At 36.1% G+C, this 144,179-nt stretch overlaps 1 protein-coding gene and 1 long non-coding RNA gene across 4 annotated transcripts; both read left to right on the top strand.

The window, feature by feature from the left end:
* The first annotated feature begins 7,839 nt into the window (after nucleotides 1–7,839).
* Nucleotides 7,840–81,714, top strand: SOCS5 (suppressor of cytokine signaling 5). Of its 3 annotated transcripts, none has more exons than XM_051975216.1 (5): nucleotides 7,840–8,032; nucleotides 37,569–37,709; nucleotides 68,689–68,778; nucleotides 70,026–70,085; nucleotides 77,488–81,714. In XM_051975216.1, exon 5 carries the CDS (start codon nucleotides 77,500–77,502, stop codon nucleotides 79,117–79,119), a length of 1,620 nt encoding a protein of 539 aa, XP_051831176.1. In that variant the 5' UTR covers nucleotides 7,840–8,032; nucleotides 37,569–37,709; nucleotides 68,689–68,778; nucleotides 70,026–70,085; nucleotides 77,488–77,499; the 3' UTR covers nucleotides 79,120–81,714. The 3 variants fall into 3 exon arrangements, with proteins under 3 accessions (XP_051831176.1, XP_051831177.1, XP_051831175.1); XM_051975215.1 differs by lacking the exon at nucleotides 7,840–8,032 and adding an exon at nucleotides 8,233–8,328; XM_051975217.1 differs by lacking the exon at nucleotides 37,569–37,709.
* An 8,919-nt stretch (nucleotides 81,715–90,633) lies between these two features.
* On the top strand, nucleotides 90,634–103,068 carry LOC127548053 (uncharacterized). Its single transcript, XR_007950312.1, has 2 exons — nucleotides 90,634–91,012; nucleotides 102,604–103,068. It is a non-coding gene; the product is annotated as an uncharacterized LOC127548053 (long non-coding RNA).
* The last annotated feature ends 41,111 nt before the right edge of the window (nucleotides 103,069–144,179 follow it).

The raw sequence follows: 144,179 nt of genomic DNA on the forward strand, positions 1-144,179 counted from the left end.
GTCATCCATCTCACCCTCTCTTCCAGAATCATCAAAGGCCAGTGGAAAGATAAAAGGTCAGAACATCTTTGCTGTCTGATTGGTGTTAGGGGAAAACTGGCATCTCTGGGTAAGAGCTCAGAGCCATGCCCTTTTCAGGGCTCCTCATCCACCTCTAGTGTCCACCTTTACCCAAGTTTCATCTGTAACTCCAAGATGCTATAGTATGAACAGCAATAAACTATCTAGGCACACAGTCTAAACCAGGCTGAGTGTAACTGATAGGCCTCAAACTGATCAGTTAGTTAGGGGGATGTCTATCTCAAGCATCTGAAAGTGCCTTTCAACTCTTACATTCATAAGCATTACCTTTCATCAGTGATGTTAATCCTAACTAGTATCCTTTTTTCTTCCTCCCTTTTATAGTCAAACTCTTAAAAAAAAAAGTATAAAGTTGTTTACACTCACTGCTTTATATTTATTTTCTTTTCCCCTTATTTCCTATTTCTAGCCAGTTACCAAATCCTGCTGAGACTTCATGTTCCTCAAATCTATCCATTCCTCTCTGCTGATATCATTATATTTCTTTATCCCCAATTTGGTCCTGGCCATTCATCTCTGGAAATCTGCAGCTTCTTGCTACTCTTCTGGCTTGATTTTTATCCCAAACCACTCTGCATTGAACTACTTGTATAATCTTCCTTAAAAATATTTCTTCTCTCCCTACATTTGATGTGGTTAATGGCAATGAAGAGAGTCGTGAGAATTCCCTCTGGTAGACACAGGTCCAACGTGAAAGAATTCATGAACTCCAAAAGTCTGAATGGCAAAAGGGAAGTTTATTGTTGGCACTGAAAAACCAGCTTTGCTAGGAAAACAGACTTTTTAGTGGCAAGGTCCTGTCAGAAAAATAGAGATTATCACTGAACGAGATGAGGTGAGATCTTTCAAGACAGTTGTGAAAATCGAGTAAGGCTTCATCTAATTCAGAGTTTGAGTAGGCCTGAAGGACTTTAAGCGTTGAGTCAAGGGCATACCTAAGTCCCCTTCCTGTTATCCTCCCATGACATCAGAGTCTCCCTATTTCAGTCAAATATGGGCAACTATGTACTTATTGGTCAAGTTCAATTTCTGGGGTAGTTCCTGCATTTAGAATGTAAGATCCTCAGCCAATAAGGATGAGGGTCAGTGGTGGGAGGGGATATTTGCATTAGGGATTAAAAGTGTTGACCCTGCCCCCTACGTGCTTCTCCCCTTTCATTGTCTGCTGATGCCCTTCTCGGGAGAATGTATAATAAATTTTGCTTTGCTTCTAGAGATCTCTCCAGCTTTTTTTTTTTTTATTAAAATGGTGATCCCTCACCATTTCTGAACCACACATCACTGAGAAGAGGCTCTCTCCACAGCGGGCAAGAGTTCTGGTAGGCAGCTGTGTAAAGAAGAGAGGTACCTTGACAAAGCATAATTCCTACTTTAGACTTCTGCAAAGATTTGGAGTTCAAAATGGCCATTTTATAAGAAGTCTGGGGGTAGGGCTTCCACTGAGTAAGATTCCTTCAATGTTGTCACTGTCCTCAAGCCTAGATTTCCAGTTGAATGAGATCACTTAAGTTCAAGCTACTAGGGGTGGTCCTGGACTAATTTTCAACTCAATAGAGGGTACAGCTACTCAGGAGAGGGTGCAGCTAGTCCCCACCAAGCTAACGAATGAAACCACTTATCTTGATTCCCTGTGACAGGCCTCTCCCAGAGGAGAGTCTTTTTTCCCATTGCTCCCCAAAAGTCAAGGGTGGGAAACAATTTACATCACATTCATCTGTTAAATTCTTTATCTGTCCTTCAAAATCCAATTCTAGTGTCTTTGCTCTAGAAGGCTTTTTTTGACATCTCATATTAGAGGCAAGATGCTTCAAAATCCACAAAGCACTTTGTTTTACACCTCTCTAGTGTATTAAAGTAATATTGCTTATTATAGTGATTTGTGTTAGCATCATCTAACTCTTATAATGTCAGCTCCATGAGGGGTGTATGGGCTGTTCCAAGGAAGATTAGCATCGTGATGTGAGGGCCTACTGAGCCTTTTTCAGGGCTTTTCCATTCACCTTTGGTGTTCATCTTGTAACCAGAGATTGTGCCAGAGAAACTGAGACAGAGAGAGATTAGAGAGTTTTAATATTTTATTAATGGGAGAGTAAGATTGACTGGACAAGACTCTCATCTGGAATTATCCAGTGCTGAATGGGAGAATCTCAAACCTTTAAGTACCTGTTGGAAACAGAGGAAAAGGAGGGAAAGTTTCTATCAAGATGGGGAGGCCATAAATCCTAAAAAAATCCAGAGATGGGATGTCTGAATCCAAAGAAGTAAAGATATCAATGGGGTATCTTGGAATATTTTAGAGGGATATTGTAAATTCTTGAGGACACAAAAGGAGGTCTACTCTCTTGTTTATTTATAACCTTAGAGCAAATAATCCTCAGTTTTACTGGGTCAAAGGGGGATTTACAACTAAAGAGAAGGAAACAGAGACAAGGGAAACTCGTACAGGGAAACAGAGTCAGGACAGTTAAAGAGAACTGTGGCATAACAATCTAACTCCCAACACTTACCAATGGTTCCAAGAAGCTGTAGCATGCACAGTGGCCACACTCCTGTAAAACTTTCTGCACACACAGCCTAAACCAGGTTACAGTTGACCAACTTAACTCTTCAGTAAGTTAGTGAGGTATATAACCCAAGCATGTGAAGACTTCTCCTGATGGGCAAGAGATAAATGATGAACCAATTTTTTTTTTTTTAATCTAAAACCTTCAGGACGGAAGAACTTGTGACTTCCTGAGACAGTCCATCCTATTTCTGGATAGTTCTAGATGTTAGAAAATTTTTCTTTATATCAAGTCTAAAGTCACTACTTGATAGTTTCTACTGACCAGTGAGGCATAGAATAAGCTTAATCCCTTTTCAACTTTAAAACCCTTTAAATACTTGTAGATAGTCATGTCTTCCTAAGATTTCTCCAAGAGTGGAGAAACAATCTTTTTCTTTAACTGTGATAGTTTAGGACAATTCATCCTACTTAGAGCTAGAGGATGAAGTGAAGCTAGACCTTTAGAATTCCCTTTCAGTCTTATGCTTTGATTTTATGATCATTGGCAAAGAAGTTAGTACTAATAAAAGATTTCTGGTTGTTGCATGTTACTCTTTTACTAACCTTGAATGTTTCTCCCCTTCCCCCCCCCAATCCTATAATTAAATACTCTGGAGTAAAGATAGACTATTCTATTATATATGGCCAATAAGACTAAAAAAAATCTTCCAATTTTAGTTCACTGACACTATCTAATTTTAAATGATGCTCCTGATCTACTGCTCTCCATAGAATTCCATGTTCTCACTGTGAAGGTTCAGATGGAAAATCAGCTGATAAAAAAAATTCTTAGGCTCAGTGAAATATATGTATATGAAGAAGAGCTAGAGGCCACAGTCATAAATGCCTGTTCACCCCACTCAAAAAGCCTTTTCCATAGATAAACATGTTAGTAGGATATATTTAGAGATTCTCATCACATTAAGATTATATTGTTGATAGAGATGTGAATACTAAGACTGTATGATGGACTACAACTTGGAATTTACAACTTCCAATTGGTGTTTTGAAACTCTTCTACTCTGAATTACAAAAACTAAATTACTCTTTGACAGCCACTTATCTAAGCAGTGAATATCACATGCTGGATTTGTCTTTGTTTTTAATGTTGTTTTTCTTTTTTAAAGATTAAAGAGACTATTGTTAAGGGAAGTAGAGAGGAACTTATGGAAAATTCAAAGCCTGTGCATAGCCTAAAGGTAAAATTTATGGGACATAATGAACAGCTGCTCTCATTGGAAAGGGTTCACTAACTCTACAAAGGCAACATTTTTACTTACCATGATAGAAAATGCCTTTAGATTTTTCTATCAAAAAACTTTGGCAGTAGAGAGATTTATGGGATTCAACTATCATATAACAATTGGGTAAAAGTAATAGATCTAGTCATAAAAAGAATACTGGATCTCTCCCCCTTGCTGCCTCCTGATATCAGCTGAAGGCATATGTCTGTAGGATGTGTGTGGGGGGAAGGATAAGTAGAAGCACAGACATTCCCCTTCCAATTTGCTTGGCCACCTTCTTTTCTCTCAACCTGATTCTGTGATCCCTACTGCTGCTTCTTATATTTTCCTTTCACCTAAAAATAGCAATAGTACATCTGAGATAATGGAAGGGATAGGGGTTTTAAGCAATGGAAGTAGCTATTTTTATTAATAGAAAAATTAAAACTACATATAAGAACTAGATGACTCTATATTAGTGAAAACTAGCCTGAGACATCAAACACTGATCAGGCATATACTGTGTTCTAGGCATTGTGCTAATCCTTGCCTTCAAGAAGTTTACATTCTAAGAAGATGGCAACATACACATATAGTTATATACAAGCCACACACAAAGCATTTATGCGGTTATTTTAGGTGAGAAGGCACTAGCTATTGAGGGAACCAGGATAAGTTTCTCACAGAGAAGAGTGGTTGAGCTGATTCTTGAAGAAACTAGGTATTCCAAGAGAGAAAGCATTCCAATCATAGGAGACAGGCAGTTCAAAGATATAGACCAGAATGGGAGAGGTGTGTGTGTGGAACAAATAAACTAAGATTGTTGATCTGTGTAAAATGAAGGAAGGGAAGTAATGTGTGACACTGGACAGGTTCTGAAGAGCTGTATATGCGAAAGAGGGATTTGACTTTGATTCTAGAAAACTGAATGACTGGAGTTAATTGAGTAGGAGAGGGGGTAAACACAGAAAGATCTGGGTTGGGCTGCTGGACATGGAACCTTCTCAGCTTGGTCCTTTCATACCTCTCCAGTCTTTCCACCTATTCTCTTCACATATTCCTAGCAAGTCATTTAATCTCTTGGTGCTCAGGTAACTCTGTTAAGACTAAAAGTTGCAGAACTGTTGTACATTGGTAAAATGTGTTTTCTCTTTGGACACTCCCTACACTAGTGAAATCATTGATCAGAATTGGAAAAATACTACCTGTCCCCATATGTGATCAAAGGTAGGAAAGATTATATTTCTTTCTTTTTTTCTTTGCTGAGGTAATTGGGGTTAAGTGGCTTGCCCATGGCCACATAGCTAGGAAGTATTAAGTGTTAAGTGTCTGAGTTCAAATTTGAACTCAGATCCTTCTGACTTCAGAGCTGGTGCTCTATCCACTGCACCATCTAGCTGCCTTGGTTATATTTCTTAAAAAGGCATGAAAAAGAATGCAGCTTTTGGATTTCAGTCCTAAATTCTGTCAGCTAACTAGTTGAATGAAGTCACAATCTCTTGGTTCCAATTTTCTTCTCTCTCAAATGATAGAATTCCTTTCTAGCTCTAAAATTCAGCAAAGAATTATGTGCAGTTTTCCATCTATTAAATCCTAGTGGCTTTCTGTTACTTCTAGGATCAAATGAAAACTCCTATTTGATATTTAAAGTTCTTAATCTGGTTCATTCCTACTTTTTAAGTCTTCTTATACACTACTTCCTTCCAACTATTCTTGATTCAGTCATACTAAATTCCCTCAAAATTCCTGGATTTTCTCAACTCATCTCAAGTGCCATATGAAAGACTCGACTGGATTCTCCTAGCTGCCTCGGTCTGACTTCCCAATCCTATACTATTTTGAATATTCCTATTTAAATACAAGATTTCTCCCCGGCTAGAAGGGAATTTCCTTGAGACAAGAGACAATTTCACTTTTGTCTCTGAACCACCAAGTGCCTCACATGTCCCTTACAAATGCTGATTGACCACTTGCTGAAATTCTTCCCTTTAATGAGTAGCTCAGGCAAAAGCTACCTTACTTCAATCATTCATCTTTCTGTTTGATATCTCTTATGTTCTTTTCTCGTTTTAATTTATGTTTATTTGTACATTGTATTTGGAATGGGAGGGAAGGGAAATGTTTCAGGGCTATTAAAACGTCCTTTCACATATTTTTTTCATTAATTTGAAAATGTGTCTTGCCAAAAGAGAGGACTCTAGGTTTCATCTGATCAATGGTTCCACTTTAGGATGACATGCCAATACACCTGGTATCAATTCATGCCACCTGGGAAGAGGAGCTTGGCTTCTCACTGTTTTACTATTGTGGTTTCCTGGGTTGGGTAGCTGGGTGCCTAATAGTAATAAAAACCATAATAATGCTTCGTAATTATGTGCTACTTTTTACCAGAACTTGGACTTAATTCCGATGAATATGAAAGGAACTGGCGCCAGCCTTTAGTCAGTTGGGCTGCAACACCCAGAGGCGTGGAAACATCAATGAGACTGGGACTGCAACCCTCGCCTGCAGAGCCCTTGCAGGAGTCCTGTCAGTTTTCTACACCGGGGGCCCCCGCGGGAGGGTAGTAGCGCATCGAGGGATCCCTGGCCAGGAGGGAACTAGTCGTGGTCATCTTAGTTATTGGCCCTGCCTTCAGGCATCTTGTCACCGGACCCACCCGGCAGAGGAGCCATTCAAAGACTATTCGGAAGGGAGCGGGGTTGCCGGGTTGGCGCAGTCGGGATGATGTGGGGCTCCCAAGGCGTTGCATCCTTCCTTCCAGCCCGGCCCATTAGGCATGCTAATTACGCCGGTAGCGGACAAGGGGAGGACCACAAAGCTCCAGAAGGAGTGACCGCGGGGGTGGGAGCGGCCAGGGAGGAGGCGGCCCTCCGCTCTCTTCGGGTTATTTCTCTCGGGCCGGAGGAGGGAGATGGCTGTCTGAAAGGCGGACCCTGACCTTTGGGGCAGCCAGGTTGGTCGGACGCCCGAGGGCACTGATCCCGAGGTATTCGCCGCCAGTGGGCTGGGGGACTTGGGACATCGTTGCTGCTGCTGCTCCAAGTTAACACTGATATATAGGAGAAATGCACTAAAACACTTTTCAGTGACCTCTTTTGATCCACACAACCACCTTGGTGCCATCCTGTTATCCCCAGTTCTAGACGGATTATGTGATCTGCCTGCCCACGGTCACACAGCCAATACGGGTTTAGTTTAAATCCACTGGCTGCATGATCCTAGAAAGGTCACGTCACCTCTGTCTGCCTCAGTTTCCTTGACTGTGAAAGGGGCTTCCCCCGGGGCTGTTGTGAGGCTTAAATGATATAACTACAAAATGCTCAGAATAGTGCATGGCATATAGACGCTGTATACATGCTTATTCCCTTGCTGCTTCCTTTCCACGTTACAGTCAAGGTGGGGACTGACATTTCACCCTTCCCCCATCCCTAACCTCTGCTTGACCTCCCACCTCTTCGCCAGCTGATAGACTCCGCCCTCCCACGTGACAATTATCTCAGGCCACGTGATTCACGATCCTTTTTCTTTTCCCATTTCCACTTTGCCAAAATACGCCTCCCAGCCTCACGTGATTCCGCCTATCAACGTGATTGGCTCCTCCCTTTCCTCGTTGATCGAACCAGGCTGCATCTGCCCCTTGCCCGACTCCAAAATGGCAGCCTCTCACTGCGCGCGCCCGATCTGCCGGACCTCCTCATTTCCCTTGCCTGCCCAGCCCCTCCCTCCCTCCGTTTCTTCTCCGGCCCTCACCTTTGCGCCTTTCTATTGGTTGGAAATAGTCCCGCCCTTCAAAAGAGGTCCCTGCCATTGGCCGAGGCGCGCTGCTCCTCACAGCAATCCTCCCCCCATTCCCATCTTCGCCCCCCGCCCCTCCCCCCCGCCCTCAACCCCGGGAGGTATTTTCCATTCCGGTGGGGGTTGGGGGGGAGGGGAAAAGGCTGAGGAGGAGTGGGGGGCCTTAGGAGAAGGGGAGGTGACCAGGGAAGAGGGGGGCATCCGGTGGAGCCGGGGCCCCCAGGCTCCGTCAGGAGGAAGCGGGAAGGCGCCCTGGCGGTCACTGAAGTCGGGACGGGGCCGGCAGCCGGACAAGCCCGCAGCCTGGCCGCGCCACCCGGACCCGTCCTGCTGCGGCGCAGGTGCCCCTAGAGGAGGCCGTCCCGCGCCCCCGGGGCCCCCGCCGGTGAGTCTCGCGCTTGCTCGCCGCGCGCCACCCGTTGGCCCCGGCCCCGTTGCCTCTCTTCTTTAGCACTGCTGCTGTCGCTAACGGCCGCCGGCCTCGTCCCTCAGGGGCTGCTGCCGCTGATTGCGTTCTCTTCTCCCCCGCGCGCCGGCGTGTGCCGCCCGCGCTCCTCGCGCGGCCCCAGGGGGCCGGGATGGGCGGCTCCGGGAGCCGAGCACTGGTTTGGGGCTGGCGCGGCGTCCTCACGGGCCGGCTTCTGGATGAGATTACCGAAGGAGCCCGGGCACTGGTAGGAGGTGAGAACGAGGCCGGCCGGGCGCAGCGGGGGAGGGGGTGGACTCGCCTGACCCAGAACTGGGGACCCGGACTATGGGAAGGGCCACGTTGGCGGGGACTCCGGGCAGGCAGCACCCGAGGTCTGAGTCCAGGTCCGGATTTGGACCGGGCCGGCGGTGGTGATAGAGGTGGAAAAGGGGGTGGGGAGAGAGGCTGACTGCTGGGCCGAGGGCGGGGGTCCAGAGCCGGGCCTTCCCGGTTGCGGGACCTAGACTAAGAAAAAGAGATGTTTGACCTGGGTGGCGAAGGATGCGGTAATGGGGACTCAGTGCTCCCAGTCTGAAGGGTCACTTTGGGGGAGGGAGCGGCTGAATCCCTAGTGTGCCCGGGAAGGGGCTGATTTTAAGAGAGTGCATCTTAGAGATAGTCAAACCAAAAACCTGAGTTAATGCCCCAAACTTTTAAGAGGCGAGTTTGGTGCCGGGAGGAGGATTTGACATTTGGACACGCTCTCTCTCTCACTTGGACACTTCTCTCAAACAGAGAAGCTCCTCAGAGAAGCGCTAGACCAGCACTCGTTATTCTTAAATTGTATATTTTGCATTTTGCCCTTATACAAACACCACAGTTACAAATAGGAACTAATTTCTAATAACTTAGTCCACGGGTTTAGTTAAGTTGCTTAGCAAATTTAACATTTGCATTGTATTAGTTTGTCTCTACATTTAACTAATCATAATCAGTTTAAATATGCTTGGAATGATAATCATATTTTACCACTTTAAAGCTATAAGTTTAAACATTATTTTCTAGTTGGTTGATTGTAATATTATTAACAACTGAGAGGGAAATGTTAGCCGAGGCCCAGAAAGCATTTTTTAAATCAAGTTGAATATCTTCTAAAAGTAGGGTATCCTAAAGTCAGAATCTAATCTCATTGTTAATAACCTTGCTTTTACATAACATTCATTTAAAAATTTGGCTAGCAACAGAAAATGCACACAATGGCCTGCCGTTAATTTCGGAAATTTCACTAAGATTAAAGCAAGCAGGAAAAATAATGAATTATGCCTTCTTGAACATATATTCATATAAGAAATAGCATACAAAAAGTTAGTGGAATATTGTGAAACTTTTTCGAGGAAAAAGTTAGTTTACAATTTTTTTTCTCTATCTGAAAAAAATACCTATAAAGGTTTTGGCAGTTGCTTTTTAATGGACATTTATTGTATCTAAAATTTAACAGATTTCTTATGTTTTGATGCATAGAACAGTGGCCTAAAATGACTTGAAAAATAATACATTCATATTTATGTGTTCTACTTTGAAGTTTATTTGAAGCGAAAGTGTATTTCTGTATTTTCTCTCATCTGAGCTTAGCCAGTTGCCAGGGAAGTTCCTGCTTATGGCGTGCAAACAACTTATTCAAAACATGACAAATCTGCCAGCATTTATAAGAATACATACATTTTGTTTTATATATAAATGTATGCATACCACAAAGTTTTTAAATGTGCAAATACATATATACACACATATATGTCTTGTGTGAATAATTTATATTTTGCATTGTGGTTTTTATTGCTACTAAGTCCTTTATATTATCTAATTTATTTTCATAGCATTTTAAAAATAGAATCCTGAATTTCAGAGATAATCAGTTTTGCAGGTGAAGAAATTACAGCTCACAATCTAGTGACTTATCCAAGGTCATAGAGTGACAAAGCTTGTATTCTGATGCTAGGCCTGCTTTTCCTCTGTGTACATGTGTGCATTCATGTATAAAATGTATTCCAAAATCAACTATAAAATATTTTTGGATTATTTCATGTTTTGAATTGTCACTGACATTTCATCTGTATTAAAAGGATTATATAGTTGATTTATAATATCTTTCAAATGAGAATGAACTTGACTACCCTTAAATTGGACAACTTGAAGAATACTTTTCCTAAGTGCTTCCTCTTTTTGAAGAAAGGAAATCATTTAAGTATCATCTATATCTGTCATTTAAAATTATAATTTTTTAAATTGGAAGGACTCTTTAGCTACAAGAAGTGATTTCTTTTATTCTTATTTTAAAATTTCATTCTAAACAAGATTCTTTGACATTCGTTTATGTCTTTAAAGCTCATATGGATTGTTTATGTCATTAAAGTAGATTTTTATCCCATTTGTCAATGCAATTTAAAGTTCCAAAAAGTCGCCTAGAGCAGAGAACTTAAGTGGCCATGTCCAAAGTCACACAGTCCATGTGTGTTAGAAGTGGGACTTAAACAAAACATTTAGGTCTTCCTGAGAAGGCTAGCTTTTTTTCCTTATGATATGCTGACCCTCAAAATAAAAAAAGAAAATCTAGCAATTAAAAAAATGGATTTTTAGTCATCCTTTAAGAATTGCGATTGATGCAATTCCATGATCAGTTCAGATGAATTAATTCTCATTTCCTTCGCTTGACTTAGACATATGTATAAATCATCTATTCAACAAACATTCAGCTTATGTCATATTTGGGGGTATTCAATGCATGCACTTTTAATTACAACATCCTAGATTGGTTTCTTTTTACTTTATTTAATAGAATATAATATGCTTGTTATACATAGTAAATGAAAGTATACATGCACATTAAAATTTAGTGGTTTTCTTTCTATGTGCTTTTAGAATTGCTTATTGAGCCAGTTTTCCTTCTTGTCACCTGTCTTCATGGAAGATCTTTTTGTAGCAGTTTTGTTATAGAATCACACACTAATTTTATGGCTCACAATTAAGTCACTTCTCCATGCCATGGCTTACTTACATATGAAATGGGAACAATATTTGTACTTATTGTTGAGATTATTGAGAAGAAAGTACTTGTAAAACCTTTTTTTTTTAATTATAATTTTTTATTGACAGAACCCATGCCAGAGTAATTTTTTACAACTTTATCCCTTGCACTCACTTCTGTTCCGATTTTTCCCTTCCCTCCCTCCACCCCCTCCCCGAGATGGCAAGCCAGTCCTATACATGTTAAATATGCCACAGTATATCCTAATACAATATATGTGTGCAGAATCGAACATTCTCTTGTTGTACAGGAAGAATTGTATTCAGAGGTACTTGTAAAACCTTAAAGCACTATATAAATTCATTGTTTTGATTAAGACCTAGTGTATGCTAGGCCCTGTGCTTAATGCTGGAGATAAAAAGACATCATTTTGTTGAAGCTCCTGCTCTTAGGAAGTTTACATTCTTTTGAGGAAGAGAGAAAAAAGGAGAGGAGAAAATCAGGTATATATTCAAAATAATCACAAAGTTATTAGTTTGGATGATTGGGGGTTGAGGTTAGGGTGAGGCTCACTAACAGTATGGGACTGGGACCTGGAGTAGGTGAGGCTTAAGCTAACCCTTAAAGGAAATGAGGGATTTTAAGTGGCTGGGGTGCCCAAGGATACATACCAAGCTAGGGTCAGATCATTTGCAAAGGCAGAGGTGGGAGATGGAATGTCCTATACAGGGAACACGTTTGGAATGTAGAGTTCCTAAAAGGAATTAATGTGCAGTAAGCCTAGGAAGGTAAGCTAAAGCTAGATTGTGAAGGGCTTAAGTGCCAAATGAGGAATTTGTATTTGATCCTATAGCAGTAGAGCCACTTGAGCTCTTTGAGTAGAGAGGACTGATGTGGTCAGACTCCAGGAATATCATTTTTGGCTGCTATGAGTAAAGTAGCGGACCGGAGGTAGGGGGAACCAATTAAGAGACATATAGTAGTCCAGTCAAGACCCTGGAATAATTAGCATTGTGAATAAACATGAAGCATGAGAGGCTGCTAAACTGACTAGGCTTAGCAACTAGGGGGATGAGAGAGACTAAATACTTAATGGAACCTCCATGGTTGTGGACCTGGGTGACCAAAGGATATGTAACAGTTAAAATAGGAAAACATTCTAATAAAAAAGAAAAGTTGTAAGATCAGGAGGTCTTTTTAATTAAACTCAGTTGCAGAAATTAGGAATATCCAAATTTTAATGCTGGCTGCATTATTTTTTTTTTGATGTTGACCACTTGAAAATCACTAAACTTTGTCTCCTGTTGAGTTGAAATTATTCTGATTTTATAGGTAAAATACTAGGTTTTAGTTAGGCTATATGAAATGTTATTCCAGTTTTTACAAATGTAATTCTTATATTCATTTGTACCAAAGTTATATTACAATGTCATGGCCATAAGCCATCGGTGGCTTATGATGATGGTGACAGTTTGAGTTTGCCTCTTTGATTAATGACATCTTTCTTAAAGAAGCTTTGATTTCTTTTTTCTCCTGTAAGTCTGACTCTTTAAGGTTTTTACTATTGCCATTCCTTAGTTCATTGCACTCTTAGCCCTTCCACTCATATTGCATTTTTTAATTCTTACCTTCACATAGAACTTATCATCTTGTTTCTCTTATACCTGAAACCTTAATATGTATGCTTAATGTGATGAAATGAGATGAAGAATGCACAATGCTGTGTGAATCTTAAAGTACCACATGAATGTGAACTATTATAATGATGGAATTTCCTGTTCCTCGTTTTAACTAGTTCTTTGTGACATACATGGCAGCAACTTCATTGGGTTCATTTGATGTGTGCTATGTCCTTGAATGCACTTTTTGTATTTTCCAATTTTAATACTTCTGTTATGCCTATTTTATGGGTGAGACACTTAGAAAGGGATGAAAAAAATCAATAATACAGTTTTATATCTGTTTCTGGGCTCAGGAAACCATTATGTTTATAAGGTTGATGAACTAGCAAGGGAATAGCTGTTAGATCTTGAGTGACACCAGAAAAACTAAGCATTACTCATGGATTCCTTTCTTGGGCATAAGCAGGAGAATAAGACAAAGAGACAGAAAAAGAATGGGGAAAGGGGAAGACAGGAAGGGGAGAAATAGACAAAAAGATTAGGTACACAGGATGCAGAATTGTTCCATCTGCAATGACAATAGTATAGATTGGCCACCCCAATGAAAAATAAACCATTCTTCCAACTTTCTAGATTATCTAGAGCCATGCTAGATTCTATCATGCTAAAACAGAACCAAAACAGTCCATTTCTTCCAAGAATTTACATTCAGTGTCACTTAAATACAGATATACCATATCTAATTAGTTGCCTAGTCTTATTGATTCTTTCACAACTTTAGCCTTAGTCTTCAGTTTCTTTCATCTCCATCTGCCCTGTGTAGTTTGTCAAAATAATTTTCCAGAAACATCTGTTTGAACATGTTACTTCCCTGTTTAGGGATCTGCCATGACTTCCTGGGACCTCTAAGATAAAAATATCTTTTAGAATTCTGATTTCAAGAAAATTAGTCTTATGTCATGAGGAAATTGTTCTTAATCACCCTTGTTGTTAGTGGATCTCTCCTTCAGAATATCTTTCATTTATCAGTTGATAATGTATTCCTCAGTATAAAGCAAGCTTCTTGAAATTAGGAAATTTTAACAATTTGTGCTCACAATCCAGCTTTAGATATATAAAGTATTTAAATAAGTTCTTTAAACTGAAAAGTAATGAACTCATCCTACAATTCAGATGTTAAGTTACAATTTTATCATGGTTACATGGTTTCAGGACATTAGCCCAAGGCATTTTGCTGAGGAAAGGGGAGATTGAAGCTCTTTCTTTGAGGAGCCCTAGCATATTAAGTGTATGACATTAAAGTTGGAGATTTTAGAAGCTTGTTAAATGTGGATTTCAAAAGTCATCAGTAATGCCACATTACATTGAATTATATACATAGTTCATTTTCCCACTCAATTGGCTCATTCTTCCCTTAGGTGTATATCCAATTCCATAGTATAATGAATTGTTTTACAACCAGCTTGTATTGTGTGGTTTATCATAAAAATAAACAGAAGAATAACTTATCTTTTAGATAGTTTGTCAACCATGCATTAGATCATAGATCCATGGATCCATGGATGGAATGGAAATTTAAAAATATATATATGAGAATTTCATAGTATTTAATAGAACAATGTATATCATTGTCCTACATATCTTTATCTTTTTCTTTGTTAAATAAACTGCCAGTTAAATAAGTTATAAGAAAAAAAAAAAAAACATCCAAGAGTGAATCTAACTCTTTCCAAAATTTAGAGGGGACAAATATGCATATGGAAGTTAGGAATAAAAATTGTGAAAGTGTCTTAAAGTATTTGATAATTCAGCATATGATATAACTAAACTTAATCAAACAAAATTAAAAAAAATTTACTTTCATATGGGATAATGTGATGAAATTTGGATTTTTAAACTTTACATTTTCTTTAAAAATAAGGATATTTTTTGAGTTTGCTTAGAAGGAATATTCTTGAAGGATAATTATTCTGAATTGCTCATTCATATTAGCCTTAGTGAAAGGTGCTTTTTAATTCTAATTACTGAAAAATTAGTCAACATCTTTGAATATTCCGGGTGAAAGAAAACCTGTTCAAAAGAAATAAAGGCTCACTTAGCCTCATGGTTGGCAAGAGTTCCCAGTTTACTTCTCAAACTCCTGCTCTACTGTTTCTTATCCAGAATCATTCTCTGGATAAATGACGACCTCTTGCTAATTCTTTTTGTATTTTAATCAGATGAATTTTAATAAATATTTATTAAAATAAGTACTTTAGCGAATCTGAGATGTTAGCATTGTTGTGGGCCCTTCCTCTAAAAGTGCTTAGTAAGGGCTTTATTATAGTTGGTGACATGAATTTTTTAATATTCCAGAATATTAAACTCCAATTGCCTCAGCAAAAAAAAAAAAAAAAAAAAAAAACAACAACAACAACAACACATACACATAAAATAAAAGCTAACTTGTAGCTTTACTATGTTCTGGAATAGCCTGAATATTAAAAATTCTGGAACAGCCTATAGGGGCTTATCTAACATTAGATACTCTCTTAGGCCTATGGAATGCTCACAATAATTATTGGTAGTTCAGTGTATATAGTTTCTGTGTACTCTGTGGGGCATTTTCTAGAAATCTTTCTACTGTCAAAAAACTACCTTTAAACTTCCCATTTCTTCAGTTCTTCCATACGTCCCTTTTACCGTCTATTAGTGATTGAAACCTGTCTTTTCCCCAAAGATACTCTCACTTAATATCTTCTCTTGCATATGCTTCATGCTAATGCAAAGATTCTTACTCCTTTGCCTATTTGTTAGAGCTCATGGACATTCAGTTTTAAAATGCATAAAATAGGGGCAACTAGATGGTACAGTGTCTAGAGCACCAGCCCTGAAGTCAGGAGGACCTAAGTTCAAATCTGGCCTCAGACATTTAATACTTCCTAGCTGTGTGACTCTGGACAAGTCATGTAACTCCAATTGCCTCAGCAAAAAAAAAAAAAAAACAACAACACATACACATAAAATAAAAGCTAACTTGTAGCTCTACTATGTTCTGGGCACTGTGCTAAGTTTTTTATAATTATTAACTTACTTGATCCTCACGAAGACCATGGAAGGTAAATGCTATTATAATCTCCACTTTACAGAATAGGAAATTGAGGCAAATAGCGTCGCAGGCAGTGTTCGAGACTGGATTTGAATTTAGGTCTTCTTAACTCTATCCAATATTCTACCCGTTTGACTTTACAAAGAATTACAAAGTAAACCAATTAGATTGAAATGTAAGTATCAAAATATATTCTAAAAAAAAATTCATTGGCCTTTGATTAGGAATGCTTCCACTTTATTAATAGAGTCACAGATCTTATTCTTCCTACTAGGCTGTAAACTCATTGGGAGCAGGGGCTTATTTTTTCCCCCACCTTTGTCCAGTGCCTCCCTAGCAAAGTGCCTTATTCTTCCTAAGAGCTTGGAAACTTTGTTGGAATTAAATTAAGATAATGCATGAAACTTTTGCCTAGCAAACTCCCATTGCCTAGAATGTTTATATAATAACTTGTGACTGTAGACATTGTAATGAGTCTTTTAAGCATCTAGTTTATAGACTATTAAAAGTCAAAAATAAATTGATTCTTGTATTTGATGAATCATAGTAAAGCCCACTTCTTACCTAACTCAAGAGGGGAAGTAGTGATGAGGATAATTCCAGAACTATTTATAAATGAATTTTATATGTATTTTTTGAACATAGATATACCTGTTCTTGAAATTATAAATAATACTTCATATAGTACTTTACAATTGTATGTTCACATTAATCTTATTTGAATAAAACCATGTTATAAAGACAAAAGATGGGGGGGTGGCTAAAAATATTGTCAGTTTTCCCATTCTGCTCATCCAAGGGATTCATTCAATAAATGTGTATTTAGTTCCTCTCTGCCAGGCAGATTTGAAACAACCTAGTGGAGTGACTAGATAGCTGGTTCCTATGTCAAGAATACACGTTAAAATTCTACTTGTGCTTAAGACCCTGAGCAGGTCAACTAACTTTGTATTTCTTCCTTCTGTCTCTCTATTCACCTGAAAAAAATTTTAAGTTGAGAACAGTTACCATTCCATATTGATAGAAAAAGGTTCCTCATTATTGATCTGGCTTTTCCTTTGTCAGGTAAGTGAGGAAGATAAAAAAATTATTAGAAAGGATATCTCCTTGCAAAGTTTATAGTTCTAATAAGGAATCTATTTTCCTTTTCATAACCAAATTCCTATACTCGTCTACTTTCTTGTTTCATTTTATAATCTCTTGCAGTCTGACTTATGTTCTTATTATTTGCTTTCTCCATATTTACCAATGATTTAAATATTTTTAAAAATTCTTCTCATTTATTATTGCTCTTAACCACTCTAGCCTTTGACACGCTTTGCTTCACATCTTTTCCTCCATTTACTGCTTCTTTAATTTTTGTGTTTTTCTCTCTGTTGTGTTTTTCCTACCTGTAAGACTGGTCCATTTGGGTCTCCACTGTAAGTTCATAACGCAGGTCCCCAAATCCTCAAGGATTTGATCTTTCCCATTTCTCTACTTCTACTCTCAGTGATCTCATCTGTTTTTATAGATTCTGCTATCAATTTTATGCAGAGGATTCCCACCTAATAGCTTTTATATCTCATACAGTTGTAACTAGCTACCTTTTAGATATTTACCCTTTCAATTTATAAGAATCCCAAACCAATATTCTCCCCCAAAAAACCTATCCTATCATATAATCTGACATTCCTGTTTATCTTGAGGGTACCACCATTCTTCCTTCTCTAGTTGAACCCTAAGACTCATCCTGCCTCTCTCCTCTCTTTCATACTTTACTAATCACTTGTCAAGTCTTGTTGACTTTACCTTATTCTAACATCCATCCCCTTTTCTCTTGTACCAAATCACTTTAGATCCTCATCACTTTTTGCCTAGATTATTGCATTAGCTTCCTAATTGATTGCCTTATCACAACTTTTCCACTTTATCTTTCATATACCTGCTAAATTGATACTCTTAAATTGAAGGGAATGATGACATTCCTTTGCTTGACAAATGTGAGTGGCTCCCCACTGCCTTTATTATTATTAATTTTTTTAAGAGAAGAAGCTGGTTAAGTTATTATTGTTGTTATTATGGAAAAATAATCTTTATCTTTTTTATTTCAATAGTATTTTTTTAAGTTACATGTAATGATAGTTTTCAACATTCATTTTTATAAGATTTTGAATCTACTCCTTTACTCTCTCTCTCCCCAAGACAGCATGCAATCTGATAAAAGTTATACTACACACACACACACACACACACACACACACACACACACACACACATATATACACATACATATATATATATAATCATTTAAAACATATTTTCACTTTAGTCATATTGTGGAAGAAAAATCAGAACAAAAGGAGAAAACCACACACACAAAAAAGCAAACAACAAAAATAAAGTGAAAATAGTATGCTTTAGTCTTTATTCAAAATCCATAGTTTTTTCTTTGGCTGAGAATGACATTTTCTATCCCAAGTCTATTGGGATTGTCTTGGATCACTATATTGCTAAGAAAAGCTAGGTCTATCATAATTGATCATCAGATAATTTTGCTGTTACTCCCATTTCCTTTAAGTTAAAATACAAACTCTTCTTTTTGGTGTTAAAGTCTTTTTCAGTATGGTTCTAGTCTGTCTTTCTTGATTGATTGTACATTCTCCCTCAGATACTCTCAGATACTCAGATTACTTTGGACAGAATGGATTACTTGCTGCTTCCCACTTATAACATTTCAACTCTTACAGTGTGCCCTTGTTCCTGCCGTGCCCTGTGCCTACAGTGTTCTTTCTCAATTTTGCATTTTAGAATTCCTATTTAAATGAATGAATGGGAAGGCATTTATTAACTGCACATAATATACTATGTTACAAAACATTGGGGGTACAGAGAAAAGAGTGAAATCACTGCCCTCGAGGAGCTCACATTCTAATAGTAGAGCTTTCAGCAGCATGGCAGATGAAAAGGCCCTATGATTCTTCAGGTATATGCAGATGCTAATGCATTTTCTTTGTTATTTTCACTGACAAAATCATTATTCGTCATTTCAAACCATTTGACAGTATGAAGGACCTTCATATCCAGAACCTGATTTTTCTGGGTTGTAACTAGCTGTGATTACTGAGGAAGTGGAGAAGCAGTTGCTATGTTGCTTCCAAAGATGATAAGGTTAGAAGCAGTCCCACTAGGGGGAACTGATATTCCCAAGATTCTTGCCTGATTTTACCTGGCTGTTAATGGCAGTTAATCAGAGATTGGTGTTTTTAGTAATGAGGAATATTCACCCTTTTTCCACAAGTTGGTCCCTTCAGTGATGGCTGTAGGGCCCTGGCTGGAAGCAGAGGTGATGATCTGGGGAGGGAGGGAGAAAGAGATGAAGAAAAGAGGATGTAAATAAACACTGAAGATTTTTTTGGATTGGAGAAAGGAAGACTCTTTTAGTGGTAATGTGAAAGATGAGGGAGATAGTGAAAGTTATGGAGCCCAGTTGGGCAATTAGTACAGTATTTTAGGCAGAACTGCTTAGAACCTGAACTATAGTGATGGCCTTGTGATCATACATTGGACTTTGGAGGTCATTGAGTCTGGTCCTCTTTGTTCCCCCCCTACCCCCCAGGTAATTTATTTTCCACAAGAGACTCATAAGTACTCATTGATTAAAAAATATAATGGAGTAGCTTAAAATTCTATTTCAGGAGGTTGATACTGAAAACATGAAACATTCCTCCCGCCTCAGAACAGATGAGTAGGCATTTTTCCTTCATCTGGCTCTACTGTTTGAACTTCTTCAAAGTTCAGAAGTGAAGCCAGACTATGGGTTGTGCTCATTCTTTTGTCAGTTGTAATCTTTTCGAAGAAATACTATAGTAATTGTTGGGGGCATCTCCTCTGGTGCATCTAATGTTAGAAAGGCCTAAATTCCCAAGGTAACTACTCACTCCTAAAAGGTCCCTCTCTTATGATCACTGTTTGGTTTCTATTCTCAGGGAAAGAAATAGAATAAAAAAGGAAGATCCTGACTCAGGCTCTTGGGGAGGAACCTCTGCTCTTGACAACCATATGCAAGCAGTTCTAAGCTATACCATATTCAGGAAAGTGACAAAAGATGTTAGGTCAAAGCTGTCCCTGCTTGTAAATTGACACAACAATCCTCCCATGGAAGAGACTGGAGAGTGGGGAGTGCTACCCCTAGGTTTGCTATATTGGTTCTAAATTTTCCTTCAGTATGAACCAGAACATATGTGGGGTCACATAGAAAGGATGGGAATGAGAAGAAGGGCTCATTGTTTTACCTCCATTACAAAAAAAATACTTTTTTCTCCCTGATAACTTAGAAAGTAGAGAAGTGGTTTTTGAACTTTTTCTATGACAAAAAATAATTCTGTACTTTTGAGCAAAAGTTGATCAAATATAATGCTCTTAAAAAAACAAACAAACAAACAAAAAAACAAATATAATGCTCTTTACTTAGTTCATTGCATTACTCAGAAACTAGGTGATACAGTCCATAGAGTGCTGGGCTTGCAATAATGAAGGCTCATTTTCCTGAATTCAGATCTATCCTCAGACTATATCTGTATGACTCTGGGCAAATCACTTCATTCTGTTGGCCTCAGTTTCCTCATTTATAAAATGAATTGGAGAAGAAAATGGCCAACTACTCCAGAATCTCTGCCAACTCCTGAAGAATGAGACACAATTGAAAAAAACCTGAAAAATAAAGCTATATCTATTCTTTTTACATCCTAGAAGGAAAATTTTTGCTCCATTAACTCTGGAACCTTCATTTAAGGATTTTGTTCAGAGTGTTTCTTTTGGACTTCTCCAATTTGCTCTCTGAAACCTCATCATTGAGAAACCTCTTTATCCTGTAAGATATGATTAGTCTTAGTATTTTAAATTTTTTCAGTTCTCTCTGATTCAAGGGTGAAATGATGAATTACAAAATCTTTTTTTAAGTAGGTGGCCAGCCCAGATTACTCATCTCTTTATTTTCTACCTGCCTACACGCTTTTGAACTTCTTTGACTGTCCAGGTATCCTTTCCCTACTTTCTTTTCAGCTTTTTATATTTATACTATTCCCTCATTAGATTGTAAGTCCTTAACAACTGGGACTATCTTTTTTTCTTTTTGTATCCCCAGAACTTTGGATAATTACTTACTCTTAATAAATGTGTATTGATTGACAGACTTTGTTCTTTTCTGATAGCTTTTGTGGCCAACACCCTTGGAGATTTCTTCTTCCCTTATCAATAGCCTTTCCCAACTATTTGGTTGTTGTTGTTGTTGTTTTGAAAAAGCATTTATTTTTATTTTGAATTTAAATTCAAAATAAAAATGAGATTTCCATAATTACACTTAAGATAGGGAGGATTTTATATGCAGCTTGCTTTTTTTTTAAATTTTGGATACATTTAGCATGTAATTTTCAGAGCCGCTCTGATTATAATTCTGGTTTTCCCTCTGTTCTGTTGTTCTGTTCTTTGCAGGGAGATCCCTTATCCATTTCTGTTCCTATTTAAAAAAAAAAAAAAAAAAGAATTGTTCTCTTGATTCTACTCACTTGACTCTGCATCAGCTCATAAAACCTTAATTTCACCCACAACTTCCCCTCCTCACCCCTAGGTCTGCATGTAGATGAGATATTTGTCCTTCAGTCGGCTTCTGTTCTCCATACCTTTCAGATGTCATTGACAGTATCTTACTTGAGGATATAATTCATCTGGACCAAGTTACTTGAATTCATTCAGGACAGTTAGGTGTTCTTTTTGTTCCTTACTTTGACTATTGATTTCTTCTTAGCCATTTTTATCTTGTCTATAATTTTCCTTGGAAGAGATAATAAGCAAAATATGTAGCAAATCATTGACCTTTCTCTTTGTCTTCTGTTGATCATGGTACTGCTTAACCATGAACAAGATCCTCCTTATCTTTTCTTCATCTTCTTTCCTCAGTATATTTAAAATGACAACAAAAAATATTTTGTTTAACTTTCCTTACCGCCTTAGCTTATTCTGATTTTAGCAACCCTGCCATTTTTCTTACAAGTACTGTGTCATACCTTTGTGTTCATCATTTATCTGCTCTTATTTTCATCTTCTATACATGACTTAACCTAATTTGGTTATGGAGTTAACTGTCCATTCATATTAGGGACTTTTCAGACACTTTTGTTTTCTTTATCAAAATTTTTTTTCTCTTTGTGTTTTCAGGCTTTTATTCTTGCGTTTCCCTTCTAAAATTTTGGCCAATGGGAATCTTTTATTTTTTCTCAACCCTTTGAAATGTGCTCTACAAAAATCTAGGGTGTATGCCATAATATGCCTGACTTTCTTCTCTGCCAAATATTCTAAGACGGTTACTCACTTCCTCCCCCAGATTCCCATTATTTCCATGAAAGCAACTAGTCCTTCCCCGTCATTTATAATTAAATATAGAATTTCTCTTTTATTGGTTCCTCTGTATTTTGAAGGTTGAAATTGTGACAAAAGGAAACTCCTAAGACATAGAATTTCTGTATAATTAGTGATCAGTTTATTTAAGCTAGCCAGCAGTTGATGATCAGTGGTATCTCTTGGTAATCATTGAAGGCTAAGGAGACCCTAAAATGCCTTGAATCCTTTCTGAAAGGGAACTTGACTGACAATTGAAAATCAACCTTGACTGGTGGATATTTAATGAGGAGGTACACTAAAAATCTTCAGCTCTTCCTGCTGACTGTATGGCCTGATCATGAAACTCAGAAGCCTCAAGTCTTCTGAGCAGAAGAATCCACCTTCAAACAGACCCCTCTGACTAATTTTCTTCTTAGTGAGTTGAGTTGCCCTAAACTGGAGGGGATCAAAGACAGGGGATTCTTTCTCTAAGCAAAGGCTTGCAGAGACTAGATTTTGTTGATACTCTATAAACAGAAATTGGGTCTCCCAATTGGGTGGAGTACTTTCCAAAATTAACTAGCATGTGCCTAGGGGCTAGAAACAAATCTCACCATTCAACCATATTCTTCAGAGATTGACCTTTTCAAGAATTGGGTTTTAACAGAAGGAAAAGGATGAATCAAAAATTAATAACTAGTCATATAATAGTAATTTCTCTCAAAATGATCATTAAGGCAAATTACCTGATAACAACAGAACCAGAATTCTAGCTGTAGTTGCATTTCTGCTGAACTCTCCCAGCATTCTTTAACAAACAATTTTAAAGTAACACTTCAAATCAAGTTCTGGAGTGACAGAGTCAACAAAGGGTGGGATGAGACATTTTTTCCAGACATTTTAGGAGGTGAGCAGGTAAGTCTTGTTATACAAGGTGGGAGCTGGTATGCAGTTCAGTACATGAGGCACACCACCAGCAGTGAAACTGAGACAGAAATAACAGGGAGCTCTCTGCCCAAAGATGGTAAGGGAATCCTAGAACTGGTCTAAAAGAGATTACAGGGGGATCCTTTGCTGAGACTGGGTGCAAGACCTTACTGCATTGGCTATAGGAAATTCAAGTTGTGGTTTAAGGGTAAAAGAGAAGCACTAGCACTTGTGGCCCCTGGGGAACTCAGGGCACGATTCCAGGGTGAATCCTTTTCACTTCAGATTTCTTCACAATGAATTACCTTCTCAGTTTATAGTATTTTAGTGTGTGTGTTTTTTTTTTTTTTTTACTCTTTTTTTTCCCCCTAAACTTTGTAGTCTTGTGAATTTTTGGTTCCTACATTGTAGCAGTTCTCCTTAGTTTTGTTTTGTTTTGTTTTTGCTGAAGCACAACTGGGGTTAAGTGACTTGCCTAGTGTCACACAGCTAGGAAGTGTTAAGTGTCTGAGTTCACATTTGAACTCAGGTCCTCCTGAATTCAGGGCTGGTGCTCTATCCATTGCGCTACCTAGCTGCCCTTTCTCTTTAGTTTTTAATTTGATAGGTAAGTTTTTTCCCCTCCCTACTCCTCTTTCAGTTTAAAGTCCATTTGATTTGATTTTTTAAAGACATTAGCTAAATAGATTCTTACCAGCTCTTGTTTGTTATACTCCATCCCTGTATTTCAAACTGTAGAAATTTAAATTCCTTTTCTTACCATCTTTTTAAAATCTCTAATTTTTTTTTTGCCTAAGACTTAAGTAAGCTCTCTAGGTGCCTTCTGTCAGTATCATTTGTGTTCTTTTACATTGGTGTGCCTGAGGTAGGCAGCTGATCTGTCATTTCTATGAGGTAGACAAAGAGCTACCTCAGGACTTCTTAGCAGATAATCTTTTATGCCTCTGACTCTCACCAGTTGATCTTTCACCTAAGAGCATGTGCAAATCTATTTATTTCTTGAAGATATTACACATGTTATATTTTACAGATTAGGAATCTGCGAATGTCAAGGGATTATAACTTGTTTGGGCTCATGTTATTGTTGAGTTGTTTCAATTGTGTCCCACTCTTCATGACCCCTTTTGGGGTTTTCTTGACAGACACTGGAGTGGTTTGCCATTTTCTTCAGCTCATTTTACAGATGAGGAACTGAAGCAAACAGATGTAGTGACTTGCTCAGGGTCAGACAGCTAGGAAGTGTCTGAGATCAGATTTGAATTCATGAAGAAGAGTCTTCCCTGATATCAAGCACAATGTTCTCTCCGTTTAATTGCTGCTCATGGTCATATATTTAGTAATTGTCTGAACTGCATCTCATCACAGGTTCCTCAGATTTTGTCTACTGCTTCTTGTGTTATACCCCTTTGTCTAGATTAAGAAAACAAACTCTGAAAGAGAAATTGTGCTAAAAGTTCTTTTGAGGCGCAAATATGTATTAAAATTTGGCCAAGCCTAGTATGATTCATATAGACTTTCATAAAATATTTTAAGACAAGTTATTTAATTTAAAAAAATCCAAAGATAGTAGAATTAGCAGAAAAACAGGATAAAAGTTAGAAATGGCTAATGAATTATTGATGGAGTTGTGAACTGTCCTGGAGAGCAATTTGAACTCTGTTGTATACCCCTTGATCCAGTTACTTCTAGATCTGTATCCCAGAGACATCTAAAAAAAAAGAGAAAAGGATATAGTTGTACAAAAATATTTCTAGAAGCTTTTTGTGGTGACTACTAATTGGAAATCAAAGAGATCTCCATCACTTGAGGAATGTGGTTTCAGATAAACCTGGAAAGATTTACTACATAAACTGATTCATTGTGCAGTGAACAGAACTAGGAGAATATTATGTATAGTAACAGCAATTCTATTTGATGAACAATTGTGAATGACTTAGCTATAATCAGCAATATCCAATACAATCTCAAAAGACTGATGATATGAAGCATATTCTTTGCTTCCAGAGAAGACTGGTTTGAATACAAACTGCATATAGCATGAGGCATGCTATTTCTTATTTTCTTTCATTTTTTTTTCCTTTTATTGCCAGGTCTTATACAAAATGATTAATATAGAAATGTTTTACATAATTGCATATGTATAACATGTCTGTTTATTTCATGGAGGGGAGGAGAGAGGAGAGGGGAGAAAAGGATAGAATTTGGAACTCAAAACTTTAAATAAAAATGTTTAAAAATTAAAAAAAATGTTTTAAAGCTGACATTCCTCTGATTGGGGTAATATGTATATTGTGGGTCAAAGGCGAATATCCTTTGACTTTTTTTTTTTTCATAAGCCACTTGGAAGACATTAAGTTTACAAGGAACTGTACTTTTCTGATACCTTTAAGTGTGTGTGTGTGTGTGTGTGTGTGTAAAATGAGGGTAAACTATGAACAATAGTCTTTTTATATGTTTCATTATTGGCAAGCCTAAAATAACACATTTAGGGAAAAATAAGTAAAACTACCAAGAGATTATTTATTATGACCTCGGGAAGGGATTTGAAAGTCATGAATCTGTTTTTCTAGTTTTCTGCCAAGTCTAAAAAAAGTTAGGAAAATGCTTGCTATGGTCAGGAACAGTATTGGAGATGAAATAGAAAATATTATCCTCCCTTGGTCATGATGAGTAATAGATGACTATTGGATAGTCTGTGTATTCCATTAGTACCAGATTTGGAATCAGACGAGTTGGGTTGTCCTTGACTATACTACTTAAAACCTGTATGACCTTTTTTGCATCAAAGCTTTGATAAAAGTCCTAGATATTCTAGATTATATCTGACTCAATCTCTGGTAATTTAGATTCAATATTGAAACAAAATGATGCCTGCAGACCATTTATCAGGTTAACAAAAAACATATGCTTAGTTATAGCAAGAGAAGGATATATACTGAGGGAAATCTTGTGTTTCTTCATAGATGGAAGTTTCCTTGCTTGAGTTACCCATTATGGTCTGACAGACATCAGGAAAAGAGCCTCATGCACATTTTAGGTGTTATAGTTTCCTTGGGCAACCAGGAAATTATGTCAAGATTTTAAGCCTTTAGTTTCTTGAGCCAATTACATTTTTAGAGATGGTTTAAATACCCTGCATTGGGGAAAAATATGAGATGGAGAATTATTCCCCTGTGATTTATGAAGTGTTTTCATAAGAAATGCAAATTTTTTTCATAGCTATATAAAAAGATGTTACAAATCATTAATAATTAAGAGAAATGTATATCAAAATTCAGCAAATTGACAAATGATTATAGATAGAAAGTTGATGTTTGGAAGGGTTGTTAGTTCACCTCTAGAAACCTTTCACAATTTTGGTGCCATTCCTCAGAGTTTCCCCATATATGGTAATGCTTGTTTATATTATTTAGTAATAAATAAACCAGCCTTCACAGAATGAAAAAGTGGAATGAAAAGGTTGTTGCAACATAATCATGGATTGAAAATAATAATTCGCAAGCCCAAGTCAGCATCAGAAAAATGCTAACAATTCTTTTATTAGTCGCTCATTAGTCATGTTACAAAGTAGCAGTGATGAGCTCATGAGATCTTAACAGGTTTTTGATAAAATTTATTTTGAACCAATTTTGTTTCAAAAGTTATTTGAAATGTGGATTTAAATCCACTATTGTTAGTGATAATTTTACGCCTTGAAGTTTTAGCTAATGACAATTTCCATCAACAAATTAGCATGATGTAGTAAAACTAAGCTTTTATTGCCAAAAATTGTTTTACCTGCAAAATTTTTAAATGTGCATTTTTAAGGTATGGAAACAATCTTTTTAAGCTACTTAAAAATCGTGTATACAGAATATGCAAGGGAGTGTGCAAAAACAAATGATTAATATTAATGAAGATGGGAATTTCTTAGAGGTGTGTGGTGGTATCTCAGTGTTGTCTTAATTTTCATTTCTCTGATCAATAGTGATTTTAGAGCACCTATTCATATGACTAGAAATGGTTTTCATTTCTTAATCTGAAAATCGTTTGTTCATATTCTTTGACCACTTATCAGTTGAAGAATGGCCTGGATTCTTATAAATTTGAGTCAATTTTCTATATATTTTAGAAATGAGGCCTTTGATAGTAAAAATAATAATTTTAAAATAAGGTTTTGGTATTATTAATAAATGATTTATAAAATGGTTTATTGTGTGTGGGGGTGTGTGTTTAAAAGTAAATGTAATGTATTAATAGAACAGTAGATTTATGTATGCACAAAATTTTACAGGGACACTTTAATGCAATATTGATGAAACTGTGAATTGATCTAATTAACCATTGTGGAAAACAGTTCAAAATTATGAGACAAAAGTAATTTTTTTTTTTTTATCTAAGGTTTCGTTACTAGTCACATACTTCAAGAAGTTAATAAAAGAAAGGGCCCAGGTACACCAGAATTATAGTGGCATTTGTTAGGATAACAAAAAATGGGAGTGGGGTGGGGGTGGGGAAGGAGTGCCTATGAAACAAAAAAAAGTCAGACAAATTGTATAGTGTGTGATTGACAGGGAATATTTATTATACAGTAAGAAATGATCATTAGAGAGAATACAAATAAACATGAGAAGATTTCTGTGAAGTGTGATAGTGATTTAAACTTTTAAAGTTTTTTTTAAAAAAAGTATAAACAAGATTTTTCATGTCAATGAAAACATTTTAAAAGTCATCTAAACTTCAATTTTCAGGTAGGGAAGTGATGAATTGTGGATGTGCAGTGTTGCATAAATTATAAGTTTTGTCAGTTTGATTTAACTGTTAAATTTGATTTTGAGTGACTTATTGGAAAGTGAATGCAGCTTTAAAAAATACAGACAACTATATTTTTTTTCCTTTTTTTTAAGGTGGAAAAGTTAGCTAATCACTCCCAATACTTCTAACATTATACCTTAAGAGTTAGATTGAGAGATTATGTTGAGAGACAATTGTCTCTTGTTTGAATAGGTGCTTTTCTTGACCCCACTAACTTTTATTATAATCACAGTCTAATATGAAGTACATATTTTTATGGCAGGAATTCAAGCAAAATTTTAGATAATGTTTATAAATTAAATGGCAGGACAAAAGATTGTCATTCTAGTCCTTCATTCCTCTTGTGGCAGAAAGTATTTTTATATATTTTTATTTATATCTCAGATTTGATTTTTGTATGAGCCAATAGATTTATTTCATGGCTATATGTAAAACTCAGCATGGTTAGCATTTTTTGAAAATAATTTTTTTTTAAAAGGTGATAGGACATTCAAACTAGCTTTATGGTTTACTCTAAGAAGTCTGCCAATATACTAATTATGAAATTGGTGGCTCTGTGGACAGAGTGCTAGACCTGAAGTCAAGAAGACCTGAGATCACAATTGTGTGATCGTTGGCAAATCATTTAATGTATTTGTCTTAGTTTCTTGGATTGTAGAACAAGAACAATAATAGCACCTGCCTCATAAGAATTAAATATTTATAAAAATGCTTAGCATGGTGCCTTATCTGTAGTAGACATTATATAAATGCTTGTTTCCTCCTTGTCATTTGGGCCAAGTTTCCCAACTTATATCATAGAAGTTCAAGGAGTATTAGAGATCCTTGAGTCCCAGTGTATATAAATTCTGTCCACAGCATTCGTGATAAATGATTCTTTTCCTCTGAATACTTAGAGTGATGGGACCCTCACTAACTGAAGCTGTTCTTTTAGTTGTTGAATACGCTTCAAATTTCCTTTTTAAAAGTCATTTTAAAACCTCACTAGTTCAAATGTGCATTTAATCTTAAAAATACAGTTCTTTTTGAACTGTTTTGAAATCATTTTCAAATTGTATTTGATTTCCAATTTTATTTTGAATTTGTTCCTTTAAAAGGTGGAGACAGTATTTACTGATATTTTTGGAACCCACTTCTCACTAACAAGCTGAAATCAGTCTAGTAGAAATGACAAACCTTTGAGAATAAAAATCTCAGACACCACAGGACAATTCCAGTGTAGAGGAATAAAAGGTATTGTCTAAAGAAAATGATGTGAAAACAGCAGGAACTCTTAGACCTACTTAAATTAAAAAAAAAAAAAATTAGCAAATGTAAGCAAGAACAAGTAATGAAGGTTAAATGCAAAAAAAAAAAAAGTGTGGCATGGTTCTTTTAGGTATTTTTGGAGCTTAGAATAATAGTAGTTGATCTAGAGTAATGGTAATTGACCTAGATTTATACACTTAAATCTGGAAGGGATCTTAGAAGCCATCTATTTAGTCCTCTAGCTCTCTTTGTAAAAATGAAGCTCAGAGAAATGAAATGCCTTGCACTGTGAACTCAGGTTCTTTGACTGCAAATCTACTCTTTCTACTTACTGTACAGTTTTGGAGAACTGAGAGGCTTTTGAGAAATACTAATGACAGTAAAAAAAAGATTTTATTTTCTTTTTGTGCTGAATTGGGCTAAAGAGAGCATAAAATTTGTGCAAGCCCCTGTAGCAGGTGCTTGAGATACAAAGATTGAAAACAAAACATTTCCTTACCCTTCCATTTAAGGGAAATAAAATATATACAATAATTAGATACAAAGTAATTTGGGGGAGAGAGAAGAATATCTGAGCTGTGCTTTGAAGGCACCTTGAAAATTCTTGGAAAGTTGAAGTGGAAATTGGGAAGAGGTGGAAATTCTATACTTGGAGCCACTTGAGCAGACGCACAGAAGCAGGAGATAATGTTGTGTGTGAAATGCTCTTGTGATAATTCTTTTGGACAATTGGAGGGTACATGTTACATAGATTCAGAATTCATTGAGTAGTTTGGCCCAAAGAATAGTCACTAATGTTGTCTGGAAGAAAGCCTTCAATGGACCTAGGGATTTATGTTTGGCCTTGGAAATGTAACTCTAAATTGTAGATAAAGACAGGTGCCTTTATCCTTCATACATCACATATTGTTACATACAGCTCAAATGTTGAATGATATAGCTAGGATCCAAAAATGTCAATAGACTAGAATATTTGACCAAATCTAGAAAGAAATAATTTATGAAAAGATTTACCTTTACAAGTACAGAATAAAACATGACTATCTCATATTGTTGAATAAAGATCAGTATTATTTATTAGTGTGATATGGCAGCCAAAAAAGCTTAAGTGATCTTGGGTGTCAGAGAAGTCCAGTATTTTTAGATTTATAGTTCCATTTTATTTTTTCAATTACATGCACATTTACTTACACAATTTCAGCATTTTTGTAAGATTTTGAGTTCCAAATTTTCCTTTCGCCCCAAGATAGAAGGCAATCTGATGATTATATATGTATAATCATTTTAAGCATTTCCATATTAGTCATGTTGTGGGGGGGAGGGGGGGGAAACAGAACAAAAGGGAAAAGCCATGAGAAAGAAAAAGCAAACAAACAAACAAAAAAAAAAAAAAACCAGTGAAAATAGTATGCTTCAATCCATATTCAGTCTCCATAATTTTGTCTCTGGATGGAGAATGACATGACCATCCCAAGTCTTTTGGAATTATCTTCAATCACTTATTGTTGAGAAGAGCTTAGTCTATCACAGTTGATCATCCTATAATCTTATTACTATGTACTATGTTGTCCTGGTTCTACCCATTTCAACTCCGCATCGTTCATATAAGTTTTTCCAGATTTTTTTGAAATCAGCCTGTTATCATTTCTTATAGAACAATAATATCCCATTACATTAATATGGTGTAATTCAGCCATTCCCTACTCCACTCATTTTCCAATTCCTTCTTAACACAAAAAGGATAGTTAATATTTTAAGGCAAACAAAAAGTAAACCAAAAAATAACAGGTTTAGTGATTTTTTCCCCCCTTCTAAGTCTTTTCATAGAGTACAGTAGAACCACTGCCAAATACCTCACTTCTCTGATGCAAATTGAGGGGGTTGGATTAGATGGCCTCTGAAGTAGGTCCCTTTTTTACATTAGAATTATATTCTTTATATGTTCCTTGGGTTTTAAGAAGTCAAAACAGCACTAAAGGAGATAAAGATGTAAAAAACAGCTTGATCCAAAAGGTGTAACTTTGTTTTTAAAACATCAAGGATCCAAAATTGAGGACATTCCAAATAATTGAAAAATATTATAGTTGTATTATAACTAAAGAAGGAAAAAAATAAATGATCGCCAGTAATGTCTGTATGCTTACTTTTTATTGCCAAAAATCCTTGAGAGTAATCTACAAATACATTAAGAATATCATCTATAAAAATAAGAGGGAGCTTCCTAAGACATTTCTGTAGCAGACTAATTAAATGCAAGGTGTTAGGAAATACAAGATCCCACTAAATTAAAAAAATATATCATTGTGTTGGAATAGCCACCTGGCTGTGGCTGCTGGATATCCAGTCCAGACCTACAGAATGGATCTCCTCTTGCGAGAGGTTGATACAAGGAGACTGAGAGGCAATTGCTGTTCTCTGACCGAAAGATAATTGTGTTGTCTGACCTCTCTCCTCTCCCCTCTGCCTCCAATTTATCTCATTCCCAGTCTGCAATCACTGTGTCAGCAAAGGCTGCCCTGTAACTCCTTCAGATGTTATGATTCACAGTTGTGAGGCTCTTGGAGAACTGACCTGTCCCTTAACAGTATTAAAAGTACATTCTGACTTTGAAGGCTCTACTTCAACAGTAAATGTTTTAAGATCATATAAAGATTCTTTGCTATACACATCTACAAAGGGAACTTTTTCCCTCAGCATTATATTATAGACATCAAGGCATAAGGAGGCAGTCCTATGTCATGGAAGATCTCCAGATAGAGAATGAAGTCTTTCTGGTGTTCCTCTTTGCGGATGACATCTTGCTGTTTCCATCAAGCCCCAGAATACAAGAACTCATTAATGAATTCTGTAACTTCTCAAGTTCATTTGAGATAATACTAGAAGTCTTCACAGAAAAAAAAAAGCATATAGATGAAAAATGCCTCTAATTCAGACTATGACATGCATTTGAATAGATGGGTTATTAAATTAATCCATTAACTCCACAGGCCCTATGTGTATGTATTGTATTTGCATGCCAGATCTTACATTAAATTGTCTGGATTCCGAATGAAAAGAAATTTGGGAAATTAAAGTGATTTCAGCTGTCTCAACCTGTTTCTAGATACATAAATTCATCTTTTTTTAATTCCAGTGCTCTTTCTGTTTTTATTCCATAATATTTTCTAATATCTCTCTCTTCATTGAACTCTTGTAATAAAATAACTAACATTATATGCAATATTTTATATGTGTGATTCCTTTTACTGAGAGGTCATGTTACTTTTAGTAATGCTAGATGAATCATAAAAAAAAAAACAGTTCAGAAAGTCAAGATTGTATATGACAAGAAAGGAAATGGAGAAGCTACATGGTGGTTGTAAGTAAACTGCCACACATATTGTCAAAGAGGATGTTTGTGCAAAGTAACATAAAGGATTTCACTCAGGAAAATCTAGTATTGAAAAAGGAGATGGGCTAGATGGTTTGAGTGCTACATTGATACTCAAATGACCTTAAGGAGGACATTGATACATTGTGATAAAGTCATCTTTAGGTAAATAACTCTTGTATAGTGTGATTAGAATACAGAGGGGATGAAACAATCATAGAAATGGTACAATTAAAAGTCACATCTCTTTGCAGGCACTATCCAGTCAATACTCTTTCTAATCCTTATAGTCTTGTAGTATAAACTCATATTCCAAGTTAATTTCTGGGCCTGTACCAAGACCTAGGCAGACTCTAGAGGCCTTTTTTGGTGCACAGTTCCCCAAGGGGAACCTTCCAGAGGTCTGAAAAAAGCTATGGAACTGTCCTTTGGGTTTTTATAAGCATTTTAAGAAAATGAGTATGGACAAGTGAGAGAAATATTTTATCAGCTTTAATACTAGTAAATTCAGTTCCTGCAGACACTAATTGTATGAATTGCTGATTGATAAACATACCATACAAATTGATGTATCCATAAAATTTTTTTTAATTCTGTTGCCATAATTTTAGAGTTATATTCAAAAGTTTAAAAAAATTAGTTTTGGGAAGCTAGCTTATCAGCATGTATATGATTTTTTTTTGTTGTTGTTCCCTACTACTCTTTTTAATTGATTGGTTTGTTTGTAAGAATTATCCAATATTAGCAGTTTTAACAAGAAGCTGCTTTATTCTTTTAAGTAACAATGCCCTTGATATTGTTAATGATTCTTTTGGTATTGCTTATCTGCTGCTTAATCATCTTTCTTGCCTTTATATGGTAAAGAATGGTAGAGTTTTTAGGTTTTTAAGTTTAAAATAAGAAAATTTTAAGTTATAACATCAACATAATTTCAAGTATTCTGAAGCCATCTGCAGAATTTCTTTCATAACTAGCTTTGTTCTTAGAATATTTTAAATTTATTTGATGACATTAGTAAAGAAGTTTTACGGGTAGTCTTCATTCATTGGGGAATAATTCCATGGGTCAAAGGCCTTTTTTTGCCCTAATTCGATTCGAGATTTTATCCATATTTGGTTGAGAGAAGGGGGAAGGAGGAAGGGAAACCACTGTAGAAGAGGAGTAAATGTCAATCAGGTGAATTTTAGAGATAAAAGATACTATTATATTCTAGAAAAAGCTCTAATTGATTACAGATAGTTTAAATAACAAAGTTAAATTTAACATTAGAACTTTTCTTACTTAGAATAAGACTTTTTCCTAATATCATTTTACAAGTATTGAATACCTGCCAACAGCATTCATTAGCAATTTAAGGTGGTTCAATCCAGTTGGGGAAACAAGACAGACACACTAAGATAACTTGGAAAGATAAGAAAAAATTAGAGAGTATAGCCAAATTTATTTCAAAGTATTAGATTATGAATTTGGGAATCTGGAGTTCATTTATACCACCTATAATGCCTTATGCATAGTAGATTCTCACTTGCAGAAAGCATTTATTAATGTCTATTGCATACAAGGAACTTTGTTAGATTCTGGATATACAAAAGTTTAAAAACAGCCCCTTCCCTCAAGTTGCTTACATTGTATTGGGTTAGGGAGTAGTATGTAAAATATGTACTGACACATCAATACAAAGTAATTTGGGAGAGAAGACTCACAACTGGGTCTTCATTTCAAGAAGATGAAATGCCTTGTATAAGGAGTAGCAAACAACTAGACCAGTTGGACTGGAACATAGTGTTCAGGAAGGGAAGTAATGTGAAATATTTGAGAAGCAGGCTGGAGTTGGATTATGAACATTTTAAATATAGGAGGGTTTTTTGGTTTGTTTCCAGAAGCTTCTTGAGCAGAAGAGTGTAAGACTTTTAGGAAGATTATTTTGGCTTCTGTGCGGATATTCATTTGGAAAGAAGAGAGATTGGAAGCAGAAAGACCAATAATAAGTCATAGACTTAGGGTTAAAAGAAACCTTAGAATCCAATCCATTCATTTTGCAGATGAGGAAACTAAGGCCCAGAAGGTTCAATGAAGTGACTTCCCCAGGATTATATTGGTAAAATGTTAAATAGTGGAATTTAAATAAAGGTCCTTTGATTCAAGATCCAATATATTGGATAATAATACCATTCTTTCTTTTTTTTCCCAATCTCTGAAGAGATGGTTCTTCTTGCTAACTTTAATACTTGTGGCCCTATATCCCCATCTCCTTCTATCCTATCCTCTATAAGAGTCTCTGATCCTCATCTCCAATGTCTTCTTAATAACTACTTTTCCCCTTTGGTCTACCCTATCCTCAAAAAGCTTTCACTGAATCCTAATTCCTCAAGTATTCATCTGTTACATCTCAAATATTTCAAAGAAAAATTCCTAGAAAAAGTCGAGGCCTCTCCCATGACTCCCTTATCAATCCCTTGAAATCTTAACTTCTGTTCCTACCCGTGGTTTTAAATTGCTCTCTCAAAGACTACTAAAGGTTTTTTGATTGTTAAATATTATGGTCTTTTTTTTTCAACTGATGGCTTGGCAGTTTTTGATACTCAAAAGAGCTAGGTAACACAGTAGACAGTATTAGGCCTGGAGTCAGGAAAATCTAAGTTCAAATCTGATCTCAGACACTTAGTAATTATGTGACCCTGGGCATTCATTGTTTCCAATTCCTTGCCATCACAAAAAGAGCTGCTAACAGGCATTGTGAGTTATTTCAGTTATTTCACATTTATGCATATGTGAGTCCCTTTCCCTCCCTTTATGATCTCTTTGGGATGCAGATCCAGTAGAGACACTGCTGGATTAAAGAATATGCACTGTTTTATTGCCTTTTGGGCATAGTTTCATATTGTTCTACAGAATATTTGGATCATCTCACAACTCTATAATGTATTATTGTTGTGGTTTTCCCATATCCTTTCTAATGCTTACTATTTTTTCATGTCATCTTAGCCAGTGTCAGAGTTGTGAGGTGTGTGTCTTAATCTGCATTTCTTTAGTCAATTTTTTCATGTGACTAGAAATGACTTTAATTTCTTTATCTGAAAATTGTTCATATCCTTTGAGCATATATCAATTGAGGAATGACATATTCATATAAATTTGAGATGATTATGTATATTTTAGAAATGAAATCTCTTAACTGTTTGGTTCTACATACATATATTGTATCTAGGATATACTTCGACATATTTAACATATATAGGACTGCTTGCCAGAGGGGGTGGAGGGAGGGAGGGGAAAAATAGGAACAGAAGTGAATGCAAGGGATAATGCTGTTAAAAAAAAAAAAATTACCCTGGCAGGGATTCTGTCAATAAAGTTATTACAAAATAAATAAACAAATAAATAAAGAAATGAAATCTCTATCAAAAACACTGACTAAACATTTTTCCCCAGCTTTCTCCTTCCTTTCTAATCTTTCATTGGCGTTGTGCAGAAACTAAAAACTTAGATCTTCTTAAGGCATGATAGTATTGACAAGAAAGGCAAATTCAAACTGTCATCATCATCTTAAGCCATCATGGTTGGTCCTGTGATACACCAGATTACAATGGATCCAAGAACCACAGTTTTAAAAATTGAAAGTGTTTCCCATCACTTATTCTAATTAGAAAAAAATCAAAATAATTTTAGCTTGACCAAAGGGGAAACAAAGCCAATGATTTTCTAATGGTCACATTAGAGAAGTACTGCAACCAGCATAAGAATTTATATATTCATAACTTTTTCACTTAATGTTAATTAACTAGGCCTTTTAAATTATACTATTTGCATATTTAACTCTTAAAATCCTTCTTACTTAGTCTCACAGCCTTTGAGGGATTGAAGTGGACAGAGTTCTGGGCTTGTAGTGAGGACAAGTTCAAATGTGACCTCTGGCACTTTCTAGCTATATGTTTCTGGGCAAGTCATTTGACCTGTCTGCCTCAATTTTCTCAACTGTAAAATGAGGATAATAAGTACCTCTTTCCAGAATTGTTAGGATCTAGTGAATGATATCTGTAAAGCATTTAGCACATAATAAATGTTGTTTCCTTTCCTTTTTTTCCTGTTTAACTATTCATTGTCTTCTCATGCTCCATATGCAGTTAATTCCCAAGTTTTGTCAATTCCATGGTTTCTCTTAGAATCTGTCCTCCTCTTTATTTACCACAGGGCTGCTTCTCTTGTCCAGGCCCTCATTACCTCTTGCCTACAGTACTGAAATAGTGTCCTGCTTCCCTTTTCCCAGTCTCTTCTTTCTAATCCATTTTCCACACAGTTTTGACATCACACATTCCTGCTTAGGTAGCTCCATTGACTCTTTGTTGCCTTAGGATAAAGTACAAACCCCCCCTCTATTGGGCATTTAAAGCTCTGCAGGTTCTGGCTCCAGGTTTAGTGAACATAGTTCACCTTCAGGAGCTCTACATCGCAGCAGCTGACCAATCTATTTACTATTCCCTGGACAGCACTTTGTAATCTTGTATTTTTGAGCTTTTATAGTTTGTACTCACACTTAGATTGTATTCCTTTCTCTCAGTCTTTCAAATCTTTAATTTTCTTCAAGACCCAAGCCTGGCCTTGTGCCTTCCCTTAATTCGAAAAATTATTTTCTGTGTATGTATATAAATGTTGTATCCTTAAAGCAGATAAACAAAGTGAAGAAAATAAATTATTAATGTATAAAGCTTAGCAACTACAACATGATTCTTGACATCTTGGTTTTTGTAGAGGTATAAGAATTTAGTGATGGTTTTGGTTTTGCCTCATTTTTCTACTAAGAGCCAGATAGAACTTACAAATTGAGTTTGTAGTTTGAAGTTAGTTTGCTGAAGAATCTAGAAGATAAGAACGAGATAGAGTTGAGAATTCAGAATAAATTATTAAGTATTTGTATGCTTAACACACAATAGTCTCAATTTGGGGGGGGGAGTATTGGTAAATACAAATCTACATGTTTTATGTATTTAAAAATGGGCTTTATAATGAGAAGAGTGTTAAAAAAAAAGTTTATTGATTTTAAAAATTTTAGATGATCAAAGCTTCCCATCTCTACTCTTTTCCAGAGAACCATATAAAAGAGGAAGAAACAAAATTCAGCTAAACAACCCATCAAAAAATGTGATGACAAATGAAATATTCTGCACCTATGGTTGTTCTTTCACTTTTACAAAAGAATTGGGAGAGGAGCTTCTCATATTTTTTCTGTGAGTCCAAGTTAGATCATAATTTCAAAGCGTTCAATTTCATTTATTTCATTGTTGTCATTCTTTCCTTTTACATTCTTGTACTAGTTTTATATATTGTTTGCCTAGTTCTGCTTACTCTACTTTGTATCAGTTCATATAAGTCATTCTCTGCTTCTCTGTATTTATCATATTTATAATTTCTGACAGCACATGAATATTCCATTATGTTCATCTAACAAAGTTTATTCACTGACTTCTGTGAATTTATTACTTAAGTATTTGGATTATTGATTTCTTTTGCAATCCTGTATATTTTGTGGATTTAAAAACACTATCCTGAGAAGGGATCTTTAGATTGATTCTACCAGGCTGCTAAAAGTGGTCCAGGACAAAAATGGGTTAGGAACTTACTTAACCATTCTCCAAGCATTGAGCTTCTACTTTGTTTCTAATTGTGCTAGCACAATTGCTACTATAAATATTTGGTATAGAAAGAAGGAATACTTTTCTTTTTGTCATTGATTTGTCTAAGGTCTTTGCCTATCATTGTAGTCTCAGGTTAGAAGATATAGATATTTCAATTGCTTTCTGACCATAATTCAAAATCATTTTCCAGAATGGTTGGACTAGTTCAGAACTCTACCAATAGTGCACTACTATGACCATTTCCCCATAGTCCCTCAACATTATTTGTTAATTTCTTTTGAAGTCTTTGCCAATTTCCTAGGTATGAAATAAAACCTCAGATTTAGTTTAATTTGCATTTCTCATATTAATGGTTTGGATATTCCAAATGGTTTTATATGGTTGTTAATAGTTCTTTTTTTTGAAATTTTTTTCATATTGTATTGGATAAATATTTTTGTTCTCTATATATTTGATATCAGACCATTATAGAGATATTTGACACTTTTACCCATTTAACTGCTTTTTATCTAATTGTGTTAATTTTATTTATGCAAGAGCTCTTCAATTTTATGTCATTGATATAATCAATTTTTTCTTTATTTTTGTGCCTTTCTTTTATTAAAAATTCGCTCCCTAATCCAGCTGTGTCTCTTTACTGGCTCTATATCCCAAAGAGATCATTAAAAAAGGGGAAAGGACCCATATGTGTAAAAAATGCTTGTAGCAGCCCCTTTTTTTGTAGGGGTAAGGAACTGAATGGTATGGAATATTGTTCTATAAGAAACGATCAGCAGCATGATTTTAGAGAGGCCAGGAGAGACTTAGATGAACTGATGCTAAGTGAAATAAGTAGACCCAAGAGAACATTGTACACAGTGTTGTTTATGTGATATTTATATGATTATGTGATGATCAACTGTGATAGACATGGCTCTTTTCAATAATGAGCTGATTCAGGCCAATTCTAATAGGCCCATTATGGCCAGAGTTATCTGTATCCAGAAAGAGGACTGTGGGGATTGATTGTAGATCACAACATAGTATTTTCATCTTTTTTGTAATTGTTTGCTTGCTTTTTTCTTCCTATCTCATGTTTTTTTTCCCTTTTTGTTCTGATTTTCATGTGTAGCATGATAAATGTAGAAATGTGTATAGAAGAATTGTACATGTTTAACTTAAATTGAATTGCTTGCTGTCAAGGGAAGGGAGGGAGAAAAATTTTCCAAGGATGAATGTTGAAAACTATCTTTGCGTGTATTTTGAAAATAAAAAGATATTATTAAAAAAAAAATTACCTCCTAAACATTGCTGAAGAAGGTACCTGATCTGGTTCTCTTTAGTTTTAGTTTTTTTTTTTTTAATAATAGGAGTGTTTTAATATCCAGATCATATAACTTTTGAAATTCTTGTGGCATATATTGTAAGGTATCAGTCTAAACGAAATTTTTACCACATTGCTTTTTATTTTTCCTAACATATACTGTCAAATATGGAGTTTTTTCCTGGATAATTTGTGTTGAAGTTTCTCTAACTGATTTATTGAGTTAATTATTTCTGATTCTTCCTTGTCTGCTTGTTCCATTAGTATATTTGAAAAAAGAAAAGAAAACAAAACTATTGACCCTATTGTTGTTACTTAATCCTTCTTGCTTTCAAATGTAGCTTAGGAAGCATTATTAAACATTTGATTTCCATTAATTTGTTAGATACCTTGAGAGTGCTGGCTATAGTCTTGGGTCAGTAGGTGCACATAGTCCAAATTAACAGTAAATATTTTTACAAAAGTTTTTTGGAGTAGTTTTAAAGCATCATATTTGTGAATGAAATCACTTATTTCAGTACGCTAAATAGAATCTTGGAGAGCTTTGCTGCTAAATCTGATTTGTTGGTCTATTGTTTAGGGTGGTAATTCAATTACATGAGCCAACTAGTAGAATAGCTCTTTTTATTCAGTGTCCTCAAGAAAATCAATAACTAAGCACTTTTGTAGAAAGATTTTGTCTTCAATAGTTTCTATCCCCCAATCCTATCTAAATGGCAAGTTTTTAATTAAGTTTTTTGATATGCCTGGGTCTAGAGAATACAAAAAGAATAATATAGGGTTTCTTCACTTAAGGATCTTATAGTCCAGAAGACCAAATATACCTAAAACAATAAAATATTCAACAGGTATTAAGAACCCCTTTTCTGAAAGGTATTATGCTATGACACATTCATTGATAGATATGCAATAAGTCCTTAAAGAGTTTATTATTATCTGATAAGGTTAGGTTTGAGGAACTGGGTAAAATAACTGATATAAGGGAGAATATTCAAAAAGGAATATGACTTGAAGTATTTTAAGAAATAGTGCTAAAGAAAGTGGTCAGGGAAGACTTCAAGAGTTCATGGAAGAAGGAACATATAAGTTGGATTTGAAAGAAGAAAAGGAATTGGGCAAAACTAAATAATAGACCAAAGCATTACAAGTTTGAGAGACAGTGATCAAAGACAGAGTAACAGGAGAGGGCAAGATTAGAACAAGATCAAGGTCGGCTTTCAAGGGAGGATGAGTAAAATAGAAATGATACAATCAACATAGATCATCTGGAGGGTTACCCAGGCAGAAGCATAAAGAGTGTTTTGGAGAAGCATAGATAGGATTAGAGTGTTAGAGGTCATCTTGTCCAATTTTCTGATTTTATAAATAATGTAACTTAAGTACCAAAAAGGTATCTGCCATGGTTACATAGTGGCAGAAGTTGGATTTGAACCCAGGTCCCCTGATTCTACTTTTAGTGCTCTTTCTATTGTATTATACATTAAAGCAGGAAGACCATGAGGTCCTAAAGCATGGTTGTGATAGTAGTAGAAAGACAGACATATGCATAAATGATAGCTAACAACTGATCGACTCTTTCCTTTCTGTCACTGAGTAATTTTTTCTTTTTTAAAAAAATGGTTAATAGTGTATTTCTTTCTTTTTTAAAAAAAAGTTATTTATTTATTTTTTATTTTAGCTTTTTATTTATAAGACATATTTCAGCATTAAGCCTTGCAAAACCTTCTGTTCCAACTATTCCCTTTTTCCCCCACCCCCTCCTCTAGATGGCAGGTAGACCAATACAGGTTAAATGTGTTAAAGTATATGTGTATATATATTTATAGTTATCTTGCTGCACAAGAAAAATCAGATTTAGAAATAAGGTAAAAATAACCTGAGAAGAAAAACAAAAATGCAAGAGGACAGTAACTGAAGGAGTGGAAATGCTATGTTGTGGTCCACACTCATTTCCCATAGTTCTTTCGCTGGGTGTAGCGAATTACTGAACAGTTGGAACTGATTTGGTGCATCTCATTGTTGAAGAGAGCCACGTTCATCAGAATTGATTCTCATATAGTATTGTTGCTGTGTACAATGATCTCCTGGTTCTGCTCATTTCACTCAGCATCAGTTCAAGTAAGTCTTTCCAAGCCTCTCTGTATTCATCCTGCTGGCCATTTCTTACAGAACAATAATATTCCACAACAATCATATACCACAGTTTATTCAGCCATTCTCCAATTGATGGGCATCCATTCAATTTTCAGTTTCTAGCCACTACAAAAAGAGCTGCAAAAAACATTTTTGCACATAGGAGTCCCTTTCCCTTCTTTAAGATCTCTTTGGGATATAAGCCTGGTAAAATTCTTGATTTCACTCATAAATTTATCTCTTTGCATGTTCTATCTTTTGTTTCTAGTTTTGTTTTTTGGGGACCAGCAAAACAAGTCTCCTTTATGACAATACTTGAAGACAATTATCCATGTCTCTCAGATTCTTTTCCATAGTCAACATCCCTTCTTTCTTTAACTGATGATAAATTCAGTGCCTTTCACCATCCTTTGCCTTTCTCTGGATGTTTTTCAGTTTATCATTGAATATAATAGTCTACATGTAGTCTAATCAAGGACAGTACAATAGAACTTTCAAAATCTTATTTAGATAGGTAGTATTGTCATTGTTTTTACATTGATACAACCTAACTATGAGCAGTTAGTATTTCGCCAGTTACTTAAATATGTCTTTATTTCTTTCACATTCTTATTCCTGAAAATTATATAAGATCACATTAGCTTTTTTTCATGCCATATCATATTATTGAGCTTTCAGTCCACAAAAATTCCCCTCCTTAAGAACTTGTATTGAGGCAGCTAAATGGCATAGTGGATAGAGCACCAGCCCTGAAGTCAGGAGGACTTGAGTTCAAATCCAGCTTCAGATATTTAACACTTCTAAATGTATGACCCTGGGCAAGTCACTTAATCCCAATTGTCTTGCAGGGAAAAAAAAAAAAACCCTTGGTCTAGCCTTGTTCCCTTATCTTGTACATGCAAGTTGGTATTTTGAACCCATGCGCATGATTTTATATTTTCCCTATTAAATTTCAATTCAAATCTAGAAATCTTAACTTGTAGACTTCACAAAGAAGCCTCATATTTTTCTATCATGAATACTCCCATAAGATTTAAGAGGCACTGAAAATCATTGGCAGCAAAAATCATCAAAAGTGTAATGGATTATATTTTAATATATAGGAAATGACATGTTTACTGATAGGAGAAACATTTGTGAAACAGCTTTCTATAATCAGATAACAAACTTGTCAGAGCAAATATCAAAATTAATACAAAGCTATAATTGAGAATATATGGTAGGCATTAAAACAACTCCAATATGATTAATTTAAACAAGTTATTCATGCTGTAATATGATACAGATGACTAAAGAACACTAATACCAATTATGAATTAACATAGAAATTTCACTGATATAATTTGCTATTATAAGGAGGAAAGGAGCCCAAAAAAGTACCTTCATCAGAAAACACTTGATTGATTTGCCAGCTACAGATTATAACCAAAAACAATATCATTTGGAGTATGAACTAATTTATAAAGTTTTATAGAGAAAGTAGTAGAAGGTCACGAGCAAAAAAAATCATGTCATAAAAGCAAGAAGATAGAAGGAAAAATTAATTTTAAAAAAGCTTGTGGAAATCACTCCCAGGGCATGTAAGCATACATTTGGAAAGAAGTCAGCAAATGGACAAAAGATAGAAAAGATCTGTACAGATTTTTTTTTTCTTTTTTTAAACAAAATTTTTTTCACCATCAAGGGCAATGGAGCTTCCTAATCCAGATAAACTGTGTGAGAAAATAGAAATGATACAATCAACATAGATCATCTGGAGGGTTACCCAGGCAGAAGCATAAAGAGTGTTTTGGAGAAGCATAGATAGGATTAGAGTGTTAGAGGTCATCTTGTCCAATTTTCTGATTTTATAAATAATGTAACTAAGTACCAAAAAGGTATCTGCCATGGTTACATAGTGGCAGAAGTTGGATTTGAACCCAGGTCCCCTGATTCTACTTTTAGTGCTCTTTCTATTGTATTATACATTAAAGCAGGAAGACCATGAGGTCCTAAAGCATGGTTGTGATAGTAGTAGAAAGACAGACATATGCATAAATGATAGCTAACAACTGATCGACTCTTTCCTTTCTGTCACTGAGTAATTTTTTCTTTTTTTAAAAAAATGGTTAATAGTGTATTTCTTTCTTTTTTAAAAAAAAGTTATTTATTTATTTTTTATTTTAGCTTTTTATTTATAAGACATATTTCAGCATTAAGCCTTGCAAAACCTTCTGTTCCAACTATTCCCTTTTTCCCCCACCCCCTCCTCTAGATGGCAGGTAGACCAATACAGGTTAAATGTGTTAAAGTATATGTGTATATATATTTATAGTTATCTTGCTGCACAAGAAAAATCAGATTTAGAAATAAGGTAAAAATAACCTGAGAAGAAAAACAAAAATGCAAGAGGACAGTAACTGAAGGAGTGGAAATGCTATGTTGTGGTCCACACTCATTTCCCATAGTTCTTTCGCTGGGTGTAGCGAATTACTGAACAGTTGGAACTGATTTGGTGCATCTCATTGTTGAAGAGAGCCACGTTCATCAGAATTGATTCTCATATAGTATTGTTGCTGTGTACAATGATCTCCTGGTTCTGCTCATTTCACTCAGCATCAGTTCAAGTAAGTCTTTCCAAGCCTCTCTGTATTCATCCTGCTGGCCATTTCTTACAGAACAATAATATTCCACAACAATCATATACCACAGTTTATTCAGCCATTCTCCAATTGATGGGCATCCATTCAATTTTCAGTTTCTAGCCACTACAAAAAGAGCTGCAAAAAACATTTTTGCACATAGGAGTCCCTTTCCCTTCTTTAAGATCTCTTTGGGATATAAGCCTGGTAAAATTCTTGATTTCACTCATAAATTTATCTCTTTGCATGTTCTATCTTTTGTTTCTAGTTTTGTTTTTTGGGGACCAGCAAAACAAGTCTCCTTTATGACAATACTTGAAGACAATTATCCATGTCTCTCAGATTCTTTTCCATAGTCAACATCCCTTCTTTCTTTAACTGATGATAAATTCAGTGCCTTTCACCATCCTTTGCCTTTCTCTGGATGTTTTTCAGTTTATCATTGAATATAATAGTCTACATGTAGTCTAATCAAGGACAGTACAATAGAACTTTCAAAATCTTATTTAGATAGGTAGTATTGTCATTGTTTTTACATTGATACAACCTAACTATGAGCAGTTAGTATTTCGCCAGTTACTTAAATATGTCTTTATTTCTTTCACATTCTTATTCCTGAAAATTATATAAGATCACATTAGCTTTTTTTCATGCCATATCATATTATTGAGCTTTCAGTCCACAAAAATTCCCCTCCTTAAGAACTTGTATTGAGGCAGCTAAATGGCATAGTGGATAGAGCACCAGCCCTGAAGTCAGGAGGACTTGAGTTCAAATCCAGCTTCAGATATTTAACACTTCTAAATGTATGACCCTGGGCAAGTCACTTAATCCCAATTGTCTTGCAGGAAAAAAAAAAAAAAACCCTTGGTCTAGCCTTGTTCCCTTATCTTGTACATGCAAGTTGGTATTTTGAACCCATGCGCATGATTTTATATTTTCCCTATTAAATTTCAATTCAAATCTAGAAATCTTAACTTGTAGACTTCACAAAGAAGCCTCATATTTTTCTATCATGAATACTCCCATAAGATTTAAGAGGCACTGAAAATCATTGGCAGCAAAAATCATCAAAAGTGTAATGGATTATATTTTAATATATAGGAAATGACATGTTTACTGATAGGAGAAACATTTGTGAAACAGCTTTCTATAATCAGATAACAAACTTGTCAGAGCAAATATCAAAATTAATACAAAGCTATAATTGAGAATATATGGTAGGCATTAAAACAACTCCAATATGATTAATTTAAACAAGTTATTCATGCTGTAATATGATACAGATGACTAAAGAACACTAATACCAATTATGAATTAACATAGAAATTTCACTGATATAATTTGCTATTATAAGGAGGAAAGGAGCCCAAAAAAGTACCTTCATCAGAAAACACTTGATTGATTTGCCAGCTACAGATTATAACCAAAAACAATATCATTTGGAGTATGAACTAATTTATAAAGTTTTATAGAGAAAGTAGTAGAAGGTCACGAGCAAAAAAAATCATGTCATAAAAGCAAGAAGATAGAAGGAAAAATTAATTTTAAAAAAGCTTGTGGAAATCACTCCCAGGGCATGTAAGCATACATTTGGAAAGAAGTCAGCAAATGGACAAAAGATAGAAAAGATCTGTACAGATTTTTTTTTTCTTTTTTTAAACAAAATTTTTTTCACCATCAAGGGCAATGGAGCTTCCTAATCCAGATAAACTGTGTGAGAAAATAGAAGTCATACTGAGAAAAACAAAAAACCCAAAACAAAGATAGAAAAGATTTGTACAGAGGAAGTCAGTTTTGAAGGTAACAAGAGTTTTGAGGAGTAAATTCTTAAAGGTACCTGAAGGAAAAATAATACCAAAGCCGTGGAGAAAAAAAATCTTGAATTTTAATAATTCCTTTATTTAGCTTCATGGCTTGGGTTAAAGCAAAGATTGGGGATTTATAGGAAACTGGTATTTTAAGCAAGTACAAACATGAGCTTTACTGTTAGGTGATTTAGAAAGCAAATAGTAACAAAAAAGGCATACAACTGCATTCTGTGGGGTTATAGATAGATTTAGGTTTTTCTCCATGAATTTGAGAACATATTTTCCCTAACATGCCTTCCTTCCTTAAGATGGGCAAGTTTCTTAAAGTTTGGGGTTCAAGAAGGAAAGTTTTATATCCTGAAAATGGGCTTGGTTGAGAAAAGGTAATTATTGCCAGATGTGCTGGGGAATATTCCTAATCACATCCAGATGTGGTGGGATTCCTGAGGAAATTCATTAATACCAGGAATGGGTAGGAGGGTATTAATACCAGAAATTAGGTAAGAATTTGCATTGGCTGAGATAATCAAGTAGTGACTTAGAAACTGCTGCAGTTGCCCACTAATTTTATCTTTTCTTTGAGCATTTGCTGCTTGATACAGGGTTAAAATAGGTCACAACAGTGGAAAAAATACAAAACTTTGTCATTGCATATGTGCTTTATGAGCATTAGGACCACTTAGCCTAAGTGATTCTATAACTATAATGTGAAATAATATAAAAATCACAATTACCACAATAAATCCAAAAAGGAGAGGCAGAAGTAATGGAGACAACAAATCCAAAAAGGAGAGGCAGAAGTAATGGAGACAACATTACTTACTTATGAGTTCTTTTCATTCATATAAAATGTTTATGAGGATAATTTGTACAACTCATTAAGCATATCCTTAGATAATGGTAGCCTAAGAAAACAAGCAGGCTTTTGTAAGCCACATTCCACAGTAGATCCTATTTTCACTGCCATGATTGACCAAAAGCTATAGAGAATATAAGATACCATTGTGATTATTGACCATATAAAACAATGGCATTTGATACAGTAAAATGAAATGCCACCTTAAATATTTTCTGTTAAGTGCTAGGAAATAATTCATCAGAGCACAAGAAGTCTGGATCTTCTTGGTTTATGTTAACATCTATGCCATTGTCCAGCTCATTGATGAAATTGTTCAACAGTATAGGGGTAGCTAGCACATAAAGGTGCTATGGTGGGAGGGAGACTTTTTACTAAAAATGACATCTTCAATTGCTATTGCTTTATTAATGACAACTGTTTGCATTTAGTCACTAAATTATTTATGAGCCCATCTAACTGAATCATGTTTTACCACCATCTTGTCCACAAGAATCATTCATTCAACAAGCATTTATTAAACACCAACTCTTGTCAGGCACTGTCTTAAGGATAGGAGATTCAAATACAAAAATAATTCTAAGGTAAATTTTGATAGGACTTATAGTGTGGAGCTGATAAGAAAGGGCCTCTTGTACTTCCTGGTGCTACTTGAACTGAGTTTTGAAGGAAACTGGGATTTAAGAGATGAGGAAGAAATGAAAAAAAATTTAAAGCATTAATATGCCTTTAAAGTACTGTGCTAACTACTGGGTATACAAATAGAAAGTGAGACAATTCCTTTTTTTTTTTTTTTTTTTAATTATAGCTTTTTATTTACAAGATACATGCATGGGCATTTTTTCAGCATTGACAATTGCAAAACCTTTTGTACCAACTTTTCCTCTCCCTCCCTCCACTCTTTCCCCTAGACGGCAGGTTGACCAATACATGTTAAATATGTTGAAGTATAAGTTAAATACAATATATGTATACATGTCCAAATAGTTATTTTGCTGTACAAAAAGAATTGGACTTTGAAATAGTGTACAATTCACCTGTGAAGGAAATCAAAAATGCAGGCGGACAAAAATAGAGGCATTGGGAATTCTGTGTAGTGGTTCATAGTCATCTCCCAGAGTTCTTTCGCTGGGTGTAGCTGATTCAGTTGATTACTGCTCTATTGAAACTGATTTAATTCATCTCATTGTTGAAGAGGGCCACCCATCAGAATTGATCATCATATAGTATTGTTTTTGAAGCATATAATGATCTCCTGGTCCTGCTCATTTCACTCATCATCAGTTCATATAAGTCTCTCTAGGCCTTTCTGAAATCATCCTGTTGACCATTTCTTACTGGACAATAATAGTCCACATTGTTCATATACCACAATTTATTCAGCCATTCTCTAATTGATGGACATCTACTCAGTTTCCAGTTTCTGGCCACTACAAAGAAGACTGCCACAAAACATTTTGGCACATATAAGTCAGAGTTCAGCTAGAGGCAGAAGCTGGAAGAGCTAAAAGACAAGCTGCAAGAGCTCTTGGAACCAAGGAGGGAGAGAGGCCTCTAAGAAAGCTAATCGGGCCCAAGGAAAGAGATAAGACTTGGAAGGAGAAAATAAACATTTGGATTTATCCACTGGCTATGTTTGAAGTGATTATTACCCTGAACTGAAACTAAGGCTGCCTCCAGAAAACCTCCCCAAGAAACCTGCTCACAGAGGACCATCATATATTAGAAAAAAGAACACCACAACATTCCACATTATCTTTCCCTGTCATTCTAGCCAATCTGACAGGTGTGTAGTGGTATCAAATGAGACAATTCCTATCTCAAGAAGCTCATATTCTCATTGTGATCCCATTTGAGGTTTTCTTGCAGAGATATGGGAGCAGTTTGTCATTTTCTTCTCCACCTTATTTTACAGATGAGGAAATTAAGGCACACCAGGTTAAGTGACTTTCCCAGGGTCACACAGCAAGTAAGGGTTTGAGGTTGGATTTAAGCTCAGATATTCCTGACTGAACCCTGCACTCAATCTACTTTGTCACCTAGCTGCTCTTTAGTGAGATAGAGCATAGGGAAAGTTTCAGCTATATGTCAAATGGAAAACTCCTATGGTCTTTAGGGTGCAACTGCACAACAGATGGCAGTTTTTCTTTTTTAATATTTCATTTCTGATATCTAATATCGACTGATATTGACAATGACAAAGGTAGAACTTTTTTCTGAATCTACAGTGACCATGGCTATAACCCTGATAAGAACCATTGCCAGACTTTATCTCTACAATGGTTTGCTCTTCAGGATAAAGCCTGTAGTCACTGATTACTGCTCTATTGAAACTGATTTGATTAATCTCATTGTTGAAGAGGGTGGGCCACCCATCAGAATTGATCATCATATAGTATTGTTGTTGAAGTATATAATGATCTCCTGGTCCTGCTCATTTCACTCATTATTATTGCCAAGTCACTTAGGTTCAGGGTCTTGGATAGTCTTCATCCAGGTTTGAGGAAAGATGGTGATCACATCATTGTTTTAACTTGCCTGGCATATGCTGGCTTTCTGTCTCATATCTGAACTTTAGAATGGCTTGCTACTTCATCTGGGGTGCCCTGTGGGGGGGAAGTTTGGAATTGTTCTCTTCTCCACAAGAATTACTTCTCTGATAAAGGCTGTGTTAGAAACAGAATATATGGCCTGGGGTAAGCTGCTACCACAGTGTTCTTGGGATTCTCTGAAAATTCATCACAGGCATGGGGGAAGAGGGAGAACAGTCCAGTAAAAGACAGGGAAATGAGCAGCAGGGTGTTATGTGGGAGAATCTAAGTAGTAAATCTACTTAAGCCTTTGAGAATTATTAGAGCCTAAAAAATTCATTGCCCTGTCTTAATAAGAAATTTTTCTTAATTTAAACTTGGCCTCTCATCACAATAGACTTAAGTGTATAGTGCATGCATGCATGCATATTCCAAAACACAGCTTTGTTCCAGCCAGAGCTTTTCAGAGTTTGAACTTTTTTCTTCTAGAACCCAGTCATGGCTTTTTTTGAGGAAAGAGTGTGACAGAACCCTAGTGAAGGTTTATAATGAGCCATATAAAATAAGCCTTTTTCTTTCTTCTTTGTTACCTATGATAATCTAAAATCACATTATTTTAAAATTATGCTAATGTTTAAAAATAAAAAGTATTTTTAGAGGAAAATGCTTTTTAGATATATAAATTACTGAAAATAATGATTATGTTCTGATATTTTTAGGTCGTGTATATTTGCTAGGAAAAAGTAAAGTAATTGCATTTGAAACAGCTAGTTAAAAGGTTATTTTAAAAATAATTTTTGCTCCCTTAAAAATGAGATATAAAGTTTTGGGGACATCCCAAGCCTTTCTTGACATGGATTGTTTCAAGATTGAGATCCAGATAATTAATATTGTGTGATTACTATTATTTAAAGCACAAAAATTACTTTTAATTGTGTTCGTTAGTTCAATTTGGAGGTTGTTTGTAGAGTGCTAATTAATTGCTTTAACTTCTGGTTCTAGTATCTTATGGAAAAGAGGTTTAAATAATTTTATAAGTGTAAAACCATTATTTCTATTGGTCAGTAATGTGTTAATAGTGACAGCCTAGACACTTAGCTAATTGAATTGCCCAGAATTAAGTAAAAAGAAGTTTTTAAATGAAGAATATTTTAGAAATATTAGCTGTTAGAACCTTTTATTGACAACTCAATTTGCATTTCTGTGCTTTTTTTGTTGTTGTTGTTCTATGATTTTACCAGTGTGTAAGGAATTTCTATTGAGCAAACTCCCTCTATCAGTGCAGTTCATCAACTGTTCTCTCAACTGTTCTCTCAACTGTTCTCCAATTTAAGAGTCTTGGAGAATTGTCTGGACTGAAAGAGATATAGATAGATAAATAGATAGATGGATGGATGGAAGGATGGATAGATAAATAGATGGATAGGTAAAAAAAGATGAATAGATAAGATAGAAAAAGATGGTTTTTCAAATATACATTTAAATTTAACTGTTTATTCATTGCAATGTAATTGAAGGTTTGTAGCATTCTTTTTTATGAAAATTTCAATAAATTATAGGCCATGACAAAATTATCCCTTCCCTCCCTTCCCTCCCCCCCCCCCCAATAATTCAGAATGACAGTGATCGGGATGGGAGCTGAGATGGGAGCTATGTCCATGTACACACAACTCTCTGCTGTTTAAAAACCAAATCAAGTTCCATATGTTATGTCTTTTTATGTTTTTGAGTTTTGAGGTATATTTGAGTGGTTGGTTTGTTGCAAAAACAAAGATAAAAACAACCCATGTTGAATGCCTTCTGCTAGGAAATAATTCTTTGAGCACAAGAAATCCAGAATCTTTTAAGTTTTTGTTGACATGTGTAGCAGAGTGATTGTCAAAGATTATTAAGCTGTTTTTTAAAAGATACATTGAATCAAAGAATAGTTACTTAAGGACAAGATTTTTAAATTGCATATTTCCTTTTTTCCCCCCATTTTATTTTATTTTATGATAGATTTTTATTTACCCAAATACACGCAAAGATAGTGTTTTTGGTATTCGTGTTTTGCAAAAGGTTCCCAATTTTTTTGCTTCCTCCTCCCCTCTAGATTGACAGGGAGGGAGAGGGAGAGGAGGGAGAGTATTCTGTTGTAAGTGAGAACTATAGAAACTTTTGAACAAGGAAGGATGTGAGGTTGCCATTTTAGAGGAAGTTATTTCAATTGGAAGAAACTGGGTTGAAGGTAGGCTAGTTTCGAAGCTTATTAGTAAAGTGTGTTGTGATGAGTGGATTTTTATGATGGATTTCAGGGAAATGAAATAATTAGGATGGATACAAGAAATGATCTGAAGCAAAATCAGCGTGTTTTACTTCTGTATTTAGAGGATAATAAGGGGGATTAAAGGTAACTCCAATTTGGGTAACAGGAAGTCTGTAAAACTAGGAAACTTTGTAGACATTTGACTGACTGAAAGGAGGAAGATGTGTTCAGTTTGGTATGTCTAAAATAGAACTGAGTAGCCAGTTGACAAGAGTATTTAATAGATGTCAGTGAGGAACTTTGAAACTATGTCAAAAGAAGCTGAGAGAAGGAATTGGTCTATGGTATCTTCCAAAATAGAAACTTTTAAAATGGTAATAATATTGTCCATGATGACAATGAAATATTTGAGATCATAGAGCATGGTATTTATTTATAAAATTAATTTCTTAAATTTTTTTGTGCCATGGATTCCTTTGACAGTCTGGTAAAATATATGATACCCCCTAAAAATGTTTTTAATGCATAAAATACTAGGATTGTAAAGGAAAACAATTACATTGAAAAACAATCTATGAACTAAAAGAATTTGATCTTATGCATTCTAGCATATGATCCTCTAACTATAGTAATTCTGAAATAATGATAAACATAAATGTTATTTTAAGATATCTGCAACAGTAATGTAACATGAAAGTACCTGTGATTTCTATTGTTGAAAAAGTCATGGGTACTGCTAATATGACTGTGGTTGGTTATCTACATTCATAATAGAAGGAAATGCTAAATTTCAATTAGAATTTAGTGACAATAATATTTTTTCCCATTCAGTTTATAAAAAAAAAGAGAAGCAACAACAACAACAAAAAAAATTCAATGCATAAAACTATCTATATCCCGCAGATATAGATATAGATATATATATATAGGATATTAACAAAATGGTTTCTTAATCTGGGACCCACTAAGGTCTCTAAAATGTCCTGAGTGCTAGCGTGGTCGTCACAAAAAAGGTATGGATCATTTAGTCACTTTCAGCATAGTTTCAAAAGGCTTTGCAAACTGAATGGCTGCTCATCGGTTGGAGAATGGCTGAATAAGTTATGTATATGAATATTAATGTTATGGAATATTATTGTTCTAAAACAAACATTAGCAGGATGATTTCAGAGAGACCTGGAGAGACCTACATAAACCTTTGCTAAGTAAAATGAGCAGAACCAGGAGATTGTTGGAATAAGGAATGATCATCAACTCTGATGGAGGAGAGTCTTTCCAACAATGAGGTGTTTGATGTCAGTTCCAATGATCTTGTAATGGAGAGAGCCATCTGCACCCAGAGAGAGGACGATGGGAACGGAATGTGATCACAACATAAGTTTTTTCACTCTTTTTGTTGTTGTCCTCTTGTATTTTGTTTTCTTACTCATTTACTTTCTTTTTTTTTTTTATCTGATTTCTCTTATTTTTATACATATTGGATTTAACATATTTTAACATGTTTAACATATTGAATTGCTTGCCATCTAGGATAGTGGGTAATGGGGAGGAGGAGAAAATCTGAAACACAAAGTTATGCAAGGGTCAGTGTTGTCAAATTATCTGTGCATATGTTTTAAAAATAAAAAGCTTTGGGTTTTTTTTTTTTTTTTAAGGCTTTACAAAATGCTTATACTAATTCACAGCCCCACCAATATTGCATTAGTGTTTTTGCCTTTTTACAGTTTCTCTAACATTGATTATTCCCATCTATTATCACTGCACATTTGCTCGGTATTTGGTGAAATTCCAGATTCTTTTGATTTATGTTTTTCTTATTATTAGTGATTTGCATTATTCTTTCATATGGCTACAAATAGTTTGAAATTCTTCTTTTGAGAACGCTTTGTTTATATAGTTTGACCATTTATTTATTGGGGAACCATTTGTGATCTTACATATTTCTTTCTTTCATCTAAATATCTTGAATGTCAGATCCCTATCAGAAATATTTCACATAGGCAGCCCTGTTTGTAGTGGCTAGAAGCTGGAAAATGAAAGGATGTCCATCAATTGGAGAATGGTTGAGTAAATTGTGGTATATGAATGTTATGGAATATTATTGTTCTGTAAGGAATGACCAGCAGGATGAATACAGAGAGGACTGGCGAGACTTATATGAACTGATGCTGAGTGAAATGAGCAGAACCAGGAGATCATTATATACCTCAACAACGATACTGTTTGAGGATGTATTCTGATGGAAGTGGATCTCTTCGATAAAGAGAGCCTTAATTGATCAAAGATGGACAGAAGCAGCTACACCCAGAGAAAGAATACTGGGAAATGAATATAAACTGCTTGCATTTTTGTTTTTCTTCACGGGTTATTTATACCTTCTGAATTCAATTCTCCCTGTGCAACAAGAAAACTGTTCGGTTCTGCACAAATATATTGTATCCAGGATATACTGTAACCCATTCAACATGTAAAGGACTGCTTGCCATCTGGGGGAAGGGGTGGAGGGAGGGAGGGGAAAAATCGGAACAGAAATGAATGCAAGGGATAATGCTGTAAAAAATTACCCTGGCATGTGTTCTATCAATAAAAAGATATTAAAATAAAAAAAAATCTTACAACAAAAAAAAAAAAAAGAAAGAAAGAAAAGAAATATTTCACATAAAGATTCCTTCCAATGAACTGATTTCCTCTTATTCTAGTTATTTTAATTTTGTTCATATAAAACTTTTAATCTTTTTTTATCTGCTTCTAATTCTTCTGGTTAAGAATTTATCTCATAAATGTAACTGAAGTGTACCTATTGTAATTCTCATCTAATTTTTATTGTTGTTTAGTCCCTTTCATTTGTGTTTGACTCTTTGTGACTCCATTTGAAGTTTTCTTGACAAAGATACTGGAGTAATTTGCCTTTTTCTTCTCCAGCTTATTTTATAGATGAGGAAACTGAGACAAACAGAGTTAAGGCTTGTCCAAGGTTACACAACTAGTGAGTAAGTCTGGATTTGAAATTAGGTCTTCCTGAGTCTCTGGACCTGGTGTGCTCTATTCCTATCTTACCTAGCTGCCACTAAATTTTTTTTTTATGTGATCTTTATTATTCAAGTTATTTTTGTGATAAATGTATGAAATATTCATCTAACTCTAATTTGTGGTGGCTTCTTTTCAGTTTTCAATTATTATTTAGTGAGTTCGTTCCTAGGTGTTTGTTTTCAAGATTTTTGAACCGTAGATTGAGTTTCCTTCTGATTTTTCTCTCATTTCATTTGTTCCATTGAACTATTTTCTCATTTTCATCCAGGCCTAGATAGTTTTGATGATAATATGGATTGAGGTCTAGAAGTGCTATTCCCACTTCATTTCTAGTTTTCTTTTCATTATTTCTCTTGATATTCTAAATTTTTTGAAAACAAATTTTGAAAATGAAAATTATTATCTTACTTTGAAATTACCTTCTTGGGAAACAATAAATTGAGAAAACATTTTTACAATCAAAAGTTCTGATAAAGGCCTCATTTCCAAAATATATAGAGAATTGACTCTAATTTATAAGAAATCAAGCCATTCTCCGATTGATAAATGGTCAAAGGATATGAACAGACAATTCTCAAACGAAGAAATTAAAACTATTTATAGCCATATGAAAATATGCTCCAAATCATTATTAATCAGAGAAATGCAAATTAAGACAACTCTGAGATACCACTACACACCTGTCAGATTGGCTAGAATGACAGGGAAAGATAATGCGGAATGTTGGAGGGGATGTGGGAAAACAGGGACACTGATACATTGTTGGTGGAATTGTGAACACATCCAGCCATTCTGGAGAGCAATTTGGAACCATGCTCAAAAAGTTATCAAACTGTGCATACCCATTGATCCAGCAGTATTTCTATTGGGCTTATACCCCAAAGAGATACTAAAGAAGGGAAAGGGACCTGTATGTGCCAAAATGTTTGTGGCAGTCCTGTTTGTAGTGGCTAGAAACTGGAAAATGAATGGATGCCCATCAATTATTAAATTGTGATATATGAACATTATGGAATATTATTGTTCTGTAAGAAATGACCAGCAGGATGAATACAGAGAGGTTGGGAGAGACTTACATGAACTGATGCTGAGTGAAATGAGCAGAACCAGCTCATACTCACGGTATGATATACTCATACAACGATACTGTATGAGGATGTATTCTGATAGAAGTGGATCTCTTCGATAAAGAGATCTAACTCAGTTTCAATTGATCAAGGATAGACAGAAGCAGCTACATCCAAAGAAAGAACACTGGGAAATGAATATAAACTGCTTGCATTTTTGTTTTTCTTCCCAGGTTATTTATACCTTCTGAATCCAATTCTCCCTGTGCAACAAGAGAACTGTTCGGTTCTGCACACATATATTGTATCTAGGATATACTGTAACCTATTTTACATGTATAGGACTGTTTGCCATCTGGGGGAGGGGGTGGAGGGAGGGAGGGAAAAAATCGGAACAGAAGTGAGTGCAAGGGATAATGTAAAAAATTACCCTGGCATGGGTCCTGTCAATAAAAAGTTATTTAAAAAAAAAAAAAGAACAACTAAGGCAAACAGGGTTAAGTATCTTGCTCATTGTCACATAGTTAAGTGAGGCTTATTTGAACTGATGAAGATGAATTTTCCTGATGTCAAGCCCAGTGATCTATCTACTGTACCACCTAACAATTCTGTCAGAGGACATAATGAATTGTGTGTATGTTTGTATGTATATACATATATCTCCTATCTATTTATGCAGGACAAAAATTAAAAAAGGTAAATACAAAAAAAAGAAAGAAAGAAAGAAAGAAATTCCCTTCTTGATAGTTTATTTGGTGTGGCATTCGATTTGTAAATTAGTTTCAATTAATTATTATAGAGATATGGACCAGACATAAACACTGAATAAATGATACTTTTTACTGTGTTAACTTTCTTGTCATACCCTATTGCTTTAAGCTGCAGAAGATAAAACTAAATTTTAGCAAACCATTTCTGTCTTTCATATTTAGAAGTAATAGAGTAGAAACTCCAAATATAATGTTACTCAATAGATCACAGTAGCTGCCAGTATAATAGTTTTGATGTTATCTCTTTTAAAAAAAAATAATTTAATTTTTCCAATGAATAGAATCTATTTTCTCTTTCTCTTGCCGCCCTTTCTCCATGGGAGAAAAACAAAATCCTTATATCTAAAAATATTCAGTCAAACAAAACAGATTTCCACAGTGTCCATTTCCAGTATCTCATTCTGCGTCCTGAATCCATTATACCTTTATTAGGAGGTGGATAACATTAGTTCTCTGGAATTATGGTTGGTTATTGTGTTGATTAAAATTTTTAAGTTTTTCAGGATTATACTTGTCACATTATACCTTTGTTCTCCCTTTTTTGTTGGTTTTTCTCCATATCAGTTCATGTAGATCTCATTTGAGTTTCTCCATATCCATCTTTTTCATCATTTCCTAAAGCAATTGATAGTTTATCACATTCATATATTATATTTTTGTTCAGTCATTCCTCTGTTGGTAGACTGTTCTTTAATTTCCAGTTCTTTGCCACTACAAAAGGAGCTGTTACAAATATTTTTTTTGTATGATTCCTTTCCCCCTTTCTTTAGGTGGAACTCTAGTAGAGAAGTTACTACTTCTTTTTCACAATAATCCTTCCAAAATTTTCCATCTTCCTTTTTTGTCATCTTTGTTGGTCTGATAGTTAGGAAGGTAAAGACTTAAGTATTTTTTATTTGCATTTCTTCAATTACTAGTGATTTAGAGCATGTTTTCCTATCATTATCAATTGTTTCTATTTCTTGAAATAGCCTTTTAATATTCTTTTGATTTTTTTTTTTTATGTATTGGGGAATTGTTCTTATTCTTATAACTTTAAATCATGTCCTTATGAGTCTTGGAAATGAAACTTTTAACAGAAATTTGCTGCAAAGATATTTTCTGAGTTACCTATTTTATTCCTTTTAACTAATTTGGTTTATATATAGTGAGTTATTTAATTAACAGTGGATTATTGAGTACAATTTCTTGATTCTTCTTCATGTAGTCTCTTTCATTGAGTTACTATTCTATTTTTTTATGTCAGACCAAATAGCTTTGATAACTGCTTTTTTTTTTTTAATGGAATTAAAATTAACTATTTTAACTTCAATTTTATTTCTTGTTTGTTCATGAACTCTTCCCCTATCAATAGATCTCAAAGGCAGTTATTTTCTTGCTCTTCTAATTTTGTTTATGGTATCACTTTTTATGTCTAAGGCAGGTATTCATTTAGAAAATTCCTTATATGGAAATGAGATATTAGTCTACATTTAGCTTTTTAGTTACCTGACTACTTATCTGTTTTCCTAACAATTTTTTTTTCCTAATTATAAGTCTTACCATAGTAACTGGGGTCTTTGGGTGCTATTTATTATTATTTTTTTTTTTTTTAAATTTTTTTATTTAATAATTACATTATATTTACACTCATTTCTGTTCCGATTTTTTTTCCCCTCCCTCCCTCCACCCCCTCCCCTAGATGGCAAGCAGTCCTTTATATGTTGGATATGTTGCAGTATATCCTAGATACAATATATGTTTGCAGAACCGAACAGTTCTCTTGTTGCATAGGGAGAATTGGATTCAGAAGGTATAAATAATCCGGGAAGAGAAACAAAAATGCAGATAGTTCACATTCGTTTCCCAGTGTTCTTTCTTTGGGTGTAGCTGCTTTTGTCCGTCATTTATCAATTGAAACTCAGGTCTCTTTGTCAAAGAAATCCACTTCCATCAAAATATGTCCTCATACAATATCGTTGTCGAAGTGTATAATGATCTCCTGGTTCTGCTCATTTCACTTAGCATCAGTTCATGTAGGTCTCTCCAAGCCTCTCTGTATTCATCCTGCTGGTCATTTCTTACAGAACAATAATATTCCATAACATTCATATACCACAATTTGCCCAGCCATTCTCCAATTGATGGGCATCCATTCATTTTCCAGTTTCTAGCCACTACAAACAGGGCTGCTACAAACATTTTGGCACATACAGGTCCCTTTCCCTTCTTTAGTATTTCTTTGGGATATAAGCCCAATAGAAACACTGCTGGATCAAAGGATATGCACATTTTGATAATTTTTTGGGCATAATTCCAGATTGCTCTCCAGAATGGTTGGATTCGTTCACAACTCCACCAACAATGCATTAGTGTCCCAGTTTTCCCGCATCCCCTCCAACATTCATCATTATTTTTTCCTGTCATCTTAGCCAATCTGACAGGTGTGTAGTGGTATCTCAGAGTTGTCTTAATTTGCATTTCTCTGATCAATAATGATTTGGAACACTCTTTCATATGAGTGGTAATAGTTTCAATCTCATCCTCTGAAAATTGTCTGTTCATATCCTTTGACCATTTATCAATTGGAGAATGGCTTGATTTCTTATAAATTTGAGTCAGTTCTCTATATATTTTGGAAATGAGGCCTTTATCAGAACCTTTAACTGTGAAAATGTTTTCCCAGTTTGTCGCTTCCCTTCTAATCTTGTTTGCATTAGTTTTATTTGTACAAAGGCTTTTTAATTTGATGTAATCGAAATTTTCTATTCTGTGATCAGTAATGGTCTCTAGTTCATCTTTGGTCACAAATTTCTTTCTCCTCCACAAGTCTGAGAGATAAACTATTCTATGTTCCTCTAATTTATTTATAGTCTCGTTCTTTATGCCTAGGTCATAGACCCATTTTGATCTTATCTTGGTATATGGTGTTAAGTGTGGGTCCATGCCTAATTTCTGCCATACTAATTTCCAATTATCCCAGCAGTTTTTATCAAATAATGAATTCTTTTCCCAGAAGTTAGGGGCTTTGGGTTTGTCAAACACTAGATTGCTATAGTTGACTATTCTGTCTTGTGAGCCTAGCCTTTTCCACTGATCCACTAATCTATTTCTTGGGTGCTATTTATTATTGTTGTTGTTATTAATTTGCTTAAAATAATATCTAGCAGTTATATAATACTGATGCAAAGTACTTCACAATTAGCATATTTGATCCTTGTACAACCTTAAAAGAGGTAGGTACTATTATTACTGTCATTCTATAGGAGAGGAAAGTGAGATAGAGGTTAATGACTTACCCAGAGTAATACAACTAGGAAGTGCCTAAGGCTGGATTTGAACTTGGGTCTTCCAGATTCCAGGTCCAGAACTTTATCCACTATATTTTCTAGTTCCCACATTTTTTCTCACCTAATTTTTTTCTACTGATCAATCTCTATTTCTCAATCAGTACCAAATTGTTTTGATTATTACTCTTTTGCAGTGCAGATTGGTTTCTGATATTGCCGAACTCTCCCCATTTTTTCCTTCATTTCTCTTGAGAACCTTAACCATTCCTCTAGATGAATTTTTTTTCTGAGATAATATACTATTTGTAGTTCATGTTATTATGTTAATAATTTTCCTAAAATTGAACCAACTCTGCATTTCTAATAAAAAGCCAGTCTGGTCAAAATGTATATTCTTTGTAATAAGTTGCTATAGTTCTTTACTACTGTTAATTTTTTTTTGCTTCAGTATTAATTAGGAATATTCTCTAGTCCGCCCCCCCCCTCCCCCCCCCCCCCCCCCCCCCCCGGTTTTGATTCTCTTTTTTTAGTTAAGTATAAAAATTATATGTGTATCTTTGGTGGGATTTTTTGTAGGATCTCCTTTAATTTTTTTTATTTTGTTAGTACTGAATTTAACTCCAGAACTCTGGCTAGAACTCTTATAAATGCCATCTGGTCTAAAGTTTATTCTCTTGGGAGTTACTTATGTTTTATTCAATTTCTTTTTCTAAAGTTAAGTTATTTAAATCACCTATTTCTTTTTCTGATAATCTGAACATTTCAGATTTTATAATCATCCATTCCATGAATTGTTATAAAACTGGATAAAGGCATTTCTAATGATTTAATTTATTCCTTCATTGTTATTTTTGAGTTCTCCTTTTTCATTTTCAATATTGGTAATTTGGTTTTCTTTCCTAAATCAAATTTACCAGTGGTTTTTTTATTTTGTTGTTTTGTTTCATTTTTAAAAGCATTTTTTATTTGTCAATAAAATGGTTTTTTTGTTTTGTTTTGTTTTGTTTTTTTGTCAATTCTGTGTTTTGGGGTAGTTTTTTCTTCAGTTTTGTTAATTTGAATTTCAGAATTTCTTTTTTGTTGGTTTATTGAATTTTTCTCATTGTTTCCTGGATTTTTTTTAAATTGCATTCCTTATTCATTATTAGCTTCTTGATTTCTTTATGGAGCATTTTGTAATTTTCTATGAATTTTGAGTGTGCTTTGGTCAATTGAGTCCCAGCTACTTTAAGGATATTATAGTTACTTTGAATGAAACTTTCTTCCCTATTATTCATTCCTGGACTTCGTTACAGCTGTATAGAAATGTTTCTTATTTTTGTGGATCTATTTCATAAGTACAACTTTACTGAAGCTATTAATGTCTCATTTATTTATTGCCGCTTATCTGCAATTATCTAGTATGTCATCATGTCAGCAAATGGAAATATAAGGATAGTAAGAACCAAAATGGTAGAATGAAAGAAAGCATTTTTCCCTTATCTTCCTAGCAAACCTCTTCGACAGTAACCTAGAAAACAGACTAGACTGAGTTCTGTTGGAAGACAAAGTCATAGACTTTTTTCCCAAACAAGGACAGTTTAGAAAAATAGGAAGATCTTTGGAAGCTGGGGCAGCTTAGACAGGAACATGTTGCTGCAGCTCCTTTAGCATTCTACCAAGGGGCTGACAGTGAGCACCAGAACAGGAATTAACTAGATTCGAAAGCAAACCCAGTGGATCCCTAAACTAGTTTGGAAGCAAGAATGGGTGCCATCTGGCAACAATAACTAACATTCATTATCCACACAAAAACAGATAAAAATAATTGAAGAAATATTAATTGCCCATGAGTAAACTAAGCCAATGTGTAACAAATGACACAAATATTTAAAAGTAATTTGTTTATTTGGTGCTATATCAATCATTATCAAACAATGATTTTTTAAAGAGCTCTTTCTAACAATAAGTGTTGGAAATACTTGAAAGAAGCTTGACAGAAACTAGGCATAAACCAACATCTTTGGTTTTATCAAACACTATTAATATAGGGAACAGAATCAAATTTACAAGAATAAGAAATATTTCCCAATTGACAAATTTTCAAAGGCTCTACATAAGCAGTTTTCAGAGGAAGAAATCCAAACCATCAAAGCCATATGGAAAAATGTTCTAAACCACTAGTAGAGAAATGTCATTAAAACAACTTTGAGATAACCACTTCATACCCATCAGATTGGCTTAAGATTAATGTTCCCCTCCCCCAAAAAGTAGTAAATGTCAAATGCTAGAGGAGAAATAGGTACATTATTTAGTTCACTGTTGATGGAACTATGAATTAATCTAACCATTCTGAAAAGCAATTTAGAATTATGCTTTCAAAGGCGTATTGTACATGCCCTTTGATGTAGCTAGTGATACTGCTAGCCCAAAGAGATCAAAAAAAGCAGGGAAAAAATAGGAGTGGTGGGGTTTTTTTGTTTGTTTTGTGGAAAAGATTTGGAAACTGAAAGAATGCCCATCAGTGGGAGACTAGCTACACAAAATACGGTTTAGGAAGTGAGGAATATTGTTGTGCTAAAAGAAATGATGAAAGTGATAGTTTCAGAAAAACCTAGAAAACTAGTATGAATTAATACAGAGTAAAAAGATCACAATCAGGAGATCAATTTATATAATACTATTTTGTAGAGATAATCAACTTTGAAAGACTTGGGAACTCTAACAAACTTAAAATGTTACCATAATTCCAAGGATTCATGATGAAAAATACTATTCACTTTCAGATAGAGAATTGATAACCTCAGAGTATAAATTGAAGCATTATTTCCCCCCCTCCCCCGCCCCCCCGAACATGGGTAATGTAGAAATTTGTTTTGCATGACTTTTATAATATTTATAATGTATTTGGTATTTTTTGCCTTTTCAATGTGTAAGAGAAGAAAGAGGCAGAAAATTTGAAAAAAAAATTTTAAAAGTCAGAGAGAAAACAAAAAGACATTCTTGAAGAGTTGAAGTAGTTGATCAGACAAATGTTAATGTTAGTCTTTATGTTTTAAATTTAATAAATGCTTTTTAAAAACAAATTACATAATAGAGATTCAGAAACTTGAGATTTCATAATTCTATTTAAGTGCTCATATGTGTTAAATTCATAATAAAAAGAAAAAAATTTAGTGTGCTACAGCTTAAAAAAAAATAAAAGAAATATGATAGTTTCAAACAAGTCATCCTACCCCCATTAGACATCGTTTTTGTCTTGAAATTCTTTTGTCTTTTTCTAGAACTATTTCAAATCACAGTGATGAAAAAATTATTATTCTTTTATTTTTCTGTTTATTGGGAAATTTTCTAGAGTTTATCCATTGGATACACTGTTAAAAAAAAATGCTTCTGCCTGTGCTTTATATGATTTTTTAGCATTGAGTTCTCTGCTTCTTTTACATCTGCTGATATATATGTGTATATATAGAGAGAGAGTGTGTGTTATGTAAGGGGATTTACTCTTGTTTTTAATATGTGTTCATTGTTTTCTTAATGCTAAATCATCTTTATATCCCTGGTATGTTTTCAGTTTGATCATTGTGTGATACTGGTCTATATTCTCTTTGCTTTCTCCTTCTCTAGTTTAATTTTAGGACAATATTTTTCTCATAAAAGACATTTGGAGTGTTTCCTTGAAAATTGGTGTAATATAATTAGTAACTATTCTTTAAAAGTTTGATAGGATTCTCTTGTAAATTCGCACAGAATAAAAATTGTTTTCTTCCTTCATAGCTGTTACAATTTCCGTTTTTGAATTAAGTTTAGAATAACTATTTGAAGTTGTTAATTTGGAGTCAAAATTTCTGTCAGTTTTATTAGTCATTTAAAGAATTAGCTTTTAGTTTTATAGTTTGTATAGTCTTTTAGTTTTCAATTTATTTTTCCTCGGATTTTAAAAATGTTCAGTTTGTTAATTTTTCTTATTTTTAAATTGATACTCAGTTCATTAAATGTCTTTTCTATTTTGTTACTGTTTTAGCAACATAATTTTTCTTATGGAGTAACTTTAGCTTCATTCTATAAATTTTGGTAGCTGCCTCATCATTATCATCTTTGCTTTTTACATAATTATTATTTTTAGTATGTTTTTTAATCCACTTGTTTTGGGGGTTATTATTATTACTATTATTATTATCTGCCTTTTACCCATGCTCCCTGTACTATTATTTTTATTGTATTCTGATCTATAAAGTATGTGTTTACTATATCTGTATTTATCTGTAATTTTTCTGTGCTGGTGCCACTTAGTGCTAAGAATTATTTATATTTTTTAATGTTTCTTTTTTTTGAGCACTCCATAAATCTTTCTTCTTTTAAATTTTCCAAAAGTATTCTATACTCTTTTTTCTTTGTTATTTATTTTTGTTAGATTAATTAAGCTTTACAAAGGAACATTAAATTTTCTATTATTGTTTTACCGTCCATATCTTTTTGCACCTCAGTTAACTTTTCCTATATGAATTTCGTTTCTGTACCATGTTTTGTTGCCGGTAATTCCTTTAAACCTAATGTGATTTCCTTATCTTTTAGTGTTAAGAATTTTAATTTTTGCTTTGTGTGATAGCATAATTGGAAATCCTTTTTTGAATCACCTGATGCTTGCATTTTGATTCTATGTTTGCTTTATAGATATAGGGTCCCCCCCCCCCCAACAGCAGCTTTTGGGGTATGAGTTTTGTTTTTGTTTTTTAATCTGTTCTATTTCTATCAGCTTTACTGTACTACTGCTTCAAGGGCATTTCCAACAGTATGCTATCTGAGGACCAGCCTTGCATAAGTAAGGAGGGGACTTGTCACAAGTAGGCTAGCTACTAGATGATGAATTTTTTTTTTTTTTTTTTTTTTTGGCCATGGCAGTTTATGAAACTCATAGGATTTTAGTTTTAGAGAGGGTATCAGAGATAATTTGGGCTAGATGCCTCATTTTATAGAGAAGAAAATTGAGACCTAAAGAAGTTGCAACTTTCCCAGTGTTACAAATTAAAATACAACAAAATGGCTTAAGCATTTTGCATAAGAGCTGTCATATGGGGGTGAATGTGACCAGAAAGGTTGAAACAGTTATGAATTGAGATTATTGACATTAGATTAATATCTTGGATATTAAGTTCATGTTCTTTAGAATAGTTTATAAAAAGACATGACCAAGAATCATGTAGGCTAAGGTATGAAGGAATTATAACTTTAATTGATCTGAATATCCATACCATTGGCGTCAGAACAGTATCTTGACTCTATTTTTTGCTTATTGCCACCAGTAATTTTCTTCTTGTGCATAATATAGTGCAGGGCAATCTGACTGAAGCAGGCCCTAATAGAGTTAGCCAGGTCAAAAGAATATCATTAAAACATTCAAAACAGTATAGTACTATAAAAAGCATTGTCTAGTCAGAGAATAAGATATAACATTAGAATTTTATATTTATTCAGTATTTAATAGAGAAGAAAATTAAATTTTGAGACATCAATTTGTCCAAAAACATTTGGAGCCAAAACAAAAACAAAAAAAAACCATGAACGTAGTTGACATTATAGCTAATCTACAACATAAACTAAGCATGGCTAATCTGTACTGTGCTGGCCAGAACTAAGGAATGCAGACTGTTTTGAACATCTAAATTCCCAAAGTGTTTCCTAGGAAACAGTACAAGAGTTCAAATGATTCATAAAATATTCAATTGGACAGATGTTACATATGAGAAGACATTTCCAGTTGTGGCACAGAAGTTATGCCACAGTTTAAGACTTGTGTTATTTTTAAATTTAGGCAAAAATTTAAGGCTTTTATTGGCTGTGTCAGGGGTGGAACTGTTGGTTAGGTCCAAATGCCCATATTAAATTGTACTAGAAGTTACAGTAAAGCTTAAAAATAAAAAAACTTCTTTATTAGAAAAAGAAATATATCAGGCTCTTCTTCCTCCTAACATCTCTCCCCCCACTCCCCCAAAAAAAGAAAGAAAGAAAGAAAACAAGCCCACTTACTGCTGGTCTTTGAACATCTACAAAGCACTTGGTTAAGTAGAAAGCCTTCTATGTTCTAGACAGTTGAGAGATATACAAAAATTTAGAATTGAATCTTCTAGCATAAGGAAGAGGGATAGAAAAGAGCTTGTTTGTTGTTGTTATTGTTGTTGTTGTTGGGGGAGGGGGGGAGGCTATTAATCCAGCTACCTTCCAAACTGCTCGCTCTGTAGGGCCATTCTTCTTGTGTGCTAGTAGGCCCTAGGATATAGGTCACTAGTGCTTTCTGCTCTTTTTTTCAGTGCTACCTCTTTCCTCTGAATTCCCTAATGTCTATTTAGGGGTAGAAGAAGGAAGTGTAGGTCAGAGTTTCCTTTTCCCTCTCTTCCCCAAAGCCACAAATACACTACCTTCTTCGATTTTTAAAGAATGATTTGCTACAAAAGTTTACAAGGAAAATGTAATAAATTAAATGTTGAGTGGGATAATTAAAGGTCTTTTATGTTCTAGGCACTCAAGTACAGCCCTTCCACCTCAGGAAAAGATCCTGAACCTTCCTGCCTTGGAGTTTTTATTCTTGGATTCTTCTCCATCTTTTAAAATGTAGCATAAATGTCATTTTTTTCCATGAAGTCTTCCCCATACTCTTAGAACAAACTGGTTCCCTAAGCTTCTCATAGCACTTGGATTCAACAGTTCAGTACACGTGTCATGGAATATGTAGTCTGTTTTTGTGTCTTTCCTCTCTACTAGAATGTGAGATTAGTGATAGAGACATTATCTTATCTAAAAACTTTTTATCTTGCATAGTGCTCCACAAAATCTTGATTAAATTTTTTTAAAAGGTATGAATGAGTTAGACTTTTAAATAGGATGATGGTGAACTTAGTTTAATTTGACTTTTTGAACAACCTGACTTATTGCGTATTCTTAATCAAATAGTGTTAGCATGGAGGAATCAGTTTGACTTTGGCCTTGTTCTGTTCAACATTTTTATCCATAAGTTAGATGAAAGCTACTTCTGTTTATAAAATTTTTGAATGACAGGAAGCTTAGGTTAGCTAATATCAGGATTAGCATCAGCATCAGAATCAGCATCCAAACAATCTTAACTTGCTGTAACAAGACAAACTGAATTGAACAAACTTAAATTGAACAGGAATAAAGGAAGGTCTACACTTAGATTAAGGAAAAAAATTGAATATATAATTATAAGGGCGGGGGTAATAAAAAAATAGTTCATGTGAAGAAAATATGACTTATACTCAGGAAATTGTACTCTCAGGAACAGGGTAAATGAATTGCCAAGGATTATACATCTGGGAAGAGGAAGATGCAGGATTCAAACCCAAACCTTACTGACTCCAAATTCACTGTTATTAGAACATTGATCATCATATTTTGTGAAAGACTTTGATATTTCAGGGGAGATCCCATAGAATAAGAAATGTTATATAAAGGACTTTTTTTTTTTTAAATAAAGAATTAGGTTGGCCATAGGGAAGTATTTGTGGGGGTTTCTAAGAAAGGAAAGCTTTTTTTCAATATAAGGAGGAACTCCCTAAAAATAATAGCTCTCCAAAAATGTAATGAACTGTCTTGTTTAGATAGGGATTTCCCTGTCAGAAGTTTCCCAAGTAGAGACAAGATGACTCCTTTTCCAGGAATGTTGCAGATTCACTTGTCAGTGATATTATTGGCAAAATAATTTTCTTGAAAACATATCTCAAAATGTTTTCATCAACAAGAAAGAAGTGTGTGTGTGTGGGGGGGGGCCCAGATCAATGAATTGATCAATTGGAACTAAATTATGATCATGTTATTTTTAAAAATTAGTGGAGCAAGGAAGAAAGTACCTTTTGAAACTTAGATTTTAAAAGTTTGTAACTAGATGTGGAATGGCGAAGATAATAAAAGATAAAATGTATAACTTTGATTATACAAAGTTGAAAACATTTTGAATGTAGAAAATCAGTACAGTTGAAATTAGAAACCATTAACTGGGAAAAATCTTTTTAGCAAAGATATCCGAGACAACAGCCATGTAGAAACAATTCTAAATCATTAATAGAGAAAGGCACACTAAAATAACTGAGTTTTTATCTTACCTATCAGATTGGCAAAGATGGAAAGGGAAAAAAGTTTTTAGAGGCATTGTGGAAATTGGCATACTAATGCATTGTTGATGTCATTGTGCATTAGCCTTACCATTTTAGAAAGCAACCTGGAACCAAACTCCAGAAGCTACTAAATTATTCATGCTCTTTGACCCAGCAGCATCACTACTGTATCTAAAACTTAGAGATCAGAGAAAGAGAAAAATGATCCATATGTGCAAAAACATTTACGGCAGCTTTTTTTTTTCCCCCTTAGCAAAGAATGAGAAAATAAGAGGGTTCCTAGAAATTATAGAATTATGGCACAAAGTGTAGCATGTGAATATGATGGACTGTTATTAGATCTAAAGGGAAAATCCATAGAAAAATCTAAAAAAGCTTTTATGAACTGATGCAGTGAAATGAGTAAAGCTAGGGAAATTATTTTTCCCTATAGTGTTTTTATTATAAAAATTATTTAATAGTAATTATTTAATTATTAAATAGCTTTAAAAAATTTGAAGAACTCTGATCATTTCCACCTATAATTGCCGAGAACAGATAGTGAAAGTTGCTACTCACCTTCAAAGTGTGGAACAAGATATTTTTGCACATGGCATGTGTGAATTTGTTTTGTTAACCATGCTTATTTGTTGCAAGTATTGTGTTTCTGGCTGCTACTAGAGGTAAGTTTTCTACACTCCAGTGGCTTAATTCTGTACAGAGAAGTTCAGCTCTTAAAAGTGGGTTATCAGGTGGAAGTTTATTTGCCTAATCTACTTTTAGGACCTTTGAATTTGGAATATTAAAGGATTGTAGAGTTCTTCTAAATAATTAGATCTCTTATTTTACAGATGAGTAAACTGAGTAAAAGTATCATCGATAATAGAGATATCATCATATCACCCTAGAGAGTCTCTGACTGGCTCCAGGCCACACAGACAGTAAGTAACTCATACTGTATTTGTGGGTCAACTCTGGCCCTATGTACTAACCAGAGAACTGAACAGGGTTTTATTTCATCTCTTTCTCGCTGCTGGATGTGCTATCAGGTTTTGCTCCAGATATTTGCTCAGTTCTAGCTCATAAAGTAAAGCCAGACTGATGTGCTCTTTTCTCTTTACTCTGTTTCCCCAAATCTACAATTTTAGCTTGGTGGAATATAGTGACTGCAGGTAGAGGTTCCTTTGTCCTTGAGTTCAGTCTTGCTCACTGTATAGCTATGAGTCCTGCATCTGAAGAGGTACTTTTGCTTCCTTGATACTGGGACAAAACTCTTATCTAGTAGAACTTCTGAATTAAGGAAACAAGGAGGTCCTGTTATTTATTAAGGCATAGAGCTGACACCTCTGGACATGGGAAGAGCAGACTAGGCTAAAATTTAGTAGTGCAGTCACCTGACCTTTCATAGCCTAGTTTTTAAATGCATATAATGATGGCTATAACACTTAGGAAACTCAGATGAGTTTTCTCAATAATATATGCAAAATCCTTGTTGTGGTTGTAACCTAGGGTGGCAGGCACCCTGAGCTGAAGGGAAATTCTTTTGATAAAACTGTCCATGTACATGGATTATTTGGCATGCATGGAACATAGCTAATACCTCAGCTTCCTGACTCCAAGTTCATTGTACTATGCCACAGTAGCTGTCATCAATTTTCATTGTATTGTTAGAAGTTTTAACAGAATGAGAGAGAACAGGACATATACCAGAGAAAAATACTTTGGAAAAGAGTCAAGAATAATATTTTTTTCTGAATGGCCCTACCTTTTAGTCCTTTTCCTCTTACTTAAAAAAAAAAATCTTTATTGCTAGATTAATCTTTTCTAAACTGCATGAATGTTCTTTGCCCATGGCCAAAGCAGGTGGAGTAAAAATGTTATGAGCTACTTGTCATAACCAAGGAGGTAGGAGGAAAGCATTACATTTGATTTCCATTCCTATCCATTTAACTCTTATCTAATTCCCCCTTTTCCCCCACCTCCTCTAATTTTACCTTTAGTCCTTCCTCAAGCCTCATATTTTCCTTGGGGGGGAAAAAAGGGAAGAGAATTGTTTGCTTATGTGGTAGCAGTTTCTGTTAATTTTAGAAATTATTTTTTGATTAAAATCATATACCCTAATGTCTGCAATGGTAATCAGTGATCAAGTAAATTGAAAGCTAACTAATATTTCTTTCCTTTATTCTAGTAACATTCTCATAATGAAGCCTGTTTGATGGGAGATGTATGTAAATGTCAGTGGTTTTAGGTAAGTGACAGACATAGGAATATTGTTTCCACAATGATTAAAAAATGTTTATGTTTTAGAGTTTCTTTTCTTTCAAATTTCAGGCTCTTGGGTCTTAGGAACTTTTGATGGAAGACAAGACTTGGGTAGGGGATGTAACTCCTGATTACTAATCCCATGCTTTCATCACAAGATTGAAAGTCACCTGAAGCCTAAACAAATCTTTGTTGCCTGCCATGTACCACAATTCATTTTTAGCTAAGTCAGATATCTGGGCCTCCAGGTCAGAAGTGGGAAGAGGTGGAAAGAGAAACAGCTCGGCAGATATGGGAGTGTAGTGGTCATTCTCTTCTGGCTTTGGGAAGCAGCTGCCTGCTTGATTGAAAGCCCTTAAAGATCCTCATCTGGCAGCTGTAATTAGTGTTGTTTTAAAACAGAAGTAAAGAGATGGGGGGGAGTGAGGGGGAGAAGTACAGGCAAAGAAAATATGGAAGGATTTTGTTAGAGATTTTTTAAAAATTTGGTCTGGAACGATATAAGGGAGGGGAACAGAGTGAATGCTTTTAGTGATAATGAAAATGAACAAATAAGGCTCATTTTTATACAAATTATTAATTTTTTCTATTTCTATTCTGATTTATTTTATTTATTATTTCTATACTGATTTAGTGCTTTCCCTCTCAATCTGATTAAAATGTTTGAATTTGGGGTTGAAAATAGGAATACTCCTGATTAATGTTTTAAGTGTTTATTCAGGACAGAAAAAGAAAGATGATTGAGATTTTTACGGAGTTAAAAGAGTTCTATGAATAGAGAGTTATAATAATGTTTGAAAAGAGTTGAAAATGGAAGGAGGGGAGAAAGAGTGTACACAGTCGTCCTAGTTAAGTATTTGTATATTATGCTAAATTTAAAAAAGTAAATTCTTGTGCAAATACATTTATGTGATATTAATCTGTAAAAGTATATAATAATAATAAACATTTTTCTACTTATATTTAAGGAAATGCAAATTTATTATAGAAGCACAGAATGTCATAGTTGGGATAGACTGTATTTGGTCACTACAGTATATCTCACAGGTGGCCAACTCTCCATCTAGGTCTCATAGAGTCTCATTCTGTTTTTGAATAATTCTAATTGTTAGGGAGTTTTTCCTTATACTAAACCTTTGCTACTTTGTAACTTCTACCTATTGCTTCTGCAAACTGGGATCAAACAAGACTAGTCTAAGTCTTCTGCCACAAGACAATCCTTTATATGTTTGAGGATTTTCCTGAGTCTTTTTTTCAGACTAATTGTGATTCTCACACCGGACTGACTGTGTGGATTACTCTTATTTGGCCTCTCAGTGCTCGTTAGTACCTTCCTATTTGATGCCCAGGGCTGAACACAGTGCCTTACCAGGGAAGGACACACACTGTGAACATCTTCTCATTAGCCTGTCCTCCCACTGGTATGGCCTAGCATCACACTAACTTTTTTGGCGAAGGAAATCAGGAGGAGCATCATGGAGAAGGTAGTGCTTGATCTAAGCTTTGAAATGTGGATTATCAGAGTCAGAAATGAGGAATAAGTGCATTTTAGGCATGGGCACAGTAGTGTAATATGTGATTGACATAGGAAAGTCCAGTCTGGCCAAAACAGTTGCAGTGAGAAAAGAGAAACTAGAAAAAATAGGTTGGGATCTTATCTCAAGGACTTTAAAAGCCAAATAGGACAGTTCATATTTTAATCTTCCTTTTCTAAATAGTTATTGAGTTTACTAATGGCATACAAACCATCAGTAAAATATTTATTCATCACATCAGATACAAGGAGATATGTGTTTCTTTTTTACCACACACATTTCCACAATGCAAAATTATCCAGACCTCTAGAATGATGAATGACTTGGGGCAGTAGAAGACTGTGGGGTTTTCCACCAATGTAGACAAAGGGAACTGGATTCTTTACTAAATCTATTATTCTGAGTTTAATATAAGCAGACCTCAGGCACTTTGGAATATGCTAGGCTTCAGTAGGTTGGATAAGTATTAAATACAAGGATTGATAGAATTTCTTTGATTCCAATGGCTTTTATGGAAATTTTAGCCTTTTCTGTTTGCCTGTCTTCTCCCTCTAGGAAAAAAAATACTTCATGTAACTTGCCAAGTGTCAAGAAGAAAGCATAAATGTTAAATTTGCTTTTAACAACTTTGTTAAATATTGTAAAGACATGCCATAAAATATAAAATACAGTGGGAGATTATCTTTGAATTTTATCTGCTTATCACATCCTTTTCCTCAAAGAATTTACATTCTGTCATTGGAGACCATAACATTTAGGGAAAGAATTAAGCATTTCCATAGAACTTTATGACCTATATATTTTTTAATAGATATTACCTATAACTTGAATCTCAAAACAACCTCCTGAGGGGTAGGTGCTATTTTTCCCCTTTCATAGTTGAGGAAGCTGAGAAAAATAGACATCAATGACTTCTTCAGGATCACACAGTTATATGTGTCTGTGGCCAGATTTTAACTCCAGAATTCTTGCCTCCAGGCGCAGCCATTTTTTCTACTTTACTTCTGCTCACAGGTCTATGTACACAAATGTAAGTCTATAAAACCGAAGTACATAAAAAGCAGGTAAAAGGAAAACTAGTAAGAAAGAAAGAAAAGCCTCAAGCAGAAAGTGGTGCTCAAATTGAGTCTTGAAGGATACTAGGAATTTCAAAAGGCAAAAGTAAGGAGGTGAAGCATTTCAGGGATGGGGACAGCCAGAGGAAAGGCATGTAAATGAGAGGTGACACATCTGTGAACCACAAGAATGCCAGTAAATAATGTGTAATAAGACTGCAAAGTCAGAATAGAGCCAGTTTGTGAAGAGTTAAATGCTGAACAGGGGAGTAGTTTAATAATAAGCTACTAGAGTTTTATAGAGTAAGGGGTAACATAGTCTGAACTGCATTTTAGAAAAATCACTTTGGTGTCTTTGTGATGTGGATTGGTAGTGGCAGAGATAGGTATAAGAAGATTTGATATAGAAAGACAAACTAGGTGGATTTGTAGAAATTGATGAAACCTGACATGAGATGGTGACTCTGTGATTGGATAGAAAGAGATATTTATTTGGTGATCTTACAGAGATAAAAATGAAAAGATTTGGCAACTTATCAAATTATGATGTATGGGATAAGTGGCAGTGAACAGAAGAGAATGATCCTAAGATTACTGAACCTAGGTGAAAATCATCTAGTTAGAACTTAGGAGAACTGATCAACTCACAAAATGAAAAAGTGGAGAGAGAAAGAGAGAAGCCTAGAATAGAGCTTTTAGAGTAGAACTACAGTTACACAGAATAATAGGGTTCATAGATTTAGAAGTGGGAGTGACTGTGGTCATCATTCAATCTATATCTATCTGTTTTTTCAACTGAGGCATGAAGCAGATAAGTTAATTATCAGTAAGTGTCTAAAAGTTATATTCAGACTCCCTTTTTTGACTTTAAGTCTAGCACTCAAACATAGCACATGAGACTCTGGAAACGAATGGTAAGAGAACAAGAGGGCAGTATCATCAAAACCTAGGGTAAGAGAGTATCCAAGAAGACTGTGTGCATCAGTCAGGGCTGCAAAAGGGGTCAAGAAGATTGAGGGCTGAGATATAGTCATTAGATGCAACAGTTCATAGGTCATTGTTAACTTTGGAGAGACAGTTTCAACTGAGTGACCAGGTCAGAAACTAGATTGTAAATGGCTGAGGAGTAAGGAAGAGGAGAGGAAGTGAGGTGTCAAGTATATGCACATCTTTTTTCAAAGAACTTGACTGAGAAAGGAAAGAGTGATTAAAAAGGGCAGCGAATCATTTATGCAAAAAAAAGTTAAGAAGATGAAAAAAAGTATTTCACTTTCCCAAAGCATCTATACCAATACATTCACCATTAGTGTTAACAGACTAACCATTTTAATATGCTTTGAGGCAAAATTAGAACCTAAAACCTATCTGAACTATGTTGTAGAGTTTTAAGATATCTTGGCAGTGTTAAGATATACTGAAAACTTTCATTTAGAACATTGTACAGATAAAATACAGCAGAATAAATCAATGTACTAGAATTTTAGTTGCAATCAAGGCTTAATCATAGTCTATGTTCTAGATCAGGCCCGCAGGCCAGATGCAACAGCTGAGGACATTTATCCCCCTCACCCAGAGCTATGAAGTTTCTTTATTTAAAGGCCCACAAAACAAAGTTTTTGTTTTTACTATAATCCGGCCCTCCAACAGTCTAAGGGACAGTGAACTGGCCCCTTATTTAAAAAGTTTGAGGACTCCTGTATAGATTCAGACCTCACCTGTAAGAGTAGCAATTGTCCTTTACAATAGTAGTGAAGGGGACAAAGAAACATAATGATTTATGCATAAATTAACTTTAAATCTCACAAACCTTTTTCTTTAAGATGGAACTTTCTATCCTTTTTTGTATATTTTTACCAATTCAATGAATAGGCATTTAACTGCTTACTTACTGTGTGGTAGATGCTAGGGATAAGAAGACAAAAATAAAACAGCCCCTACTCTCCAAGAGTCATTGTATTGGAAAACATACATTTATAAGTGTATGCAAGAAGAATTATAGATGTTTAATCTATACTGAGTTACTTGCTGTCTAAGGGAAGGGAGAAAAAATTTGGAATACAAGGTTTTTCAAGGGTTAATTTTGAAAACTTTACTTTTTTTTTTTTTTGGAAAATAAATAGCTAAAAAAATTAGAATAAATATAAAAACATTTTCATTTTATTTATTTTTTATTTTATTATAGCTTTTCATTTATATATGCATGGGTAATTTTTCAGCATTGACCTTGCAAAACCTTTTGTTCCAACTTTTCCCCTTCTTCCCCCCACCCCTTCCCTTAGATGACAGATAGACCAATTCATGTTAAATATGTTGAAATATATGTTAAGCACAATATATGTATACATATCCATAGTTATTTCGCTGCAAAAGAAAAATCAGACTTATAAATAAGGTAAAATTAACCTGAGAATGAAATAAAAAATGCAAGTGGACAAAAACAGATGGAGTAGAAATGCTATGTACAAACATTTTTAAAAAGGAAGCCTTATATTTTAGGCTAATCAAGAAAGGTTTTGTATAGAAAGTAGTGCTCAAGGTAAAGGAAGATTGTGTCAGATGAAATATATCTGTGAAGTTCACTCCAGGTGAGATCCAGAGAGAGAAAGAAGAACTCCCGTGGGTGAGAGCCAAGAGCAAGAGGAGGGGGTTAGTTCGGGGAGAGCTTTAATTTCTCAGTGAAGATGTTTATGTGGCGATAGCAGTAGAAAATTGACAGAGCAAGAAAGTGCTAGAAAGATTCTGACAGTTTCCTGGAGAACAGATTGAAGAGAGGAAGAATTTGAGTCGGGAAAGGGTCTGAACTAAGGTAATAGTTGTGTGAGTTATAAGAAAGGAAGGGAAGAAGAAAGGGAATAGTATAGATAGCAAGCATTTTATACATCACCTACTATGTTCTGGGCATTGTACTGAGTGCTTTTTTATAAGTAGTATCTCACTTTATCCCCACAATAACTCTGCAATATAAATATAATTATCCCGAAACTGCAGTTGAGGAAACTGAGGTGAATAGAAGTTAAGGTCACACAGCTAGAAAATGATTGAGGCTGTATTTGAACTCAGGTCTTCCTGACTCTGAGATCAGCTAGGGGGCACAGTGGATAGAGATGAGGCTATTTGCCTCGGTTCCTCATTTGTAAAATAAACTTGGAGAAAGAAAAGGCAAATCACTCTGGTATTTCTGCTGAGAAGACCCCAAATGGGGTCATAAAGAGTCAGGTATGAGTGAAATAACTCAACAGCAACAACAACTACCTCCCTCCAGATCCAAGATTTTTAAGCTCAAATAAAAATGGGGGCCACAGATCTATATAGATGAATTCCTCTGCACCATGTATGACTTAGTTTTTCTTTACAATTATATTTTAATGCAGTTTGCATTGTACTTGGAAATAGTTTGCAAGCACATTATATATTCCTTCTCTTCACATATTTTTATATTCCAACCAAACTTTTTGTTTCCTGCATGTGCTTCCTTCCTCTCAGCCTTAGGGCTGTCCACCATGCTTGAAATTCTTGTTAAAGTCCATCCACTACACTGAGCTGCTCTTAAAGTATTTTTTCATATAGTTGATGCATAATAAGTGCTTGAGTTGAGTTAAATGGAATCAAAAAGATATATGGAAGTGGCTCAGTCACAAAATAAGAGAATATCACATATATATGGCATCATATTCGCTTGGTACCCATGTAATATCGAGAGACATAGAAGTAGACCCTTTATGGAGGATTTATCATAGAAAATGGTCTAGAGTCTCATCAGATGAGAAGTTGTAGATGGTTTACAATTTGTTAACATAGGAATGAGGTCAAATCAGGCAGTTAAGTGCCTACAGTGCAGTAGACACTATCCTGAACACGGGAGATAAGGAAAAAAAATTGACCTGTTGAACTAAGTGATAATCTTAGTGAAACCGTCACAATCATCTCCATAAGTCCCTCATAATTCATATCTGGGATGTCTTGCAGAGTGTTGTTCTTTGCATTATGTAGGTACAACTTTTATTTGGCTGGTTCTTTTCCTCCAAATTGCCACCTGTCAAATGTAGGACCTGATAACTAATTGGAAACTTTTTATCACTCTACTTGTAAAAGTGAAATCATGGTTTGTTTCTTTAAATATATTATACAGTGAGCCTTTTTGTGAAGTTCACACAAGGGAAAGGTCTGGGTCCTAGAACACAAAACCTGGGACAAAGCGTAATGAAGTCAGGGACAGAGAGTGAGAAAAAGGTGTGCTACTTGGGATTTTTTTTTTTGTCAGATGTCTTCAGAGTTACAAATTTCAAAAACTTGTAGAGGTTTGATAGAAAGGCCATTGATTCTGGAGCCAAAGAACCTGGGTTGAAATTGTATAGCTTATGTGAACATCAGTAATTCATAATCATCTTAGGTTTTGCTTTCCTCATCGATAAAGTGGAGATCCTTTGCGGTCCCTTGTAACTTAGGTCTATGAGCCTGTGATCTTATAAGTCTAAATATTCTTTAGATAGATAGCTAGGGATCACGTGAAAAAAATGTCCTTTGAACAAAATTTTGAATATTCATTCTGAAAATAAAGGAAATGGAATTGGTTTAACTGTATTTCTGATATTGTTAAATATCTAATGGCTTTACTATTCTCAAACAGAATTCTCTCCCCCTCCCCCCCCTCCTTTATTATTCAAGAGTAAAGATTAGTAAAGTTTACATTCTCAAGCATTGCATTTGCGGGAGGGAAGGAACTGTCAGATTTTCAAGAAGCACTTTAACTGACTCATTTTGGTTGTTTTGTTTTGTTTTTTTTCTCATTTGAATTTAGATATCTTAATCCATGGATAAAGTGGGGAAGATGTGGAACAACTTTAAATATAGGTGTCAGAGTCTTTTTAACCATGAAGGTGGAAACAGCAGTGAAAATATAGATGTGAACTCCAATAGATGTTTATCGGTTAAAGAAAGGAACATCAGCATAGGGGATTTGACTCCTCAGCAACAAAGCAGTCCCTTAAGAGAGAATGTTGCCTTACAACTTGAATTAAGCCCTTCAAAGAATTCTTCAAGAAGAAACCAAAATTGTGCCGCTGATATTCCTCAGATTGTAGAAATAAGCATTGAGAAGGAAAATGATTCGTGTCTTACTACCACGGGAACGAGACTGGCCCGCAGAGACTCCTACTCTCGACATGCTCCGTGGGGTGGGAAAAAGAAACATTCCTGTTCTACAAAGACGCAAAGTTCATTAGATACTGAGAAACGGTTCGGCAGGCCCCGAAGTGGTCTGCAGAGGAGAGAGAGACGATATGGCGTGAGCTCTGTCCATGACATGGAGAGTGTCTCCAGCAGGACAGTGGGAAGTCGGTCTCTGAGGCAGAGGCTGCAGGATACTGTTGGCTTATGCTTTCCCATGAGAACTTACAATAAACAAGCAAAACCCCTCTTTTCTAATAAAAGAAAAATACACCTTTCTGAATTAATGCTTGAAAAATGTCCTTTTCCTGCTGGATCCGATCTAGCCCAGAAGTGGCATTTGATTAAGCAGCACACGGCTCCTGTGAGCCCCCATTCGACCTTCTTTGATACCTTTGATCCATCTTTGGTTTCTACTGAAGATGAAGAAGATAGGCTTCGGGAGAGAAGACGGCTCAGTATTGAAGAAGGCGTGGACCCTCCCCCCAATGCACAAATCCATACCTTTGAGGCCACTGCACAGGTGAATCCCTTATATAAGCTGGGACCAAAGTTAGCCCCGGGAATGACGGAAATGACTGGAGAAAATGCCGCCACGCCACAGGGGGGCTGCGACTCGGAGGAGGACGCCCCCACCCTGTGTCTGCAGGCACGGAGGCAGAAGCAGCGCCAGGGCTCCGGGGACAGCCACGGCCATGGCCACAGTGGCCGCCAAGGGGCCTGGAAGGTTCACACGCAGATCGACTACATTCACTGCCTCGTGCCCGATCTGCTGCAGATCACAGGGAACCCCTGCTACTGGGGGGTGATGGACCGATATGAAGCAGAGGCCCTCCTGGAGGGGAAGCCTGAGGGCACTTTCCTGCTCAGGGACTCTGCACAAGAGGACTACCTCTTCTCGGTGAGCTTCCGCCGCTACAACCGCTCCCTGCACGCCCGCATCGAGCAATGGAACCACAATTTTAGCTTCGATGCCCACGACCCCTGCGTGTTTCACTCCTCCACCGTGACTGGGCTCCTAGAACATTACAAAGATCCAAGCTCCTGCATGTTTTTTGAACCATTGCTGACTGTATCTCTAAACAGGACTTTTCCTTTCAGTCTGCAGTATATCTGCCGTGCAGTCATCTGTAGGTGCACTACGTATGACGGAATCGATGGTCTCCCCTTACCGTCAATGCTACAGGACTTTTTAAAGGAGTATCATTATAAACAGAAAGTTAGGGTGCGCTGGTTAGAGCGAGAACCAATAAAGGCAAAGTAAACTCCAGTCAGTGCCCCAAGTAGGCTTTTGTTAGGTTTGTTTTTATGTGCATCAAACAGTATAACGTAGCAAGCACATGTACCAGTATTAGGTTTTTTGCAATATCGTACTTACTCTTAGTTTTAGTATCTGTCCTATGCTGTCTGCTATTACATATACAAATAACTGTGGTGCCTATTGAAATAATTAGTAGAGGAGAAAGCTGCACATGTTCAATAAGGCCTACCCACACACAAACACACATTTGCTGATTTTTCTAAATGTTTGGTTTTTCATAGTTGTAGTAATAGGATGAAGCAATTTTGGGGCATTTGCTATGATATTCTATTTCCTACTGAAGAACAAATGATTAATATTGGGTGAGCATTTCAACAGTGTGACTAATATTTGAAATGAGTATTTTTTCTAAGAATTTTTCTATAATATTACAAAAGTTGTAATGTTTGTAGTTCCTCTAAATCAAGGTTCAGAAGTCCAAGAAGTCAGATGGCTTACCTTGCCTGCTGCCTTTTAGAAAATGAAAAGCTCTGGCCACAAGGGCACTGTGCAGTCCACTTTTCAGTGTTGGTATTGTTTGTAATCGCCTTTTCTCCTTTACAAGATTCCCAGTCCCAGTTTTTCTAAAGAATAGTTCTTAAAACTTTAGATTCATGTGTAATCAGTAGTAGAGTTTTATTTGGAGACCATAAGTAGGAGAGAGAACATTTTTGATTAGTGCTTTAACTTGAACAGGCATTTGAAATAGCTGCTGACCACTTAGTGCTGCATGTGAATTTTTAAATGCTGACGTGCAATCTAAACTTTGATTCATGGAAACTGGATCACTTTTCATGCCCATAATCAGTTTTTGAACCACGGAAAAATGAGAAGCAAAGTGTATAGAAGCAGCCCAGACACTAGTTAGTTAATAACTAGAGTGGTTATTGAAGGTGAGCTGCATTTAATGGTTTGAAATGGCAGTATTTATCTCTTTTGGTGTAAAATACAAGTCACTGATTATAATTTATAACGTTCCAATAGAGTTAATTTTTAATGGAAAATCTGAAAGTTAAATTACAGATGTAAAAGGTACTGTACAACCATCATATCTGTAAATAACTACATTAGCACCTTTTTGTCACTTAGAATAGTATGCGATACTACTTGAGTGAGCTATTTTGGAAGTAATATCGAGTTCTAGTGTTCGTTTCTTAGCATCGGACTGAATGAACGATTGTGTCCTAGACATTTTGCACTAAGATAGTTGACTCTCCACACTTGTGTCTTTTGTTAATGTGCTCTGTACCAATGGTGAGTGCTCCTTAGTTTCTTTGCCTGCTGCTACAAAATGTTATTTTACACCCCTCTGGCAATTGCCAAGGCTACAAATACAAGAAAAGTTATATTTGTATGCAACACTAACCCTTTTATTGTGGATGTATGTTTCTGCTTGCTGTGCCTTGTTATGGCTGCTTCTCTGTGCTAATAAAGTATGTTTGGTGTTCTCCTTGTATATCTGCTGTTTTATACATTTGCAAAAATTTATCTTGTAGCAAATTGAATTGTTTGGGGTTTTTAATGAGATTTACCTGGTAACTAGTATAGCTAATACAGAAATACTGTGCAGTTAATTTTTGGTTTTATCAGAGGAAAGCAACTCTCTGACTTTAATATCACACATCTTTTTCAACCAACCATGATCACATATGATGTTGAATGATGTCTATAGTTACTGCAAATTATGGACTTTGCAGTTGAGATTTCACAAGATAAGGGATTAACAGAGAAAATTTTGGCTAAACCTATTAATTCCTCTGCTGATTACAGGTAAAAGGCTGAAACTATTAATGTTCTCTTTTTTTGGAAAATGAATATCAATATTACCACATTGCTTCAGAAGCAGTGGGTAAAATGAAGTTTTATTATGAACTAATAATAAAGCAGCATCGTTTATTGGTTTGGGGACCAGTTTAATTGATATTAAATGCCCAAAATGTAGAACTTTTACCAAAGACTTGTCCATTTTAAAGCAAAATGGGGAATGAAGGGACTTTTGAAATACCTACTGCATCTAATAGTGGTCCCTAAGTGATATATATACCAAAGTGTTTGAGAACTTCATCCAAACCTACTTTAAAGCATTATGTGCAATTAAGTTGTTACAGCATAATTCTATCGCCTAACTGTTGGGTCCGTTTTCTTGAGCTCGTGATATACCTGGAAAATAAATTGAACCTCTTTTGTAAGTCCATAATAATAATTGAAAGGACTATATGCAAGTAAGATCATATTATATAAAGGGGTAACTTGAAACTCCAAGAAATCACTTCATGTATGTTTTTATATGCTTGTAGCAAACTGATGTTCTAGTTATGTTGTTTTGTAGTAGCTCTCAATGGTTTTATGTGTTAAAGAATTTCATATGTTAAATGGAAATTGTTTTAAAAAATGTAAATATTTGAGTTTATGTAAGCATGTATGTGTGCTAATGTCACCAACGTTTAAGTTTTTGTGTATAAATATTAATATGCAACTTTTTGTTTAAAAAAGTCTCCTAAATATTAGCTGCTTACATTACATTAAAGAAAAGAAAGAAAGAAAAAGGCATCACCAGCATGAAGTTGCACCTACTCTTTATATTCACTGTGTCTTTTTTCTGAATTCTGTTGAAGCTTCTCAGTCAAATTTGGGGTTTTGTGATTTTTTTTTAAATGACTTTTATTTTGGAAATACATCTCTGCTAGAGTTTAGGCATATGTTTTCATTTATGAATGAAGAATGATAAAACATTCATTAAACACTATGTGCCAGTCACTGTGCTAATTACTGGGGATATGAATACAAGTAAAACAATCCCCTTTGACCTCATTCAGCTTACATTTTAATGGGGCAAGACAACACATTAAAGGATGGAAGGAAATGGGGAAGGGATCAGAGAAGGAATGAATAGCATGGTTGGGAAATGCCCTGAAAGTAACATGGAATCTTGGTTTAGGGCAAGATCAAACAAAAACTAATCTCCTGGAGTCCTATAAAATGTAAACATTTCATTACATAATGAAATAAGGAATATCACATCTGAGTCAAGTTATGAATCTTGAAATTATATTTGTGAAAATGTCTTACAGATGTAAATATTTTCTTAGACAAATAGTAGATTTTAAAATCTCATATAAAAGTCATTTGAGGCTTTAATATAAATATTTTAAAGGAATTTTCATATGCCATATAAACATTCAGTGATTTTATAATGCCCTCATCTTAGTTTTGCTTTACATTTGCAATAAAGTTTATATAGACATAAATCATTCATTAGTATCTTTGTAGTCCAACATATAGTAAATATTAAAAGTCATAATTCTTAAATTATCAGCTATAAACTGAAAAATAATATATATCTTTCTCTAAGCTCTTGTGAGGAAGCTAACAGATGAGGTAAACATGATTTATAAAAACAGTTATTGGAATCTTATGTCACATCTACCAAAAAATTGAGGAAGCTAACATAGATGAAGTAAACGTGATCTATAAAAAGTTATTGGAATCTTATATAACATCTACCAAAAAATGTGATGTTCCCTTTTCATATATTCACATGCTTTGGTTACTATTCATTTTTACTTCTATAGCTATATTATAATTGCACTTAAAATTGAATGCCACTGATGCTGAACACCAGCTTCTGCCTGGGGAATGACTTATGATTTGGATGGAGTTCTTGTGTGAGAGTTTTAAGTATTTAAGTGAATATGTGATTTCACTAATGTGTATATTCCCTGCAATGATTCATTTCATAACCTATGTAAAAAAGACAGGGAAACATTACTGTAAAGTTCAGGTTGAAGCTGAGATAGGAACTTGAAGGCAGGCTGGCTAGCTTGCTTCTCACAAACTGGCTGTGTCACCTTTGGAAACAACTTTTTAGTGCCTCTAAGACAACTCTTAACTTGTGGGACAGTTGCCAGTCGCCTCTTAATCGAGCTCAATACACCGTTGAAATCAGGTCCAGAACTGTTCACCACTCCATTTCCAGTGTGCTAATAAAGAGGGACACAGGTTATTTATGGTTTGGGCTATTACATTTAGGTCCAATTTTTTTTTATAGCTTTTTATTTACAAGATATATGCATGGGTAATTTTTCAGCATTGACCCTTGCAAAAGTTTCTGTTCTAACTTTTCCCCTCCCCCCCCACTCCCCCAGATGGCAGTTAGACCACATGTTAAATATGTTAAAGTATGTGTTAAATACAATATATGTATACATATATTTAGGTCCAATTCTTAAGGGCTGTCAGGCAACGGTTCTCTTCCTTCCTCTAGGTAAAATCAGATTAAATTGAGTAAGAGTAATTTTTTTTTCCTTGCTGAGGCAATAGGGATCAAGTGACTTTACCAGGGTCATGTAGCTAGGAGGTGTTAAGTGCCTGAGATTTGAACTCAGGTCTTCCCGACTTCAGGGCTGGTGCTCTATCCACTGCGCCACCTAGCTGCCCCCAAACAAGAGTAATCTTGAAGAAAGTTAAAATTTTATAATAAGGGGTTGTGTGTATGTGTATGCAAATAAGTTTCAAGTTGTAAAGGTATCAGCTATCATTGCAACACGGAAATTTTGTGACTCCATTTGTAATTTTCTTAGCAAAGAAATGGACCATTTCCTCCTCCAGCTTATTTTACAGGTGAGGAAACTAAGGCAAATGAGCTTACAAGCCTTGTCTGGAATTGGAGCACATAAGAGGCTGAGGCCATATTTGAATTGAGGAAGGTCTGGAGCTCTACCACTACCCCACAAGCATAGTTACCAACAAAATGAAGTCTCTTAAGAATGGGGTCTCTTAATAAGTCTCCACTTTATAGAGTAGAAAGACACAGCTTGTTGTAGAGAAATTTTCTTATGAATATGTAATGTACAGGTGGTTTATGAAATAATTGTAGTTACATTTTGACTTCTGAGTGCATAGAACTTTAGAAGTTATGGTTTTAAATAATGCCTGCTCTGAAGGGTCTTATAGTTGGTTTGGAAACCTGGCATGTCATGTAAGATCTCATTGTTTTATGTGCATTTTCCCCAATCTTTTAAGTAGAGGTTCTAAAACAGGAGTGAATAATGATTATAGTGCTTGAGGAAAAGTAGTGTAGTAGTAGGCAGAAGTCAGATGGATTCAGGTCAGCAAAAGCTTAATGGAGAAAAATGATTAAGGAGAAATTAGTGCATGAGATCATAACTTTGAGATAGAAAAGAATCCAAGGGAATATGAAATCAGCAGTCCATCTTAGTGACGAGATGTAGGGGTTGAGGACCAGCTTCTCTCTGTCACTCAGTATGGAGTTCCTTAACAACTGAGGAAGATGGTGTAAATGAAAGTAAATGATGGGCTGTTAAGTTTCTTTAGCTTGTTACAGGTATGCATTATATTTTTTTTTTTCCTTACTCTAAACTGCCTTTTTTTTTTTTTTTAAACAATACTTCTGTGTGAAGAAACTCTGTGCTTCCAAAGGCTTGGCAACAAAAGTATAATCAGATGAATCTTAATCATTCTAGGGTTATCCGGGAAGTCAAGCCAAACACTGGACTTGGAAATCAGGAAGATGAGTTAAAATCCTGTTCCTGACATTTTACTAGCTTTCTTGATACAAGTTTTTTAGTACCTGTAAATTTCAAGTAACTAAGACTAATAAATTGAAGAATTCTCTATACTAAATAAACTCAGTAATATTTATTAGTGCTAAACTAATAAACTAATCCAAGCAAAGAGAGAATCAATAAACTTCCAAATAAAAGCCTTATTTCAATTGATGTAATTTTTCTCACTTGGTTTATATCTTATCTGGCAATATCAAAATATTGTCAAAGTCAGTATTGGTGTTTAGAAATATGTAATAGTAACACTTTGATCAAGGCTTTGGTCTTTTTAGACTAAGATTACAAAAATAAAAGCTAGTTTCGAAAGCAAGCCCAGATAAGATCTAAATGGGCAATGACATTTTATCCCACTCCTCCCTGCCCCCCACAATTTAACACATTTTCACTTTTTTTTTTTTTTTTAAGCAGAAGGAACAGAATTCCTTCAAAGTTTAACTTGGATACCTTCTCATATACAAAGCTCTGCAACTTTGCAACCCTCCAATTATTATCTCTTATCTCTTATTTATCTCTAAATAAAAATTATGTATTCTTTACTTTGTAGATACTTTGATTTTACTTATTTGTGAATCTAAATTTCCTTTTATAATATTAAACTTTCCATCTTCATCACCCAGCATTATACCTGACATGTAGTAAGCATTTAATGAGTATTTTCATTGAATTGAATTCTTTAAAAGCACAGAACTCTCAAGAAATTGGTTTCTTTTAAAGCTAGAAAGAAAATTCTGTTTTAATGGTTTTGGGAAACATATGCTTAAGATTTAATAAAGGACCCCCCCCCCATATCAAGATGGCAGACTGCCTTTCCATCTAATTCTAAAATTCAAGAACTTGTCTAATCTCTAGTAGATACGAAGTTTTTACCATAATACACTAGTTTTAAAATATGGAGGAACTTAAGGGAATTTTTGAAATCTCTACAAATAAAGCTGACAGGCTTGGATATGATGCAGGAATGAAGTCAGTATAGTCTGAAAAAAAAAGTGATGTTACTTCTATCTAGGCAGTTTTATGAAAGAGGGAAGAGCATAATTTCTGTAACTTTGCCATAATGAAGTTGAAATAACTTTTAAATAACACTTAACTAAGAAAAAATAGTGTTAGAAAAAAAAAAGATGGAAAAAATCCACTGGGCAAGTATCCTAGTAAGGTTAGAGATGAGTTGGAGTTTGTGAAACTAGCTTTTATCTAGCCAGTAAAGGCAATCTTGTAATATAGTCTAATGAAAAAATGTCATATACTTTGTTTTTTTTTGTTTGTTTTTAATATTTTATTTTATTTTATTTAATAATAACTTTATATTGACAGAATCCATGCCAGGGTAATTTTTTTTTTTTTTACATTATCCCTTGCACTCGTTTCTGTTCCGATTTTTTCCCTCCCTCCACCCCCTCCCTTAGATGGCAAGCAGTCCTATATATGTTAGATATGTTAATGCCATATACTTTGAAAGAAAACAATGCTAATATTTTCACAATTATGAAACTTCAATGCAAACTTTTGGCACGTGGGGAAATAATTGTGTTTAATATCTAATATGGGTGGCCATCTTGGAATCTAAAGAAACCAGATTTAAATCACAGCCCATTAATCTGTAGGCGTTTATGTTTACTGTGTGCAAAGCATTTATTTGTCCTTCATTCTCAAAGAGGACCATGACATTAGGATGATGATACCATGACTTGCAGCAAATTGGATTTAAGTGGGAGGGCTATGCAAAGTTAACAGCCTCACTTTCTCCTCCAGAGATATCTGGATTCAGGGGCAAGATATAGATTGGGACAACTAAAGATGGCCCAGGGTACAGGGAGAGACTTTGGCAAGTGCTTAAGTGCTTGGAGGTAGGAAGGCAATAGATTTGTGCTCCAAAGGAGCTCATAGTCTTATGGGAAAGACTGTGTTAAAAAAAAAAAAAAAAGATATAAACAAGATATATAGAGGATAGCTGCAGCTAATGGCAATGGATAGAGTGCCAGACCTGAAGTCACAAAAGACATCTTCCTGGATCCAAATGTGGCCTCAGATACTAGCTCCCTGGGCAAGTCGCTTACCCCTGTTTGTCTCAGTTTCCTTATTTGAAAGGATCCTGAGGAAGAAATGGCAACCCTCCAATATCTTTGCTGAGAGAACCCTAAATGAGGTAAAACAAACAAACAAACAAACAAAAAAACAGGACTAAACATGACTGAACAGCAGTAATTGATAGAAGAAAGACACTAAAATTAAAGGGGACCAGGAAAGATTTTTTTTCTCACTCCTGATACTAGCTATGGCCATAAGTAATCATCTAATCCCTCTCCACGTTCTCTCTACTCTTGGTGACTTGATCAACTTCCAGTGGTTTAATGACTTCTCAGCAGATGATTCACAAAGGTCTCTCTCCATTTTCTCCTGAGCTTCAGTTCTATATTACTAGGCTCCTGTTGGGATGTTTTAAACTGGCTGTTCTGGAAATATCTTTAACTCAACAGATCTACAGCAGAACTCGTTATTCTCACCCCCAAGTGATTTCTTTTCCAAATTTCTCTATTTTTGCCAAGGATACCACCATTTTTTTTTTCAGTTTCCACATTCCTAATCTCAATCTAATTCTTGACTCCTCACTTTCATTCACTCTGGATATCCAGCCTTGCCATTTTTAGTTCTATATCATGTTTTGCATTTGACCTATCTCTCTTCTCATAAGCCACTACCTTAGTTTAGTGCTCCACTACTTCTCAATTGGATTATTACAATGGTCTCTTAATTTGTTCCCTCTCTCTAATCTCTCCCTATTCCAATCCATCCTCCTCCTAGCTATCAAAGTGCTTTTTCCTACATGCAGATCTGATCATGTCATTCCCCTACTCGGTATCTCCAGTGGCATTCTGTTGCCTCTAGGATAAAATATACACTCCTATTTGTCTTTTAAAGTCTTTTAAAACCTGGACCTATATTTCCAACCTCATATATCATACCCCTTCAAGCACTTAATCCTCCAGTCATCTGACCTCTCAGTTCCTGACATGAAGCATTCTAATCTTTGTGCCTACAGATTGACTGTCTTATTCCTAGAATAGCCTTCTTACTTCTACCTCATAGAAGCTCTTTCTTCCTTCATAATGCAACTCAAAGTAACATCATCTACGTGGAGCTTTCTTAACTCCCAACTGCTGCACTCCCTTTCTAATTATCTCATATTTATTCTGTACATGTCTATGTAGCACTTCTTGTGAATGGTTCTCAGAACTTGAAGTTATGGTTTGAGGTTGTGAGAAGGGTATTTAGGAATTTAGGAGTAATCCTAAGAAATAGAGTTTCTAGTATTGTTAATCATAAGCCCCCACTGATGTGCTTTTTATATGTGTATATGTATAATGATATATTTTTTAAAATTTTATTTATCTTTCCACTGGTATACTAAGCAACAATTAAATTTTCTTCAACTGTTTAGAGCCTCCAGAGGCATAGTTAGTTTGTTTGGTTAGGGAATGAATTGTTCTTTTGTTGACCTAATTAAAGGGTTCAAATCTCATAAAGAAGTCATAGTATATAAATTATCTTCATTTACTGGTTTAAAATTCCATCAATATATTGATTGATTGATTCAAAGGAGGCAGTTAAGCCTTTTATGATTATACACATTCTGTCTCCAATGATGGAATGTAAGCTTCTTAAGAGTAAAAATTGTTTCACTTTTTTGTATTTGTATCTCTAGTACAATGTCTATTGATTGATCGATTTCACTGAACCTCATTTTTCTTACCTCCAAAAAAATGAGTTTCATATTTGCAGCACCTTACAGAATTGTTACAAAATTCGAACAAATAAATATATAAAGGTTTACAAAGTACTTTATGAGCCTTAAAGGTCTTTATGTTACTTCTTTTAATTATGAATAGTATGGAACTGGCAAGTATTGTAAAATGTTTGTAAAAATGTAGTTCACTTTTTATATACTGAAAAAGACATTTTGTTTTCATATATCACCTTTCTTTTGAAGAAATCAAAATATACTCTTGTAGTTTTGGTTTTCTTTTTTTTAACTTTTAGATCTAAGTAATAGGGGTAATAGGGGCCGAATTATAGTGGGAGAAATCAAAAAGAAGATGTAACCTGAGAGGTTACCAGAAGCTCTGGGATGGTGATCTTCAGGCCAAAACAGGATGGGAGGGGGGACATTGTATGGGTATGTGGCATATTTTTGGATTGATACGCCTAGATTCTATTTAGTGCTATTATTTCTATGTGTAGGATGCCTTAATTTTTACACACACCTCATTGACCAACACAAAGCAAAGAAGTCAAAAATCCTTGAGTTTTAGATGGAGAGCAGAGTTTGTCAGTCAAGTCACTCTGATTGATTTCTACAGTTTCTTCAATTTCTATAATTTTTAAGATTGTACAGCCAGAGAGGCACTAGGGTATGACTCAGAAGACCCTGGTAGAAAAGAGTTTTCCACAAAAGAAATACCTTGACCCAAGTGAGGGCTACAATTTATCAAAGAATATCACCACCACCACCACCACCCCCCAAAAAAAAGGAAAAAGAAAAAACTTGCAAAGTTTTTTGATTATTCCATTTGTTTTGGATAATGCCATTGGAAATATTGGAGCAGGTCTTTTGCCTTCAGACCTTTGTACTTCAGACCTGAGTACCATCCATCTGCATCACAAGTACTAATGTGGATCTATGAGGAGAAGGTAAGTAGATTATATCTATGTCTATGTCTGTGTACTTGTTCTCATTCTGATAGTCTGTTCATTTAGTTGATGAGTGCTATTTTCATTCTGACCCACTGAGCATCAGAATTGTGTTCTCATGCTGAAAAAATGAAAAGCCATATTACCTGTATTCCAAGGATACTGGTTTTTGCCCTCTCTTTTGATGCGCTAATTGCTCTTATAATAAAAATTCAAGTTCAATAAAGCATAGGGCTGGGAAGAGATGCAATAACATAATTAGTAATTGCAAAAAAAACCTTATTATTCATGTTAATATAAAGAACTTTACAAGTTACAAATAGACATAAAAGCATAGATTGGGAGTGTTCTCATTTTATCGATCAGGAATCTAAGACTGAGAGACACTGTAATGCCCAAAATTACATAATAGTAGTAATTATTACATAAATAGTAAATGTCAGGACATTTATGTAGCTTTACAAAGTCAAAGATTTGAAAAGCTTTTTTTCTCAAAACCCTTTAAAAAGTAGGCAGAACAAAAATTGTTCTTCAGTTTATAAATAAACTGCCCGTTTTATAGATGATTATTGGTAGACATAACTCATTTGATAAACATTCACTGCAATAGTTAGAGGGTGAATCAATAATATAATTTTTTCCCCAAGTGGTGTATTTTAGAAGCATAATAAAAATGTGGTCAATTTTATTTGGAGAACTTGTGATGCATACTATAAATTCAGGTATTGTAATGAGGTTATATAATCACATATACATTATAGTTAAATATTTATTTTTAAATATGAAAAAATGTTTGTGTTGCACATTCACAAACAAAAATTCAGAGCCTCAAAAAAATTGATAGACTCAAAAATGAGAACTATACTTATAACTTTAATAATTCAAAATAAAACCTGTAGATCCAATAGTTTAAACAGCAGAAAGAGCATTTGATTTGGAGTAAGGACACTGAGATTCCAGTCTTGGTGCCAACATTTAGCTCTAACCTTAAGTAAATCACCTGACTTTGCTAAACCTCAGTTTCCAATATCTATAAAATAGGACTAATAATGAAATATATCTCCCTTCTTTTGGCAGACAGGTGAGGAACTACGTGGGCAGAAGGTTGTAGATATCATCAGATACTATATTGGTTATTTTTGTTTTTCTTTCTTACAAAATGGATTATATTCTAAGATGTGTATGTTTGGGGTTATATCCCAATTGACAGTGATGGAATAACTAAAACTTATCAATGAAGCATTTTTTTTTAAGAAGGGAGAAAGAGAAAGAAAGCAAGAGACAATGACTGGACAGCTTACTTAGTTCATTAGTATCCATATGAGGTAAAAAGATTTAGAGGAATGCTCCTACCATGTTGGGTGGATCCCCTTTGGCAGATTTACAACAAAACATGAATGAGCATTGCATAAGCTAAGGAGTAGATGAATTGGTATCTGCACCTCTGAATGGAAAACCCACATTTATGAGATCATAGATACATTGAAGGATTGTAATAATTAGCATTTTACTGCTCCTGCCCTTTAAATTCTCACTCCGCTGATGTCAATGATCCAATCCATAACTATTAGCAATTTGGAAGAGGGGTAAGTTTTTTAAAATTGGGTTCCTCAGTTTAAACAGATTATATCTGAAACAATGAGAAAATTTTAAAGTCAACAAATCAATAAGAATTTATTAAACTTTTATATGCTCAGCACTGTTCTAGGAAATAGGGATACAAAGAAAGGCAAAAAAGCATGTTTCCTGCCCTTAAGGTAGGAAGGGACCAGATTATGATGTGCTTTAGAAGTCAAACAGGATTCTTTATTTGTTCCTAGAAGTAATAAGGGATCACTGGGATGCGTTGAATAGGGCAGTGACATGGTCAGAACAGTGCTTTGGGATGATCACTTTGGCAGGTGAATGGAGGATATACAGACTCAAAAGAGATGAAGCAGAGATCAATTAGCAGATTATGGTAATAGTGTCGGCCTGAAGGAACGAATGGAGATCTTCCCCAGGGTGGAGCCAAGGTAAGAAGAGAGAAGGGGACCCATACAAGAAATGTTAGAAAGGTAGAATCAACAGAAATTTGCAACAGATTGAATGGTGGGGAAGGGGAAATAGGAAGCGAGAGAAGGAAGAGTTGAGAATAACACCTCAGTTATGAGTCTGGATGACTTGGAGGATAGTAGTGTCCTCAACAGTAATAGAAAAGTCAGAAGAAGGGAGGGTTGGTGGGAGTGGAGAGGGTTGAGTTTGAAGTATGGAACATTCAATTCAAGATGTCTAATAGCCAGTTGGAGATTTAAGACTAGAGATCAGAAGAGAAATTATGGATAAATAAATGTCTTCTAGTCATCTGTATAGAAAGGTAGACATCATTAGATATTTATTTATATGTTATTCTCTCCATTTGAAAGTAAGCTCCTTGAGGGCAGGCCCTGTTTTTGCTCTTTGTATCTTCAGCATTGAACACTTTGATATATAATAAGCACTTAATAAATGCTTGTCAATTTATTGATTAATTTATCATTGACAAAGATCTCAAGGGGCTGGTCCCTGGCAGCATAGGATCAATAGAATCCTATAATTGAGTGACCTGATTTTATTGTGGCACATTCCCATGACTTCCCTCTTCTACCTTCCCCAGACACCTCTAGCCATACCATTTCTGATCATGTGGCTCACTTTTTTTGATGATTAAAAAGGATTTTCACAAAAACCATGTGAAATGTTAAAGGAAAAGCTATCAATTGACATTTTAAAAATGAGAAAATGGAGGTGACATGGCTTTAAAAAAAAAAAGTAATTGGGTGAGTAAATATTTGATGTAGCAGAAAAAATACTGGCCCAAGAATTAGGGGACCTGGGCTCAACCCCAGTTTTGACAAGTTTTAGCTGTGTATCCACAGGAAAAGGCCAAATAACCAAAAGAATGTTTGGAGGTGTTTAGCAGAAGGGAGCAGGAAAGAAAGAAGGGAGCAATGTTTCATTAAGAAAAGGGTAGGGAATAGATGATGTGAAAATGTATCTGGGAAATCCATCCAGTACAAACATACCCACTGCCAAACTATAAAATTGTTAAATGCATACCACATGAGCCTATTACTAAAAACATCTTGCAAAGATTGCATGCTGGAGTCCAATTCTTGTGCATGGATGTGCATGTGTGTGTATGTGTGTCCCTCCTCTGGTTTCCTGGAGCACTTAGTGTTCATACCACCCATACTGACACTTAGTCTTTGACTGCCTTGTATTGCTCCCTTCGATTCTTTTTCAGGCCTTTTTTCATCTTGGAGAAGTTTTTCTTTCTAAGATTCAGTTTCCTTATTAGGAAAATGAGGTAGTTAGACTTCATGACTTCTGAGGTCTATTCTAGCTTTAAATCTAGGTATTGTTAGTCTTATTTTTTCCAAGCTAGACTAAACATTTCTTGAGAAGGACTGAATCTCATACTTCTATTGTTTTCCCAAGAGGTCCAAGCACAGAGACAAACACCCAGTAAGTATTCAATGAAAATTTATTGCACTGCATTGGATTGGATTAAACCATCATAGTACTGTGTTCTTCCTGAAGTGTTTTAGGAGCAGAGAGGGGCTCCAAAGACTAAAATATCAAATTATAAATATATACTTATTTATAATCGATAAATTTATATTTATAAGTTAGAAAATTATACCAAACACTTATCAAGTTTTGATTGGAGAGTATTTCAGGAAAATACAAGTCCTTGAGAGCAAGAATGACTTTTCCTACTTGTGTTTAATAAACATTCCTTGAATTAAATTCACTGCCTTCACCTGTGGGTTTGGTGACAGTTCAGTCTATAAGCAAGTGCAAGTAGCATTACATCAATAATATAGTCTAGGAAAGTGATTAGGAATTTCAGGAATTCAGGGACCTGCTTATTGGTGCATAACTAATGCGTGAGGGCAGGTAAATAGTACAGTAGATAGAGCACTCGACCTGGAATTAAGTAGAGTCTAGTTTCAGACTCTAGCTGTGTGACCTTGTTTAAGTCACTTAATCCTGTTTGCCTGAGTTTTCTTATCTATAAAATGAGCTGGAGAAGGAAATGACAAATCACTCCAGTATCTTTGTCAAGAAAACCCCCTTAGTGGTCTTACAAAGAGTCCCACCACTCAACAAGGATATTCAGGTAATGGGTTTTTCCTTTCTGACTTGGTGCCTACCTGAAGAATTAAGATTTCTTAAAACGGAGAACAAATAAAACCTAATATATTGCCCTTTCCCTTTTGAAGTTCTTCATGTACAGTGCCAACAGCAAGCAAACTAGGAAATTCTATCCTGCCCTCTTCCACCTGGAATTATTCTTCCATCACTTTCTCTGCCTTTTTTGTTTCACTTGAAGCACCCAATGCTCTTATTTCTTAAACCTACTGTCATAAAAGAATCTGCTTCCATTTCGATTTCAACATCCAATAAAAATTTAAACTGTCGGGAGGGGCAGAAGGTGTTAATTTACAGGGATCAATGACTTAAGTTAAAGGAATCAAGCTCTCGAGATAGAATTTTGGCATCGGTAAGCAGGTGGGAAGATCTGGAGAGAATAGAATAGGGGAACCTTTTATATGACTCCTGCTTCTGATTATTACTTATAGTCCAGGACAGCAACCTTCTATTAATAATGCATGGCTCTGATTTCCAGAGCACTGTTTTCTTTCCTGTGATACTCCTCCCTCAGGGCAAATGAGTTCACTCACTGTTGCCTGCCTTTATTCCATTAATCAAGTTTGGATCACAGTCTAGAAAGGCTCCTTTTACCTTTTCATTTCCAAGCTGGATAAGGAAGGTTTATCTTAACCAATAATAGAAAAATACCAGGAACCCTGTGATCACTTCTCCTTCCATCTTTTCTTACTAAAAAAAAAAAAAAAAGTGGTACCAGCCTTCTGCTTCTTGGGAAGCCAGGAGGACAGTGAAATAAGTAAACCACGTTTACCTTATCTGATTTTTTAAATAGTATTTTATTTTTTCAAATACATGCAAAGATAATTTTCAACATTCAGCTTTGTAAAACCTTGTGTTACAATTTTTTTTCCTCCTTCCACCCATCTCTTAGACAGCAAGCAATTCACTATAGGTTAAACATATGCAATTCTTCTAAACATATTTCCATATCATCATACTGTGCAAGAAAAATCAGATCAAAAAGGGAAAAAAATGAGAAAAAAAAACAAGCAAATAAACCACAACAAAAAGGTGAAAATACTGTGTTTTGATCCACATTCAGTTTCCAAAGTGCTCTCTCTGGATATGAATGGAGCTTTCCATTCCAAGTTACTGGAATTGCCTTGAATCACCTCATTGTTGAAAAGAGGCATGATTTTTTTTTCTTAACAAGCATTTATTAAATACCTACTATGTATCAGAAATGATTCTAATACTTTACAAATTCTATCTCATTTGACCCTCACAACAATCCTGGGAGAAACGAGAAATTTACACCCTAAATTTGCTCCCTTTTAGCAACTAAGCAGTTGTGCCTAGAAGAAACTAAAGGATGTTTTCTTCCAAAGGAGATCAGAAATATATCTTTCCTCTCTTAGTATTCTATGTGTAACCCCATTCCTCAAAATTAATTTATACAAGACTCCTCATTGGTAGAGATGCTGTGGAAGTGCTCTGAAACTATGGAAGTGACCTAAGCCTTCTAATTTCCAAATTCTGACTGCTCTTGAACTTGAAGGGAAAAAAGGGTTCTGGGAAGAAGCTGTCATATATAATAATTTTTTCAGAGCCTGGCAAGGGTTTTAATACAGAAGGTATAAGGCACAAGCACCAGTGCTCTGCAACCATTTCTGGCTTAGAGTGGTTTTGGGGAAAGTGATGGAACTGTTCTCACCAGCACCACCAGCAAAGGAAAGGACTTGAGCTTGACTTTGAGTGCTTCCAAAAGAAGGGCAACAACACAACAGTGTCCACAGAGATTCTACACAATAACACTGAAGGAAGTGAGGGTGAATCATCTTCCAATGGCAGAGAAGGAGCAGAAGTTTATGAGGGTGTTTCAAATGGAGCCAAGCAAGACCATGAGAAGATTTGGATTTAGGTGATGAATATTCCAGAGCAGAATATATATGTGTCTGATGAAAAGGAGCAGAAAACTTTCCTCTCTTCCCACTACCTCTGCATTTTGAGGAATATAACTTGGAGAGGTACACGTTAGAATTGTAAGAAAGAATCAAGTCAAGGGTCAAGATATGTAAGAAAAGATAAGTGGAATAATTAGTTGTTGTTTTTGTTCAGTTGTTTTCAGTTCTGACTCTTTAGGATCCTATTTGAGGTGGTTTTCCATTTCCTTCTCCAGATGATTTTACAGATGTGGAAACTGAGGCAAATGGGGTTAAGAGACTTTTCCAGAGTCACATAGCTAGTAAATTTCTGAGGCTGAATTTGAACTCAGGAAGATGAGTCTTCTGAGAATCTAGATCTGACATTCTCTGCAAGTATTATCTTGCCACTCTCCTTGTAATTAGATGTGATAATTGTGATAAGGCACACTGGTGAAACATACGTGTTTTGTTATGTGGCTCTGGAGTCTGAGAAAAAAGAAAAGGATTTTGAGTGAAATTGCCTGGGGAAGGGGAAGACAGGGTAGAAGTATTAATTTGGTATTTAAGACTGAGGTGTGAATGTCCACAAGGCTGAAAATCTCAACCATTATGGAGAGTAAGGGAAATTGTACAGTGGCTTACATTGAGTGTGAGAGATTTGCATTTCTGCCTCAGCCAAGAAACCTTAAATGCAATTAATTCATTTCTAATCCTAACCTTAAATGCCTGATCAGCCTCTCCTCTAAGAAAGTGAAAGAAATCAGCTCAATGTTTGGGTTTTCCTGTGTAAACATATCTGTGTTCCAAGACTGCTTTTCCTCCTGGATGAAAAGGTGAAGGAATTCAAGGAATGCCTTTCCACACTCCAAATTGTTAGGGAAAAATGAAGATTTCTTAAAACAAACAGAAGTGAGGTTTCAATGCCAAAGAAAGGGATCTGAAGCTGAAGAAGTGAGATTTGAACCTTGTTAGGCTAATGGAGCATCATGGAGTAATATTACAAGAAGAACGAGACACTATACACACTGTACTATCAGGTGAGAGGTTATCGAATAATCAGCAAAGGAATAAGAGAAGAGTAGTGGTGGTTGGTAATTCTTTTATTTATGTAACTATATGTTGATCTAATAACAAGAGAAAAGACTGTTGTCTTCCTGGTACATCTAAAACATACTAGCACACTTCCCTAAATGAATGACAATCATCTATTTCTGGTGATGCAAGTGGGGACAAATAACATTTCCAGGAGCAAGTTTAAAAAGTCTTGTCAATGATTATGAAATCTTGGTCAGGAAACTGAAGATCAGAGGGACACAAATTGTGTTTTCCTCATTGTTGCCTACTGAAGGCTAGAAATGCAGAAAATAAAAATTAATCTGGGAAATGGACAGCTAGCTAAGAAGGTGATATCTGAGAATGAAATTTGTATTTCTGGATCATAACTTACAATATAAGATTGACAGATTCCTGACCAGAGATGGAGTAAACCTGGCAAAGATTGGTAGGAATGTATTTGCCAGGTGTCTTGAAAATCTAATCAAAAAGAAGTAAAGACTTTGTATATCCCCTTATTATATAATAAGTGGAATGTATATCCCCTATGTTAACTATTAAAGAGAAGGGATTCTTAATCTGGAGCCTGTGGATAGATTTCAGGGGTCTATGAGCTTTGATAAGAAAAAAATATATATCTTAATTTACATACCATTTCCTTTGATTATGAAATTTTTAATTAAACATTTTCCAAACAACAATCTGCCTTCTTTCCTTTCCACCTCTCACCATTTTTCATTTGAGAAAAAAAGAAAAAGAAAACCTCTTTTAGAATCATGGATAATTAAGCAAAATAATGTTCCTAGGTAGACCATGTCAAAAAAAAAAAGGTTTTAATCTGCACTCCAGCTTCTATTACCTTTTTTTTAGGAGGTAAATTTTCTCATTAGTCCTCTGGGATCAGCCAGTTAGTCAATAAAAATGTATTAAGTGCCTACTATGTGCCAGGCACTGTGATATTAAGTGCTAGAGATATAAAAAGACTTAAAAGATAGTCTCTGACCTCAAGGAACTCACAGTCTAATGAGGGAAAGACCAAGCAAACAAATATGTACAAACAAGCCTTATATAGGATAAATAGGAAGGAAAGAAGTCAGGAAAGGCATCAGACTTCAGAGGGGTTGGAAAAAATTTCTTTTTAGAAAATGAGATTGTAGTTGGTTATCAGTTTGATCAAAATTCCTAAGTCTTTAAAAGTTTGTTTGTCTTTATGATATCATTGTTATTGTATATATTGTTCTCTTGGTTCTGCTCACTTCACTCTGAATCAGTTTATACAGCTCTTCATAGTTTTTTCTACCCCCTTCATATAGCAAAATGGTATCCATCATATATATATATATATCAATTTGTTTATCCATTCCCCAACTAATGAAGAATTCTTCAGTTTCCAATTCTTTTCCACCACAAAAAGAGCTGCTATAAATATTTTTGTACATTCTTGGTTAGGGTTTGTTTTCCTTAGAAATAATCCATCCCTTAATCTAGCCTCATGTAATTCTCGCCTTACTTTTTTCTGCTTCTCCTCCTGTTTTCCTATTGAATGGAATGTATTTTTGTACCCAACTCTGTATTTTTTTCTTTTTTTCACTAATTCAGATGAAAATGAGGTTCATGTCACAAACTCCCTTCCTCCCCCTCTTCCTCCTTTTTAAAATAGATTTCTACTTATATACCTTAATTATTTGAGATAATTTTCTCCATTCTTTTTTTTCTTCCATCCTCCTTTTCTTCCCTTCCCTTTCCAGTCTACATTCTACTCTGTATTTGATTCTTATTAAGAGGAAGAAACTGTTTGCTATGCTAGAAATGATAGGAATCCTGGTAAGAGGGATGAAGGGAATTGCTCCATTGTAGAGTCTGTGATAAAGAAGGAAAAGAAATCAAGACGTAGCCTGACAGGTACCCTAGATTTAGGAAAAACAAATTTGAAAGGTTTTAGAGGGAATAACATAAAATACTTCAGGGGAAATAAGCATAAGAAGAAGAGAAAATGCTCAAGAATGAAATTCTGAAGACAAATAGAAAAAACAATACCACTGAGGAAAAATTAGATTATTTTGAAGAGCCAGATGTAGGTGTACAGAGAACCTGCCAATTCACTTTGCTTTTAAAATGAAATTATCAGAAAATGAAGCAGAGCAATGGAATAGAAAATAAATACAAGTGTGGAATAGTCTGATATAAATATTCAGGAATGCTAAGGCTCAGAAAGAATTGAGAGTGTCAAGGACATCAAAAAGGGATGGTTTTTATTTTGTGCTTTGTTTTGTTTTACCTATATTGGGAGAAAAGAAGGATGAGTATTGGGAGAAAGAAAGTGGGATGATAATAACTGATAACAGAAAATGATAACTTGACCCCTTTTTTTATGTGTTTGTCTGCAAAGGAAAATTACATTTACAGATAAGAGTCTAAATTTCCTTTTGTTTGGAAATGACAGAAATGACTAATAGAATTGATACCTAAGAAAATGAGGAAATAGTAAAACACATCTATCTTCCTATGATGAATTTAAGTTAGGTGACAGTGAAAAGAACAGTTTGGCAAGAAGTAGAATTCATTTGGTCAAAAAGGTTGTCATGTGTGGATAAAAAGGAATATTACTGTGTTTTAAGAAATGGTCATTCTGAAGAATTCAGGTAAACTTAGAAGACTTGTATGAACTCAGAGTGAAGTATATAGAACCAAGTGAGCAAAGGACCACAAAAATATAATATAAAAGAACATAGAAAGACCTCAGAACTCTGATTAACGTAGTCACCAATAATAATTTCAGATGAGTGATAGTGAAGTATGCTTCAATCGCTTAGTAGAGGTGATTAGAGGTGCAAAATAAGGCACGCATTTTCACATATGAATCATGTTTTGTTTGCCTTTCCTCTCATAATGAACTAATGGCAATGAGCTGTGAACTTAGGTAAGCAGAAGAGGGGGAAGAATGTATAGAAATAAAAAGAAATGCTTTCTGCCAAATTATAGAGGATGGAAGGGAGAGTAAATGGGAGAAAACAGGGGTACTGAATGACTGATAAATGCTGTAAATCTACACACTAACCATTAGCAAATACTAAGAAAATTTTGTAAAGCTTTTTAAAAGTGAATATTGCAAAGGTAAGTTAATACTGACTATGCTCATTGAAATATTTGACCAAAATTGTCAATACTGTAAAATTACCCATCCATATAACTTGTAAATAAAAAGCTATTAAAAAAAAAAAAGAAATATTCGTCCAAACTTCATGTCTTTTGAAAGGATATAACTGAAAATATCTCATGTTAGAAGGCAGTGTGATATAATAGAAAGGAAACTGAGCCCAGAGAGAGCAGACCGGGATTTGAATCCTATTTGACTTTGATTAAGTTTTGTCACCACTCTTGACCTTCAGTTTCCTTCTTTGCCCAATGGAGGGATGAGAGAGTGTATGGTTTCTAAGTAACAATACCTGCCCATTCATAGGATAATAGGTTTAGAATTAGAATTATCTAATCCCATCTCCTCATTTTATAGATGAAAGAACTGTCCAAGGTCATACAGCTAGAAGAACTGGTCTACAAGTCCAGGTGGTCCAAGTCTTAATCCAATACTATTTCAATTATCTCAGCTCAGTTTCAGTAAACAAATATTTACTAAGGGCTCGCTATCAAAAGTGTAGGGTCATTCATTCATTCATATTTATTCATATTTAAGGACAAGGAAGCCAGAGCTCAGAGGACTTGTCACCTCCTCACAGCTACATATATATCATAAGAACTAGGGATACAAAAATAGATATAATGCATGCATCATCTCAGCTCTCAGAGAGTTGACAATTCATTGGTGCAGGAGGGAAGAAGGGGAAAATACCTTTGGTAAAAGAGAAAGTGAAATCATTGCGAAGTGCAGCCAGACAATCCACTACAATGGGAGAAGTGTCCAAAGGAAGTGCCATCCATTGAGCATGTATATACATTGAGTCTGGGTGAAGTTGCTTTTGGGCATGCACAATGGAAAGGCCCTACTTTGTTCATTTGTCACAATTCCCTCACTTTGGAGAAGGTAGTCTATATCTTTTGGGTCTTTTACTGAGTTGATGCTGGCTGTTCACACAGAAGACACACATGGGGCACAAAAACTGGACTGTCCCATGGTGGGAAGAGAGGGCTGGAGCTAGCCGGTATAAACTTGCTAGAGCCATTAATTAACTTTTCAGAATGAGTAATTATACATCAGAAATCAAAAAGTATTACAAACCAGGACTTAAAGTTTTAATTGATTATCTATAGTTGAGAAAGTGATGGAGTAAATGTTAATGGTGCAGATGAAACGTAACAGTGCATCATCATTTTACCCCTGGAAAACTAGTTGTTAAAGATTTTCCAACACATTTCTGGATAAGATTCCAAATCAGGAGATAGAACCAGCAGCATAAGTCTCTTCTCTATACTACAATCAACTTGAAGTCTTGAGCAGATGGCCCAGCTGTTGCTCCTTTCCCTGTTGTCTCTATTCTCTCTTTAGTGAAGAAATATGAGGCAAAAAATGAAGCACTTATTAAACCATTACAGTGTTTCAGGCAGTGGCAAGTAGGTGGTACAATGGTTAGAGTAGTAGGCTTGAAGTCAAGAAGACTCAAGTTCAAGTGTGACCTCAGACACTCACTCACCCTTTGTGTGAGCTTGAGTAAATTCACTTCACCCTGTTCACCTCAGTTTCCTTATCTGTAAAATGAGCTGGAGAAGGGAATGGCACATCACTCTAGTATATTTGCCAAGAAAATGACTAAACAAGCCCCCCCCAAAAAGGTTCCTGACCTCAAGAAACTTATAATCTAATGGAGAAGGCATATAAATAATTATGTTTAAACAAGAGGTAGATCATTAGAAATATAGATGCATACATAGATGAAATACAGAAAAAAATCAAGAGAAAGGGCACTAGAATTGAGGGAGAGTAGGAAACATTTCTTTTAGAAGATGAGATTGGATTTGAAAGAAGCAAGGGAGATGGAGAGATAGACATGAAAAGGAAGAAAATTCCAGACACTGGGGAGACTCATTGAAAATACCTGGAGTCAAGAGTTAAGATATCTTGTGTGAGGAACAGCCAGAAGGTCCAGATCTCTGGATCAAAGAGTTTTCAGTGGGGAATAAAATGTAAGAAGACTGAAAAGGTAGAAAGAGGCCAAACTATGAGGGACTTTGAATTTCATAGGATTTTACATTTAATTATGGAGTCAATAAGGAGCCACTGGAATTTATTGAAGGTGGGGAGTGGGGAGTAGAGAAGATATAGTCAGATCTGCACCTTAAGAAAATTAATTTGACAACAGAGCGAATGATGGACTGGAGAATGGAGAGAGATTTGAGGAAGGGAAACCAGTAGTGTTGGTTGACCTTATGAGGATCTGTACCAGAATGGTGGCAATGTCAGAAGGGAGATGGGATCAAATATAAAAAATATTGAGGAGATAGAATTGAAAGGACTTGGTAACATTTGAATATAGGAGGTGAGGATGAGGAAACTTGCTTTTCCTGCAGTCAATTGTTGAAAGCATGGGATGGGTCTGATTTATATTCAAGAAAAGGGAAGAAAGACAACTGATCTATGGTTCTGTTCCTATATGTCTTCCCGCTTGCCATGCATCTTTGGTTAATTTACTAATCATTTTAAGAATTTAAATGCCTGTTCCATCCCCCAGCCAGAGATGTCAAGGGGAAGACCCAATTAATTCTCGCTTACAGCTGCTTTGCATAGTAAAGCCCAGGACAAAGATTATTGGGGTTCTGTGTCCAAAAACTTCCAGTACCAGCAGTAGGGTCACTTAATCTCCCATTTCTAGGTTCAATGGGCTCCAAGTTCTGAGATGAATGTAGCTCCTAAAAACAAACAAACAAAAGAAACATAAAGACTATGTAGACTGAAGACTCCCTGTTCTCCAGAGCTAATACCCCCAGTGAACAAACTGTGCCCTGAGCTTGACATCACAACAATTTTTTGTATTCAACTTCTGGATGATTTCAGCTACAGCAAAACACCAGAACTGAGACCTGTGATTTTAACTATTTACCCTATTTCCTAGGAGATCCTGACTTTTGAGCTGGAATTGCAACCAACATACTTCAGCAGAAAATGATCAGTCATCTGTCCTGAAACTGTGAACAATCCCTGCACTTATAACTACGAAGTGAACCAAACCAGAGGCTGCATTCCTGTCCCTGCCATGTTAACTCTGGCTCTCTGCCCTGCTGAACTATCACTAGTCTCAGCAACCCTTAAAACCTGAGACAATCACAAGGCTCAATGATTCTATTAATTTTGAGACTGTTTGAGACCTAAGAACACCTATATTGTCCCCAAAATGCCAGCAAAAATGCACTTGCCATGGGAACTATTTTCTTAACTTACTGTATTGGATATTTCCTTTTTTGTGGGTTTTATGCTTAAAAAATCCTACTCTGCTACAAATGAGAAAGTCCTCCTTCTTGAGAGGACTTCTGCTTGCAACATTTCCCTCACTTTGAAATTAAACTTCTGTTTGAATTCTGACTCTCCCATCTCTACTCTGTTTTATTTGGCTACTGTCACCCATCGGTTAGAAGTTGACCAGATCCTTGGTGGGGAAGAAGCAAGTCAACCCTGCAAGTGGTCCTGCTTTAACCTCATACCTGGGTTCTAATAGTTGAATTATTTTTCTCCCAGATGTCTGTCACAGTTTAGTCCTTTGTGCCTGAGTAACCTAATTTCCTTGGTTCGATTCCCTCTGGCCCATTATATCTCTCTTATTTCTGTGTCTTCCAGAAGTTTTAACTTATTAGAATTCCTGCTTTCTTTAAAGGTCCATTCAAAGAACCACTTCTATGCGAAGTCTTTCCTAATCTCCTCAACTGCTACTACTATCTGCCCCTTCAAATTATGGGGAGATGGAGATGAGGAGGTAACAAATAGAACCACTGTTGAGCCCTAAAGTCTTAAGTGCAGCGTGGTACCTTCTCCCTTTCTTCTAAGAGGACTCTTCTACCCTGGACTCATGTACATAGTAACTTGGTTCAGTTCTATGAAATCTTGACTTCTAGTGAAAGGGATTAAATTCCTTTTTTCACATTTTTGGCCATTATCTCTTATTTCATTCCAGAGCCCTCAGGAAGAATTTTTTTTCACTTAAGTTTGCACATGTGAAGGGTCTTCTACAGTAAGGGTCAGAGTGGGAGATGTAGAACAATACTCAATGTACAATATAAATCAGTTATTTGTTTTTGTTTAATCATATCTGACTCTTTAGGATCCCTTGTTTTTTCTCAGCAAAGATTCTGGAGTGGCTTGTCATTTCCTTCTCTAGTTCATTTTACGGATGAGAAAACTAAGACAAATAGAGTTAAATGACTTGTCCAGGATCACACTAATTAAGTGTCTGAACTGAATTCAGGTTTTCCTAACTCCAAGCTTGGCATTCTATCCACTGTACCACCTATCTACCATATATGTTTTCACTATTTCTTTCTCATCCATGAATACTTTTCTTCTTACATTTAAGACAGACTGTATAGTCAAACTTACTATTTAAGATTTATCTTCCCTGTTTTTTTTTTTTGTCTTTTGCAGCATTTTAGAACCTGTATTTTATTTAGATACAAAATATCCATGCAGTATAAGGTATGGATTATCTTTCCCATTTTGCCAGTTAGGTACTGTCCCTTTATTATATGATTATTTTATTGACTGAAAGGTACTTTTTTTTTTTTGAGAGACACAGAGATGAACCTTAAGGAGAAACAGAAACCATTGTGGGAGAATCCTGGAGAAAAACAACCCCATAGATAAAAAGTAGTAGAGGAAAGATGCATAAAATTTTAAGAGGACTAGAGTGAAAGAATGCCCAGAGGTAAATATCTTGATTGATTAAAGATGGCTTGTATTACATTGCTTTCCAGTATCTAATCTAGATATGAATGTTTTTAGGACTTGGGAGGTGTTTTTCTGAGAAATTGAATCAAAGAATTGCTTCAGTGCAGTAGGACTGTTTTTAATATTAACTATGTCATTTCTGATAGAAATGTGGATTTGGGGTTTCTCAACCTAGGACAGAAATGGATGATTATATGAAAAGATCCTGATTTGAGGTATAAGAAGGTGGTGGAGAATATTCAGAGAAGTTATTTAAAGAAGGCAGAACACAGAGACTGATGGAGCCAAGAAACTAGAAGAAGAGCAGCTGAGAGATGACAGAAGCCAATGGTGCTGAAACATTGACAAAAGGTGAACATTGCTCAGAGCAGATGACTAGTGACAGACAGACTGTGCAGATGAGGTAGGGAGCTGATACAGTTAGAGGTATAGTAAGGACTCAGGAACTGTAATCATGAATGTAGAAGTGCATGTTTCCCAAAACAGAGTTACCACTAGGACCCTGGAAATGAGTAGTAGCTGTATAGTTGCCCATCTGGGTAACCACCATGACCTCTTAGCCACAGATGCTAGTGGGATGAGGGAGCCAATCCCAAGATAGGAAAAGAGAGACCTCAGAGAGAATTAGGGAATGGTACCATACCAGGCACATCTGTGCTACCTGGAGGTAAAGAAATAGACCAAATAATTCTGTCTTGCGATATCAAAAAAGAAAATGACACAGAGAATCATCTCTAAAGACAAGACCAGCAACGCATCTCCTATTTCCTACGACCTTTTCCACTTATAGACTCTCAAATAATGCTAGTGTAGATATGTTCCTACATCCAAACAAGGCAATAACTAAATTATTGAGGTTTAAAAACAGCTGTGTAATATATTTTCAGATAAATGTTCCCTCCTTAAAATTTAACTATGGAGTGTGACCATGGTTAATAATAGAGAAGAAGTTATAATTGGCTAAGCTTAGAGTATCCTTATTTAGCTCTACATAGGTCTCTTGAAATAAAAGATTTAAATAAGTAAGGAAAACTGTGAAAAAAATTTTTTAGCAGATGGAAGCTTCTCTTTCCTTTGACAGGTTGAATTAAAATCATGCAAATGAACACATCATTGAAGGTTTTCTTAGTACTGCCATACTCATCCCCTTAGACTCTAAAGTGCTATAATTGGATTTCTCTGAGAAAAATCTAAATCTAGCCTTGGACACAAAAGGCAGCAGCCATTAAAAGGAGGAGAACAGGCTCTTTCTTGTCTTACCTCTGGCCTTGGAGTTATTAGGTTTCACCAAAGATGATGAAGCAAAACTAAAAAAATTTAAATCTTGTATACCTAAGTAATATAAGGAGACCAGATCCTACATGAAAGTACAACTCAGTAAATGATCTTTTAATTCACAACACCAGATCAATTCTTTCTTTCACCCCTTCCTTTCTTTTCTCCAATCTCTTCTACTTTGATTTTCTGTACCACTCATTGAGTGCCTTATTATATTTTATCTCAATTTCTATTTGTCTATACTATATAATTTAGCATTTATTATATATTATTACATGGAATATGTAATATATAATATAGTAATATATTATTATTTATTTTTGTTAAAGTTATTCAATAATTGCACAATGTGTTAATTTTGTCTCCCCCAAGCCAATTATAACCTCCTTGAGTTCAAGGACTCCCCTTTTGTATCCTACACAACAGCTAGCACAAGACTAGACATAGTGTAGTTGCTCAGGAAAAAGTTCTACCTTTTCCCCTTTTACATTTCAGTTTTTCACCTCTCCACTCCTGCCACATATATAGTGAAGAGCTATATCTCCTCAAACCCCAAAGCAGACATATTTATGCTTGTCCTAGCTATTGTAAAAGAGAAGATATTTTTTGGAAAATCTGTTTTTTAATCCAAGCTAATAATCAACTAATTTTTTCATGGGTTTCCAAAAGAAGCTCTCTACAATGTATTCAACATTGTTACTGTTATGGTAATGTTATTTGCATCTTTCTGTTATGAGCTGCATAAGCTGAAAAAAAGGACACTTGATCAAAAATTATGATTAATGTTGGGGCAGCTAGGTAGCTCAATGGTTAGAGAGTAAGCCTTGGAGTAAGGAAGATTTGAGTTCAAATTAGATTTGCCAGGACGAAGTCACTTAACCCTGTTTGCCTCAGTTTCCTCATTTTTAAAATGAGCTGGAGAAGGAAATAAATCACTCCAATATCTTTGCAAAGAAAAATGGGCTCACAAAGAGGACATGACTGAAATAATTCAGTGATAACAACTATATCTCTTCTAAGCAATTTTATTTTGTAGGAAGGGGTATTTCAAATATAGTCATAAGACAGGAGATATTTTGTACATCTATCTATATCTATCTATATGTATGTATTTAGCTTTCTATGATCTCTAGAATCTGGGAGAAAGAGAAAGAATAAACATTGTAAAGCACCTATTATATGCCATTGTGCTGAGTATTTCACAAATATTATCTCATTTGAATCAAATAGAAATTCTTCTATTTAACTTCTAAAGCCCTCTGTAATCTGGTTTCAGCCTATCTTTCCAGCCTCATTGTATATTACTCTTCCTCCTCCAATTTTCAATTCAGCCAGATCAGCTTTCTCATCTTCATACCCAAGTTTCCATCTCTTATCTCTATGTCCATCCTCTACTGACTGCTCCCCATGTCTGAAATGCATTTTCTCCTTACCTGTGCCTCACAGAATTTCTTTCCCTTTTCCTCTCCTCTTGGATTGGATTGGATTGATACAGCTTATACAACCATAAAGAATCACTTAGATCTCGTGTGATCTTTTTTAAGAGAAAAATTTACTTGAAATACAAGCATTGTGAGTAAAGAAAATATATCAACAAACACTGTCCAAACTTTGAGCAAATGACCTTAATTCCTTCAAATACCCCAGGCTTGTGAATTTTGCTCAGTATCAACCCAGTACTTAGATCTAGCCCCAAAGATAACCTAGGGAAATACAGAGACATTGAAATAACACTGTAGTCCATCACTACAGGAACATTCATATAAAAGCATCAGAAATGTCTTTCCTATGTTAGTCAATTCTGAAACATATGGATATCTAAGAGATTTTCATTTAAGATGGTTATCATCTGAGACATAAAGAATCAATTGCTTCTATTCCTGCTGAAGATAAGGAGCAGTCCGCCTCTCTGCTGTAAAATGGTTATAATAATGGCACTACCTTCCAGGGTCATTGTGAGGATAAAATGTGAAGCATTTAGCACAGTTTGGGGCATACAGTAGGTGCTTAATAAAGGTTTCCTTCTTTTCTCCCATATAGAAAATTGAAGATTTCCTGGAAGTATTGAGTTTCTGGAGAGTTCTATAATCCAGGTTTCTGGGGACAGAAGGTAAAACTTCTGGCCATTGCTAGCCTCTTGGAGAGAAGATTTTGGAATAGAGCCCATTTGGGAGAAAAGGGATTATTCATAAGGTTAAAGACTAGGTGGAAATGGACCTATCTGGTCCAAACCTCACCTTAGGGAGGTCGAGAGGCTAAATAACATGCCCAGGGCCACACAAGTGTTGTGGTCAATGATAGCCTCTTGGGGAGAAGATTGTGCTCATGGGATCAGAGTTATAAGAACAGCATGGGACTAAATCAAAACTTGTGGGAGCAAAAGACTTGGATTTTGTCCTCTGCTGCTGATGTGAATCATTTAGATAGTGCAATTCCAGTGGTAAGAAAGTTAGCTTTCTAGCAGTCAGAAGTTTTAAGTTTATTTTCCAACCAGGGAGTTCCCAAATCTTAAGATGGTAACATAAGATGATGCAAAAATGTTTGTAGCTGCCCTTTTTGCAGTGGCAAGAAACTGGACATTGAGTGGATACCCATCAGTTGGGTATGAATGAGTATGGGCTGAATGAGTTATGGTCTATTAATGTTATGGAATATTGTTCTATAAGAAACTATCAGGAAGATGATTTCAGAGAGTCCTAAAGAGACTTAAATGAACTGATGCTAAGTAAAATGAGCAGAACCAGCACAAGACTATATGATAATCAATTCTGATGGACTTGGCTCTTTTCAACAATGAGTTGGTCAGACCAGTTCCAATGATCTTGTGCTAGAGAGAGCCATCTACACCCAGAGAGTGAACTGTGGGAACTGAGTGTGGTTCACAATGTAACATTTTCACTCTTTGTTCTTTTTTGCTTGCATATTTTTTCTAATTTTTTTCTGGTTTGATTTATTTTTTCTTGTGTAGTAAGATAATTATATAAATATATGTGTGTGTGTGTGTGTATATATATATATATGTATTTGGATTTAACATATATTTTTACCATGTTTAACAAACATTGGACTACTTGCCATCTAGGGGAGGAGGTGAGGGAAGGGGGAAAAAACTGGAACACAAGGTTTTGCGAGATTAATATCGAAGAATTATCAATGCATATGTTTTTTTTTTTAATTTTTTTAAAAATGGTAACATAAGGCTACAGAACTATGTAGGTTCCAAACTTAGTCAAAGGGCTGAAAGATTGGTAGAAGTGGATCTGATGCATTCACCTTGTGAGTTCTGGTATTGTTATTATTGTTGCTGTTATTATTTGTTTATTGTTTGTTCTTCTTTCTGAAAAGGGCCATGACATCAGGAAGGTGATGCTATGACTTGCAAATGAATTGGATTTAAAATACCAACCTAAATTTCTCTCCAGAGCCATATAAGTCCAGTGGCAAGATATAGCTCAGGAAGACTGGAAATGACCCAAGTGAGATATTAAATGAAAGGAGGAGCTAGTATATTATCAAACAGTTAACAAAAGAGGATTTGCTTAATTCCAATAGAGCAAAGATTAGCAATAAAGATACTTGCTGCTTATCTATATAGGGAAATGCATCTATTTAGCAGTGTCAAGTATGGTGACTCATGAGATGTTATGAGGGCTCAAATGAAATAATGGATTAAATGACTTTGCAAACCTTAAAGTGTTTCATAAATTCCAATTTTTATCATTATTATTATTAGCCTGCAGTCACCCAGACCTCCAGTTTGGTGATGACTTCATCCTCCGGACTTTTTACTGTACTCCTGATGAATTCAAGCAGTGCTTATAGAGCTATATGAATCTGCTGGCAAATGTTTGACAACCCATTGGGGGAGCTTTGGAGACAAAAATAGATACAGATTTACTTTCTTAAAAACCTTTTAAATGGTATTTTATTTTTCCAAATACATGCAAAGATAGTTCAACATTCACCTTCTCAAAACCTTGTGTTCCAGATTTTTTTCCCTCTCCTCCCTCCTCCCCAAGAAAACAAACAATCTGGTATAGGTTAAATGTGTGCAGTTCTTCTAAATATATTTCCTTATTCATCATGCTGAGCAAAAAAAAAAAAAAAAAAAAAAATCAGATCAAAAAGGAAAAAAAAATGAGAAAGGAAACAACAATAAAAGAAATACTATGCTTTGGTTCACATTCAATCTTCAAAATTCTCTCTCTGGATGCAGATGGCTCTTTCCATCTCAACTCTATTGGAATTACCTTGGATTAGATCATTATTAAAAAAAAAAAGCCAAGTTCATCGCAGTTGATCATCATGTAATCTTGTTACAATGTGCAATATTCTCTTGATTCTGCTTCTTTTTATTTAGCATCAGCTCATATAACTCTTTCCAGGCTTTTTTGAATTAGCCTGCTCATCATTTCTTATAAAACAATAATATTCTATTGCATTCAGATACCATAACTTATTCAGCCATTCTTCAACTGAGGGGCATCTACTCAATTTCCAGCTCCTTGCCACTACACAAAGGGCTGCTATAAACATTTTTGCACATGTGGGTCCTTTTCCCTCTTTTATGATTTCTTTGGGGTACACCCAGTAGGACACTGCTGGATCAAAGAGTATGAATAGCAAATGTACTTTTAAGTTCACTCTTCATTGTCATGCTTTCTTAAATCTAGCGTCAACAAGACAGCAAATCAAGCCCTGATTTGTAGTATTGCTGATTTTTGAAGTGTTAATGGTCACACTAAAAATTTCCCAGTCCAATTAGATCTGGTTTTCAGACTAAGTCAGTGGGTACCAAATTCCATGTGGGTGGGATCTATTATAAGCCCCTGAGTGATCAGGAAGTCAGGATAACACATCTAGAAGCTTCCAGAAAACTTCATCAAGGGAGACAGCTTCTTGCATCTCACCTTTGTCACCTAGTCTAGTCTAATCCTTGTTAGTGAAGAAAGAAGCTGGTAGATATTAGTTCTATCACAAATGTCAAGGAATTATTCATCTTTTTGTTGTTGTTCAATCATTTAAGTTGTGTTTAACTTTACTGCCTCCTTTCTTGGTATAGATATTGGAGTAGTTTGCATTTTACAGATGAGCAAACTGAGACAAACATGGCCACCCAAGTAGTAAGTGTCTGAGGCCATATTTGAATTCAAGATGAGTCTTCCTGGTTCCAGGTCCAGCACTCATTGTGCCACGTAGCTGTTCCAATCAGTATCCCCCAAATTAATTGTCTTTGTAGGAAGAGTTCAAACCATACAGTTGTGTTATTATTTTCGGGGATTACATAGGGCAGGAAATGATTGTAGGACTCAATGTATGGAGAAAGGGAGTAGATCAATTATTTATGGGTAACTGAGTCTTTTATACATTTTTTCTTACTTCTGTAAACTGACCTTGAGTACTTGTTTCTACCCATATCTATGTGGGTACATATCTACTAGGCATGAACTATATTCCAACCACATTTTGAAAATTCCCAGAGGTAACTTTTGGTGAGTACAAAACAAGTTAAAATAAGATTTTATGGGGTCAAGGGCTGCCCCAATCAGTCAGTCTTTCATTTATAATCTTTACTATGTACCAAACACTATGCTAAGTGCCAGGGATATTATAAATAGAATAGATAATAGATAAAAAGGGGGGGGGAGGAATACCTGCCCTCAAGGAGCTTATATTCTAATAATATAATTCTAATTGCCTAAAAAGACAGATTATACAATATAAACAAGAAAAATACAGATTAGATGGAAAAATAGGCTAAGAAGGGCAAACACTGACAACTAGGGAAGGGGAAAGGAAAAAAGTTTCTTGGAAAAGGTGATGCTAGAGCTGAATGTAGAAGGAAAATGATTATCAGAGGAAAGGAGAAGGAAAAAAGCATTCATGAAATGGAGAATAATCAGTGCAAATGATGGCGTAAGGACCAAGAGTAGTTTAAAAGAAAGTAAGTAGACAAATAATGTGGGAATGTAGTGTATATGGGGAGAGGCAATATAATAAAAGATTAGAAAGGTAGGAAGGGTCCAAGTTATAAGAATTTAAATGCCAGATGTGGGTATTTCCTACCATTGTCTAGGAAGTGAGATGATCAGATATGAACTTAAAGAAAATTATTTTGGCAGCTGGGAGAGACTTAATCCAATTAGAATATTATGTTTTTTCTCCAGCATGGTGCAGTTCATGGTGTCAAGAAGCACTTGAAACTAATGGCTATCTCCAAGCATTGTACACCAGACAAATTAACTGGTGGTTTGCTCCTAGACTATCCACAGAGCTTCCACCCTCTCCCAAAACTGAGAAAGTGCCCCTGACTCATCATCTTCCTCAAAACTGATTCATATATTTCTTGAGGGGATATGAAGTTAATGAAGAAGATCAACATAAATTGAAGACAAGGTCTACATGGATATGACCTTCCCTGCTAAAATTATGGATGCCATCAGCATTAAGTAAACAGGTGAATATTTCCATCTGGTGTATGACACCAAGATCTGCTCCTTTTTGTGACTTTGCAGCTGAGAATAAGAAAATAAAAGAAAATTTGCACACAATAAAAAAGACCTTTGTGGGAATGAGAGACAGTTCCCATCTGGTGACCATGGTCACCATGGTCATGATCTGGAGGAGCAGGTCCTCTCATCAGGATGAACCATTCTGCTTTATTGGGAGACTGGTGAAATCATCTACTTCAGATTTGATACTGGTAACCTATATGATGACTGATAGAGATAATTTGGGTCTAATCGATTAATCACCAACAGCAGGGGACATTTCTGTTCCTTCTATGTGCTTTATGAAGGAAGGAGGAGGAAGAAGAAGAGCTTATTGAAATAGTAAGGACAAGGGATGATGAGGGTCTGCATTAGGGTGGTATCTAAGTAACTGGAAAACAGGGGATGTGTATGGGAAATGTGGTAGAGCAAAACATTACAAATAGTTTGGCAACTGATTGAGCATGTGTTAATGATGCACCTGAAAGAAAAAAAGGGAATTTTAGACTTAGAGTAAGTTTTGGGGGAAAGGAAATGAATTCTGTTTTGTCCAAAGGGCTATAAAATTATGCACATCCTTTGATCCAACAATACCACTACTAACTCCGTATCCCAAAGAGATCATAAAAAATGGAAAAGGACCCGCATGTACAAAAATGTTTATAGCAGCTCTTTGTGGTAGCAAAAAAATTGGAAATCAAGGGAATGATTGGGTCATCAGCTGGGGAATGGCTGAACAAATTGCAGTATATCAATGTAATGGAATACTATTGTTCTATAAGAAATGATGAGTGGGTAGATTTTAGAAAAATCTGGAAAGACATGAATTGATGCTGAATGAAGTGAGCAGAACTAGAACAATGTACATGATAACAGAAATATTGTGGGAATGATCAACTTTGATACTTTGCTCTTCTTATCAATGGAATCATCTAAGACAATTCTGAAAGACTCATGATGGAAAATGCTATCCACATCCAGAGAAAAAACTATGAATCTGAATGACTTTTGGGGATGGGGGGATGAGAGGGAGGAAGGTAGGAAAAATGGAAATCAAAATCTTATAACAGTAAACGTCAAAAACTAATATATTTTTTAAAAAGGTAATGAGTTATGGTTTAGACATGTTGTGTTGGATATGCCTACAGGACATCCAATTGGAGATGTCCAATGGGTAGTTGGTGAGAAGGGAGTAGAGTTCAAAGATAGAAACTAGGATCAAATAAATAGACTATATAGAGAAGACAAATGAGCCTACAGGTGCTAATGAGATCACCAAATAAGAGAATATAGGGATTAAACACAGTCCAAGCAAAAAAAAAGTTGTGGCTCATAGGAAGCGCCTCCATTAATGAATGTCCTCCTCCATTGCCTCTTCATGATAAGGAAGTGATTCAGAATTTTTCAAGAAAATGACGTAAGAGTAAATGCTATGGAAGATCTATCAAACTGTTAAAGAATTGCACAAATCTAGCAAAGATCGTCCAAGGACTAGCCAGAGTGGATCTCAGAGAGACAATTGCCCCAGGTGATCGCTAAAGTGGACTATGATTTGCATTTCAACCATTTGCTTAATGGTGTAGTTTCCAGGAATGCATTTGTGGGGGAGAGCACAGGATTGACAATCTCTTCACTCTTTCTTGTCAGCTGTTATCTCCTTCTGCTGTCAGTGGCTCTCACTCTAAGAGCTCTTCCTATCTCCCCATTTGTGCTTGCTAATCTGCTGTGCACCTGGAAAGCAGATAACCAAGCTGGTTAGACTGATGCCTCAAGTATGACTTATTAAGGATTGAGTGATTGCCCAAGGACCTCTCCCATGAGTAAGCTGCATAAACTTGAGGGCATGGCTTTCTGACAGTTGAGGTTGCTAGAAGTCTGACCTCTAAATAATTGGAATGTTACTGTATTTAATTATGACTTCCTCTCTCCCATTATTCTTCTTTCTATCCCTGTCTCCTGCCATGGCAGTAAATTGAATTTGGCTTATTCATTTCAATGCCTGGAGCCCCAGAACACTGACTACTGTGGATTGAGGGGGTGGATGGGATGGGACAGGATGGGGGAATGGATGAATTTAGCTAAGCAGTAGGACATAAATAGATTTGCACATGCACACATTTCTATTTTTTAATTGCAGATTTCAGTCCAACATGAGTTTGGTTTTGTTTTATCAGATGGCACTACCACATGAAATCATCTTTTCCCTTAAATAAATGTTTTGTATCCTCCTTAAAGGGTACACTATTTTAAAACAGTTCAAACTCTGTCACTCCATGCATTTAATTGAACATTTTAAAAATACCTGCTACAAACAAGTCACTGTATTTTGATATAATTAAAAAAAAAAAATCTCTCCACATTGCCTTTCTTTACCCAAACCCCAGTGTTCAGATCCCATGGTGACAGCCAGATAGTGAGACCACCAGTTAGGAGTGTTCTCCCCCTTCCTTTCCCTTCCTCTCCCTCCTAATGCTCAGGTCTCATCAAGCTAGTCAGTCTGAAATGATATGGTTGCTTTTTTATATTTGGGTAGGCTGGAGATCCTTCCGGTCAGATGGAGGATTATGGGGTCTTAGCATTTGTCTAGCCACTATATCCTCAAGTCTTCTAAGATTTACTGCCTATCCTGCCTCTATCCCCTGCAGGCTCTCATACCCTCCTTTAGTGCATCCTGAGGACTTTGGAGCTTTCTATCTTACCTGCAGTTAAACTCTTTGATATGTTGTGTCTCCCCCAAATAGAATGTGAGCTCCTTGAGAGCAGATTGTCTTATTTCCAGAATTTGACACAGTGTTTAGTAAGTATTTTTTCATTCACACACATGTTTTCCTGAGGAGACAAAGCACATATACAAGTAAACACACATAAAGTAAGATAGTAAAAGAGAGACCACTAACAAAAGGAGAGAATAGAGGGAAGAGAAGTCCAGGAAAAGCTTCCTATGGAAGTGGAACAGGAGCGAAACCTTGAAGGGTAGTAAGAATTCTAAGCTTTCAGAATAGTCCAGGTAAAGGCATGGAGCAGCTGGTGGTGCAATGGATAGAGTGCCTGGCCTGAAGTCATCTTCCAGAGTCCAAATCCAAATTATTAGCTATGTGAGTCTGAGCAAGTCACTTAACCTCAGTTTCCCTCATCTATAAAATGAGCTGGAGGAGGAAATGGCAAACCAATTCAGTCTCTATCAAGAAAACACCAAATGGGGTTACAAAAAGTCAGACATTAAACCATTTGATGACAATAATAATATAAAAGTACAGAGAAGGGAGATAGACTACAAAATTCAAAAAAGAGGAAAATCAGTTTGGGGTGTAATATGAGTGAAGGGAAAAAATCACGAAATAAGTCTGGAAAGGTAAGTTGGAAACCAATAATGGAGGACTTTAAATGCCAAGCTAAAGAGTCTATGATTTATTCTAGAGGAGTAAGGAGCCAAGATTTTTGAATAGAAAAATGGCATGTCTTGGAAAGAGTATTTTGGCACTTGCTTGGAGGATGAATTGGAGAGCCTGGAGACCAGCAACTTAATTAAGGGGGTATTGTGAAAATCTGGGCAAGAGGTAACCAGAGTATGAACTAGGGTAGTGGGCTATTTCCCTATGTGGAAGGAAAGAAGAAAACACATGGGAAACCTTTTGTGTAAATAAGGATTGGCAAGTTGATTGGATGAGGGGATTGGTGGAGGTTTCCAGGGTAACTCCCAGTCACAGTAGAGCAAGGTTTAGGAAAGATAAGTTCCATCTGAACACTCTAGGTTTGAGATTCCAGTGGAAATATCAAGAAGGCCGTTGGTGATGCTGAACCGAAGTTTAAGAGAGACTATGTGGCCATAGAGATTTGAGAGTCATCTGCATAGGGATTGCAATTGAATTCACAAGAATGAATGAGATCATTAAAGAGAGTATAGAGAGAAGACTTGGGACAAAGTCTTGGTGGGGAGGAACAGGATTTATATTTAGCAAATGAGTAATGGATATGACCCAACGAAGGGACTGAGAAGCAATCTTCAGATAGAAGAATCAACAATGTCAAATTCAAAGGAAAAAAATATTTAGGCATTGGAGGTGAGGGACATCAGTGCAAAAAACTTCAGATAAGGGGCTAGATGGTGCAGTGGATAGAGCACCAGCCCTGAAATCAGAAGGACCTGAGTTTAAATTTGACCTCAGACATTTAACACTTCCTAATTGTGTGACCCTGGACAAGTCACGTAACCCCAATTGCCTCAGCAAAAAAAGAAAGAAAGAAAGAGAAAGAAAGAGAAAGAAAGGAAGGAAGAAGGAAGGAAGGAAGGAAGGAAGGAAGGAAGGAAGAAGGAAGGAAGGAAGGAAGAAAGAAAGAAAGAAAGAAAGAAAGAAAGAAAGAAAGAAAGAAAGAAAGAAAGAAAGAAAGAAAGAAAGAAAGAAAGGAAAGAAAGAAAGAAAAGAAAGAAAGAAAGAAAGAAAAGAAAAGATCATTGCTGACATTGTTTCAGTAAAGTGGCAGAGTGGAAGTCAAATTACATAGGATTGAGAAATGGGGAGGAGGTCCAGAAATGAGAGAGACAATTTTTCTAGGACTTAACTGTGAAAGGACAGAGGGAGGGAGAGGGGGAAAGATATAGGATGTTAATTTGAGAGGATGATAGGATAAAGTTAAATCTTAATTTGTTTTTTGTTATTTGTTTTTAGGATGAAGGAGAAAAAAAGCTTATTTGCAGGCAGCAGGAAGTATGCTAGTAGATAAGGAAAGATTAAAGATGAGAAAAAGCAAATCAGACTCACAGAGGAGTTAGAAAAGGATTTTTATAAATGGCACAAATAAAGGAGTTAATTTTGATAAGGTAAAGTTTCTTCTTTAAAACCTGCAGCAAAGCTTTTCAACAATGGGGTTTTCCAAGACAATTCCAATAGATTTGTGATGGAATCATCCACCAGAGAGAGAACTGTGGAGACTGAATATAGATGAAAGCATAGTATTTGCACCTTTTATTGTTGTGTTTGTTTACTTGCTTGGTTTTTTTTTCTTTCTTGTGTTTTTTTCCCTTTTGATCTGATTTTTCTTGCATAGCATAACAAATATGGAAATATGTTTAGAATAATTGCATGTATTTAACTTATATCAAATTGCTTGTTGTTTGGGGGAGGGGAAAGGGAGAGAAAGAAGGAGAAAAAATGGAACACAAGGTTTTGAAAAGGTGAATGTTGAAAACTATCTTTGTATCTATTTGGAAAAATAAAATACTGTTTAAAAAACAACTTTCAGCAAAGGAGGAGAGCATGGGCAATGAGATAGCGGGTTTTATATCGTGGAATAAGGGAAAAGATAGAGCTTACAATGAATAACTTTGATTTTCTCAGGGAAATGATGATGATAATAGCATTATAAAAATAACAGCTAGCATTCAGAGAGTCTTTTTAAGTTTATAAAGCACTTTACGTGTGTTATCTCATTTGGTAATAACAATAACTATCCCTTTAAATATATAGCCCTTTAAAGTTTACAAAATACTATACATAGGTCATTTTAATTGATCCTCACAACAACACTGGGCTGTAGGTGCTATGATTATCCCCATTTTGTAGATAAGGAAACTGAGGCACAGAAAGGTTAAACAGTCATACAAGTAGTGTCTGAGGTAGGAACAAATGTTTTTCAAACTCCAAATGCACCACTTGACATGCCATCCTATGCAGCTGTCTTATTGCATAGCAATACAATCAGAATTCCTTACAAATAGAAGAGGAGTCACAAAAGGCTTGAAGAAAGAAGGAGATTTGAAACAATTGCTATAGAGATGCAGTAGAAAGTCATTCAGGGAAGAACAAGAAAACCCCACTTAAGATTAGGTGACATAAATGTGTACCTAGATGGCACAGTTATAATCTGCAGCTTGACTATAGGAATGGAGAAGGCAAATGTAAAGGATGACCCAAATTTTGGGGGTGGCAAAGTGTGGAAGGCAATAGGATAAGGGGAAATGGATCAGAGGATATGGCTGACTTTGGGACAAGACTGTGAAAGGGAGAAAATGAAGCCAGAGCAGAAGTGATAAATTGGGAGGAGGAAATGGGATGGAGAAATTTCTGTGGGTCATTGTTGAATCATTTCAGTCATGTCCAAGTCTTTATGACCTCTTTTGGAGTTTCCTTGGCAAAAATATTAGAATTGTTTTCCATTTACATCTCATTTTACATTTGAGGAAACTGAGGTAGACAGAATTAAGTGATTTGTCCAGGGTCCCACAGCAAGGAAGTGTCTGAGGCTGCATTTGAACTCATGAAAATGAGTTTTCCTAACTCCATTCCTAGTGTTCTATTCACTGCATCACCTAGCTGCCCATGAATATAAAAAGAAGGAAAGAGTGTGAGAGGAAGAAAGCTAAGATAAAGGGGAGCTTGCTAACTATAGAATGGGGGTTTCAGAGGACACAATGGAGGGGAGGCTATGTATTCTGGCTTCTTAGTTCCTAGTTTCAGATTCACTTTAATCAAGTATCATTTTGATTTCCTATAGAATTGATCACCTCTATAAATCAGTATATGGGCTTTTAAACAAATAAAATAACAGAGGAAAGAGCATTATAGAGCCAAATTTATGAATAGGAAGTGGCCACATGGTTTAAATTGAAGGACGCTAGGGAATCTGCCTGACTCCCCAAACTTCCCCCTACTTGCCTTTTATATTGCCTAAAATATCACCACTAGATATTTGTGCCGAATGAGTTCTCTTTTAAAATTCAAATGTCCCTGGGAGGAAGGAATAAAACTAGCAATGACTAGTTTTACTATGTAGAGAATTGTTCCATAAATTATTTTATTTTGTTCATTGTTTTTAAATGACCTACATACTAGAGCAGCTAGGTGGTGTAATGGATGGAGCACTGGCTTTGGAGTCAGGAGGACCTGAGTTCAAATCCAACCTCAGACATTTGAATCTTACTAGCTGTGTGACTCTGGGCAAGTCATTTAACCCTGATTGCTTAGGGAAAAAAAAAAAAGAGAGATACTCTTTATATGTACATATGCACATATTTTAACTCATGTCAATCAATATACATTTATGAAGCTCCTATTATATGCCAGGCACTATACAAAGCACTAGGAATACCAAAAAAAAAAAAAGAAAAAAAAAGAAAGAAAGAAAGAAAGAAACGAAAGACTGTCCCTATACTTGAGGAGCTCACAATCTGATGAATTTAAGTTATTAAGCAATGTTCTTATGCTTTCTATCATCATATGTATGTATCAGAAAAACCCTGGGAAGATAATGCATTAAGTTAGTTCTAGTGATTTGCATGTTAGTGAAATTGTACATAATTGTCTGAGTATGTTTTAACTAATTAAATTATTAATTAATTATAGCTTTTTATTTACACAAACATATGCATGGGTAATTTTTCAACATTGACCCTTGCAAAACTTTTCCAACTTTTCCTCCTGTTGTGTCACAGTTTTCTTTTATTGTCCTGACTCGGTTTCCCTAATTGTCCTGCCTCAGTTTCCCTGAATTGTTCTGCCTCAATTCTGGTCGGTTCTGCCTCCCTTCTAATCATGATGATCCAGATAAGGAGAAAGACCTTCTATTTTAGACATCATCAAAATGTCTGGTGCCTCTCCCCATTCTGTAATCCCAATTTATCAGAATGTCTCCCCACACACACACACACACACACATCCTGTGAGAACCAGATTGATAGTCCCGTGTTCCTGCTCTCAGCGCTCTGAGTCCACCCCTGCCTCTGTAGCTGAGCCACGTGTATATAGGTCATTAAGAACCCACATTAGCTGCTGGATTCTTGGAGACAGTCTCATTCAGCCCTGGGACCAAATCATGGATCCATTTGGTCCCAGTAATTCACTCCCTTTCAAATAAAATATTAAATACTCTCTAATCTCTATTTTTGTCTCAGTTTCTCTGGCATTACACCCCCACCCCCTCCCCTAGATGGCAGGTAGTCTAATACATGTTAAATATGTTAAAGTATATATTAAATTCAATATATGTATACATATTTATACAGTTGTTTTGCTGAACAAGAAAAATTGGATCTAGAAAAAAAAGAAAAAAAACTGAAAAGGAAAACAAAAATGCAATCAAACAATAACAGAGAGAGTGAGAATGCTATGTTGTGATCCACACTCTGTTCCCATGGTTCTCTCTCTGGGTGCAGATGGCTCTCTTAATCACTGAACAATTGGAACTGGTTTGAATCATCTCATTGTTGAAAAGAGCCACATCCATCAGAATTGATCACCATATAAGCTTGCTGTTGCCGTGTATAATGATCTCCTGGTTCTGCTCATTTCACTCAGCATCAGTTCATATAAGTCTCTCTGGGCCTTTTTGAAATTATCCTGCTGATTATTTTTTATAGAACAGTAATATTTTATAACATTCATATACCATAACTTATTCAGCTATTCTCCAACTAATGGGCATCCATTCAATTTCCAGTTTCTGGCCACTACAAAAAGGGTCGCCACAAGCATTTTTGCACATGGAGGTCCCTTTCCCTTCTTTAAGATGTCCGTGGGATAATTGTGCGAGTATGTTAGTGAAATTACACTCATTTGTCCATTCTAGTCAAGGCCACATTAATGAAACTGTACATATGATCCTCCATAGCCAGTGGACAGGATGCTGAACTTTGAGTCATTAAGACCTGAATTCAAATCTGTTTCGTACTCTTACAAATCACTAGCTCTGTGATCTTGGTCAAGATATTTAACTTGTGCAAGTCCCAGTTTCCTCATTCACAAAATAGAAACAAGATAATACGCCCACCTCACAGAGTGAGAAGAGATGAGATCTGTGAAGTGCTGTGTAAACTCTTAAAGTGCTACATAAATGCTAATTGCTATTATCTTCATTCCTCTCTGCTGGCATCTTGAGTGAATAGGTATTTTGGTGGACAAAGGAGAGACAAAGGAGGACCATATCTGGACATGGGCAGGTTCAACATCAGCTATCATTACTAATAACAAATCTGTGCAAAGCATTTTGCTAATGTCAGTTGTTATGAAGACATGTAAGCCCCTGTACACAAGACTTCCCAATCTAGACTATAAGATATTTCGATGGGTTGTACGGAGTGACAGGTAAAACCCAGGGACCAGAGGAGGTGAGAGGTGGGCTGATTTTCCCCATCTCCCAATTTCTTTTTTTAATTATTATTATTTGATAATATTTTATTTTTCTAAATACATGCAAAAGATAGTTTTCAGCATTCACCTTTGCTCTCCCAATTTCTTAACGATGACTCTGACTTAGAGTTTTGAGCAAAAGTTTCCAAAACCTTAAGACTCTGTAGGGATTACCCAAGTCTAAATATTTGTTTGGTACGTCAAAGACCAGACTACAGTCCCATGGTCTCCCTACTAACCCAGGTGTGGATCTACTTTTGGCTACAGCCAAACTCTGTTCTTCATTTGAGTCTATACAAGAAGGTACTTAAAGGTTTGGGGTACCCTTTCTGTTTTTTTTGAAACAAGGGGAATAAAATTGAATCTGGAACCTCTCATTTTCTAATAAGGAAACTGAGACCCACAGAGGCTTAGTCAATCACAGAACGACATGGTGTCAGAACTGGGCCCAAAGCCCAGGTTTCCGGTCCCACTTCAGTGCTCTTTCCATGACCTCTAACTTCTAATTTCCCTGGAGTTGAGGGTGGAAGGAGCTAACATCTGGAAGCTTCTTGGAGAGCCTCAAAGGAAAAGAGCTGGAGGAAGACCGCAATCTTTGTCTTTTCCTGTACCCACAGCTTTAAGAAAGAATGATTACAATTATAGTAGCTAATTTTTAAAAAATCTATTCTTTCAAAGTGCTGAATTCCCACACCCAAAACCTTTTCAGGGTGTGTCTCATGTATTCTCTCAAATTTCAGAAACTCTCTGAGTCTAGTTCCAACCTTTTCTTTTTTCCTTTCCTTTCCTTTCTTTTCCTTTCCTTTTTCTTCCTTTCCCCTTTCCTTTCCCTCTTCCTTTCCCCTTTCCTTTCCCCTTTCCTTTCTCCTTTCACTTTTCCTTTCTCTCCTTCCTTCCTTCCTTCCTTCGTTCCTTCCTTCCTTCCTTCCTTTCTTCCTTCCTTCCTTCCTTCAACTGTGTGATCATAGGTAAGTCACTTAACTTCTCCATTCAGCTATCAAAATGATCTCAAAAGCATAGCTCTGACTATGTCACTCCCCTGCTCCATAACTTCTAATGGCTCCCTTAATTACCTCCAAGATCAAATATAAAACCCACTGTTTAGTTGGTTTTCAAAGCCTTTCCTAAGCTGTCCTCTCTCTCTTCAACTTTCTTATAGATGGAAGACAGACTTCTCTCCACCCCTACTCTTACACATCCTTTTCCATCCGGGACACTACCCTCCTTGCTGCCTTTCATACAAGATAATCCCTCTCTGCACTCAGAATATTTTTATTGGCTGTCCCCACACATGGAATACTCTGCCTCCTCATTTCTGCTCTTTCCTGGCTTCCTTCAGGTCCTAGCTAAAATCCCATCTTCCACAAAAGCCTTTCTCACAAGCCATCTGCATCCAGAAAGAGGGCTGAGGGAACTGAATGTGTACTGCAACATAGTATTTTCACCTTTGTTGTTGTTGTTTGCTTGCTTTTTTTTTCTCACTTTTTCCTTTTTGATCTGATTTTTCTTGTGCAACATGATAAATGTGGAAATATGTATAGAAGAATTGTACATGTTTAACATGTATTGGGTTAGTTCTATCTAGGGGATAGGGTTGGGGAAGAGGGGGAAAATTTGGAACACGAGGTTTTGCAAGGGTGAATGTTGAAAACTATTTTTGCATGTATTTTGAAAATGAAAAGCTATTATTTAAAAAAAAAAGATGCCTTTCTCACTCCCTCTTTACACTAGTGTTTTCCCTCTGTTGATTATTTCCAGTTTATTCTATTTATAACTTCTTAGAATATAATTATTTGCATGTTGTTTCTCCCATTAGATTGTGAGTTACTTGAAACCAGGAACTATCTTTTGCCTTTCTCTATGTCCCCAGTGCTTAGCACACAGCATGACAGACTTAGTTTTTTCAGCTGCAAAATGGGTGTAATAAGATTGTATCAAGGATCAAGAAAGATAATGTATATCAATCCCCTTGCTAACTTTAAAGTTTTTTGTAAAGGTTTCCTAATATTACATGACTGATGAGGGGTATATTCCCACTTCTCCTTGGCATAGTGAAACTGGACCCAACTTCAGAAACTGGAACCCCTGCCCTGAGTCTGAACTGTATTGACTGGGGAAACAATGAATGGATGCAAATTTGCCTAACCTGCTGTATCCGGCCAGTCCCAAACCAGACCACACCTTACACCTCATCCTGTCATCTGTAGTGGTCATCATGCTCCTTCATCCCAGTTCCTACCTTGCTACCTCTTGCTCTGGGGACAATAATCAAAAGAATACAACTATTGCTTCTGGAAAGGGAAAATCAACCAACTGCTCTAAGGAACAATTCACCAGCACTCCACTCCCCAAATCAAAAGTTCCTTTCCTTGCTACCAATCTCCTATATGTATTATCTTCCTCTATTGGAATATAATCTCCTTGGGGGCAGATACTCTCTAACTTTAGTATTTATACTCCCCTTTATTAATACATGCCTGAAACATAACAAGCACTTATTCATTCATTTATTATTTATTATATCTAAGATTCCCTCCCACATCGAAATTCTAAGATCCTATAAGGATACTACAGGATACATAATGGATGCTTAAAGTTTTTAGTTCCTTTTACAATGCAAATCTCCCTGGAAGATAGTGGGTGAGCATGAGGAAATTATATTTTAAATCGTTATCAGTCATGTATGTCTTAATGACAAAGAGTTTTTCAGATCCTTTGTATGTTATTTTAAAATTATTTTTTACTCCTCTTTTTTCAGATCTTTCTCACTCTGTCACCCCTCCCATTCAGCACCAAGAACAGAGATGTGTACACATAATAGTTACTTTAAAAATCCTTATGAATCAGTTGATGGGGCTATTGGACATTCTATCATTGAATTCTTATTTCAGTTCCTATTCCAAATCTAAATTCATTGATATTCTAATTAATTTGGACTAGTGAAGCAACAATCTAGCTAGTCCTAATAGTGTTTTGCTCAAAATAGTTAATTAATGTTTGTCAAATGGATGAACTTTCTGGTCTTCCAGTCTAGTATCTTCAGCATCCAATCTGCATATCAGAGTAATTTTTCTAAAACGTTACTTTCATCATGGATGTTCCCACAGTGAGGAAAAATGATTTGGGTCCAGAGCAGAAGAGGAAGAGATAAACTGACCAAGGGGCCTTGGAAAGACTCGACAGAGCTTTAGCGACCCCAAGCATCTTCCTGAAATAGAGAGCGATGTCCACAACTCCGTCATTCAACATTTTTAGAAGAATATTAGAGTTCAAAATATAGATCCTTATTTCAGGAAGAAGCTTAAAGCCACTAAAAGCTCTGTCCAGTTTCCCGAAGATCACTTTCTCTGCTTACTACATTCAGATCAGCTCCGGACCCAGCTCATTTTCCATTCACAATGTCTATCCCAGATACAGGTACAAGGTATATATGTTGTCCATGTAACTGCCTATCTAAATCTTGACAGTAGACATTCATCACCCATTCAATATTCCTGTATAAATAGTTTGATCTAACTATGAGTGACTATGAATCTCTTTTCAGAGACTCTGCAAGGTCTTTAATCTCATAATTTCAGTTTCCTCAACTGTAAAATGGGGATAGTGATGGCACCTACATTTCAGGGTTGTTGTGAAGGTAAAATGAGGTAATATTTGTAAAGCTCTTAGCACAGGGCCTGGTACAGAGTAAATGCTTAATAAAAGCTTCTCCCTTCTTGGTCTTGGTGCCATCAATCTAATGTTATTTGTAAATAAGAGCACCTGGAGGACCTCAGCATCTATAAAGAATCTCTTTTCAACTTATCTCTGGTGACGATGAGAGCCAAAGTTATGAGACTTTTTTTTTTAAACAAATATATCAGAAAGCCCCATCCTCAGCTTGATAGGGAGGGGCAAACAGAGAGCAAAGCATGTAACATTTGTGAAGGGAATCCTGCTTAGCCGGAGGAAGGGGACATCCGGATCGATGAGGTCCGTGACCTTGGATGGGTCGCAACGCCTGTCTGTACTTCCTCTCTCATCAGGCGAGCAGGTAATAATTTCAGTCCTAGCTCTAATTCCTACCCTCTAGGACCAGATTGTGAGGATCAGATGAATAACGAATGTGAAATCCCTTTGGCGATGTAAAAGGGCCACAATGAGCAATGGCTCTAACGCTTGCGGAGTTCGCCCTGCTGGAGAATTTGACAGCACATCCAATATGTTACATGCTCAGCTGGCCTCAAAGTCCAATTAGGCCAAATCAGTTCAGTGTTTCTGGGGCCCAGCCAGCCACATATTTTTATGGATAGACATCTGAGCCTAGCAGAGTCCTCCATGATGCACAGGATGTGATTCTGGGGGTGGCAGTGAGATCACTGAGGAGAAACTCAAATTTATGAACTGCTTCCTACGCTAGATTGACTTTTCCCACCTACTCTCTAGACATAATTATGGCATTGATAGCTGCCCCAACTTTTTAATCTGGCAGGAAAGGGTTCATTTCTTTCACCATTTTCCTTTTTTTCCCTCTCTTTTCTTTAGTCCTTTTCACTCCCTTTTCTCAGCTGTATCTCTGCCTCTCTCCTCCCTTTCTCTTCTCTCTCTCTCTCTCTCTCTCTCTCTCTCTCTCTCTCTCTCTCTCTCTCCTTCCTTCCCCCTTTTCTCCTTTCTTTCCTTTCTTCTTTTTCTTCACCTTCCTCTTGACTTTTTTTTTTAATCATATGACAGTTATCTAAGGTCAAACAGACAGTAAGTTACAAAACTCAAATTTAAACCCAAATCTTATTTCCAATTTAATATTCTCTCATTATGTCATATAATATGTTGGAACATTCATTCCCTCAACATTCTTGAGCCCCCACTGAGATCAAAGCTCTATACTTGCTGAATGTATAGTATATGACAGATAGATAAAATATGTGCTGAAGAAAATGATAGATTGATACTTGCTGAAGGTGAATGGGGCAGGCAAGAAGCAGGGTATCTGGATGTATGATTTCACAGAACTAGAGAATCTGAGTATTAGAAGGAAACTCAGTGGGGCCATCAAGATGGGGTTCTATGAAATCACAGGTCTGGTTCCCCAACACTCTGCCCTTTTTCATTGGTTAATAAACTCTGATTGATTGATTGATTCAGAGGATTTCTGTTGTACTAAGGCAGTTTAATACATAATTTACAATTTGAAGGGTTAAAGAGTTTCCTGAATCATTGGAGGGATTAAGTGAGTTTCCCAGAATGAATCAGTGTGACTCAATCAACAACCATTTACTAAGCACCAATTATGTGCCTTATCCTGTGCTAGGTATATAAAGACAAAAATAAAAATGTCCCCACCTCAAGGGGCTTACACTTCATAAATAAATGCATACATGTAGCAACCCTTCCAGAGCTAATTCTGGTGGTTCCATTGCCTCTGAGTTCCCACAGGAGTGTTCCCCACTGATTATCAACCAGAGTCAAATCACTTTTAGAAAGGCATTTACCAAGCAGATATAACAAGGGCACTTTCTTGCACAAACATCCTCTTAGACCAAAAGCATATTTTTCCCCTTACATACTAAAGGTTTCTGGGGGAAAAGGGCTCAGATTTAAAGAGTACATACAACCAAAGCATAAACTTATAGCTCTTCATTCCTGGGAGTCCTTTCCTTCTTCCTTCATTGAGTTTTCACAGAGTGACCCTTTGTAGGTAGAGCTCTCTGATGGACTCTGAAGGCTGATACATAACTCAAGTCCTGAAGATGTGTCAGTGCTTTAACTTGTCTTTAGTATATCTTCAGCTCTTGATAGAGATATCACCATCAGTCACTACTGCTACACGGACAATGCCATAGGCTCTAGTGGATACTTCCCAAATGGGACCCCTCAATGAATCTAATGTATGTCCTGAACTCATGGGATAATGTAGGAGCTCAGGGGCCAAGTCCACACGTTACACACATTTTCCATAGGAGGAAATTTCCCATGCTGCCTCACATACATATGAATGCAAACTATATAGTACAAGGAGAAAGGAGTGTACGAATACCTAGGTGGAGGAAGTGAAATCAAGAAAGCTTCAAATAGAAGTTTGCTCTTGCTTCAAGCAGAACTTGAAGATTAGTGACAGGATTTAAATGCAGGTCTTCCTGAACTGTCATCTCTTTACTGTGACAATGGATGTCTCACTGTCCTACCTGGAGGAGGGAGGGAGGGAATGAGAGGGAGAGAACATTTGTTTATTAAGTACATACTATTTAAAAGGCATCATGTTAAGTTCTGTGGATACAGATAACAAAAATAACAATAACAATAATAGTAACCATTCCTCCTCCCTTGGATATGATCGCCACATCTAAATCTGAATCTGATGACAATATCTTTTGGAATTGAAGAGGAAAGGGAGAGACTATTCCCTAAGTGAGTCTTTATGAAGTCAGATATAGTAGTGACAAATGGGAGCAAGCACAGTTAAGAAGAGTTCTGAATGTGGAATCACAGCAACTTAAGAGTTGGAAAGGACCCAAAACAACCTTGTCGAGGGGCCTTTCAGCCTTGGCTGAAGACTTCCAGTGAGGGAGAATACACTCCCTCCTGAAACAGTCCATTTAATTAATCATTTAACTGTACCTCATATGGCATGTTTGCCAGATCCCTCAACATCTGGATCAACCCTGGGTGACAGCCAGAATGGAACTCAATACTTTAGATGTGGTTTGTCCAAATGCACCCCAAAATTGTATCAGTTCCTTTGGCATCTGGGTCCCAATGTTCATTTGAACTTGTAGTTAGTTAAAGTCTCCAGATCTTTTTTATATGAACTGCTACCCAACATCTGACACCTTATAATTGTCCGGTTCTTTTTCTTTTTATAATAAATTCAGGACTTTTCATTTATCTCTCCTTAAAATTCAATCTTGTAGATTTCTGCCAAAGAGATAATTTTGAAGCTAAGTTCTTATAATTCACTAGATTAATTCTTCTTCCTAGCTTTCCTAGCTTCCCTAGCTTTGATAAGCATTCCATTTTTTTTCACATTCAATAAACATTTATTAAATGTCTACCATATGTAAAGTCGTGGTGCAGATCAGAATCCCTCCACTCTTTTATCATCTTGTATGACTCTTTTTCATGTCCCTCATAAATTCTCCAAAGAAATCTAATTGCATCACTCCCCTACTCAGTGGCTCCAGTGGCCCATTATTACTCTAGAATAAAATATAAACTCCTCTGTTTAGATTTCAAAGCCCTTCACGAGCTGATTTTAACATAGCTTTCCATCCACATTGCACATCACTCCCCATCCTATACTCTGTCCCAACAAACTGGCCTTCTTTATGTTCTCTCACAGGACACTCCATCTCACATCCATTCTTTTGCACTGGGTATCCCCTTGCCTAGAGCATATTTCCTCCTTGCCCCTATCTCATGGAATCCCTCTCTTTCTATACAACTCAAGCAGAATGTTCTGGCATTAAGCCTTTTCTTATCCAGCTCCTAGTGCCCTCCCTCCAAATTACCTTATGATTGACTGTTTTGTATTTGCATATAATCTCTTTATATTCATTTCATATGTACTTATCTATGTACTTGTTGTTGCACCAGTTAAAACATAAAGTTTTTGTGACTAATGATTGTTTCAGTCTTTGTATTTATATTGCCAGCACCTGCCACCTTGCCTCACACATAGTTATTGAGTGATGGATTGATTTTAGGATAGTCTCTGCAAATGGATAGAGACCTAGGTCCAGAATTGAAAAGAAGGATGAGCTGGGATCATTCCTGGAAAAACTGCACAATGTTCAATGACCCCTATAGACTCCTCCCTGAAGCAGGTACTTACTTTAAAAAAAAAAAAAGCTAATTAATAGCTTTCATTTTAAATCTCACCTTTATTTCCTAATATATACGTCTTCTCTCCCTCCAAGAAAGCCATCCCTGACAACAACAAAATCAAAGAGAGAAAAGAAAAAACTAGAATTTATATTTTAACGTAAATAGTCTTTTAGAGATACTGTGTGTCTGTGAATCAGGGAACATTACAATATCTGAAGAAGCAGAACTACAGATGAACCAAAGGTTATGAAAAGCATAAATAAGCTAGAGTAAATTACCAAATTCATACACATGAAAGATGATGCATGATAGTTGAAAACTGCCATGGAAATTTCAAGAGTCATTGATTTAGAGCTGGAAGTGATCTTGGAGACCAGCTGGTTCAATCCCTTCATTTTACAAATGAGGGATCTGAATCCCAGAGAGCTCATAATTTACCCAATGTCACGTGTGTTAAGCATCAGAGGCAAGATTTGAACATGGATCTCCTGATTTACTCCTTCCGCATATAATGGTGCTAAGAGAAAGATCCTTTTTGATTTTTTTTTTTGTGTGTAGGGGGAAATCTCAGAGGAAATCTCTGCTAATAATCTCATCATACTTTATCTGGGCATTCAAGTATCAGTAGGATTTTAATATTTGGAACACAGTGTGACAGAGGGAATGACCAAGGAGCCCATTCCCTATAAGCACGTACATAATGTCTCTGAGGCTGTCCCTTATGTGGAAGAGCTGGAGAGTTTGCTTCTGGGAGTTATGACAGCATGAAATGGAACCACCTTGGAGAGGCTTTGGCGCATGTGCAGACGTTCTGTAATTGGTTCTGATCTGCTACGTGATGAGGGGGATCAAGCCAGGATGGGGTGGCAGGTTAATTCCCTTAATTCTCACAACAAGCCTGGGAAATAGATTCCATTATGATCCCCATTTTACAGTTGGAAGGTTATATAATATGACCAGAGGTCTAGGACTAGAAGGGACCTTAGAGACATATGGGAAGGCAACTCTACAAATAAGGTTCAAAGTGACCAAGAACAAGATTTCCAAAACAGAAAACATGTTCATGGTATGGGGTTCCATTCCATGCAGGGTGTGTGATCTAATGAGAATGGAATAGTGGGTACACAAATGAGAAATAAAGATGGAAAAATGGTTTACAAATTGTAGAGGGACTTAAAAACCATGACAGAATTTTTTTTCAGTAAGCAATAGGGAACTATTGAAAGCTCTTTGAGCAGTGATGTAACTAGGTGAGAACTGTGCATTAATATAAGTTATATAGACTGGTTTCCAAGACAAAGGTCTTTAGCTCTGCCCTTTCCACTTACAATGTTTTGAAGCCTCCTAAAGGCTTACTGAAGTATCAAACCAATCTTCACAGCCTAGACATTAGTTGCTAGGGGCATAATGTTGAGATGGAAGATCAAATAAAAAAACTATATTTATTATCAGCCTCATATGGACTCAGAAGTTGCAAATGTCATGGAAGATATACAGCCTGGAGTCAGAAAGTGACAAAAGGAATTTATTCACTCTTACCCTACTGGTAATTAGGACTGATAAGGTTCAGTGCAGGACAGAAAGTTATGAGAATCCCTTCTGGTCACTGCAGGTCTTTTGTAAATGAATTTATGAACCCAAAAAGTTAGACTGGCAAAAGAAGTTTATTATTGGAACTAAGAAGCCAGCCTTTGCTAGGAAGACTGACTTCCTTAGTAGCAAGGTCCCAACAGAGAAGTAAAGATCTAGCATAGGAGTCCTGGCAGAGAAACATGAAGTTCCTAGCAGAGAAATCCTGACACAGAGGGGTGTGGAGAAGTGATAAGATTTCACAACTAATTGAACATGGGGTGGAAAAGTAAAACATGACTATAGTTTTGAATGTGTATTAGATTATATTTTTTAAATTATATATTTTATTTATATAATTTAATTATAATATATGATATTATGACCATAATATAATTATATGTCATGTTAAATGATATAATTATATAATGTAATTATATTATTATGCCCTTTGATGTTTTTGAACAATGTATTGATGTCAATACACTGGGTTGTATCAGAAAGTGATTTTTTCTAGACTTTCTGATTGGAAACTAGGAGTCAGGGAATGAAACATTCCCTAAAATAGAGTTCTTTGGATTATGAGATCCTCAGACACAAAGATGACAAAAACTCCTTGACTGTGTTGCAGTTTCACTGTAGCTAATTAAATAAAGGAGGAAAAGAATTGATCCAGCATTACCTGCTGGTAACTTTTCTATAGGTAAGTGGGATCAAGTGGAAAGGGTGATAAATTATGGAGGCAGGGAGGCAGGTTCAGATCCCAAATCTATCACTTAGTACTTGGGAAAGAACAGAACCTTTGTGGATCTTGGTTTCCTTTTCTCTATAATGAGGACTCTATAATTCCTTCCACTCCTGAATCCTTGTGCTCCCCTTCTGCCTTCCCAACAGTCTCTTGAGGGAGGTGCTACAGTTATTTTCATTTTATCAGTGGAGAAATTAGGGCCCTGAAACTTTAGGTGGCTTGCCCATAAGGACATAGCAAGCAAGAGTCAGAGGTGATTTTCATACCCAGCAATTCTTGGTCTCCAAGTTCAAGGCATTGGGATGTATACATTGCCTGTCTTTCCTCCTCCTCCTCAGTTCATAGCACTTCTTTTCATATCTTAATAGGTTTCAGAGACACTAGTCTAATAATTCTCAGCTGTCTCCAGGTCCTACAAAATAGGAATATGTTTCCTAAGAAGGTATATTCATTGTAACCAAATCCTACAACCCAAAATATTTAGAAATCTAGCTGTTTCCTTTTCTCTCTCCTTAAATATTTGCTCCATTAAGATGGCATCTTTAATTTCTGCTTGGCGAGATTGATTACTTTAGGCTAGGGCATCTTAAACTGGGGCTTGAATAGAGATGGGGGAATAATTACATCCTTATTTTCTCTAATTTCAAACTGAAATTTAGCAGTTCCTTCCTTCAATTATGGTAACAACAACAATAACAACAATAATAACACTATTCTGAGAAAAGGTCTATCAGTTTCACCAGACTTCCAAAAGGGTCCATTCAGCACTGTGCTGGTAAATGTTTAAAAACCGATTTTGGGGACGGGGGCATGGTGGTGATGATCCCCCAATACATTTCTAAATTTCATCTCCATTATTACCATTGTCTCCATCACTTTCTTAAAGTTTAGATGAGCAACAATACAACAAATCAAGCCCTGATTTATAATTGTAAAGGCATGAATGCTTATGCCAAAAATTTAACAATTAGCTCTGTAAAGCTGGTTCATTTAGCTGGCTCAGCACACCACTAAGTTCACAACCCTAAAAATATTAAGTACTCTTCCTCTGGGTGGTTCTTCTAGAAGTTATCACCTAATTCAGGTCCCTCCACCCTATTCCTCACCCTCCCACTCTGAATTTTTTTTTTTTTTTTTGCAGGCATCTTTATTGAGATTTGAGATAATCTATTCCTGAACTCCCTGAAGTCTGGACTGGGGCTCTCAGATTTTAGACACAGCCAAAACTCGGGAGACTTAGCCAGCAAGCAAGCTGGTCTGCTTAAAGGCCAAAAAGCAACAGAATTAGCCACTCTCCCCAGAGCGCTTTTCAAGGCAAGGAAGGAGTGGGGCAGCTACCCCAATTTTAAATATACCCAGGGTCTAGCCCCTAGTTGATGATTTCAAGCTGCAGATTCCCATCCCAACCAGCCTTGGGACCCTACTGTAGGAACTCGGGATTTGGCTGCCCTTCCCATCACCTCAGAAAAAAGGCTGCTTTTGCAATAAGGGGCATTAAAGGATTTTTTTCATCTGCCAAGAATGTACAGATTTTTTACAATCACTGCCTAAGGCTGTTCGGGTCCAGGAGTGGACCAGAAATGATGGAGATTGGAGGGAGGGGGTGAGAAGTTAAAGAAAGAGAGGGAAGGGGAAAGAGAAAAAGGAAAGGGGAAAGGAAAGAACTGAAGGGAGGGAAGGGGTGAGCACAGAGAGGGAAAGAAAGAGGGAGAGAAAGTCGAAGTTTGGCAGCAAAATGAAGTTATTTAATTTATGGGAATCCTGAGTTATCTTTCAGTTGACAGACTTTGGAGAATAACACTGAGCCTACACTTTTGTGGGGGCAGCAGTTTAATGAAATGAACACATGAACTATTCATTTTTCATTAAGGATGAAGTGTAGAAAGTACATATCTGAGGATGAAAAATCAGGCCCCAGCCCACAGCTAACTGGTAACCTAAGCCTGAGTGTGAGGCTGCCTGAGGCATGAAGCATGCAAGGCTGTTAGGACCTAGAAACTGTAATCAATCCAGACCCCCTGCTTCCCCAGGACCTCAGGCTCAGGGCCCCAGAGAGTTCGCTTAACCCTTTATTTCCCTTGCAGCCCTTTTCTGCGAAGCATGTGGTTGGAGAGGGATGAGTGGGAGTTTATGGAGAGAAAGGGTAAAAGTGACAGTCTCCGGAGATGAGTTGTCTGCAAGAATTCCGGGCTGAGTATGCAGAGCCTAGAGCATTGTGGGGCTTAATAAATTATCTAAATTGCTGTCTCTCTAGATGTCCATTTACTTTGACCTTTGGGCCCAGGAATGTATATTTTTAGAAAGATGTCTTAATGGGTGGGGGTGAGCAGGCTGTGGTTATTGGGAAGTGACATAAAGTTTTAAAAAATTGTCAATAAAGCAAATTTTCTTTGAAAAAATTGATAGCATTTGGTTTTTATATACCATTTGTTTCCAGGTCTGTATCTTCCCTCTCCATTCCATCAAGCTATTCTTTGTTTGTTTGTTTGTTTGTTTTTTAAAGGGGCGTTGGGTGGGGGAGCATTTCAGCAAAACTAACAAGTGTATCAGTAGAATCTGACGGATTATGAAAATATTCCAGGTCCACAGTCCCCCATCTTTGTAAGAAAGGGAAGAGCATTTTCTCTGCTTTTCTTTGGAGTCAAACTTGATCATCATCCAATCAGTCTTTAACTTTTGGGCCTCATGGTCCTAGAAAACATCCCAAAAGTAAAAAATGCAAATGTTGATACATTGAACCCATGGGAAACAGGGAGTTAGGATCCTGGAACCACCAAAAACTGTAACCTTTTGCAAGAGATTGATAAAAATACCATTTTTAACCCAACTCGGACTCCTACACTCTAGATCAAAGGTTCTTAAACTGTGAGTCAGGACCCTATATAATTGTGTCATAACTGTATGTGAGATTTGCAAAATTATGATTTATTATCATATGATTTGTTTGATTTGTATATCTATTTTATATACCTACATATCTGGAGTCATGTAAAAATTTCTGGGATGAAAAAGGGTAGCAAGTGAAAGAAGTTTAAGAAGTCCTGCACTAGACTAATTTTCTGCCATATCCTAGAGATGAATACCTACCCCTTATTCCTTTTTTGCTCCCTTTTATGTTTTGTTTTTTCTCAATAGGATTTAAGCCTCTTGAAGATAGAGCTATCTTTCTTTTGCTTGTATCTGTGTTCCCAGAATTTAACGTTGTCTGACATATACTAATATCTTTTCTAAGCTACAGAAATCTTGTGATCCCAATATTGATTAGCGTTTTATTGTGGTATGATTTATTAAGGTTGTGGTTAAACTTTCTGCCTGTGGATAGAGCACTGTCCCTGGAGTCTGGAGGACCTGAATTCAAATCCAACCTCAGATATTTAATCCTTTTTGGCTGTGAGATACTAGGCAAGTCTTGTCTAACCAAAACAAACAAAAACCCCCAATTATTTCTGTTTTCTCAGTGTCCTGATCTACTTTTATAATGAGATAGATTTATATAATGTTCTTATTCAGAGGACCCCATGAGAATTTGTCCTATGTTTTGGGGGCATAATTGTAACTCAAATCTTGAGTTTTAAAGGAAAATATGCAACAAATGCATCTGAAATTTTGATTCTCTGAGAATTGTGTTTTGCGTTTATTCTCAAAATAATTTTGATTCTTCAGAGTTTGTGGAAGTACATTCATAAAAGTTCACACAGTTAGTAAGTGTCTTTCTGAGGTCACATTTGAACTTAGGTCCTCCTGAGACTAGGACCAGCATTCCTGCCACTATACCAGCTAGTTGCCCAATACAAGATAAACAGCTTTGGAAATGGAATCATCAAGACCCAGGTTTGAATTTTGCCTCAGATACTATCTATGTGATCCTGAGAAAATCACAATCTTCCTAAGCCTCTGTTTCTTTCTTTCTTTTTTCTTTTAAATAATAGTTCCCTATTTTCAAAATATATACAAATAGCCCTCAATTTTCACTCTTGCAAAACCCCTTGTTCCAAGTTTTTTCTCCATTCCTTCCTTCTACCTTCTTCCCCTAGACAGCAATCTAATTTATGTTTTTTGTTTTTTTTCTGAGGCAATTAGGGTTAAATGACTTGCCCAGGGTCACACAGCTAGCAAGTATTAAGTGTCTGAAGCCAGATTTGAACTCATCTTCCTGAATTTAGAGCTAGTGCTCTATCCACTACATCACCTAGCTGCCCTGATCCAATTTATGTTAAACATGTACAAAGCCTCAGTTATCTCATCTATAGAATAGATATAATAATAATAATACCTGTCTCACATGATTGTTGCATAGGTCAAATCATATAGAGGTAGCAGTAGAGGTGGAAAGTGGATTGATTGCTGAACTTAGTGTCAGGAATATTTTGGTATAATTGGAAATCCTGAACAAGTGACTTAATCTCTTGGAGGCTCAATTTCCTCATCTTTAAAATTAATGTAATAATACCAAGAATAACAACTTTGTAAAGTTGTTGTGTCTCTCAAATAAGATTATCTATGTGAAATACTTGAAAGCAAGATATATGTTATTACTAGTAAAATTTTTCTTTTAATTTATATTTTATTATTATTTTGCACGGTTTTCTGTGTATATTACCTGATTTGATGGCTCTGATATATCAGTCTCAAAAGATGTTGCTCCCACTGGACTATGGATTTTCTCACTCAAGGGGAGAAAAAACACTGGAAAACTCTCAGACTTGGGAGAAGAGAAAGCAGGGATGGGAATGCATTCTGAGGTCAGAATGAGTCTTCTTTCCATACATGTGACTATTCGTCAATAACTACTATTAAAATAGTGTTTGTCCTTCTCACAAGCTCTTTCAACAATGTTTTCAAATTTCTTTCCTATTTATCATCCTCCTCCCCTTCTATCCTAACTTGACCCATTTGTCAAGGACCAGCTCTAACTCTCTCTCCTCTCTGAAGGTTTCTTTGAACACTTACAGAACTTTCAGACTGAACTACACACTCTGATTTCATCTTTTACTGCCTTGTTTGCTTATAATAATTAATCACTTTTGCATGAAGCTCCTAAAGGTTTGCATAGTGCTTCTCTCACAAAAACCCTATGAGGTGGATAGTTCAAGTATTATTAATCCTTTCTTACAAAAGGGGAAACTGAGGATCAGAGAGACTACGTGTCTTATATGTGGACACACTATTGTCAAGTTGATAATTGAATTTATCTTAATCCCAAATCCACTGTTCTTTCCAAGTGTCTTTACCTTTGTTATTCAGTTTTTTTGGGTCATGTCCGACTCTTTGTGACTCCATTTGGAATTTTCTTGGCCAAGATCCCAGAGTAGTTTGTTATTTCCTTTTCCAGGACATTTTACAGATAAGGACACTGAGGCAAACAGGATTGAATAAATTGGCCAGGGCCCCACAGCTAAAATCTGAACTAGCATTCTAGCTTTAAGGCTACCTGGCTGTCCCTATTTACCTAAGACCAGTCTTTATCAGAGAGAAGATGCTCCCCTAATCTCTTCCTTCCCCTTTGTCCCTGAGAAGAGCAACCAGGACAGAAACTTGTTCAAATGAAGAGGCGGGAGGGTCCGAGCCAAGAAAGCAGCACAATTTCTCAAGGTCTGCCAGAGATTCGTAATTACAGGCACGGCTCACAGGAGACTGGATTAAATAAACCACCCTCAATCTCGCACATATGTTTCGGCTCCTGGGATGTGTATCAAGGCCTTTCTTTTCTTCTCTTTTTTTCTTTTTACTGTAAGTCTTGGCAGGACAAACAGTCCTCACACTGATGGGCTTCAGATGGCCTGGACGGAGGGTTTTAAATAACCAATGACAGGAAGGTTCTGGGACCGAGTTTAAATGAGTTGTCACTTCCTGATTGAAGTGGGCTTAATTGCTGGTTGCGTGTTGAAATGATGAAAAGGGTGGCCTTAAATCTGAACTCTGGGTTTCAGCAACCTCCCAATATTCTGGGCACTAAGATGAGGATTAGCCACTTTATTAAAAAAAAGGGGAGGGGGAGACTACTGGAGAAGTAGGCAAAGTGGGTAAGATAGCAGAGCCGTGGTGGTGGGCGGGCTGGGCTGTGAGACCCTCATCTTGGGGATTTTTTTCATCTGCAAAATAGAGAGAATTCCCCACCAGCAGCAAATGGGGAATACTGGGGAATACTAGGGACACTTTTCCACTGGCTTTCATTCCTTTGCAAATGTGGCCAGTTCTCATCTTAATCTTCTGGAGAAAATAACTGAGACAGCCTCTGCATGGAAATTTTTGTTTCTTAATTACTACTAGAAGCATGGTAAAACCTGATCACAGCCATGGCAGCCACATCTTGTTACTTGTGATGTTTGTATCACTTCTACCATATGTATATACATACATACATACACTCATATATATATATATATATATATATATATATATATATACACACACACATACATACACTCATATATATACACCAACAGAACATATATATATATATATATATATATATATATACCAACAGAACAACCCATGGGGTGATTTGGGAGCATTCTCGCCACTTTTTTCTTCTCTAACTTTTACAGAGCTCACAAAGTCCCGCAGCATCCAGCCTGAGTAACACATTTGGATGTCCCGACTCCAAAGCAGCAGAGAGACGGCTGAGTGAGGGTGGGGGAGGACAGCCGGGAGTGGCCATGGAGAGCGGCCTGGGGAGCGGAGTGCTCTTCCTCCTCCGCGATGCTCAGTGAATCAGAGGGAGAGGGCTGAGGAGGACATGATGGGGAGCACGATGAGTCCCGGAAAGGCTGGCCCGGAATCCTGGGTCATCCGTCAGGAAGGAGTCAGGCCTCTGTGAGGGCCAGGAGATGGGAGGAAGAAAGGAAATGGCCGGAGATGAAAGAGAGTTTGCTAATTATAGAACAGGCATTCCAGGAAGCCCAGCCGGGCAGGCAGACCTGGAACAGGGCGTTTGAGAAAGGAATGGAGAGCGAGGGAGCAGGAGCGCAGAGTCCCAGAGCCGCTCGCAACAATTCCTGGAGTCAGGAAGGCCTAGATTCCAATATGGCCTCACTCATTCATCTGGGCAGGTCACTTCTCCCTTTTCCTGCAGTTTCCTCATGTGTAAAGTGGTTATAACGGTAGTACCACCCTTTCAGGGTTGTGAGTCAAGTGAGGTTATTGGTGGAGCACTCAGCGCAGGGTCTGGCCCATGGGAGGGGCTGTATTAACTAGGAGGAGTCTTGATTAGAGGGGACCTCAGAGGCCGGACGTCTCCACGACACTCCTTGGAAGTCATCATCTTTTCTTTGCTCCAAGACCCCTAGAAAGCGGAGCCACTAACTCCTACACCAGTCAATAGACTGTACAAGAGTTCTTTCTTGATTGATGAATGTCAAAAAGTGCTACTGTCAATCCTAAGTAAAGACCCTCTCCTCTCCTCTCCTCTCCTCTCCTCTCCTCTCCTCTCCTCTCCTCTCCTCTCCTCTCCTCTCCTCTCCTCTCCTCTCCTCTCCTCTCCTCTCCTCTCCTCTCCTCTCCTCTCCTCTCCTCTCCTCTCCTCTCCTCTTCTCTCCTTTCCTCTACTCTCCGTCTCTCTGTCTTTGTCTCTGTCTCTCTCTCTGCATGTGTCTCTGTCTCCCTGTCTCTCTCAGTCTCTCTGTTTTTGTCTCTGTCCCTCTCTCTCTGCATGTGTCTCTATCTATCTGTCTCTCTCTCTATTTGTCTGTCTCTGTCTCCCTCTGTCTCTCTCTGTCTGTCTCTGCCTCTCTTGTCTGTCTCTTTTTCTTTCTGTCTCCCTCTCTCTATCTGTCTCTCTTTGTCTCTCTCTGACTCTTTTTGTGTGTCTCTCTCTATGTCTGTCTTTGTCTTTCTCTGTTTCTTTCTGTGTGTGTATCTTTCTTTGTCTCTGTCTCTTTATATATATATACACACACATACATATATAATGTGTACATATATACACATATACACACACACACACCATACTCTGTCTCTCTGTTTCTCTTTGTCTCTGTCTCTCTAAATATAGACATGTCTGTGTATATGTATATGTATATACACATACATATACACATGGATTACAAATAAATAAATAAGTCATAGTCACAAAGATACTTTTATTTATCAACACATATATATCCTTTACATAGGTCCAACATTGCACATCATCCACTTTGGGAAAACACCGATTGCTGAGTACTTCTCTACATTATAATAAAATCTGCCTTTCAGTGACTTTTATAGATTTAATCCCAGTTATGTTCTCTGGAGCCACACAGAAAAAAATTAATCACAAAAAATAATTTCATATGACATCCTTCAAATCTTTGAAGATGCTCATCACTTCCCCCACTTAAGACTTCTCTTTTCTAAATTAAACATCTTCTATTCCTTCAACTGAGTTTTTATGTCATAAACTCCACTACCCTCACTATCCTTTTTTCATAGTTCTCTTCTGAACACTACCCCAGTGTTTAATAATAGCTTTCCTGAAATGTGTCCTCTAGAACTGACTGTAATACTCAAGGTGTGGTCTGAACAGAGAAGAGCATAGTAAGATTATCAGCTCGCTATTCTTGGGTACTCTGATGCTCTTCATAAAATTTAAACTTGTATCAAATTTCGTGGTTGTTGTATTGCATCTGTAATCCATAAAAGTTCCAGATCGCTTTTCAAATGAACTATTATTTTGCTCAGAAAATTCCCAAAGCACAACTTGAACTGGAATAAAATGTAACAGAAATATTTAACAAAGTAACATAACATCGATAATGTTGATTGGTGACTTCCTAAGTCAATGTGTGGCCCATGGGGCTATGTTTCTATTTGAGTTTGACATCATTGGTCTAGCTAAACCTCTTCCATTTTGTCCTTGGGAATTGATTATTTGAATCCAAGAATAAAACTTTACTTTTATACCTATAGTATTTTATCTTATTAGATCTGACCCCATGTTCTAGCCTGTCAGAGTATTTTTAACATCCAGGCTGTCATCCATTATGCCAGCTGACTCTTGGTTTTTTGTTGCTGACAGATTTTATAAACAAGCCATGGGAGCTTTAATCCAGGCCATTGGTAAAAAATGTGGAACAATATGATGCCGGCACTTATCTCTGGGTCACTGTACTCGAGCTCTCTTCCAAACTGACATGGAGCCAGCAGCATGCTGGCAACTAGTTAACGGCTGGCTCTGGGAGACTAGGGGGAACTCTACATAGGACACGCTTTGAAGTTCAATCTGAATTATTAAGATTTTCTTCTTCACTTTTTTAAGTCTAGACAATCCACAGAACAATAAATCAAATCCTGATTTGTAGCATTTGCTGATTTCCCAGGTGTCAATGCTCACACGGAGAATTTAACTATCCACTCTCCCTAGCCAGTTGGAGCTGGCTCCAGCACACCCCCTGCATTGAATCATTAATGATTATGGATGATCTGGCCACTAGTATCAACCTTGAGGTCATTCTTGTGTTCATTTAATAATTCCCCCTTTTGGAGTACCCGATGCCTTCCCTTCAATCTAACAGTAATGATGGCTATTATTTGTATAACACTCTCAGGCCTGCAAAGCACTTTATTATCTCATTTTAACTGCCTGAATCCTAGCCAAGTCTCACCCATTCTCCTGAACCCACTTCAGGACTTACCTCTGTGATTAGGCTTTCATCCATCACCCTAGCCCGCAGTGATCTTTCCCCTTCTCAGAATTTTAATTGAACTAGTCTGATCCACAGAAATTAAAGAGACAACCAGATTAGGTGATCCCAAAAGTTTCTCCCACCTCTGACCATTAAGCACTTCTTATATACTGACTTGTTAGCTAACTTTTTGTGTATTCTTTTTATCTCCTCAACTCCTAGATGGCATATGAGCTTATGAGGAAATGAACCATATCGAATGCTTCTTTGTATACTTTAAGCATTTTTTTAGGATGTCCAAGACATTTAAACACAGAAAAGTCACTAGCAATAGTGAACTGAGGAGCAGTTTTCTGTGTCCCAAGGAAAGAAACAAAGGTTTCCATGCTGGGTTCCACTATTAAGAAACTCCTCAATGTCCTTACTAACCTAAAGTCTATCAGTCCTTCAAGTCCCAACTCTGATCCTACCTCCTCATAGAATCTCTGTTTCTTAACTTTGATCCCTGTGGATCTCTCCTTCCTCCGAACCCCTGTTCTCTTATGGTCAACTGTACAACATTTAACTAATCTATGATTCTCTAATTATTGCATGTTTTCCTAAGTATAGTATAAGCAACCGGAGAGCAAGATGCAGAAACAGAAAACCTGGAATTGCATCCCAACTCCTGTATTTAATATGCATGTGACCTTGACCAAGACAATTTTGTGCTGACTTATGATTCTCTAATTATTGCATGTTCTTACCAAGTACATTGGAAGTTCTCAAAGAAGAATCAGGAAGCCTGAGTCTGCAACTTAAACACCTGTATGTAGCATTCATGTCCTTAAACAAGACACCTAATTTCTCTAAGGTTCAATTGCTCATATATGAAACAGAGATAATAATAATCAAAAAACAGGTTTTAATGAACAGCTAGATCTACATGTGTATATATATATATATATGTATGTATATATATATGTGTATATGACATTTAAAAAATACTATTTTGTAGTCTCCCACTGTTCCTAGTACACGATAGGCAAGCATTATGTACTTAATAAATGCGGTTTTTAGTTGGTTGGTTGAGATTGGCACCCAGCACAATAGTAAGGATTGAGGTCAGAACTAAAAAAGAACTTAGAAGCTGTGGTAGATGAATGTAATGGTCTATAAAAAATAGCAAAGACCAATTGGGCAATTTCCTACCTAGGAAACATTTTAGGCAAGGATAAAATGTTCTATGCAAATGCACTCCCATGACTCCATTCTTCTGAATTAAATCAGAGATATTATTCAGGGGCATACGTGTCTTATGGCATAGTCAAGGTGGCAACTAGGAGGATGAGGGGACCAGAAAACAAATCATAGAAGGATCAGTTGAAAGAATTGTAAATATTTAGTCAAGAAAAGACTTGGAGTGGGAACGGGAAGGGCTCATAACTATCTTCAAATATCATTTTGTGGAAAGGGAATTAGCTTTGTTCTAGTTAACCTTACAGGGAAGCAGCAAGGCAAATTTGTGTGATAGAAAAAGCACTGGCTTCAAAATAAGAAAAGTTGAATTCAAATCCTAACACAGATAAGATATTTAATCTCTTTCCTCCTTTCTAAAATGAGGTTGGACTAGATGGCCTCCAATTTCCTTTATAGTTTCAAGTCTATGCTCCTATGACCAAGAGGTACAACTACAGGGAAGTGAATCTTTCTACAATGTAAGGAAAAATTTCCTAATAGTTTGACTTGCCTCAAAATGGAATGGACTGAAGAACAGTAATAGCTTATGTTTATATGGCACTCTAAGAAAATTGCACCAAAGACTTTCCTCATGTTGACCTTGACCTTGTACAGGTATGGTCATTCCCATTCTATAGGTGAGGGAAGGGAAGATCAGAGAGGTGAGGGGATTTGCTCATGCTGGGAAGGTCACAGAAAAGACTTGCACTGAGATCTTCAGATTCTGACTCTGGGCCTCCTTCCATGATACTTGTTATCTTCACTGAGTTCTCTGTGCCTGAAGGTATTCAGAATGAGATCAGATGATCACTTGTGGGGGATGTGAGGGATATAGCAGAGGGGGTTTATGGAGCTGGACCAGAGCTTGCACTAGGGACCTCTGGGGTACTTTCCAGCTTCCCTTCCATGTGGGTCTATGATTCTGTAATTCACTGAGGGGAGTGATGGACTCCAATAGTCCTTCCAGATTTCTCTCCTCCGCCCTTGCAGGAATACACTCATATCCTGTGTTCATACTGCCTCTCTCTTTCCCAGACATGATCTCACTCTTTCTCACTCTTATTCCTCCCCAGGGATGTGGCTATTGTTTCTTTCTTATTATTTACCTAGAACTTAGAGTCACATTCTAGGTTCATAACTGAATGAGGACCTTAGAGATCAGAAGCTTCATTTCACAGTGGAATAAACTGAGACTAAGAGAAATGATTTCCTAAAAGTCACTCCTGGATTGAACTGAGGTCCTTTGGACCTTGAGCCAAGGATCCCATGGTTATATCGGGGAGATCCTGCTCCCCTTTCATGCTTTTCTGGGGAAATAGAGATCTAGTCCAACTATCTCATTTTAAAAAGAGGAGGAAATTGAGTTGCCTGATTGATTAATCCCATGAATTCTACAAACTATAATTCTTAGTGTTTGATTCTTTAGTGTACTAAAGAGGAAGTGAGTTTTTTTCTTGCAGGGCAACAAAGAATTCCAGTATTTCCCTAGTGTTTGACACAGAGTAAGTAAGCACTTAAGAAATATTTGATTGATTGACTGATCCTTTTTTGCTAAATTCCAAGATCGGACTTTATATTTGTCAACTAAAGGCCATCATACCTAACTGCTCCTGAAGACTAGTTATCAAATGAAGGAAGAGTTGCAATCTGCATTAATGGTGGGTAGAAGGATGGGTTACCTTCAGCCATTGGGACTTTGTCTCTATAACAAGATAGAGACAGTGTGTCACAATAGACAGTGTTGTCCTTAAAGTCAGAAAAACTTGGATTCAAATCCTGCTTCTGACAAATACTGGTTGCATGACTGAGCAAGCTAGTTAATCTCTTGTAATTCTCAAAAACTGGTAGAAATGTGACTAACCTGCACGAGGGGGAGGATTTTCCTCATTTGGGAATTTTCCTATCAATGAAACCACAGGTCC

The sequence above is a fragment of the Antechinus flavipes genome, chromosome 2 (assembly GCF_016432865.1).
Source record: "Antechinus flavipes isolate AdamAnt ecotype Samford, QLD, Australia chromosome 2, AdamAnt_v2, whole genome shotgun sequence".
NCBI classification, from domain to species: Eukaryota; Metazoa; Chordata; class Mammalia; order Dasyuromorphia; family Dasyuridae; genus Antechinus; species Antechinus flavipes.

Bases quoted from the DNA above. Each gene is read 5' to 3' on its own strand.
- SOCS5 (XM_051975216.1), top strand. From the start codon at position 77,500: ATGGATAAAGTGGGGAAGATGTGGAACAACTTTAAATATAGGTGTCAG.